The 115,872-nt window shown below is 39.4% G+C and overlaps 8 protein-coding genes and 1 long non-coding RNA gene across 14 annotated transcripts; 6 read left to right on the top strand and 3 right to left on the bottom strand.

Annotated features, from left to right (window-relative positions):
• Positions 1–12,665: 12,665 nt before the first annotated feature.
• LOC145225346 (uncharacterized) lies at positions 12,666–14,745 on the top strand. Its single transcript, XR_013859867.1, has 4 exons — positions 12,666–12,759; positions 12,835–12,901; positions 12,995–13,082; positions 13,225–14,745. It is a non-coding gene; the product is annotated as an uncharacterized LOC145225346 (long non-coding RNA).
• An 18,664-nt stretch (positions 14,746–33,409) lies between these two features.
• LOC145222823 (uncharacterized) lies at positions 33,410–51,359 on the bottom strand. Its single transcript, XM_080089037.1, has 6 exons — positions 51,049–51,359; positions 45,691–45,822; positions 40,333–40,544; positions 36,622–37,348; positions 35,028–36,370; positions 33,410–34,752 (listed from the first exon to the last, which is right to left on the bottom strand). The coding sequence occupies exons 1-6, from the start codon at positions 51,209–51,211 to the stop codon at positions 34,363–34,365; spliced, it is 2,967 nt and encodes a 988-aa protein (XP_079945163.1). The 5' UTR covers positions 51,212–51,359; the 3' UTR covers positions 33,410–34,362.
• A 2,980-nt stretch (positions 51,360–54,339) lies between these two features.
• Positions 54,340–55,049, top strand: LOC145224222 (swi5-dependent recombination DNA repair protein 1 homolog). The gene is made up of 2 exons (XM_080090668.1): positions 54,340–54,696; positions 54,757–55,049. The coding sequence occupies exons 1-2, from the start codon at positions 54,358–54,360 to the stop codon at positions 54,958–54,960; spliced, it is 543 nt and encodes a 180-aa protein (XP_079946794.1). The 5' UTR covers positions 54,340–54,357; the 3' UTR covers positions 54,961–55,049.
• A 58-nt stretch (positions 55,050–55,107) lies between these two features.
• LOC145224221 (stAR-related lipid transfer protein 7, mitochondrial-like) lies at positions 55,108–63,011 on the bottom strand. The gene is made up of 8 exons (XM_080090667.1): positions 62,496–63,011; positions 62,232–62,305; positions 62,015–62,113; positions 60,714–60,874; positions 60,441–60,485; positions 57,633–57,670; positions 57,388–57,572; positions 55,108–55,630 (listed from the first exon to the last, which is right to left on the bottom strand). The coding sequence occupies exons 1-8, from the start codon at positions 62,825–62,827 to the stop codon at positions 55,485–55,487; spliced, it is 1,080 nt and encodes a 359-aa protein (XP_079946793.1). The 5' UTR covers positions 62,828–63,011; the 3' UTR covers positions 55,108–55,484.
• Positions 57,896–60,535, top strand: LOC145224220 (uncharacterized). The gene is made up of 5 exons (XM_080090666.1): positions 57,896–59,726; positions 59,790–59,909; positions 59,983–60,060; positions 60,129–60,156; positions 60,238–60,535. The coding sequence occupies exons 1-5, from the start codon at positions 58,069–58,071 to the stop codon at positions 60,430–60,432; spliced, it is 2,079 nt and encodes a 692-aa protein (XP_079946792.1). The 5' UTR covers positions 57,896–58,068; the 3' UTR covers positions 60,433–60,535.
• An 851-nt stretch (positions 63,012–63,862) lies between the features above and the next one.
• LOC145223078 (alpha-1,6-mannosylglycoprotein 6-beta-N-acetylglucosaminyltransferase A-like) lies at positions 63,863–70,285 on the top strand. Its single transcript, XM_080089389.1, has 14 exons — positions 63,863–64,112; positions 64,424–64,503; positions 64,634–64,798; positions 65,111–65,269; positions 65,679–65,848; positions 66,007–66,120; positions 66,236–66,369; positions 66,779–66,897; positions 67,292–67,576; positions 67,839–67,896; positions 68,624–68,706; positions 69,154–69,279; positions 69,390–69,580; positions 69,740–70,285. Exons 1-14 carry the CDS (start codon positions 63,977–63,979, stop codon positions 69,867–69,869), a joined length of 1,950 nt encoding a protein of 649 aa, XP_079945515.1. The 5' UTR covers positions 63,863–63,976; the 3' UTR covers positions 69,870–70,285.
• A 1,273-nt stretch (positions 70,286–71,558) lies between these two features.
• LOC145223077 (alpha-1,6-mannosylglycoprotein 6-beta-N-acetylglucosaminyltransferase A-like) lies at positions 71,559–85,662 on the top strand. Of its 2 annotated transcripts, XM_080089387.1 has the most exons (17): positions 71,559–72,158; positions 72,460–72,570; positions 72,648–72,782; positions 73,078–73,154; positions 73,701–73,865; positions 74,256–74,414; positions 74,997–75,166; positions 75,257–75,391; positions 77,735–77,868; positions 77,941–78,062; positions 78,759–78,914; positions 79,323–79,454; positions 80,129–80,186; positions 82,742–82,824; positions 83,662–83,787; positions 84,004–84,194; positions 85,073–85,662. In XM_080089387.1, the coding sequence occupies exons 1-17, from the start codon at positions 72,026–72,028 to the stop codon at positions 85,200–85,202; spliced, it is 2,217 nt and encodes a 738-aa protein (XP_079945513.1). In that variant the 5' UTR covers positions 71,559–72,025; the 3' UTR covers positions 85,203–85,662. The 2 variants fall into 2 exon arrangements, with proteins under 2 accessions (XP_079945513.1, XP_079945514.1); XM_080089388.1 differs by lacking the exon at positions 72,460–72,570.
• A 1,275-nt stretch (positions 85,663–86,937) lies between these two features.
• LOC145224685 (calcium-regulated heat-stable protein 1-like) lies at positions 86,938–88,420 on the top strand. The gene has a single exon (XM_080091239.1). It carries the CDS (start codon positions 86,961–86,963, stop codon positions 87,480–87,482), a length of 522 nt encoding a protein of 173 aa, XP_079947365.1. The 5' UTR covers positions 86,938–86,960; the 3' UTR covers positions 87,483–88,420.
• A 352-nt stretch (positions 88,421–88,772) lies between these two features.
• LOC145224682 (plasma membrane calcium-transporting ATPase 2-like) lies at positions 88,773–115,570 on the bottom strand. Of its 5 annotated transcripts, XM_080091233.1 has the most exons (23): positions 115,297–115,570; positions 114,794–114,988; positions 114,262–114,528; positions 112,628–112,753; positions 112,360–112,470; positions 112,036–112,110; positions 111,236–111,454; positions 110,375–110,589; positions 109,168–109,255; positions 107,865–108,022; positions 106,940–107,074; positions 105,123–105,229; positions 103,411–103,645; positions 101,581–101,760; positions 100,700–100,894; positions 98,314–98,505; positions 96,486–96,699; positions 94,882–95,093; positions 94,304–94,456; positions 93,484–93,621; positions 91,663–91,731; positions 90,438–90,591; positions 89,836–90,003 (listed from the first exon to the last, which is right to left on the bottom strand). In XM_080091233.1, exons 1-23 carry the CDS (start codon positions 115,490–115,492, stop codon positions 89,990–89,992), a joined length of 3,648 nt encoding a protein of 1,215 aa, XP_079947359.1. In that variant the 5' UTR covers positions 115,493–115,570; the 3' UTR covers positions 89,836–89,989. The 5 variants fall into 5 exon arrangements, with proteins under 5 accessions (XP_079947358.1, XP_079947360.1, XP_079947361.1 ...); XM_080091232.1 differs by lacking the exon at positions 90,438–90,591 and having other exon boundaries at positions 88,773–90,003; XM_080091234.1 differs by lacking the exons at positions 90,438–90,591; positions 91,663–91,731 and having other exon boundaries at positions 88,773–90,003.
• Between the last annotated feature and the right edge of the window lie 302 nt (positions 115,571–115,872).

The following is a 115,872-nucleotide window of genomic DNA, read 5'->3' as shown; positions in this document are numbered from 1 at the left end:
TACTTTGTCAACGAAACGTCCTCGCACTTAGGACCTGGTGCCTGCTGCGGTAAAATGAAATGCGTATTCAAAGTAAGTCTCTCTTCAGCCTGTGTTTTTCAAATTCACTGTCGAGTTTCATCATTAAACCAATGCTGATGTAACTTAGTTCCATACATAAAGTAGCTTTTGATCAGAAAAGATCAGAAAACTTGGCGATGGGTGAATTTTCTAAACAGGGTTTTTTGCCCTACCGATTAAGGGGAGCTTGGAATATTTGAATCCAAGTTCTGCTATGGTTTATGTAACAAACTTCCCGATATTTTTGTCTACCTGATTTTTGTCTTTTTTGTCTACCCACACGAAGAACGGATGTCACTGATACACGGAAATTAATGCGATTCTACCTCCGTGCAAGAAAGGAGAAATGCGTTAGAGGGAAACTACAAGTTGGTCATATCTTTGATCTGATCGTACCAAAGACAAAAACAAACAGCCCCCCCCCCCCCCCCCCCCCCACACACACACACACCTTCTGGCTGTTACGTCTAAAACGAATCATATTTCCTTCAAGTATTGAATCATCTTTGGTGCTCAAGCTCAGTCTTATAACAACAAACAATTTGTTTTTATCTATTTAAAGTTGGCGACGACTCATATCGACATCCGGGGTTTCCCAACATGCTTTCCTATACATCATTTAAATTTGTCAACGAAGCTGAGCTAATGCTCGTAGAATGCAAATTGTTATTTTATATACCACTGTTTGCTAATTTTATGTGATACACATGCATAAAATGTGTTACTGGGCATATCATTTCCAAAGAAGCTATAGGTTCAACTTACAGCCAATTACATAATTTAGGACAGGTGTTACATACTACCCAGAGTCGCATTGAACAATGTGGCCAACTACGTCAAGAAACTGCAAAAATCTTAGCATAAAGGCATAACAAATCGCCCCTACTAAATAAAATCGTTTAGCTGAACCTTACACAATTTGTAATCAGCCTAAATCAATATTTTTAAGTAGCTACCGCTAAAAAAAGTTCATAGATTTTACTTCCTGCTGTCCACTGACTCGTGAATATCCAAACATCAAACACTCGTTTAATGTTTAATGAAGCCAACAAATTTACGACCTTGTTGACCAAGAGTCCATCTGCTCAAAAAAACATCTTTCTTGCCATTCTTAAATCATACCCTGAGTGCCTGATGAAGGATCACTACAACAAGCAGATGCTCGCTACGGTCTTGGTTGCACTTGAACATCTTTTCGTTGACTCTGTTGATACCTATAAGGCGCATCCTAATCTAGCAAGCGTGAGGAAAAACTAGGCCGAATTCGATGACTGAGTTTCTCACTGGGTTCGTGGGGTAAATTCTCCATCTGGTAGTGTTTTACCTGTTAACATAGCTAGTCCAGGTAGAAGCTGTGACAAAAGTCCAATGGACAACGACTCGTTCTGCGGACGAAGTAGGCGCTCTAGTTCTTCGACTAACAGTAGAACTAGAGTTAAGGTATCGACACAGATCGCGTCTTGAAATTCAGCAGACTGGGCAGAAGCAGGAGCTGGTCAGACAGCACAAAGAAAAAGAACGGCGATGCGCCGAGAACAAGATTCGTCGCACTAAAAAAAAACTGCGCCACAAGTACGATTAAGAAGAAAAAGTTTCAACAGGATTCACAAATATGTTACATCTTATTTGCCAGTAACTACTGATTTCTATTGCTACCGCTTTTCCCTTTACAATACATTGTGGTGACAGTCAACCAAGCCTATCACTCTTTACGGCTGATACCATTTCAAAAGCTACAACGCGATGTTTACGCGAAATCGCTCCCTTCAAAAAGTGTTAGGTCAGTGGTTCTTAACCTTTTTGGTGTGGTTTCCCACTAAAGTAAATCACCAAGTCCGAATTTCCCACTCTGTTATTTTATAATCATGTTTTGTGTCCAACAAAAAATGATTCTTTAATCAAAATAATTTTGTGAAGCGATTTGGTCGGCACCTTAAAGGTATACTGAAATCTTATTTAGTGATTTCGTGGGTAAGTAAAATTGTGTGGGATTTTGAAAAATCTCATGTGCTTGCAACAGTCATTTATCGCACCACAATCAACAGACCAAATGCATTTATTCGCAAACAATAACAAAGTCATTGATGCTTTTAGTAATGTCTGTGACGTAACAAACGATTTTTGGATTTTTATGCGCCTTGTAAAACTAGGTGAAGTTAATCTTACATGTTGTTGCGGAAAATATTGTATTAAATTAACTTTCAATGGTTGATTTCAACCCACGGGCCCGAGTTTGGTGACTTCTGACTCACATAATTTCCCTCTAAAAACATTAAATTTCCCACTAGTGGGAAATTTCCCACCGGTTAAGAACCACTGAACTAATCAGATTTACTTCCTTGGATATTCGAGTAAAACTTAAAACAATTTCCCACTTCCAGACCAGAAAGAATTTCCCACTGCATGGATATTCAGTAATTTCCCACTGGTGGGAAATTTCCCAGCGGTTAAGAACCAGTGGAGTACACATGGAACAACAAACCCAACTTCAAATTACCCACTTGAAATCCTCAAATTCCCCACTAGTGGGTAATTACCCACCGGTTAAGAACCACTGTGTTAGGTGCTGCTTGTGACTAAAAATACGCATTGGTCCTTTGCCGACAAATGTATCAGATAATCCACTCAAGTAAAAACGAAAAACAGAACACAACTTTTTTCCGCAACAACTGTATGCACAAAAACTCGCAAAATAAGCCAGTTGCAGAAATAAAGTTGTTTTTGTGCATGATGGTAAATTGAATACAGTAATCTTCTCTGCAAAGTAAAATGTTTACAACTCCACAGCAGCCAAAAATGTCATGTTAGACAAACACTGTCACAGTTGCAAACAGTGACTACATCGTTTTTACTTATTAATTTTAGACCAACCCAGAACAATTGAGAACGAATTATGCACCAAGACCCACGGCCCCAATGTCATATTTTATGTGAAACGCGCATATAGTCATATATGACCGTTACATATATGTAACAACAAAATCACTCCAAATGCGTGTCACTGTAACGCTATTTCTGAACAAGTATTTTAAAATTATGTATTGAAGAAACAACATCCTTCGCAATACTCTTTACCCACGTAGAAAGAATATCAGTCACCACGCATAATCCTGCTGTTCCACGTAAAGTAAACACTAGTGCTATTGAATAGCTATAAACAAGTAATGCAAACGTTGGAGCCTATACCGTTTCGTATTATTGCTCCTTACGTTTTTTCCTAATGCTTGTATTAAGGAACTTCATAATTACTGCTTTGTAGCCAGTTCGAAACAGGAACAGGCTGTTCGTATATATCTTATATATTCTACAGTTATAAAACGTCTAATACTTTTTGTGTATTTTTTCTATTTAAATAAGGTAAAAACTATTTAAACAACTTTCGCTAAGTAGAATATTTTTGCTGCTGTAAGTACAAATATTCTGAAAAGAAACTGCCACCCGTAACAACTCTAAGATATCGCTCATAAATGCATAAAGCAATCACCTGACAGGCGAATTGTAAACACGGTAGAAATGACGTCAGTGTAAAATAATGTTTTTCGTCTGAATTCTAATGCTCACCACTTCTCATAGCTGATTCTCATAGAGACCAGTGGTTGCTGCTTCTGTTTATATTGTCACATATATTTACATCCATTGTTTGTTTAGCAGCGCGCTTTTAGTGCTTGGTTTATGTTGGCGACAGCATATACTCTTTTAATGGATTAAATCCTTCAGAGACACTTTATCACCTTACTTAGAAATGACCCATGAAATATTAAGTGGGCCATGAAGGTTGAAAAGGTCAATATTTAACACAAAAACTAAAACAGTACATTCTCACATTACTACAAAACAACAAGAGAAAGGTGTAGACAATCTTTTACTGATTTCGTTACAAACGTTGTAGGCAGAATTCAAGAAAAATAATTTACTATAGTTAGGTAGTTTAGTATACCAACTTTGCCACCAAACAACGCCTAAACTGCCCAATATCTAGACTATCTGGACTATTAGTTTCCATCGCGTATGGACGTATGCCCACGACGGAATATTAAAAAGAAAGACCTCGGAGACTGTCACAAAAGTCTTTTTGGCATATTTTTAGGCAAAAAATCAGGAGATAAATTACTAAAGTAGCTACTCTTGCCTCATCAGGATTAGCAACAACAATACATTTCTGCAAAAATAACTTTGGTGTAAGGCCAGGTTTACGTTCAAAAAGCAACAAACAAAAAACGCTCTTCTTTTTATTTTTCTTAGCAGTCTGTTTCAAAGTTTGTAATCCTACCATATAAAGCTTTTTACTTTGTGAACGAATTGTCCTCGCATTTAAGCCATTGTTGCAAACTGCCTGCTGCGGTGACAGTGATGCACATTTATGAAGAGTCTCTCTTCAATCTGCGTTTTCCTTTTCCAAAAAGTTTAATAACATAATGCCAAACTAATGCTCATGTAACGTAGCTCAACATTGTCATACCCATACTTAAAGTCGCGTTTAATAACAGATTAGAAAACTTGTCGATGGGTGATTTTTTTGATCAGTGTTTTTTTCTTATATTGAGCTATCGATTAGGTTTGAGCTTGGAATTTTTTAATCCTGCTTTAGTTTATGTGACGAACCTTTTGATATTTTCGTCTACCTGTGAGTGTAAGTTGATACACTTCGTTTCTAACCCCATGAACCTTTAACCTTAGAGTACTGTTTCCCTTTACTCAAGCCCCGTATGTCACATTACACAAAACGGATGACATTGTTACACGAAAATCAATGCGTTTTACCTTCGTGCAAGATAGGAGCAGAGGAAAATAAGTTAGAGGTAAACTACATGGTGATTATAAGTTAAATCTAAACTTTTTTACGGCTTCCAAAGAGAAAAAGTAACAGATAAGTCCTTGAATCGTTTTTGTTAAATGTCTGTTGCTTTAAAATTATTCTCCACACTTGTTGTTTTAAAGTCAGTCTCAAAACGAATTATATTTCCTTAAAATACTGAATCATCTTTAGTGCTCAAACTCAACCTAAAACACCACACAATTTGATTATATATTTTTATAACGGCAACTAAACCAGTAATTTTTGTCTGTAGCGTAACCTAACTTAATTTTAACCCATCGGAGATGGCAACGTTTACAACGCCGCGTGTCAAATTACCTCTCACGAAATAAATTAATGATTCAACATTAATCACAAGAGAGGTAGTGTGTAACCCACTGGGCTGGGTTGCCAGTGGTTTCCCACGACTGCTTTACACCAATGCTGCTATTCGATGCATCCTTGTAATTGATGCAACAATTATGGTATGTATGTTATCATACACAATTACTTAAACGTTAAAAACTAAGCTTTGGTACAGGAGAACCCCTATGCACTCCATGGTACCCATGTGCCCCCTGTGACTGTTGTGGTGTCCCCTTCGGGCACCCCGGTTCAAGAACGCTAATTTCAACATCAATTCCGTAATTCCTGGCGATCAAGCTGTTACCCCTTTTCTGCTGCTCTCTTAAACGTTTCACTGCCACGATTTTTCGCCATTTCCAAGTAACAGTTTTAGTGCAAGGGGCGGGGGATACCCGAACATGATATAGTCTGGTAGCAGAAGTGAGTAGAGTTGAATCAAGCGCTCGCGTGGCTTCACAGTTGAGTAATACTTGAGTGACATTTCATCGTCGGTGTGCCGTATGTTGGCGGGTCCGTGTTTGATGTGCTTCGGTGCATCGATCAGCTTCAAAAAATACCTGTCATAAAGAGTAAATACGTGACATTTGCAAGCAGTAATGTATGTTGAATATATATTTTGAGACTTAAACAGTCAGTTGTAGTAAAAGTGTGACAGCACGGGAAATACTGTCTAATATCTTCGCTGCTATGGCAACTGAACCTTGTGTTGTTGATGCCAGTAAACTCAATTATGACATGCCAAAATCACTTTCACAATTCAGAAGCTGTACTAAGCTTGTCATACTTTGCCGACAACGTGGCTCGTATTTTATATCTGCAACAATTAGATAATTTATGATGTTACATATTGTCGAAAATGAAAGTTTAGGCATTAATTCCATGCAATCAAAAAGTTCGGTTTCGGCCGAATTTACAAAAAGTTCGGGCCGAAACCGAAACAAAGGAAAACAGCGTATTCGGCCGAAATGTTTCGGCCAACCGAAACTTCGGTGCATCACTATTGAGTACCCGTCGGTGGCTAACAATTAACAACAAATACCTGGCGTCCTCGCCTATGGTTTCTTGGTGTCCGATAAAGTCGTAATCAATAGCACAAGGCGTGCAAGGGTAGGTGAATCTCGTCCAATGCTCGTTGCCGGTTTGCAGAGATTCAGGGGCACCAAGAACCAGGTAGTTGATGAAATCACTAAATGTGGCTAATTTTCCGTCTGTGAGTCACAATAATCCTTTAGATGTCCCTGACTCAACGATTACTTTTCTGAAATGTGATTGTCAACGTACACATCGTTGCTTTATAAGTTGAAAACATAAAACGGAGTAAAATTTATATTTTCTAAAAATTGTATTTTTATTATATTTGCTTAGCTAGAGCTAGAGGAATGCTTTCCAAAGTGAGTTTGCATTTAAAATTATATTCACAACTTTTCACACAAGGAACGTCACTGTCTTAAGCTCACTGATAAGCAAAACTACACCAGCAGTCATCTACCATGCGGGTTGTATCAAAATGTGAACAGGACAGCCCAAGTCCATCCTGAGTTGCCAGCCAATGGTGGTAAGTAAAATAACATGTTTATTTAATGTAAATAGTAAATACCTACCTTTAACATGTCCGTATTTGAAACGGATATCTTTGGATCTGATGGGAAACTCGGGCTTTGGCCATTCCAACTTTTCCCGGTAAGCTGATATCATTCCTTCGAAAGGTTCACGAACTGTAATTGTCTGGATCCAATCGGGATTAAGAAGAAACTGTTCCTTTTCTTTTGCATGTATCGATGTTCGCTTATACTTTTGGACTTTAAACTGGAGAAAGACAAGACAAAAAGTGTTGAAGGAAATATAGTCAGATAACCAAACAATGATGCATCTAACAAAACTTTGAAATAAAAGAAACGTAAAATTAATAGCCAATACGCTCAACAAAACAAAAGCATCAAAATCAGCACGCCCAACAAAACAAAAGCAAATTTTCGCATTTGTACCATTTACAGAACAATTACACAGTATATCGCAGAAAATTCCTTGAATTGCTTTAATTAAAGACACATTTTTATACAGCCTACTGATGTTATGTTGTATTTCTACATTTTTTAATTCCATTTTTCCGGACTGATACTACGTCGATCGCGAGGGATTCAGAAAATAATTCAAAATACTTGTTTCGTAACACGTTTTTGAGGAATGTTGCTGTACATTAGTTGTTCTCGAATCGTGGTCCATGGACCACAGGTAGTCCATGATGACTTTTTGGGTGGTCCACATGACCACTATATTTAGTAATAAACAGAAGATGGATTGCATATTACATGATAAAGGAGGGTCAACATGTTAGTTGGTAATGATTTTATCTCTGTTTTAAACAGTATTCAGCCAGTCTTTAACCTATTGACCAAAACGTAAAATACATATATACCGAATCTTTTGCAGGTCTCTTGGATTAACGCCTTGCGGTCATCCTGTCGCTTTTTCATTCGTTTCATAAACATTTCTTCTTTGCTTTTTGTGGTTAGGTTGGTAAATGGTTGCGGCAAACGGGTTCCGTTGACTTGCGGTCGTAACTTCCTTACTGTGGGTTTGTCGGTCCAGAGAACTGTGGAATTAGCAGCTAACCAGCGAGCCGATAAAAATGCCAACAAAAGAGCAGCAACCAAAGCTGCTTGAAGCACTCTTGAACTTTGCATTATAGTATACCTAAAGCTGTAACAAAAAGGTCCAACTTATGACTCAACGTGGTCCAACTGCAGGCCCGCGGCCCAATTGTGGCCCGAGGCAAATTTAATTTACCCGCGAAAGTCCCAGTCCAACGTTTTAACGACAATGATAATTTTATACTGTGACGCAAACACTGTAAACTCTAACATTGTGATACATAACAAGGCATTGTTATGTGACATAAAGGGTTTCTGCATCAACAAACTAGTCGATTTTTGCGCCATAGCGTAGAAATCGAAGATTTTGAACGGTGGCTAGCCTATTACCATAGTTTAATTGCGTTATCTATGCTGCGACTTGTTGGTATACGAACTATAAAAGATATTGTTTGAAAAACCGTGTATGTTTGTGGCAGAAAACAGTTTTCGCTGCAAAAAAATACAACAGTAGCGCTATTAAAAAGCTTTATAAACGTAAATTTAACACTCCTATGAATGACACAAAAACGAAAAATCGAAACCAACGTGAAAACGATACTGGCCACAGCCAACACTTTCATGGATACAAAAGCTTCAAAAAAAGATAGCACCCCGCCTATAGATGTCGCCTAAATGTTGAAGTGGGGAATATTTAAATAAATACGTTTCTAAACTCACTATCCAAGCAATCTGTACCTCGTGAAAATGGGTGGAGCTAGCAACACCGGTAAAACTACAAACAGAAGAAGTAAGAACTCACAGACAGGCCTTCTAATTTCCAAAAGATTGCGCAAAGGAGCAAAGGTTTTTGCAATGGCAATAATTGCTCTGTGTTGCACTATGTTGTCATAATTCGAATTTGGTTTGGTCTAAATCAGTGGTTCCCAACCTTTTTGTAGTCACGGACCCCTTATATAAATTTTATGCGCCTGCGGACCCCCAACACAGTTTACCGGAAGTCTTTCTATGTGTTTTGTTTCTTGCATTATACGTTATTATACATTTTTAGGCAGCATTTTCACCAACCTTCACAGTCCTTAAATTTAGATGATGTTCCGTGCTGCAGAAGTCAACGCAACACAGAGATAATTTTTCTAGTCTATGCAAAACTTGAAACAAAGCACTATAAATTCCATTGTTTATATGTGTTGTGATGTCACAATGGAGATAACAATCACAAAAAAGTAATTTTTCCCATTGCAAAGGTTTGATACACAGTCTGCACTCATATACAGGATTGCAAAAACAGTTCGAAAACTTACAAATATTTGACTATTGGTTAATGGTACTAATGATGGTTGCCTCCACGGACCCCTTGGGGGTCCGCGAACCCCAGGTTGGGAACCACTGGTCTAAATGGTGCTTATCATAAATGCAATCACTTTTTTCAAAGTAGGCTACCAATAACCGCACTGCACAGTTTCAATCAGACAATTTAAAAAATTAAAACAACATTATGTTTATTTTTAACCAAAAATATTTGTGGAAATGTGATTTTCTGACCAAGAAATATCAACAAAAATTCTTATATTTCAACAAATAAAAAATCCAGTCGCCACATCACCAATTACCACGCTTGGGTAGATTGGTTATCGGCACAATCAATCAGCATTCTTTGTTTTTGGCGTGTCGAAGTCGTTCCAGTTAAAGTCATTTGACTCTTGTAACCGTTGGTGTGCAGAGGTAGATGGACAACTTGACAGCAAGGTAAATTGATGTTTGACGTTTTTCTTTTTACTTTGTATTATTGTATTATTGTATTACTAGATTTTGAATAAAGTACCAATGTGGTAAACTTCACTTTAACGTTAAGTTAAATTGGAATTTTAGTTCTCTAATCAAGATATTTATCCTGTACTTAAAGACAAAACATTATAAACATAACAAGCTATAGAATAGTGCTTTCTTCCAAATCAAATTAATTATCCAATTATAAACAAATGAGTATTATTACTTTGTACACGATTTAAATTGTGTAATTTCCTGTATAACGCTAATTTATAGGCCCTAAAACCTATAAAGCTATTTGCAAATATTAAGTAACGCAGCCAAGACAATGTTTTTAAGCAATAACAAACCAAAGTCTAAAACTTTGCAACTGTAATCAGCAACCTTAACTGAATGTGCCAGTTGCAACAAACCCTCTTAGGGCATTGTGACGTCACACACGCAGGCGTGTTTTCCAAATCAGGGCTGGTATTTGGAAATTGCCATGTGTGTGTGTTTTGAGACAATTGTCTTAGCTTTGTTCCTACCTTTGCTACAAAAGTTTGATTTGGATCTTTTTCCACAGATTCCCAAAATCAACCTAACATCATCCAAACCGCATCGAGCTATCTTCATCAGCGCTTCGGATCTTCAATATAATTTATCTTTGTATGTAAACATAGGAGTCTGTCGTGGGTTAACCGGGTTTGCAGAATTGTTAGGCCTAACTTAGGTTAACTGGCGCTAGGGTGAGTGACCTATTCTTTGTCCGCGAATGACCCGTTGAGGAAGTCCTCTGCGGTCAAAGAAAGGCCCAAGTTGGTAGGAGTGCTACTATTGTCAGCTAGTTGGCGCTAGGGCTAGAAACTAGAGTAGCACTCATTAACTAGGGTTAGGTTTAGCTAACATAGGTGGGGTACGTTTGGGATTCGCGCGCCACATAGGGCTTAGATTAGATCGAACTTTAGCTATAAGGTGTGGCGCGTTGCTAAATGGCTTTAGCTAAATTAAGGTGCGCATAGAAACACGGCCTGGGCATGGCCTCCGCCGCATTGCACCGGCCGCGGTGCAGGCAGGGCCAAGTTCGGACACCGTTATTCCCAATGATAGCTCAGGCCCGTGAGCCGGAGGGGACCGACTTTGCATATAGCCCGAAAAGCCCTGTGAACCACCCTGATAGGGCGCAAACTGTTGCTAAATTTTCCAGCCCTGAGGTTGCGTAAAACATATGGGTCCTTGCGGGGGGACTCTGAGGGCAAAGGACAATGACACGTCGTTGTTGAGTTATACGCCTTAAACGTTCCTTTTAAACAAACGGTTGCGCCTATGCTAACTGTAAAATTAGGGATTTGTGTTTTCGGGTTTTGACCAGCTTGTTTTATCCATTCTTGTACATCCTGCTCAAAGTTTTCTTGTCTAAGAGGCTGCGAATTGAATGCCAAACATGTGATGTAATTTCCCCTGGTTATTCGTCATATAATTATAATGATAAATTATAACTGTAATATTTCGCCGATTAGAAAGCCCCATTTTCCCATTTTGCTGGTCAAACCCTTTCTATTTTCTTAGTGGATTTAGGCTAACTTAATTACTATTAATTTCAATTCTGTATTCCTGCTTGACCCGACCATCTAGCCATAATGGGGCGCTTCTGGATGGTTGTAAAACACGACAGACTCACTTTCTACTTTACTAGGCTAATTTGCGGCGGTTGTATGGAGGGCAGTTAGTTGCAGGCAAGCTTGTGTGGTGTGTTTTTTCGTCGGGCGTGCAGGGACGATGGCGGTTCCAACGTTTTTTTCAGGAACTTTGCTCACAGCCGATTCATGCTGGAGATGAACGACTTTTGTTTTGATTGCAATTTAAAGCAAAAATTATAACTCTTTCTAACCAATTATCGAAATTGTAACAGATTTTTCTGTCGTTTTCCCTCTTTTATCAACAAAAACTGTGTGCGGAGTCAACTTTTTCTATCCTTTCATTTCTTTTTAAGTAGACCAGCTCTTGGGGGGGTGTTGTGCCTTTTACATCAGTCGACAGGTTCTTTGTGTGATGTTGTGTTTTGTTGCGTTTTGTGTCGCTTGCGTCGCTCGCTCTAACCGCGAACCGCCATCGTTAGTTATTATAATGCAAAAAGTTTAGTTGTGACAGATTGTAGGGTTTGCTGTTTTTGCTATCCAAGTCACCTAAATTTAAATTGTAAGTATGTTGTTGTTTGTCTTCGTTGTTGCTGCATGTAAAGTGAAACTTGTTTTTGTCTTTCAGGTTTGCATCAATATCGGAATTGGTTTAAAATGTTACAATAGGTTTTTGTCAAATTATACAAATGCAACGGATTATTTTTAAATAACCATGTAACGCACCATGGAGGTTTGCAAGGTATTGTAAATTTTGCATCAACTAACAGTGCAATCTTTTACAGGTTTAAACTTTTTACATTTGTTTTCCAGATTTGTTTTAATAGATTTCTTAACAATCTGTTTTGTTTTTTAGGTTTTAGGACTGTTTCAAAAGACTTCTTAACAACTTCTTTGGTTTTTCAGGTTTTAGGACTGCAACTTGTTTTGTTTTTAACACTTCGTTTTGTTTTTCAGGTTTTAGGACTCATTTTTAACAACTTTTTTTTAGGTTTTAGGGCTGTTGTAAAGAATTTCTAAACAACTTGTTTTGTTTTTCAGGTCTTGGGACTGTTTTAAAAGACTTCTTAACAACTTCTTTGGTTTTTCAGGTTTTAGGACTGTAACTTGTTTTGTTTTTAACACTTTGTTTTGTTTTACAGGTTTTAGGACTCATTTTTAACGACTTTTTTTTAGGTTTTAGGGCTGTTTCAAAGAATTTCTAAACAAGAATTTCTAACTTGTTTTGTTTTTCGGGTTTTAGGACTGTTTTAAAAGACTTCTTATAACAACTTGTTTTGTTTTTCAGGTTTTAGAACTCATTCTTAACAACTTGTTTTTTTAGGTTTAAGGGTTGTTTTAAAGAATTTCTAAACAAGAATTTCTAACTTGCTTTGTTTTTCGGGTTTTAGGACTGTTTTAACAGATTTCTTAACAACTGATTTTGTTTTTCGGGTTTTAGAACTGTTGATAATAATTTCATAACAACTTGTTTTGTTTTTCAGGTTTTAGGAGTGTTTTCTTTAAGTTGTAGCTGTACAGCTGTGGGTAATAGTTACAGCGTAATGATGTTGCTTTTCAGGTTACAAAACTTTTATTTTTGTGTTACAGATTTTGAAGATTTGACTTTAGAATATTAGGGTTTTTGTTTCCTCAGGTTTTATTGAGATTTTACTTCTTGCTGCTGCAAAAAAAAGTACAGAAAACAAACAAGACAACAAACGGTATGTCCCCTGTTTAACAGTCTCTATACCATTGCATGCAACCTGTAAATTTATGATCAATGCTTAACATTCGATGTTTAAATTTGTTTTCAGATGCAGGGACGAAATGACGCCACCCGTCGGCGCAGGTGCATCAACCCTCAACCGACAACGTCAATTTGCCAACCCTGATAATTATAAGGTAAGCCAAGTTAAGTAAAATCCACCCTTAATCGAAAACCCCAATTTTCAATATTCGCCTCATTTAAAATGAAAGGCCGTTTTTCAAATGCATGGTCTTATTTGTTAAATAATTTATTGTGACCATGTTTTCTATTTTCCAGACGCCATACACTTTTGTGATGTCGCAACACAAGGGACAGCGTTCAGTTTGCGAACTTCCTCCCGCATTTCTCCTGATGACGTCATTCGAACGCGTCAATACCAATTCGTCATCATCTTCATGGAATGTGCATCTCATACGTCACACGGGTGTCGCTATAACCTGTGACTTCATTTTACGACTTGAGTCGGTTGTGGGTCTGTTTTATCACATCTGCCTTCCATGACAAACCAACGTAACTATTTCTAAAGAAACAAATATCTACAACTGATGATTCTGACTATTTCACTGAGCAGCGCGCGTTATTCTGGTCTGTACATACGCAAACGTATGAATACCAACACTGCAGCATGTGTTGCCTTGCGCATTCGGACATTCCTTTATCTGTTGGAGGAACAGCGCGACGGGTGAACTATATCGCAATATTTTCATAATTTTATTTTGTGTGAAACAATTGATTACCATCGGATATGTGTTTTATCGCTGTCACTAACATATATGTTGTTTTATCTTTTTTTCCATCCAGCAAGGATCCAAATGTCCAATTTTATTGTAACAAGCTTCTAGTTTTATGCTTTAAAATGTTTCAACCAGTTTATGATGTTGTTTGGAAACAATTGCTGGTAAAAACTGTCATTATTTTCACAATCATATTCTTTCATACGCCAGCAGGGTTTTCGACATTACATTTTTTGTATATCCTAAGATTTTAAATGTCATGTTTGAGTTTGTAAATGTGAAGCTAATGTTTAAACTTTAAATATGATGTTGGTTATATAAGTACCTAAATTCTCTCTCAACTCTTTGCATGATTTTACCTTTCGAGCCTTACAGTGTTAATGGAATTTGAAACTTAAATCGTTAACTGATATTAACGATTGGTGCAACGTAAATGTAAAGCTAATTTTCCACCCGTTTTATAGCGACTACAGTTTTCAGTGTATGTCATATATCCGTTATGACGTGGTTATGTTGGGTCAACTTTCAATCTAGATCGTATAACAATTTTACAACCCCTATTGATACTTTTTTCGCTTCTCAACAGTAATGTAAAAGAATCACTAAAGTTTAGTGTACAATAATAATCGTGTGATGTTATCTCTGTGCTTATGTCTGCAGCAAAAAAACGGATTTTCTGTGGTTCATTTTTATTATCTGTTTCGGATGGTGTTTTTGTGCACCACGGTACTATGTATCAATGTGACGCCTTGACGATTAAGCTACCACAAACTAACTGAATAGAACACCTTGGAGGAGTCATTTATTATAGCGTTTTTTTCTTCTTCATGCACAACATCCACAGACTTGTTGTATAAGAATTAACATACAAGGTGTTGCAACGTTGTAGGCTTTAACTGAAGTGTTGTTTTAAGTTGCCATAAACGCCTTCCCCTCTCGGTTATTCCCTCTATTTTATTTTAACATTAAAATGTATTATATTTTTTACTGTGTGCAAATTCGCAGTGTGACGAACGCTGTCGGTTGTTGTGGAATAATGAATACATCGGTCAATCTGTTTCAATTTGTGATGCTGTGACAGACGAGCCGATGTTGGTTCCGCTTACTTACGACGATATGTAACAAACCGCGTGAAGATGAGTTCCAAAAAAAGAGTGAAAGAGTTGTTTCCGCGTTAATTTGGAAGTGGACGAGCATTTTTTCACGGGGTTCGAATCCAGGACGCTCCCGCGGACGAATCCCTATCAAAGTTTATTATGTCTGTATGAGGGTCAGGCGCCGGGCCATTCGGCCAAGTTCTTCCGCACAAGCATATATTTGAGAACCGTGGTTTCCAGATTGGGCAGCAGCGTCACCTTGCGGGTGTTATTTAATCACATACAGGGATGGTGCATGCTGTCTACTAACAATAACATCAAACCAGATGTTGATAAATAATGTTAGATATTAGTTTAATGCGAGTTTTTGGAAGAGACGCTGTTATTAATCACCCCACTGTTATAGTGAACGGTGCAGGAAAGAGGTTAAGAAACCGACATAAGGAATATTAGTTGCAGAGAACCCCAAAGTGAAACAAACATTTGACAACTTCGTAACAAAAGAACTCTTCCGGTAGGAAATATTTAGCTTAAAAATGGCATAAAAAAAATGAAAAACGCGGTTGTATCGTGACCACCAAATAGCAGTGTTGGTTAACGAGTCTTGTTATTTGAGTTCATATTCACTGGGTTAAGTCTCATTTTTCAGTCCCACAAATTCTTTAATTACTCACAGTCTTCAAAATATGGTATTTTAAAAACGATGATTGCCATTGAGGAATCTTTAACTCGGCAACAGATCAGGCCTGTCTAAATCAAACCTCGATAATCGCGTGATAATCTTTTGTGCAGAACTAAGCACATCACTCAAACGTTTGCATCCAAAAGAGAACAAACTATTCGCAATAATTAAAAACTAAACATATAGCACTTTGTACACATCAAATTCAATCAAACATGTTTTTAAAAACTTAGTGCGAAAAACAGTTGTAGAATGAGAAACAAAGAAATTTCTATGGGGTTTAAACATGCGTTCAAGTTATCCGCGGTTGTCTGTCTGTTAGTTAACGAACACAATCTACTCGAAATCTGACAACAACCAACTGAGGAAACAAAAGAGCGACTATATCTGGATTGATGTTTGGTCAACAACGAAGCATAGGGAAGGAAAAAGTGCAACGCTTCACCTCTGAAAGGAAACTGAATTATCTTCAAACTTACCAGTTGAGTATGAATTATACTTCTCTTTGTAATCTAAAAGATATACTAGCAAAAAATATAAAAAAGGTTTTCTTGTGTTTTAGATGAAAAAAAAAACGGTTTAATAACGATTATAGCCATAGGTTTTTTTTCAAAAATCGGGTCAAAATTTTGTCTCTCCGATTCCGGTTTAAACCGGTTTGGGGGTTCGGTAGGAGGCAGAAACCGGTCTAAACCAGTTTAAAACTGGAATATTCCGGCAGAAAGCCACCCAAACCGGATTTTCCCTGAATTTTTTGGCCCCGAAAACCGAGATAACGGAAAAGCTATATATATAGCCTTAGGGTTTTTTCAAAAATCGGGTGAAAATTTTGTCTCTCCGATTCCGGTTTAAACCGGTTTGGGGGTTCGGTAGGAGGCAGAAACCGGTCTAAACCAGTTTGAAACTGGAATATTCCGGCAAAAAGCCACCTAAAACCGGATTTTTCATGAATTTTTTGGCCCCGAAAACCGAGAAAACGGAAAGGCTATAGCCTCAGGTTTTTTTCAAAAATCGGGTCAAAATTTTGTCTCCCCGATTCCGGTTTAAACCGGTTTGGAGATTCGGTAGGTGGCAGAAACCGGTCTAAACCAGTTTGAAACTGGAATATTCCGGCAAAAAGCCACCCAAAACCGGAATTTTCTTGAATTTTTTAACTCCCGAAAACCGAAAAAACGGAAAGGCTATAAACTTAGGTTTTTTTCAAAAATCGGGTGAAAATTTTGTCTCTCCGATTCCGGTTCAAACCGGGTTGGAGGTTCGGTAGGAGGCAGAAACCGGTCTAAACCAGTTTGAAACTGGAATATTCCGGCAAAACGCCACCTAAAACCGGATTTTTCTTGAATTTTTTGGCCCCGAAAACCGAGAAAACGGAAAGGCCATAGCCTCAGGGTTTTTTCAAAAATCGGGTCAAAATTTTGTCTCCCCGATTCCGGTTTAAACCGGTTTGGAGATTCGGTAGGAGGCAGAAACCGGTCTAAACCAGTTTGAAACTGGAATATTCCGGCAAAAAGCCACCCAAAACCGGAATTTTCTTGAATTTTTTAACTCCCGAAAACCGAAAAAACGGAAAGGCTATAAACTTAGGTTTTTTTCAAAAATCGGGTGAAAATTTTGTCTCTCCGATTCCGGTTCAAACCGGGTTGGAGGTTCGGTAGGAGGCAGAAACCGGTCTAAACCAGTTTGAAACTGGAATATTCCGGCAAAACGCCACCTAAAACCGGATTTTTCTTGAATTTTTTGGCCCCGAAAACCGAAAAAACGGAAAGGCTTATAGCTTTAGGTTTTTTTTCAAAAATCGGGTGAAAATTTTGTCTCCCCGATTCCGGTTTAAACCGGTTATGAGATTCGGTAGGTGGCAGAAACCGGTCTAAACCAGTTTGAAACTGGAATATTCCGGCAAAAAGCCACCTAAAACCGGATTTTTCTTGAATTTTTTGGCCCCGAAAACCGAAAAAACGGAAAGGCTTATAGCTTTAGGTTTTTTTTCAAAAATCGGGTCAAAATTTTGTCTCTCCGATTCCGGTTTATACCGGTTTGGAGGTTCGGTATGAGGCAGAAACCGGTCTAAACCAGTTTAAAACTGGAATATTCCGGCAAAAAGCCACCTAAAACCGGATTTTTCTTGAATTTTTTGGCCCCGAAAACCGAGAAATCGGAAAAGCTATATATATAGCCTCAGGGTTTTTTCAAAAATCGGGTGAAAATTTTGTCTCTCCGATTCCGGTTTAAACCGGTTTGGAGGTTCGGTAGGAGGCAGAAACCGGTCTAAACCAGTTTAAAACTGGAATATTCCGGCAAAAAGCCACCTAAAACCGGATTTTTCTTGAATTTTTTGGCCCCGAAAACCGAGAAAACGGAAAAGCTATATATATAGCCTCAGGGTTTTTTCAAAAATCGGGTGAAAATTTTGTCTCTCCGATTCCGGTTTAAACCGGTTTGGAGGTTCGGTAGGAGGCAGAAACCGGTCTAAACCAGTTTGAAACTGGAATATTCCGGCAAAAAGCCACCTAAAACCGGATTTTTCTTGAATTTTTTGGCCGTGAAAACCGAAAAAACGGAAAGGCTTATAGCTTTAGGTTTTTTTTCAAAAATCGGGTCAAAATTTTGTCTCTCCGATTCCGGTTTAAACCGGTTTGGAGGTTCGGTATGAGGCAGAAACCGGTCTAAACCAGTTTGAAACTGGAATATTCCGGCAAAAAGCCACCTAAAACCGGATTTTTCTTGAATTTTTTGGCCCCGAAAACCGAGAAAACGGAAAAGCTATATATATAGCGTTAGGTTTTTTTCAAAAATCGGGTCAAAATTTTGTCTCCCCGATTCCGGTTTAAACCGGTTTGGAGATTCGGTAGGAGGCAGAAACCGGTCTAAACCAGTTTGAAACTGGAATATTCCGGCAAAAAGTCACCTTAAACCGGATTTTTCTTGAATTTTTTGGCCCCGAAAACCGAGATAACGGAAAATCGGGTCAAAATTTTGTCTCCCCGATTCCGGTTTAAACCGGTTTGGAGATTCGGTAGGTGGCAGAAACCGGTCTAAACCAGTTTCAAACTGGAATATTCCGGCAAAAAGCCACCTAAAACCGGATTTTTCTTGAATTTTTAAACCCCTGAAAACCGAAAAAACGGAAAAGCTATAGCCTTAGGGTTTTTTCAAAAATCGGGTGAAAATTTTGTCTCTCCGATTCCGGTTTAAACCGGTTTGGAGGTTCGGTAGGAGGCAGAAACCGGTCTAAACCAGTTTGAAACTGGAATATTCCGGCAAAAAGTCACCTTAAACCGGATTTATCTTGAATTTTTTGGCCCCGAAAACCGAGATAACGGAAAGGCTATAGCCTTAGGGTTTTTTCAAAAATCGGGTGAAAATTTTGTCTCTCCGATTCCGGTTTAAACCGGTTTGGAGGTTCGGTAGGAGGCAGAAACCGGTCTAAACCAGTTTGAAACTGGAATATTCCGGCAAAAAGCCACCTTAAACCGGATTTTTCTTGAATTTTTTAACCCCGAAAACCAAAAAAATCGGGTCAAAATTTTGTCTCTCCGATTCCGGTTTAAACCGGTTTGGAGGTTCGGTAGGAGGCAGAAACCGGTCTAAACCAGTTTGAAACTGGAATATTCCGGCAAAAAGCCACCTAAAACCGGATTTTTCTTGAATTTTTTGGCCCCGAAAACCGAGAAAACGGAAAAGCTATAGCCTTAGGGTTTTTTCAAAAATCGGGTCAAAATTTTGTCTCTCCGATTCCGGTTTAAACCGGTTTGGAGGTTCGGTAGGAGGCAGAAACCGGTCTAAACCAGTTTGAAACTGGAATATTCCGGCAAAAAGCCACCTAAAACCGGATTTTTCTTGAATTTTTTAACTCCCGAAAACCGAAAAAACGGAAAGGCTATAAACTTAGGGTTTTTTCAAAAATCGGGTCAAAATTTTGTCTCTCCGATTCCGGTTTAAACCGGTTTGGAGGTTCGGTAGGAGGGAGAAACCGGTCTAAACCAGTTTAAAACTGGAATATTCCGGCAGAAAGCCACCCAAACCGGATTTTTCTTGAATTTTTTGGCCCCGAAAACCGCGAAAACGGAAAAGGTATATATATAGAGTTAGGGTTTTTTCAAAAATCGGGTGAAAATTTTGTCTCCCCGATTCCGGTTTAAACCGGTTTGGAGATTCGGTAGGAGGCAGAAACCGGTCTAAACCAGTTTGAAACTGGAATATTCCGGCAAAAAGCCACCTAAAACCGGATTTTTCTTGAATTTTTTGGCCCCGAAAACCGAGAAAACGGAAAGGCTATAGCCTCAGGTTTTTTTCAAAAATCGGGTCAAAATTTTGTCTCCCCGATTCCGGTTTAAACCGGTTTGGAGATTCGGTAGGTGGCAGAAACCGGTCTAAACCAGTTTGAAACTGGAATATTCCGGCAAAAAGCCACCCAAAACCGGAATTTTCTTGAATTTTTTAACTCCCGAAAACCGAAAAAACGGAAAGGCTATAAACTTAGGTTTTTTTCAAAAATCGGGTCAAAATTTTGTCTCTCCGATTCCGGTTCAAACCGGGTTGGAGGTTCGGTAGGAGGCAGAAACCGGTCTAAACCAGTTTGAAACTGGAATATTCCGGCAAAAAGCCACCTTAAACCGGATTTTTCTTGAATTTTTTAACCCCGAAAACCAAAAAAATCGGGTGAAAATTTTGTCTCTCCGATTCCGGTTTAAACCGGTTTGGAGGTTCGGTAGGAGGCAGAAACCGGTCTAAACCAGTTTGAAACTGGAATATTCCGGCAAAAAGCCACCTAAAACCGGATTTTTCTTGAATTTTTTGGCCCCGAAAACCGAGAAAACGGAAAAGCTATAGCCTTAGGGTTTTTTCAAAAATCGGGTGAAAATTTTGTCTCTCCGATTCCGGTTTAAACCGGTTTGGTAGTTCGGTAGGAGGCAGAAACCGGTCTAAACCAGTTTGAAACTGGAATATTCCGGCAAAAAGCCACCTTAAACCGGATTTTTCTTGAATTTTTTAACTCCCGAAAACCGAAAAAACGGAAAGGCTATAAACTTAGGGTTTTTTCAAAAATCGGGTGAAAATTTTGTCTCTCCGATTCCGGTTTAAACCGGTTTGGAGGTTCGGTAGGAGGGAGAAACCGGTCTAAACCAGTTTAAAACTGGAATATTCCGGCAGAAAGCCACCCAAACCGGATTTTTCTTGAATTTTTTGGCCCCGAAAACCGAGAAAACGGAAAAGGTATATATATAGAGTTAGGGTTTTTTCAAAAATCGGGTGAAAATTTTGTCTCCCCGATTCCGGTTTAAACCGGTTTGGAGATTCGGTAGGAGGCAGAAACCGGTCTAAACCAGTTTGAAACTGGAATATTCCGGCAAAAAGCCACCTAAAACCGGATTTTTCATGAATTTTTTGGCCCCGAAAACCGAGAAAACGGAAAGGCTATAGCCTCAGGTTTTTTTCAAAAATCGGGTGAAAATTTTGTCTCCCCGATTCCGGTTTAAACCGGTTTGGAGATTCGGTAGGTGGCAGAAACCGGTCTAAACCAGTTTGAAACTGGAATATTCCGGCAAAAAGCCACCCAAAACCGGAATTTTCTTGAATTTTTTAACTCCCGAAAACCGAAAAAACGGAAAGGCTATAAACTTAGGTTTTTTTCAAAAATCGGGTGAAAATTTTGTCTCTCCGATTCCGGTTCAAACCGGGTTGGAGGTTCGGTAGGAGGCAGAAACCGGTCTAAACCAGTTTGAAACTGGAATATTCCGGCAAAACGCCACCTAAAACCGGATTTTTCTTGAATTTTTTGGCCCCGAAAACCGAGAAAACGGAAAGGCCATAGCCTCAGGGTTTTTTCAAAAATCGGGTCAAAATTTTGTCTCCCCGATTCCGGTTTAAACCGGTTTGGAGATTCGGTAGGAGGCAGAAACCGGTCTAAACCAGTTTGAAACTGGAATATTCCGGCAAAAAGCCACCTAAAACCGGATTTTTCTTGAATTTTTTGGCCCCGAAAACCGAAAAAACGGAAAGGCTTATAGCTTTAGGTTTTTTTTCAAAAATCGGGTGAAAATTTTGTCTCCCCGATTCCGGTTTAAACCGGTTATGAGATTCGGTAGGTGGCAGAAACCGGTCTAAACCAGTTTGAAACTGGAATATTCCGGCAAAAAGCCACCTAAAACCGGATTTTTCTTGAATTTTTTGGCCCCGAAAACCGAAAAAACGGAAAGGCTTATAGCTTTAGGTTTTTTTTCAAAAATCGGGTCAAAATTTTGTCTCTCCGATTCCGGTTTATACCGGTTTGGAGGTTCGGTATGAGGCAGAAACCGGTCTAAACCAGTTTAAAACTGGAATATTCCGGCAAAAAGCCACCTAAAACCGGATTTTTCTTGAATTTTTTGGCCCCGAAAACCGAGAAAACGGAAAAGCTATATATATAGCCTCAGGGTTTTTTCAAAAATCGGGTGAAAATTTTGTCTCTCCGATTCCGGTTTAAACCGGTTTGGAGGTTCGGTAGGAGGCAGAAACCGGTCTAAACCAGTTTAAAACTGGAATATTCCGGCAAAAAGCCACCTAAAACCGGATTTTTCTTGAATTTTTTGGCCCCGAAAACCGAGAAAACGGAAAAGCTATATATATAGCCTCAGGGTTTTTTCAAAAATCGGGTGAAAATTTTGTCTCTCCGATTCCGGTTTAAACCGGTTTGGAGGTTCGGTAGGAGGCAGAAACCGGTCTAAACCAGTTTGAAACTGGAATATTCCGGCAAAAAGCCACCTAAAACCGGATTTTTCTTGAATTTTTTGGCCCCGAAAACCGAAAAAACGGAAAGGCTTATAGCTTTAGGTTTTTTTTCAAAAATCGGGTCAAAATTTTGTCTCTCCGATTCCGGTTTAAACCGGTTTGGAGGTTCGGTATGAGGCAGAAACCGGTCTAAACCAGTTTGAAACTGGAATATTCCGGCAAAAAGCCACCTAAAACCGGATTTTTCTTGAATTTTTTGGCCCCGAAAACCGAGAAAACGGAAAAGCTATATATATAGCGTTAGGTTTTTTTCAAAAATCGGGTCAAAATTTTGTCTCCGCGATTCCGGTTTAAACCGGTTTGGAGATTCGGTAGGAGGCAGAAACCGGTCTAAACCAGTTTGAAACTGGAATATTCCGGCAAAAAGTCACCTTAAACCGGATTTTTCTTGAATTTTTTGGCCCCGAAAACCGAGATAACGGAAAATCGGGTCAAAATTTTGTCTCCCCGATTCCGGTTTAAACCGGTTTGGAGATTCGGTAGGTGGCAGAAACCGGTCTAAACCAGTTTCAAACTGGAATATTCCGGCAAAAAGCCACCTAAAACCGGATTTTTCTTGAATTTTTAAACCCCTGAAAACCGAAAAAACGGAAAAGCTATAGCCTTAGGGTTTTTTCAAAAATCGGGTGAAAATTTTGTCTCTCCGATTCCGGTTTAAACCGGTTTGGAGGTTCGGTAGGAGGCAGAAACCGGTCTAAACCAGTTTGAAACTGGAATATTCCGGCAAAAAGTCACCTTAAACCGGATTTATCTTGAATTTTTTGGCCCCGAAAACCGAGATAACGGAAAGGCTATAGCCTTAGGGTTTTTTCAAAAATCGGGTGAAAATTTTGTCTCTCCGATTCCGGTTTAAACCGGTTTGGAGGTTCGGTAGGAGGCAGAAACCGGTCTAAACCAGTTTGAAACTGGAATATTCCGGCAAAAAGCCACCTTAAACCGGATTTTTCTTGAATTTTTTAACCCCGAAAACCAAAAAAATCGGGTCAAAATTTTGTCTCTCCGATTCCGGTTTAAACCGGTTTGGAGGTTCGGTAGGAGGCAGAAACCGGTCTAAACCAGTTTGAAACTGGAATATTCCGGCAAAAAGCCACCTAAAACCGGATTTTTCTTGAATTTTTTGGCCCCGAAAACCGAGAAAACGGAAAAGCTATAGCCTTAGGGTTTTTTCAAAAATCGGGTCAAAATTTTGTCTCTCCGATTCCGGTTTAAACCGGTTTGGAGGTTCGGTAGGAGGCAGAAACCGGTCTAAACCAGTTTGAAACTGGAATATTCCGGCAAAAAGCCACCTAAAACCGGATTTTTCTTGAATTTTTTAACTCCCGAAAACCGAAAAAACGGAAAGGCTATAAACTTAGGGTTTTTTCAAAAATCGGGTCAAAATTTTGTCTCTCCGATTCCGGTTTAAACCGGTTTGGAGGTTCGGTAGGAGGGAGAAACCGGTCTAAACCAGTTTAAAACTGGAATATTCCGGCAGAAAGCCACCCAAACCGGATTTTTCTTGAATTTTTTGGCCCCGAAAACCGAGAAAACGGAAAAGGTATATATATAGAGTTAGGGTTTTTTCAAAAATCGGGTGAAAATTTTGTCTCCCCGATTCCGGTTTAAACCGGTTTGGAGATTCGGTAGGAGGCAGAAACCGGTCTAAACCAGTTTGAAACTGGAATATTCCGGCAAAAAGCCACCTAAAACCGGATTTTTCTTGAGTTTTTTGGCCCCGAAAACCGAGAAAACGGAAAGGCTATAGCCTCAGGTTTTTTTCAAAAATCGGGTCAAAATTTTGTCTCCCCGATTCCGGTTTAAACCGGTTTGGAGATTCGGTAGGTGGCAGAAACCGGTCTAAACCAGTTTGAAACTGGAATATTCCGGCAAAAAGCCACCCAAAACCGGAATTTTCTTGAATTTTTTAACTCCCGAAAACCGAAAAAACGGAAAGGCTATAAACTTAGGTTTTTTTCAAAAATCGGGTCAAAATTTTGTCTCTCCGATTCCGGTTCAAACCGGGTTGGAGGTTCGGTAGGAGGCAGAAACCGGTCTAAACCAGTTTGAAACTGGAATATTCCGGCAAAAAGCCACCTTAAACCGGATTTTTCTTGAATTTTTTAACCCCGAAAACCAAAAAAATCGGGTGAAAATTTTGTCTCTCCGATTCCGGTTTAAACCGGTTTGGAGGTTCGGTAGGAGGCAGAAACCGGTCTAAACCAGTTTGAAACTGGAATATTCCGGCAAAAAGCCACCTAAAACCGGATTTTTCTTGAATTTTTTGGCCCCGAAAACCGAGAAAACGGAAAAGCTATAGCCTTAGGGTTTTTTCAAAAATCGGGTGAAAATTTTGTCTCTCCGATTCCGGTTTAAACCGGTTTGGAGGTTCGGTAGGAGGCAGAAACCGGTCTAAACCAGTTTGAAACTGGAATATTCCGGCAAAAAGCCACCTTAAACCGGATTTTTCTTGAATTTTTTAACTCCCGAAAACCGAAAAAACGGAAAGGCTATAAACTTAGGTTTTTTTCAAAAATCGGGTGAAAATTTTGTCTCTCCGATTCCGGTTTAAACCGGTTTGGAGGTTCGGTAGGAGGCAGAAACCGGTCTAAACCAGTTTAAAACTGGAATATTCCGGCAGAAAGCCACCCAAACCGGATTTTTCTTGAATTTTTTGGCCCCGAAAACCGAGAAAACGGAAAAGGTATATATATAGAGTTAGGGTTTTTTCAAAAATCGGGTGAAAATTTTGTCTCCCCGATTCCGGTTTAAACCGGTTTGGAGATTCGGTAGGAGGCAGAAACCGGTCTAAACCAGTTTGAAACTGGAATATTCCGGCAAAAAGCCACCTAAAACCGGATTTTTCATGAATTTTTTGGCCCCGAAAACCGAGAAAACGGAAAGGCTATAGCCTCAGGTTTTTTTCAAAAATCGGGTGAAAATTTTGTCTCCCCGATTCCGGTTTAAACCGGTTTGGAGATTCGGTAGGTGGCAGAAACCGGTCTAAACCAGTTTGAAACTGGAATATTCCGGCAAAAAGCCACCCAAAACCGGAATTTTCTTGAATTTTTTAACTCCCGAAAACCGAAAAAACGGAAAGGCTATAAACTTAGGTTTTTTTCAAAAATCGGGTGAAAATTTTGTCTCTCCGATTCCGGTTCAAACCGGGTTGGAGGTTCGGTAGGAGGCAGAAACCGGTCTAAACCAGTTTGAAACTGGAATATTCCGGCAAAAAGCCACCTAAAACCGGATTTTTCTTGAATTTTTTGGCCCCGAAAACCGAGAAAACGGAAAGGCCATAGCCTCAGGGTTTTTTCAAAAATCGGGTCAAAATTTTGTCTCCCCGATTCCGGTTTAAACCGGTTTGGAGATTCGGTAGGAGGCAGAAACCGGTCTAAACCAGTTTGAAACTGGAATATTCCGGCAAAAAGCCACCTAAAACCGGATTTTTCTTGAATTTTTTGGCCCCGAAAACCGAAAAAACGGAAAGGCTTATAGCTTTAGGTTTTTTTTCAAAAATCGGGTGAAAATGTTGTCTCCCCGATTCCGGTTTAAACCGGTTATGAGATTCGGTAGGTGGCAGAAACCGGTCTAAACCAGTTTGAAACTGGAATATTCCGGCAAAAAGCCACCTAAAACCGGATTTTTCTTGAATTTTTTGGCCCCGAAAACCGAAAAAACGGAAAGGCTTATAGCTTTAGGTTTTTTTTCAAAAATCGGGTCAAAATTTTGTCTCTCCGATTCCGGTTTATACCGGTTTGGAGGTTCGGTATGAGGCAGAAACCGGTCTAAACCAGTTTGAAACTGGAATATTCCGGCAGAAAGCCACCCAAACCGGATTTTTCCTGAATTTTATGGCCCCGAAAACCGAGAAAACGGAAAAGCTATATATATAGCCATAGGTTTTTTTCAAAAATCGGGTCAAAATTTGGTCTCCCCGATTCCGGTTTAAACCGGTTTGGAGATTCGGTAGGAGGCAGAAACCGGTCTAAACCAGTTTGAAACTGGAATATTCCGGCAAAAAGCCACCTAAAACCGGATTTTTCTTGAATTTTTTAACCCCTGAAAACCGAAAAAACGGAAAGGCTATAGCCTTAGGGTTTTTTCAAAAATCGGGTGAAAATTTTGTCTCTCCGATTCCGGTTTAAACCGGTTTGGAGGTTCGGTAGGAGGCAGAAACCGGTCTAAACCAGTTTAAAACTGGAATATTCCGGCAAAAAGCCACCTAAAACCGGATTTTTCTTGAATTTTTTGGCCCCGAAAACCGAGAAAACGGAAAAGCTATATATATAGCCTCAGGGTTTTTTCAAAAATCGGGTCAAAATTTTGTCTCTCCGATTCCGGTTTAAACCGGTTTGGAGGTTCGGTAGGAGGCAGAAACCGGTCTAAACCAGTTTGAAACTGGAATATTCCGGCAAAAAGCCACCTAAAACCGGATTTTTCTTGAATTTTTTGGCCCCGAAAACCGAAAAAACGGAAAGGCTTATAGCTTTAGGTTTTTTTTCAAAAATCGGGTCAAAATTTTGTCTCTCCGATTCCGGTTTAAACCGGTTTGGAGGTTCGGTATGAGGCAGAAACCGGTCTAAACCAGTTTGAAACTGGAATATTCCGGCAAAAAGCCACCTAAAACCGGATTTTTCTTGAATTTTTTGGCCCCGAAAACCGAGAAAACGGAAAAGCTATATATATAGCGTTAGGTTTTTTTCAAAAATCGGGCCAAATTTTGTCTCCCCGATTCCGGTTTAAACCGGTTTGGAGATTCGGTAGGAGGCAGAAACCGGTCTAAACCAGTTTGAAACTGGAATATTCCGGCAAAAAGTCACCTTAAACCGGATTTTTCTTGAATTTTTTGGCCCCGAAAACCGAGATAACGGAAAGGCTATAGCCTTAGGGTTTTTTTCAAAAATCGGGTCAAAATTTTGTCTCCCCGATTCCGGTTTAAACCGGTTTGGAGATTCGGTAGGTGGCAGAAACCGGTCTAAACCAGTTTCAAACTGGAATATTCCGGCAGAAAGCCACCTAAAACCGGATTTTTCTTGAATTTTTAAACCCCTGAAAACCGAAAAAACGGAAAAGCTATAGCCTTAGGGTTTTTTCAAAAATCGGGTGAAAATTTTGTCTCTCCGATTCCGGTTTAAACCGGTTTGGAGGTTCGGTAGGAGGCAGAAACCGGTCTAAACCAGTTTGAAACTGGAATATTCCGGCAAAAAGCCACCTAAAACCGGATTTTTCTTGAATTTTTTGGCCCCGAAAACCGAGAAAACGGAAAAGCTATAGCCTTAGGGTTTTTTCAAAAATCGGGTGAAAATTTTGTCTCTCCGATTCCGGTTTAAACCGGTTTGGAGGTTCGGTAGGAGGCAGAAACCGGTCTAAACCAGTTTGAAACTGGAATATTCCGGCAAAAAGCCACCTTAAACCGGATTTTTCTTGAATTTTTTAACTCCCGAAAACCGAAAAAACGGAAAGGCTATAAACTTAGGGTTTTTTCAAAAATCGGGTGAAAATTTTGTCTCTCCGATTCCGGTTTAAACCGGTTTGGAGGTTCGGTAGGAGGGAGAAACCGGTCTAAACCAGTTTAAAACTGGAATATTCCGGCAGAAAGCCACCCAAACCGGATTTTTCTTGAATTTTTTGGCCCCGAAAACCGAGAAAACGGAAAAGGTATATATATAGAGTTAGGGTTTTTTCAAAAATCGGGTGAAAATTTTGTCTCCCCGATTCCGGTTTAAACCGGTTTGGAGATTCGGTAGGAGGCAGAAACCGGTCTAAACCAGTTTGAAACTGGAATATTCCGGCAAAAAGCCACCTAAAACCGGATTTTTCATGAATTTTTTGGCCCCGAAAACCGAGAAAACGGAAAGGCTATAGCCTCAGGTTTTTTTCAAAAATCGGGTCAAAATTTTGTCTCCCCGATTCCGGTTTAAACCGGTTTGGAGATTCGGTAGGTGGCAGAAACCGGTCTAAACCAGTTTGAAACTGGAATATTCCGGCAAAAAGCCACCCAAAACCGGAATTTTCTTGAATTTTTTAACTCCCGAAAACCGAAAAAACGGAAAGGCTATAAACTTAGGTTTTTTTCAAAAATCGGGTGAAAATTTTGTCTCTCCGATTCCGGTTCAAACCGGGTTGGAGGTTCGGTAGGAGGCAGAAACCGGTCTAAACCAGTTTGAAACTGGAATATTCCGGCAAAAAGCCACCTAAAACCGGATTTTTCTTGAATTTTTTGGCCCCGAAAACCGAGAAAACGGAAAGGCCATAGCCTCAGGGTTTTTTCAAAAATCGGGTCAAAATTTTGTCTCCCCGATTCCGGTTTAAACCGGTTTGGAGATTCGGTAGGAGGCAGAAACCGGTCTAAACCAGTTTGAAACTGGAATATTCCGGCAGAAAGCCACCTAAAACCGGATTTTTCTTGAATTTTTTGGCCCCGAAAACCGAAAAAACGGAAAGGCTTATAGCTTTAGGTTTTTTTTCAAAAATCGGGTGAAAATTTTGTCTCCCCGATTCCGGTTTAAACCGGTTATGAGATTCGGTAGGTGGCAGAAACCGGTCTAAACCAGTTTGAAACTGGAATATTCCGGCAAAAAGCCACCTAAAACCGGATTTTTCTTGAATTTTTTGGCCCCGAAAACCGAAAAAACGGAAAGGCTTATAGCTTTAGGTTTTTTTTCAAAAATCGGGTCAAAATTTTGTCTCTCCGATTCCGGTTTATACCGGTTTGGAGGTTCGGTATGAGGCAGAAACCGGTCTAAACCAGTTTGAAACTGGAATATTCCGGCAGAAAGCCACCCAAACCGGATTTTTCCTGAATTTTATGGCCCCGAAAACCGAGAAAACGGAAAAGCTATATATATAGCCTCAGGTTTTTTTCAAAAATCGGGTCAAAATTTTGTCTCTCCGATTCCGGTTTAAACCGGTTTGGAGGTTCGGTAGGAGGCAGAAACCGGTCTAAACCAGTTTGAAACTGGAATATTCCGGCAAAAAGCCACCTAAAACCGGATTTTTCTTGAATTTTTTAACCCCTGAAAACCGAAAAAACGGAAAGGCTTATAGCTTTAGGTTTTTTTTCAAAAATCGGGTCAAAATTTTGTCTCTCCGATTCCGGTTTAAACCGGTTTGGAGGTTCGGTATGAGGCAGAAACCGGTCTAAACCAGTTTGAAACTGGAATATTCCGGCAAAAAGCCACCTAAAACCGGATTTTTCTTGAATTTTTTGGCCCCGAAAACCGAGAAAACGGAAAAGCTATATATATAGCATTAGGTTTTTTTCAAAAATCGGGCCAAATTTTGTCTCCCCGATTCCGGTTTAAACCGGTTTGGAGATTCGGTAGGAGGCAGAAACCGGTCTAAACCAGTTTGAAACTGGAATATTCCGGCAAAAAGTCACCTTAAACCGGATTTTTCTTGAATTTTTTGGCCCCGAAAACCGAGATAACGGAAAGGCTATAGCCTTAGGGTTTTTTTCAAAAATCGGGTCAAAATTTTGTCTCCCCGATTCCGGTTTAAACCGGTTTGGAGATTCGGTAGGTGGCAGAAACCGGTCTAAACCAGTTTCAAACTGGAATATTCCGGCAGAAAGCCACCTAAAACCGGATTTTTCTTGAATTTTTAAACCCCTGAAAACCGAAAAAACGGAAAAGCTATAGCCTTAGGGTTTTTTCAAAAATCGGGTGAAAATTTTGTCTCTCCGATTCCGGTTTAAACCGGTTTGGAGGTTCGGTAGGAGGCAGAAACCGGTCTAAACCAGTTTGAAACTGGAATATTCCGGCAAAAAGCCACCTTAAACCGGATTTTTCTTGAATTTTTTAACCCCGAAAACCAAAAAAATCGGGTGAAAATTTTGTCTCTCCGATTCCGGTTTAAACCGGTTTGGAGGTTCGGTAGGAGGCAGAAACCGGTCTAAACCAGTTTGAAACTGGAATATTCCGGCAAAAAGTCACCTTAAACCGGATTTTTCTTGAATTTTTTGGCCCCGAAAACCGAGAAAACGGAAAGGCTATAGCCTTAGGGTTTTTTCAAAAATCGGGTGAAAATTTTGTCTCTCCGATTCCGGTTTAAACCGGTTTGGAGGTTCGGTAGGAGGCAGAAACCGGTCTAAACCAGTTTGAAACTGGAATATTCCGGCAAAAAGCCACCTTAAACCGGATTTTTCTTGAATTTTTTAACCCCGAAAACCAAAAAAATCGGGTGAAAATTTTGTCTCTCCGATTCCGGTTTAAACCGGTTTGGAGGTTCGGTAGGAGGCAGAAACCGGTCTAAACCAGTTTGAAACTGGAATATTCCGGCAAAAAGCCACCTAAAACCGGATTTTTCTTGAATTTTTTAACCCCTGAAAACCGAAAAAACGGAAAGGCTAAATCGGGTGAAAATTTTGTCTCCCCGATTCCGATTTAAACCGGTTTGGAGATTCGGTACATTAAATGCGGCACCTCGTGTTTTAGGCGCGGGCAGGTCTTCTTGGGTCTACGAAATTGGAAATTTCGTTTTTCTGATGAATAGTTTTTTACGTTTACGTTTAAAAATAAGGCATGCATATGAAACTTAAGCAATTAATGTAATTTTTTTAAATCAATGAAAGTAAGAGGATATACTGTACTTTTATTACCTTTTAGCAGAGTCGACAAAACAGGAGTGGTGCACCGGTGTGTGACTCCATTGCGTTGAAGCAATTAAAAACAAAATCAAAGTTTAAGCCTTATAGCATGTTTTTTAGGATACTAACATTTGTATGCAATGTTAAGTGGTAAACATGGCACACACCCCTTCAAATCTTGTTTATTTCTTAATTTCAACAGTAAGAAATGGAATTTTATAACACAAGCTGTGTTTTTAAAAAGTTAGCTTAATTTCTGAAAAATAAAACAAGTTTTTAAAAAACCTTCTTCATTTAAAATCAACCTGAATCCTGAAAAACACAAGTTGCTAAGAAATCTTCATTTCAAACAATCCTGAAACCTAAACAAACAAGTTTATTGACAAAAAAAATTCCTTTATTGAAAATAATCCTAGAACCTGAAAAATAAAACAAGTTGTAAATTATCCTGAAGAATTTTAAAGTGTGTTAAAAAATGCCTGAAAACCAAATAATAATATTTCAAAACCAATTTATGATGGAAATGATTTTTTTGCAAAATTTGAAACACTGAAAACCTAAAGAAAATCTTGAGTTGCATTGCATGATTTGACAAAAACCTAATGCAACATTTTACATCGAATTCCGGTATTGATTTAAAACAAAAACAAGCTGAAGGTACTTGAAACCTGCAATCTGTCACAACTAAACGTTTGCGTTTTAACGACGGCGATCGCGGTTGGAGCGAGCAAGGCAAAAAGCACAACATCACATAAGGACCTGCCAGGCTGATGTAAAAGGCACATAAAAGGCTTGTTGTCGAGTTGTTCACTTACTATCGCACACCAACGGTTCAACGAGTCAAATGACTTTGACAGAAAATACTTTGACACGCGAAAAACAAAGAATGCTGATTGATTGTGCCGATATGAAACGTACTCTAACTTGTTAATTGGTGATGTGGCGGCAGTAAAAAATTAAGGTATTGGGTTTTTATTAAATTGAAACATTGGCTCTTAAAAACAGAAATTCATTTGGAATGTCAGATTTGTTTGATTGCGTTTGCGGTAAAATAAAGTAAATTTAGCAAACTGCTTATGGGGCAAAAGTTTAATGATACTTAAACTTTATTTTTGCAAAGGGTTACTCTCATCTTATTCTGTAGAGTTGCTGGCAAAGTGCGTTTAAATCAAACTTAAAATTTCTTCGATTTTTAGAAAAACATCGATTTTTATTTTGCCAAGTGCAAGTCTTAACACCTACCTTATATCCAGGACAACGGACGAAATCATTAAAGTTTGTTTGGAAATGCTTTGCAATGGCAAGTTGTTTCGACACAAAAACGTGTAACATAGTTTACCACGAAAAGAAATCGGTGCCAAATGAAAGCAATTTGAAGTAAGCTTCAGCTTGATTATTTCACAAGAAACGGACACCTGATGCTGTCAACGGTAGTATGTGATTAAACAAACTAGGAAGGAACATGTTCTATAGAAATAGTTTTTTAGCCTTTTTCATACAGCGACCCATTTTAGCAACCAAATATAACTTACCACCCCCTTCAAAAATAAGTATTTTTCATAAAGTTTTAATCAAATAGTTGAACTGTTTTATTGCTTTTAGATGTTTTATAGTTTCGTTACTGCTGATAAACGTTTACTTTTTTGATTGCCGTTGCAACCTCCAGTAAAATAACAAACGGGAGTATCGACCCAAAGATTGAAAACCACTGCAATTTTTTTTAACAATCGGGTCAAAATGTTTTGCTTCCAATTCCAGTTTTAAACCGATTTTTGTCTTGCAAAATGGCGAACTGTTGCACTTATTTATTTTGAAGGTAAGAGCGCATACTGCTTCAACAACGTAGCCTATGTTTTAAAGCGTAACGTAGCCGAGTTGGTTTCTAAAAACCAAACGTACTTATCGAACGGTGTGTCGGTGAAGTATAATAGCACTTTTGGCGAATCTGTGTTTCAAACGATACGTCTGAACCATTGTATCTGCTACGTTTCTTGCATACGTGCTAGTCAGGCTGTGCCCGCTACCTTGCAGAAAGTAGTGTGAAAAATTATTTGTACTTACAAACTCCAAAACAAATAAAATCGTCTGTTTTTTTAATTTGTTTTAAGTAAAGTGTTTTATATAGAAGGGTTGAAATTGCACATTTGTGCCAACATTTTAATAAAAAAAGAGTGAGAATTGCAATTTTGTGGACAGCAAACCCTTTTCAAAATCAAGTTTGTGTTTAGTGAGTGATTACTTTTACTCGACATCCAGTCAAGGCCGGTAATCGGTAAACTGAAACCGGTAGGCTCCGATAAAAAGCAAACAAAACAAATTGACAACTACCCGTGCGGATGCATGAACATCCTACGGAAGTCTCGATCAACAGCAAACAACGTCGGTGATTTCATCGCTCTCCCTGCGGGCAATGTACCCCAGGTTTGCCGCGTGAGAGAGCAGAGCAAGCGCCTGCACTTTGCTCTGTGGAACCTGACATCCGTAGATCAATACACCCATAAGCACTTCCGCCTCATCGCTGATCTTTGATACAGGAAACAGCCTGCTCTGCCTATCCACTGCTCTCTGTAATACGATAGGACGTTGTGTTATGCTGCAAATGACACACAGGCAGTAGATTCGTTTCATCTCTTTGTTCACGCACCGCCGAAAAATAACTTACAGTCTGCACAGCGCGGGCGATACTAGCGACAGAATCGGCTTTGTCGCCGGGTAAACATGCAAGTATCACAGGGCAACAAGTGGAGCACATCAACGAAAAAGGTTTGAAAATGCGACATAAACAAACAGCGCCACCTAGAGGCGTGTAAAATGTGAACTTTTTATTCTTCTCGGCGTCAGTTCAATCTCGGGTCTTGCGCCGTGGACTTCCGAAGCTTAAGGGTTCGAACCCCGGCGGTCGACTTGCGAGCAAGGATACAAAGAGACAGCATTTGTGGTTTATACAAAAAAGAACGGACAAAAAATAAACACAGGTTTGTGGCACCGTAATTATAAGGTCTCAGTAAACTGGACAGTTCAAGGAGTGCGTACTAGAGTACTTGACAGTTCGACGGGTCTGGCGATTAAGTAAAAAATAAAACAGCACAAAAGAGCGACCAGTAAGGAGTTCATGCGATGAGCTCTGAGGATGTGTGAGATTGCGTGTACGTCTTGTACGTTTATTTACATTTTGGCATCGGATCCGATACGATCAGCTCAGTACTATCTCATGGCTTCGGACACTGCGCATCGCAATTCCGAGTTTCTTGGCAAATCAGCAGTTATAATAAAGTACGTGAAAACTGCAATAACTGGTGGGCGAATCGGGAGGCGTGTGACGAAGCAAACAAGAGCGAAAGAAGGTACCGCGGTGGTTGAAACAATATTCTCTTCGCAAACACAAAAAACAAAGCACTTAAAAACAACAATACCAAACAAACTCGCTTATCTTAAAGCGTATTGCAGCAGGGGTGGGCGTGGCATGGGCGTAGGCAAAATCAATAAGAGTCAATAAAACGAAAACGGGAAAACCCCTCTCGGCTTTCCTGGTGGTGAAGATTCTGGTGCAAAGACGACGTGACGTCATTATGACGTGGTGAGGGTGGCGAGGGAATTCGGCGAGAGCAACGTCAGAGGTGACGCAACGCCCGACATGTGTGACGTCAGTTGTGATGCGACACTGCTCACCTGGCTGACGGGAATGGGTTGGCCAAGAGCGGCGGCGATTGGACGCACGGGGACCCCAGCAAAGGTCATTTGACCGTTGACAACAGACGGGAATTGGAAGACAGTGCTAGAACGGCAAGAGATCGGAGAACTCCCAGTTTCGCTGCTGTCTTCGGATCTTCGATCGTTAGATTCTGTTTCCTCGGCCTTAGCGGCTTCTTTAGTGGCAATGAGCTGGTCTGGTCGCAGAACTGGCGCGTTGTGGGGCATCGGACTTAACGTACTCCAAAATGTTATGCTTGGAATAACCTGGAAAAAAAATAAAGTGATAAAACATTGATACCCTTGGAGTAGTATGTTAAAATTTTGTAAAACTTCCTATAGTCACTCTACAAACGGCAAATATATACGCTTGGATATAAAATGTAGTATTACCAAAGCAAAAAAGCCAAACAAGTAACTTTTGAACACTTTCGGTGAGACCTTCTCTCGCTCTTGGCGACAAATATGTTCAAATTTGAAAACGTAGTACTTCTTGTGTAAGCGAGCAACCGAGTTTACCAATAATTGTAACACTTTCTTACCATAGGAGATGGAGTCATGACCGCCGAACTGGGAAAGAATGATCCAGTGAGGTCTGATGGTGTCTTTCTGCTTACTGCGTCTGGAGTATTGATCGAGCGGCCATCGTGCGAGAAATAAGCTCCTCTGAGGCCGGGAAACTGCGCGAAAAGGGCCGAGGATATTCCTTCTTCATCCACATCTGTTCGGGTGGATTTACTCAGATCGATGGGACTCGGTTTTCGATCGAGGGATTTTTTTCCTGTGAGTCGGCGATGAGGAAGAGACGGTTTCGATCCTGGTTTCACTTCTTCCTCTTGTTGCTCCGGAGCTGGAATGAGTTCTGGAGATTTGCGTTTGGGTGAATGGCTGCTGGTGGAGGCATCCTCTTCTTCCGCTGCGTTAGGTCGCGCCGGGGAGCGAAGGATAGGAGTCATGCTTGTGTGCAATGGGGGAGATTCCCGAATCGGGGGGCTCGTGGTAATCCTAGGGGAGTCCGGGGGTGAATTGGAATTTTTCGGCGAGGTGCAAAGGTCAAGAGGGGCATCGCTTTGGATCGAAGCCTGACGAGTGGCTGAAGGTTCCTGTTTTACATTGTTTCCGTGTTGACGGCCGTTGAGCATAAACAAAAGCGCCGATTCCTCCTGGGTTTTCTCGGCAGTGCGGTCCGCAAATTCGCGTGACATGGGTTCACGAGCAGAGGGGGATTTCGCCAAAGGCAGACCTCCGAAGGGGAAACCTCCAGGACTGAAACTCTTGGATTCCTGTTTGGGTTTTTTCAGCTCAATATGGTGACTAGGTGAGGTGCTATCTCGGCCTGCGACTGGCGGTTCCTCGCGCCTTCGTACAGCGGGAATAGGCGACTCGCCACCTTCGTCGGGGTATTGCCTTTTGCTTGAAGAATACTGGTGTAACTGTGGCGAAGTTCGGGATCCGTTCACCATCATAGGAGTATGCGCTAAAAACGCCTCGGCCAGCTTCTTTTTATTCTGCTTGATAAGATCCTCGTGCGAAAGTTCTGCGACCGACTGGTGATGATTGTGCACTTCGTCGTGCTGATGAAACTGATAGCGCCTCATCTGCTGCTGCGGAGTATATCTGGAAGATGATCCTGAGTCCATTGGGGACCTTTTGGAAGATGAGGATGAGGAAGAAGGAGTACCGTGGTGGTAGGACATTTCTCGTTGCTGGTATTTATCACTGGAGTATGGCTGGGCGTGGTGCCTGGACCCGTGTTGGGGCTGCATGCTGTGTCGGTGGTTGTTGTTGCTGTTATTGCGGTCCATCGTCGCTGCTTTCTGGCTATGCTGAAACTTCCTTCCCGCCAGCTGCGAGCGGAACACGTCGCAATCCGAGTCGACGGGAACTGCGCAATAACAAAAACAAACTCGCGGGTTACACAACCGGCCCCACAGCTGTAGTTTCCGCTGCAAATTGCGCACATGCAAATTGAAGCATACGTTAAACGGAGCTATGCAAAGGCCAAACGAGCTATGCACATTAAACGTGTAAACAGCTCCAGGAAGTTTACTGTAACGCATGACTCTTATGTAATGCAGCAACATATTTTTAGTAGTTTATTATTATATTCGCACAATACCAATAAATGAAACCTACCTGGAGAATGGAAATTCTGGGGCAAAATGTCTTCAGCTTTTGAAGTCGAGGCGACAACGGCCGCCGCAGCAGCTTGGCGAAATCCTGCCCAAAAAGCAGCGGTGGCTGCCGCGGTTCGAGCTCGCTCTTCATCACTCATTCCTGCAGCACTCAAAGCGGCGGCTGCAGCAACGGCCGCTGCAGACTTTGCGTCAAGGGTCATGTTCGACCTATCGTCCAAACGCGAATGAAGAGCTGGTGATGAAAATACGCGTTTTTCATCGCTCGTGCCGCTACCGCCGTCCTGCAATCGCCAGCCGTCGCCAGAGCTTGAAGCGGTAGAGAAGTGGCCGTGGTAGTTTCGGGATTTGCCGCCGTTCAATGACCGCCGCTGGTCAGGAAGAACTTCGTGGTTGCTTTTACGCTGCTGCTGTTGCTGGTTCATCTGCCTTGAAAACTGCTCCAAGTCGTGAGCGGTTTCAGCCTGTTGCCGCTTGAGGTAGTAGTGGTAGTCTTCTTCGCTCACATCAGGACGACTCACGACCATTGATGGCGGTGAGTTGGACAGGGTTGGTGATGGAGGTTCTCCATCTTCTTCGTCTTCGCCCGGAATTCCCGTGTTTCCCTCGTTGTGCGAGAGTCGCTCCATTTTTACGCGGAACGGGATCTTTGTCTCGGTTTTGATGATTTCGGGAAAGGAGACAAATTTGTAGACGAACTTTTGCCCGTTCACCTTTTTGATAATGTTCTGAAAAAGAAAATGGCGCCGACAATAAATAAACAGCTTCAAGATTAATTGCACGTTTTTGAAGGAGGCTGCAGGAAGGAATTAACACATCCGTTTACATGGGCAAAAGTCATTTAGCACCGGGGCCAAATCGTTCACGATATACACCGTATTTGGGTTACGCCCTAACGCCCCTTACCAATACGAACGCCCTGTCCCTGATTGATTCGCTTGTACTAAGAAACAAGAATCAATCAGTAAACTTCCCGTGTAGGTACAAACTATGATGGCACCGATAAACACACCCATTCCCCAAGGTGCGCATTACACTGTGATGACTGTGTTCCCCCATTAGGTCGCAAAGCCCCGGTCAGTGTGGGTCAACAGGAAGCCGATGACCCACAGTTAGCAGCCGAACACCGAACTCATAAGACGGCTATTTTTCATTGAGCGTTTGGGAACATCGGCGTTTGTGCTTTGTTGCTATGTCGGCTGCGGAAATGCCTCGACATCTGTTCGTCTTGTTGAACACCTCAGGAACGACAAATAAGGGCAGAGACGGCGCAGGCGCTAAACCAGTCGCGGGAGATGGGTAAGCGCGGGCGCTTGCGTCATTATTTTCGTTTCCTGTCGAAGAGCGAGGCGCGATCCCTTGCGGTCGTCGCCCCCGCCAACCATTAACACGGTGTGCGAGCTAATAAGGCTGTTAGCCTGAGCGCCCGGGGAAAGGTGATATTTCTGCGTGACCGAGACTGGCGAGTGGAAGCTACTTGCTGCTGGACAAAGAGGAACAGCCGGGACTTGTGACGGGCAGACGAACCGCGATAAAGCAACGCGCCAGGGGCAGGAAACCGTAACAGCGCATACACACATATATTCCCGATTCAACCATTACGTCAGATGGGTGCTAGCTACTGGGGATTGAGCAAACCCGGAACCGCATCCGTGTTTGCTGCTCGAAGTTATAGCGCTTGCTTGCATGGTGCGCTTGATAGGGACTCGAGATGGATGCGTACGCTCTTGGATTTATATGGCCGCCGACATTAACATCGTGGCTAATTGCCGAATCACTGATGTCGTCATTATCAGCGCCAGCAGAAAGGCAGAGGCGCAATCGAAGGTCCGGAGCTCGCAAGGCCACTTACGGAATCGGTGTCAATCCAATTAGGCCTAAATTAATCGCGCCGCGCCAACACGATGCCTTTACGTCATACCGCCAAATAAAAGCGATGACTTGCGCCACGATGTATCCTCGCGTTATGGGGTTAGGCCGAATTAACCTACAACGAGTCAGGGCGGTGAGTGGTAAGATTTTCTGCCACACCGGAAGCAACGCCCGCGATCGGACAAATGTCACCTATGGGACTACACTACATCGCGGCTTAACTCGATCAACATTCGTGTTGACAAGTACGGCCGCCCATAGAATCAACACAGAGTTCTAGTGAATCTCTTGTTTGAATGGCAGAGTGGTTTCACAAGCTTCCGGCCGTATGCTTTACATGAGACGGTTGGTTACGCGGCTTTTCCGCTCAGTTCATATATAGACGACTTTTCTCGAACAAAATCTATTGACACCTGGGCCTTTCCGTTACGCGAGTGTGTGTGCCTACATCAGCACGTTATGCCGAATGCGGGTTTTTGTGTGTGCAAGATGCTTAAGCGTCTTGGCTCGGAATTTCCGGTGACGTAGTTTCCAGGTCAAATAGTGAATGAGTTGTTGCCGCGAAGGAATGCTCTAAAGCTTGACTTCTAAACTCGCACCATCAAGGCCTCGTTTATATTTTAAAGCGTACACATATCATCACGTTCGTAAACATCCCTGCGCCATGCTCTTTATTCCGGATATCGCATTTCAACAGTAGGTTATGCTTTGCAATCGGCCTTGTTGTTTACCTATACACGAATATGGATTCCCTAAGTGAAAGTCGTCCATTTTAAGTAGGGGCATTATTTATTGGAGCTGTCAAGTGTCAAGGTTTCAACGTCGGCGCAGCTGCAAGAAAGAATACGGGTTCGATGGGGTGACGTGATGGCCAAAAGCGACCACGAGAAACGGTGGCCGCTGGAAACAGACCAGCCCGACTCCAGTATAACCATAGAAATCCTCTACCACAGTGGTCGGCAACCATGGGGCCGCATAAAAACTTGCTCGAGGTTCACATTGAATCAAAGTTGCAATAACTATAATTAGCTTTCAGTGCCGAACATTTGTGGTTTTTATAGGCAGGTCCGTGATAAAAATTTCAGTTTTAACCGGTCCGCAGTACAAAAATGGCTGCCAGCCCCTGCTCTACCAAATGAAAGCGAACCCAAAGCCACATCAGAGTTTTTGTTCCGAATATATACTGTGTGACAAGTTATGGTCAGGATGGGACGTTTTTCGACGGCAGGCGGTTGGTTATCAGGAAAAAGGCGATGTGAGCGACTTGCGTTTAATTTAACCAGCGTAAACAGGCCACAAAAACCGCATCAGGCGTATAATATTACAGGAAGTAAAGGCAAGACACGTGACTGAGGCGGAAACAGTGCGGGGAGCATCCCCCCTTCCATTATAAGCTGCGCGTGCAATGCGTCGATTCCAGCACTTCCACCCTGAATGGAAACCGCTGTTGGATTTCGGCTACGTACGCATTGTGCCTCATCCTGATTGAGTTCCAGCTTTCCGGGGGGCTTAAACACGCGGTTTTAGAAAAAATGCCGCGCTTTTTAATTGTTAGAGCCGGTATATCAGAAGTCCTACGGTCCTATAGCGGGTAAAATTGTTTATAGCATTCCCACGTTTAACACCAGTCGCTCACGTTTTGGGTTATGGAGAAACAGCGCAACATGCGTTCATGGAATGCTCGGCCGTCGACGTAAACAATTGCTATCACGGGGATTTCTCTTGTCCGTTCTGTCTGCTGTCATTTAGCCACTGACTCACCGCGCCATTTTGCCGCAACGCATTCCAAAGGCGCATTCCCATCACATATTAAGAGCCACAAAAGTAAAAGTGTTCTCACCTTGTCGTAATAATAACGCAGTGCTCTGCTGAGCTTGTCGTAGTTCATATTGGTCTTGTTCTTTCGAAGGCCCCAGAGTCGTGCAACCTCCTCTGAGTTGTGTAGTTTAAATTCGCCATCAGTTGACGTCCAGCTAATCAAGTGACTGTTACTGCTTGGATCCATCAACAGCTCGAGAAGAAACTGCCAGAGCGTCACGTTCATGTCCAGCACTGTAAAGAGTAAATTTAAAATGGTAAACAGGAAGCTTGAAATATTTAAATGTAAAAAGCTATTGATTGTATGTTTACTCACTCCTATTGCGAAGCAGATTTTAAAACAAACCCTAAAACGTTTTATTTCCGTCCCAGGATTTGGCAAACTAAAGCATTTTATGGTTTTAACGTAAGTAGACGTTATGCAATAGGCCTGGTAATTGTTTGTGTGAAATTAAACACACTTTGTCTATTTAATTGTGAAATTAAACACACTTTGCCTATTTAATTCAAATGTGCTCATCACTACCAGACGGGGCATATTGCACCGCGGTATTGTATAAAAACTGTCGCGCGTTTAAACACTAGTTGCGGATTGGCAGCCACAACGCTATCAAGCTCATATAATGTCAAGCTGCTACAACGCACGATTCCTGGCGGGAATTCGACACCGGGAAGAGGTGTTGGGGAGTCGGGGAAGTGGCGGGCATGCCCGAAAGGGAATCGCGCTTGCAGCTCTGTTATGGCGCTACCGTTGCAGTCAGGCGATCCCGAGGCTTCTAGAACAGGCGGCTGAGTGATCCCAGCAAAGGCCCCGACAGACGGCATCCTGTTAAGCTGCCGCTGCTCACCATTCCAAATAGACTTCAACCATAAAGTATTATGAGGGTTGCAGCGCGGCGTGCTCGCCTAATTAATGGCGGTTTTCCTTCCGCCCACGCTGCCGCTTGCTCCACAGGACCTCAACCCGGAGTTTGTGACAATTGCAGGCGCTCGCGGGAGCGTAGTGTTTTTTCGCAGAAAGGGCGCGGAAATTTGCCAAGCCACTGTTCAGCTCCAAGCCGTCAAATCAAGGCAGGCCGCGTCGACTTTTCACAATCCGTCGACAGCCCCGGTACAATACACAGTACAGGCGAATGACGGGAAGCGCTACTGAAATGTTATCGCTGTTTAGCGCCAATCCGGATCGTCCGGGCTAACGCATTGTGCGGTTTGCGAAAATTCTATGCTAATGATGGTGATAATACATTTGTGTTTGATACATATCAGTTTGTAATTGTAAACGCTAATAACGCTTAATGCAAAACAAAGGCACTCTAATTCAGAAATGTTTCATATAAACCAAAAAAATACCTAACAAACAGTTTTGCATAATTTTTCTTTTTAGAAAATCTTCTAACAACCAAAAAGCTGTGATAAATAATAAAGTTCACCACCAAATTAGCGAATTTAGGTGAAAACGAAACGACGAAAAGGGGAAACACGCTAACATTGCGGTCGTAATTAAACTCCGATAAGACGTTTCAATACGCCAAGTGCTCCTCCTAAGCTTTAGAATACGGTTTAAGCGCAGCGGAAGCGTGCCTCACTAAAACCGAGGACATGGAAATTTGATTTTGCCCCTGGCGCTGAAGATTCCATTTACTTATTTAGGAATGAATAAGTCTCGCGTGCACGCAGGAGTGCCCGAAGCACTGGCGTGACGTAAAAAGGTAGGCGCTGCTGACGACACAACAAGTGCCACAAACAACTCGACCAATGAAAGCGCTATCAAGCAATATATATATATGCAAGCCGGCATATTGCAGCGGTCTAAGTCTAAAAATAGGTAGCACCAGAAGCTTTACCTCTGTGATGCTTGGTCGTCACCTGGTCATAGACAGGACCTTATTTAGGGGCTGTCTGTCAAGTCTTGTTGTGGCCACGTAGGTGAGAGGCCCCGTGTTATTAAGACCCAGGTAGGTGTTTGATTTGTTGGCGTTATTTAGGGCGCGATGACAGACGGAGAATTGTCGGAAGACGCCGTGCGTTTTGACACAGGGAGACGTAGATTCCCACAGTAATAGACACTGCCTGTTCCCTGGTACAGGATTGCGTGCAAAAGCTAACAGCGACTTCCGCTCGTCAGGCAGTAACGGGTTCTTGTCAGGTTAAGCGGGTTTGTGACCAACCAGAGGTGTCTCTGTATCATGTGATTAGTAAAAAATCGCGCCGCATCATTTACATGCAGGGATGCGCATCCGAAAATAGACATGCATTAAACCTTGCGTCGAAATCACTTGTCAAAGTCACACAATCGTTACTGACTTTTAAAGGTAAGTGACCTCCACGTTACCCTTGGGAAAATGGCAAGTGCTTACATCTCAATTCAAATCTGCTGCTCTTGCGAAGTTTTATCGTTCAGCAGTCGTTAGGTAGCACGCACAACTTCTCGACATCGCACGACAACCCCCGTTCCGGACACAAACCGTACCGCTCATACGACATAATTGTCGGCCGTTCAAACGTGCCCGGTTTTAATAGCCCGGCCCTTGATCTCCGACTGACCGGATGAAAACTACGACACGGAAGGCAGTAATCTTCATTAGTCGTGCGGCCTAATTGCGTAATAAAGGGGCAGCGATTGCGTGGAAACTAGGGGAGCGACATACACGATGGCGACAGTGCACATATAATCGCCGGACGCTTAAGACCAAAGGGGGCAACGGCGCATTTGTACGGAAACCGGGTAATGGCTTAACCAATGGAGACGAGGGTAAACATATCAGCCCGTTGACTTCAATCGACCCTTTTGAGGTAAACGTTTTCAGCGCTTATGAGTCACATTGGGACAAAGGCAAGCGAGCTTCATCGCCAGAATGCAGGCATCCCGGATTCGATCAACATCCTGACCCGGAAATTACGCCAAGGCACTCAAGGTGTACGAGAGATGAGTCACGGAAAGCCTCAAACACAAACACGACCTAGCGCACGCACTTGTTTAGCTTTAGAAAGTCAGGTGATATCGGGCGGAGTTCGGCCTCTAATCGACCGAAACCAAAAGCGGCTCGGGGCGGCGGAGACATAAACTTGATCCGCCTTTCGTTCGTCGCAGTGGCGCAATGTTGATTCTATGTCACAGGTTTTACGCGGTACTTTAAGGTATGCTCGCGTAAATAACCACAAGTGTAATGCCCTGTCTCGTTTGGCGGTAGGCCCGTGACAAAATCGACGCGGGGCGTATAACCTGAGTCCAACAGCACGGAAGAGCCAAAGAACCGCCAGGTATAAAGCGAAAAACAGAAGGCAAAGTGTCGGGACATTTTTACAGCACAATACACGTGTTGGTTTCCGGTGCACTTCGACCGCTAGAGATGTAACCTGAGCGATGGCGTGATTCTCCGTCGTGGCCTCGATAACCGGGGCTCCTCGTTTCAGTCTTTACGACACGGCTGGGCGACGCCAACCCTTCCGACCTAACCACCACCCTTTGAGCTTGTGCCGGTAATTAGACTCGGCCATATTACAGAGGCTGGCCAGTGCTGACGGTGGCCTAATTAGCACAAAGGGGCGGGCTAATACTCCACGCAGCCGACAATGTTCATGCCTATTACACCGAGCGACAACATTGTACTAAGCACCACAACCGCAAAACCGTGTACACGATGCCAACTTCATCCGGAAACCTTAAACCAGTTGGAAAATTCCCGATTCACAAAACTTTGCTCGTTGAAACAGACTGGCGGCAAATGCTGCTCCAATACAAAATTGATCTGTTCAAAGTGCGGTACATTGTTGCATCGAATACAAGTTGTACGGAAAAAACATGTAATGGTTTGCAAATAAGAGGGTCTTTTCGGTTCCAAATTACTATCTAATAAAACCTGACATTTTCTCGTTATTTTTCGACACATGTGACTTTCCAACGACTTTTACCCTAATAAAGGCGACCTGTATAGGACATCGAAACGTCGAAACAAAAATACAATTGCCAGAAGAGCTCTGTAAAAATATGATATTACGCCTGGCAGCAACAGCTTTTATATCGCTTTTCCTCAATGTTTTTTATACGTAAATATTTCCTCATAAAGCCAAAAAATATTCCCAAAACAAAACTTAAGTGTTAAGATCGGGCAAAAATCAAGTACTCCATCTTTTTTCAAACAGATAATTAAAATTACACAATGGTGGGCGGGAAGCCTGTTGCTTTGTGGATCAATTCGAGAATCCAGACGCCGGACGAAAATAAAACGACACCCGATACCGTCGTCGGGCGCAGCGAGGCAAGGGAGCGAAACAAAACGCTTATGGTCAAGTGTCGTCAAGTACATCCGGGAGCCGGAAATGGGGTGTTTTTGTTTGTTGCTTGTTTATGGCGCGTGTGAAGTTCGTTGGCATTCGTACGGAAACCGCTTTCGTCGTGGGTCCCTGCGCACCAAACCGCCTTTAAATTGTGCTTTCACGTGTGGTTTAATTGTGCTAATATCGTGCCTCTGCGGTCTCGGCTAAATTAGCACCTTTTAGGCATTGAATGCCGCGATATATTGTACACAGTAAAGGGTTCTTTTAAACGCCGCTAATCGCATACACACACGCTAAAGAGGATTTGCACGCATACAAGGGAACCTGGTGTGTTTTTTTGCGGTTTTGGCAAGCGTTAGCTCTTAGTGTGGGCTTGGCCCTTTATACACACATGGTCCTGCACATGCACAGCGACAACGGCATGCGTTTGCACTGAGCGCATGTGCAGAGGCAAGCGTAGTCCACGCAGTAAAGGACCTGTTTCCGGCTATTGTTAGAGGGCTGGAAATATGCAGAACGGTGGAACGCGCGGTCAGGCCTATCTACGCGTTATGCATGCAGGCAACCTCACACTTAAAATGACGATAACCAGTTGCAAAGGAAGTATCCCTAACATAACGCGGCTTTGCTAAACTCGAAAGTGCATTGCAGTGATGTTGCATATTTGATTGAGCGCGGGCACGCTGTTTGAGCCTTAATTCGTTTAACATCACTAAAACTGTGTTGGGAACATACAAAAATGGCGGCTAATCGATTGCAAGCCACAGCCGCATCAAACAGCATTACGCTGCAGCGAAAAGGGCAAGCAATCACCGGTAAAACATCTTGTTAAAATGACACCTTTGTTAGCTACACAAAAAGGGCCAGATGGAAGTTTTTCGGCAAAATTACCATAACAGACAAAGCATCAATACGCACGCACTAATCTAAACAGATGAGAAATAATCGATAATTGTATGCTGCCCGGTGACGTCAACAACTGTCCCCTGACGTCATAAGACATAAAGGTGTGAATGCGCTATGACATAGACACGATGGATGGGCATCCCTGTCGACGCCCCGTATTATAGTACGACCTTCGCCAATCCCTTTTGCTGCTTACCTCGTGGTAGATGTGCTCCGATTTGTTGTTGCATCGCATTCATGCAAAGTCGTTTGTCGGTTGTCGGACCGTGCAAGTCCATATCGTCCATGTTTACCATCGACGCTTGCAACTTGCCGCTTTCTGTGTTGTCTGCACATGCCAGAATCGAAAATCGAGATTTGCAACATCAGTTTTTGTAACAAAGAAGAATCGCATGAAAAACAAAAAGAACATGCGGTGAGATACACTGTTACCAAAAACTTTGGTTTTATAGCAAAACATATTAAGTAAGTTTAACAGCAATGGCCGAGGCAATTCTATTTGGTGGAAACAATACTAATGCGCACAAATTCATGTTATAGCGGTTGGAGTATGACGTACACTGTGCTGATACTCTATGTTTTGATAGCTGACTACGTAACCTCTCTCGACCCCTTGCGCTGGCCCTTTGGCGTCGTGACTGGCAAAACACGCGCGCCTTCTCTGATGAAACTCATCCAGGCTTAGTCACACACTTCTTGTAAAAACCACCTGTTCCTGACATTACTGTTCTGGCAAACCCAACTAAAAAACGGTAATCCTTTCGGAACATAATTTGCGTTTCAAAACATCCGACCTGATAGCAGCCCCCGACCGGCGGTTGGCTGTTCGCCCAGCTACTAACAACTGACATCGAGCTGTTATGGTCACGGGACGTAGGGCAACCATATTTCGGCGCGTACATCCTGCCTCGGCCACCCTTCCACCCAAGAGCAACGCCTTCTTCTAAAATTTAATTACACCTGCGTTTCCTGCTCGGTAAACCAGCGTACTGTCGTAGCCATGCTGAATCACAACACTATTACAAATATAGTGACTGCTCTATGCCCTACCGGTTCTGGAGTGAGGTTTCCCTTCTAAACCCGTGTCGTAGACGCGCGGGCCTAACGCGTGTGAGACGGAAATGGCTCGTTACGCCGATCAGGAAGTAGCTCCGAGTGGCGCGTCAAAGCCTAAACCGCGCAAGAGTATGTCGATAGCGCCTCATGCATTTTACACCGGTTGACTGTTCGCTTATTTCGCGTTGTGTTTTATTGCATTTTGGAGGGCACGACCAGTGATATATCGATTTCCATGTCGCGGGCATGTCACCAAGCGGTTACCACATCTTCCGTCTTGGCGTCTACTGGATGTTCAAGGATAACGTTGCATTTGTAATCGCTTTAGGGGCGATGACTCCAGGTTTACAAGCTGATTTAGTACATAAGGGCAAAGCAACAGTTTCATAAGGCCGCCAGCGGGGCACGGAAGCAGCTGCGAAACTGTGCATCATCAACTGCAAATAGCGCGTCCGCCCGTCGTTTGCCGCACACAACAAGAGCGCATGCAGCGCTCGGCAAGCACAGGGGTTGAAGCAGAGTAGTGCACAGCGACATCATGCGGTCAGATCGTTGGTGCGGAAACACGGCTGGCAAGGTTTTTGCCCGGGTGAAACAAAATGGGAGCGGTTTCCGTTTTGGATATGCCTCATTTTGCCAGACTCGATCCCGACAGAAGCGAATGGAACTACCCCTATTAAAGCGTACGGCAATCTTTGGGGCTAACACTTAGTCATTGTCAATAGCTTGGAAGACGGATAATGTACACGTGAGCAAATAAGCGATGAAATAGAGGCAGCACCCGAGGGGTTATATTTATATCCAATCGCTTCCGTGTGTTTATGACCGTAACTCGTTTACTGCAAAACAACTTGCAGTCTCCAAACCACTGACTAAGTTTTGTTTCAAGTCGTCTTGTCTGTTTTATTCAAGGATGCAACGCTTAGCAGAAACATAAAGCCATAAGTTAATACTGGGTCCATTAAAACAAACCTATAATAAACGCACCACTGATGTCTGTACGTCTGCCGTATTTTAACAACCCTGTGCTAACTTCGCCACAGGAAAGGTCAATTTCGGTACAAACCGCTAAGCAACAAAGACACGAACGGGTTATGGGCAAATGCTATATCTAGCGGTATGCTCATTGGTTTGGTGAACAAACGAAGGGAGGGGGGTTCGTACACAAAAAAGATCGATTCTTTTGTTCGGTCCTGTCTACCGCTTCCGTCGCCCGGCCCGAGTTCTATTGTGTTTCATGGCGGAAACGCGCGGTGCCACGATTAGTGTGTTTTCAGCTTCCCTTGTTACGCAAGGCCGATGGAGCAAACCGCGCAGGGAACGATATCACCGGAAAAGGGTCGTTTGAGTGGAAACCTTAAAACCGCTTGTTTGAAGTTAAAAAGATCGAAGCCTTCGACTGGCGGAATTTCCCCCGTTTCGTTTGCCTCCAGTGACTCACGGCGTACGGTAATTGTGACGTCATTAGCTTGATTTAGAAATACGCAGGTATAAGCGAGAGACTAGTTTGATCTGATTATGACAAATATTTGTTGCCCGTGCGCTGTATAGTTTCGTTTTGGTCGATTAATCACTTTTCCAGCTACCGTTAAACCTCAACCAAGTTATTCGGGACGAGCGCCTTAACTCCATTGTAAAAAACAAATTCTTTTTGCAGCAGCAATTTAACACTGGGTAAAAAAATGTCTGATAAATCCAATACCTAGTCCTTAAACCTGTAAGCTATGCTTTATTTATGTCGAAGGGCTTTTTACCGCCGTCGGCCAGTTTTTCCCCCAAAAGACAGTTCCTTAATTAAAAACCCGTGCTTAACCAACGTTCAAACAGGTAAAGTTTGACGATTCCTTTAACTTACAAAAGTGGAGTTTGAAAACGACCACGCCCAAACATAAACAACTTCGAAGTGGTCATAATTATGTTTACATCGCAATGGCTTGTCTCGAAACTGAACCCGTTACGGTGCTTACGTAACAGTCGATTACGTAAGGGAAAGCAGTTGCAAAGGCTCGCGTCAGCAATCGATCGCGCATTACACGGAAGTCGTAAGGAATCATTCACAGCAGATAAGCGTACATTAAAATTGCCGCCAGAAGCACGCGCCAAATCCGCAGAGGGCTGCGTCAAATTGTGAACTTTTGCTTCTTCACAACAGGAACCGCGGTCGAGTGGGGGTGAATTGATGGGACTAGCAAGCCACAACGCTCGGCTGAACTCCAGGAAAAGTCGTACTGTCGTTCAGCGGAAAGAAGTCATAACCAATGGATACCAGTAACAGCGCAGGCCGGATACTGCTGGTTCCTGGCGGCTGCCGTTTTTAGCGCTAGAGCGTGGGAACGCATCGGAACGACGGTGCCGGGCGCCCAATCCCGCAAGTCAGCGGAAATGTTTGTTGTGTTGCTTTATTGTAAAGCCTCGGTACCGCGCGTTGGTGGATCCGGAAGCCGCCCGACAGTAAACACATCTGCAGTAACGTTTTCATTTCCCGTCACAATGCGCTCTTACTTTCATGTTTAGCCGCCTGGAACAGTTTATTGCTTCTTTATACCATAACCATTATAAGAGGAGACGCAAAGCTATAAAAGGGTTATTATTTCAATTCTTGCGTTTGGATATAATGAAAACAGAAATTATGAAAACATGCATCCGTTTTGTAGAAAAGTTATGCTTCTGTTGCAACTTGCAATACATGTACATTTGATTGCATTTTTTTGCGTTATGTTTTGTTATGCATTGGTAGCTTCGTGACAAACACAACAAAGTCTGCTTTACTACATCATAAACATCCTATTACCTCACAAGTTTATGTCTTATATTTCCGGAACGGTGGACAGTTAAAAAACAACGACGAAACATAAGCTATAGGAACTTCAATTGGTCGTTTGTCCTCCGCAAGGGCAAAACAAAGCGGATAGTAATTTGGACAAAAAACACGGCAATTTACCGTCAATCAGCAACGATGTTTGCGCCCAAAGCGGTGAAAACACGTCTCAATTGTGTGCTATTGTCATTGGCATTGACCGTAATAGTTCAACCAAACTCTTCGGTCAGAGTAGTAATTACAGTTCTGATATACCATTGTGTATGTGGGACGCACAATTAACCGGACGCGCTGGAACAAGCTAGTACGCGATCAAGCGGGGTTGGGCCGGACCATTAAGCGATGCTAAAACGGCGCAATTTCCTTCCGCTTGTTTGCGATCTCCATCATTGCCGGCCCTTGCTTCCGAGCACCCTGACAAGTGCGCCAAGTTCCCACGGTCGGAATGAACCCACAAGGCGAATAACAACAACACGCTTTTGATACACAAAATTCTCGGACACTGAAGGTGGAAAGCTGCACGCACGAAACAGTGTGACGTAATACTCAAGAAATCGATTAACCACGCATAAAGGTAATTGTTGTCTTTATTCGCTGGTAATGACGTACAACGAGTCTGTCAATTTACTTTCGTGGTAAATTCGACCGTATACACCGTCTGACGTCCGCATCACATCACAAGTTGTATTTAACGCGATTGCGGTGCAGTTTGTATTCCGCAAAAGGTCGCGGTAAATTTAACACAAAAATATCTACATAGGCGCGATTCCTAAGCTCAGGACCAAATGTGAGCCGTGTGGACAACGTACGAATTGTATTACTTAAAACGGTGCACGATTGCTGCCTTGGCATTAACTGCTCGCGTCAGTTCACGCAAAAATGACGTGCAGCGTAGATCGATAACGCACATCGCATGACGCATACGACTTCATGGAGGCATTGTGATAAGCGAACCGCAAGCCTTAAAGCAATGCGCACAAGCGTCTGCGCATAACTGTGATATCGAACTCAAACACCTGACATCAACCAGAAGCGTTCCGGCGAAACGAAAACTTCGTCGCTCTTCGGGGCTAGCAGCAAACAAAAACAACTCGACGATTCGCTCTCGCTCTCAAATGACCGCCGCCAGAGCATCTGTCGCTCATCCGATTTAAAGAAACAAATGGGAGGGGTGATAGCGTCGACGTAAGTAGAGCGAGCTTGTCGCTATAAATCCGGAACTGGACTAGCGTAGGCGGAAGCAAATTACTGCCACGGCATATGTGATGCGAGAGGGTTGACGTAATAGTTCGATCACGCGTCTGGCCTATTCCCTCTCGGAAAGCGCATTACACCACCGTGAATAGTATTTGCATTGCGACGATGTTTGTCTCACGCCCCAAGGTGAACTGTTGACTGTGTCCTCGTTCTAAGTACTGTGGCTGTTCCGCCAATACCACTGTACTTTCGATTACATCGGTGAACTAATTTAAACCACAAAGCTCAAAAATGCAAATATATTGTCTCCACTCTCCACTGAGCTAATTATAACACCAGACGTGCGTAAGTCGTAATCCTATCGCCCTCTCCACGCCAGTTGACACACAGGTTTCCTAAACCACGCTGCCTTCACCAACTACCGTTACAGCTATAGCACACATCATAAGAAACCTACAGTCACCAGTCAAATTGGTATCATACCTTGACTGATATTAGAAGATGATTTATCGTCGGAGAATTTCCGTTGGCCAACAGAGCAAGATTCGGGGTATTCTGAACGTTCTAGTAAAGCTTTCTGTTCATCTCCGCCGCCGAGTTGATTTTCGTGATCATATTCAGCATTCCTGTATTTCAGAGTCATCATATCCGAAGCGGAAATGTAAGCAATTCCAGGAAAATCCAACCCTCGGTTAAAGCTCCACGCTAAGTACTCGCAGCAGTACAGAGGTTTATGACTAGATTTATAAATACAGTTTCCATGCACGTCTGTGAAAAGAGACAAGTATAACGTCGTAAACAACACGCATTCCCTCGTGCGCGTGATCAGCAGGAACAGCGGCCAAATACACCAACTGGCCGTCGATGTCTAATAACAGTAACACTGCCTAGTGTAGACGTGCCTTCCTAGTATATCCGGGACGAGACGAACTCAAAGCTTACCACATCCTGTACATAGTTCCTGCCTGTCTTTGTGTTTGTTAGTCGTTCCTGTCTGGCTACTGAACTTGATACGGCGACACGCAAGTCAGAACTTGAACCAAACTGCTACCGTCTTTATGGCGGACTGCCTGTCTTCGGTGCCGTAACTGGGCAACTCACTTTCGACTAGCAACTCGTACGCCTTACCAACTATTGGAGATGAAACAAACTCGCACGTCTGTGGCGATATTCCTTTTGCCGATCAACACGAAAGCCCTTCAAGCGAGCTCCGACCGTCGAAACAGCGGAAGTACACGCGGCGAAGCGCAAACAAATCAGCAGAGAACGCAACTGCGGACAAAGACCCGCGCGCCAGCGAGAAAGGCACCGGGAGGAAACTTTGTTTCTTTAAACGCCTTTTTCCTTTTCCGGCGGACGGCTTCTGTCGACAGCAGGGCATTCACGGATAGATATGCTGCTCGGCACTCGATGATTACAGCTGCTTTTCTTAGCAGTTGGAGCCCTGCTGATGATTTCATTTCCTTTTCGCTGGGGAGGACTTACTATTGTAGCTGCTGGTGATAATGGCCACGTCTCAATTAGAGGCCCTTTCCTTCTAGTGTGGATGGCCATGCGCGTCAAAACTAAGGACGAGGAACGCCAGCTGTCGTAAGCTGTTGTTGACACGATTACGAAAAATACCCAACTTTGTGTTTCCTGCCAACGCTTGTTCAAATATCACGTCAGTCATTTCTATGGGAAGTTCGGGGCGTTTAAGGGTCTTTTTTGTTGCAGTTACTTGACAACAATACAGAACAAATACAGCGCTTTTACCGCGAGGGTAATATAGTTCCGTTGTAAATTACTCTCAAAATGTTAAGAATTAAATTACGTAATATTACAGGAGTTTTACTTGCTGCGAATGTTGTTATAAAACGATAAAAAAAACATTATACCCAACCAAATTATTTCGCAAAACATTTTTTTCTTCTAAATATGTATTATTGTCTTTAAATAGATACTATTTATTTAATAGAAGGTAAACACATTTTAATCTCTTATTTTGAACGTAAAAATTATATCAAATACGATATTTTAATATTGGTACTTTATGACATTAGTGTCGCAAAATTTTTAAAATAAAAAACAAACTTGTAATTTTTCGCCTCTCAAAGCAATTGAGTGATAGTGACATCTTCACCTAATTTAGTTATTGTCTTTATTTCAAAGCGACACCATTCTATGAACTCCAATCTGTCGACAATTCATTTCGCTGAATAAAATCCTAGGGCAATGTTTCGCCTATTAAGGTTACCACAAAGCTTAACGACAGTCGTAATTGCAGGACGGAGATCTGACGCCTTGTAACCACGTGGCAAAAGAAATGCCGTACTTTGTTAAGTCTCGAAACATAAAACAAAACTTTTAAAACCTTGTACGTGGGAAACTTTCGACAACCGTCGTACTATACGTAAAAAAGTACAGTTAAGAAAAGTTGCAGTCTATATATTTTACTGGTAAAATGGCCAAAATAGAGAGAGTGGTGTAGCCGAACATAAAAGGTAAAATTGAAATGACCGACTTCGCTTTGTTGCTTTTGTGGGCCCCAGCGGATTTTTCTCTCTCAAGTTCCCGTGAAAGCGAGGCTGCAATAAAAAAAACATTTATCGCCTCACTTAAATGTCTTGCAGGAGTGTGGGAATTTTTATGTGACATTTCGAATTTGATTGAAAGTGACTGTAAGGGTAATTATTGTAAATTTGTAGCATGTTTTTTTTTTAAAAGAATTGACTGTTAAATAAAGCCTCCCATAAAGTTTTCTATTGCGTACACATGACCCCCAAAACGCCACACAAGAAACGGCTAATGAAAACGCGGGTAACAGTCAAAGAACAAATTTTCTGTAAACGAAAAACCAAACCATAAATATCACGAAGTCGCACGTAAACACACAACAAACCGCATTTAAATCGCCTCTAACCGACCGAACAAATCATACACGACAAGCAAAGAATCCTCATTTAGGTCAGGAAACAAAACTGCACAAACGAAGCTGCAGCCAAACTTAAAATCGGCAGATACAGTCAGTTTGGTAAAGAAACCACAACAATTTGTAAATAACTTGCAGTCACCTGACACAACAGTATTTATCTAAAATTCCATAGCTAAGCTCTTTTATATGTATTACACCTGTCACAACTGTCAGCAACAAACACTCAAGTACAACGGGCAAGGTAAATTGTAAACTAATTGCGAAAGTTTACGTCACCCAATTGAAAACAACTAGTCTTTTTGATTGTGACATAACAGGACAATTGTGACGTTTACCTTAACTTTCGCCAAAGCGAACGTAATTTCTACATTTTGCATAAAACTTGCGCAACAAAGAAGAATTATTTCTTGATTTACACAAGGCAAAATTCAGATCATTTTATGTAGAATTATTCTGATTGTTTTAAAGTAGACATATGGAACCAGCATTTGAGTTTGTGTGAAATACATACCGTACATTGACTTGTCGGTTAAATACGGTGCGCGTATGTGGTTTTGGTTTGGCGGGAACCAAATATTTGTAAATAACAAATGTTTGTGATGGAAAATAACCTAACGCAATGTAATTGTAATTTCTGTCTTTTTTGCTGCAAGTGCACTGTGTATACCTTCTGTCGGTCTGCCTATTGCAAGTAAACTGAACCGTTTCACAGACCAAAGTATAATTTTCATTTTATCACGATATAGATTATTAATGTACACTGTACAGCTAGGGTTTATTTTACTACTAGATGTATTCATGTATGTATCATGTGTGCACTTAGTTATGAATAAAATATTTGTTTTATTTCCAACAGTAACATTTATTGTAAATATGAAATGACAGATGATACTAGTGGTAATGTTTTAGGCGGTGATTTGAATGATGATGATGATGTGTCTCTGATGATCAGTGCTGTGGTTGCATGTGAAGAAAACCTTAAAGCGAAAGCTGAAAATGATGCAGTGACAAGCGAAGAAAAACAAACAAACAACCATCAAAATTCAGATGCCAAGGAAGCTGTTTCAAATAGGCAATGTAATCCTGTATCTAATTCCAAGCCAGATCTTCTAAATGAAAAAAGTCTGAATGATCAATATGATGCAATTGAACAGACTGTTAGGAAAAATACTGAAACCTTAAGGAAGCTTAAACTTGTGAAAAATCACAAAGAAAAGGTTGGTCTCTGTGCTAACCATGCTAATAAGAATATTTCTTTACTTATTTTGATTCTACAGAACAACATCAAATCCCTTGAACTGCTGATACAGAAATGGAGAAAAGCATCTCAAATTGCACTAATTGAGCTTCTTGAATATGCCCCTAAAGAACCTGAGACAACTTTGGGGCAGCTTATAACTTACCTTGGTATTGATCATGAAACTATAAAGTTTGACCAGCAAACACAAAGCTTTATGACGAAAAGCCAAGGTTCTTTATAGCATTATGCTGAGTAGTTTTAACAGTGTACATATTTTATTTATTTGATTATTCGTTGTTCCCTTTTTCCAGCAGTAAAACATATCTTTTACTTATGTCTCAAATGTAACATTAATTCTTCTGTTACCATTCAGTGACACATTAGTTACTACACAGTACAAAAGTAGTTTATTAAACAATCCAAACCACAGTAAACCATGAAACTTTCATTGGCACAGCTTTGATTCCAGAACAAAAGTGTCTTTGCTACAACATCATAGTTTCAATGCAACATCATAGTTTCAATGTGTAGTTGCACAATAAGACTACTAGAAGTGCTTTTTAACAAACCGAATGACAAAATGAGAAAGTTTACTTCTTAGTGTTGCGATGCGCCGTTTTTAATAGTCAATCACATGATTTTGGAGAATCATTTGTTGCTAGTACACTTGCATATCATAAAGGAACTTGCCACACACACAAATTGAAAAAAAGCAATAACACAAACACCACTTGTAATGGAAATTTTTCTAAATTGACTGAGATTTTATGAAACTGCTTCTACTTCTCTGGAACTGAATCCAGGAAAATCGCAAATTTCTGAAGACGTTGCTGAACAGGACGGACCCACAGCAGTTTGTTTGTGAATATTCAGTGCTGCTTTGTGTATGCTTTTGACATAATCAGGAAGACCTAAACAACACATAGAAGTTAGGTGAAAATTTGTATAGAGCAGTGGTACCAAACATTTTGTAACAACAGGCCCATTTCATGAATGAAACATGTCTGTAGGCCAGTGGTTCTTAACTTGTTACAGGCCATAGATCACTAGCCTTATTTGAAGAATGTTGTTGGCTATCTTATTAAGTAAGGATAAAGAGTACAAAAATTATTTAGTCATTAAACATATTTCTTCAAAACCGCACATTGAGACATAAAAATGACAGCTAACATTTAGAATGAAAATTGATATCCTTCAAACCTAATTTCCTGCAATTCCATGAATGTTTAAGTGCTTATCCAGTTTGTCACCAAACATAGTAATCCATCTAAAAAATCATTAACCACTGGAACCATTTCCCAAAGCTCAGGTTGGTAACCAATGTTTCAGAAGCATGCTAAGTGTCACTAAACCTAAAACCATGCGTTTGGAACTCGCGACTATAACACATTGTATGTATAATAAAATTTAAAAGTCAAAACATCCCTAAACAGTAAAGTTTCTTTAAAACAATCATGCCAGTTGAATACCACAACTGTGCTTGTCCTGTTTACACTGTGTAATAATTAAAACCAGTATACTTTTACATAAGAATACTAAAGTAAACCGGTTTATGAACCAAATACCTTTCCAGGTAGTGCAAAGCTGGCAATTTGGCCACATTTTTTGCCAGTTAGTGTGCCCCTAATTAACAAAGTAGGAAATAGGCCACGACGCCTATATGTGCAGGTACAAACGGATTTTGCGTTTTTTTTTTGCCATTAAGCGCATTGATGTAATGTTAATTTTTTCGGTTGATGTACTAAGTTTTGGTTTTGCCAAATCTGTTCAGCTGTATTCGCCGAATAATGTTTTCGATTCGATCGAAGAAAAGGCGTCTAGGACACAAAAAATAGTGTGTCTGCCTTTTAAATGTGAACTTTATTTGTATTTAAGACGCAAACCACGTCTTTTCCACCTAATGGTGCCACACCATAATTGAAACATGCGTTAATCAGTTTTTACAGAGCATTATCGTTATGTCCACTGCCGGCAAAAGGTGTGTTACAAATGCACGGCTTCAAATTATTGGGTTTATTCGGCAATAACTCGCTAGTTCTAGCGAAAGTTTCGTTTGGAACGCAGCAGGTGGATCTTTGCAAAGAAAGGCCAAGTAGAAAAAAAATACACACAGTCGTACATTCAGGGGATAAACATCCCACTTTCATGTAATTGTAATGTAGCAGCCAGGGCATTAAGGCCAAGAGTGATTTAAATTATTCTTAACTAGAGTTGATTCGTACTCCAGAGGTGTGCAACCTGCAGTCCCCGCAAACATTTTAAAAAGATGTGTGTTGCCCGCTAAACTATTCCAGTGTACTGCTAGCGACTGTACTTGTTAACTCAGTATATACGTGTTTGTTGCGCTGCAATAAATATAATAAAGGTGTGGACCGCGGTTTATTCATGGCCATTGGCCCAGAAGTGATAAGGGCTGTACACCCCCGTTCTGAAGAGAATACAACCCAATACTGTTTGTGCGACCTTCAAAGTACAACGCTGCTTCGTGACGTAACAGTACAAGTATATGACGTATTAACAGCACATTGTGTTGTGACGTTAAATGTGCCACCTCGCGTTTCGTTAACTCTAGGCGCCAGTGATGACTACACAATACCTGTCAACAGCAAATGAATAGAAACAACAGTCGCTGCGAACAAAAATAAATTTTAGGTGTTTATTTTCATACCAGCTGAAACTACCCATGCGGACAGAGACGAAGGGATTGAAGTCTGTGGGTCATCACAGTATGTCAGAAGGTAATCCAATCCCGGCTCATCCAAATGGGTGTGAGGCTTAATTACAATGTCGGAGACGTACAAAGGAACTCGCACATACTTTTTGTTCTGAGCACATTTCGGGTGATCGACTGACCTTTGGACAGAACAGAGTTTACTAGATTACATATTCCCTATGTTACAAGACTTAGCTTACCTGGACAAAAGTGCCAATACATTTGCCTCTTTGTAAATCTGTAGACATAAAAAGAGCATTTTTTTAGAGTTACACATACACACAATGTAGTACATTTATCAAGGAAATAGCAAACTATGTATTAACAGATATTTTGCCAATTCTAATTTACAGTCACATTTATTCACACAGTGTGGAAAAGCATAATTGACATATTTTGACCAAACTGCAGCTTGCAGAGAACAACATATTAGGAAAATATTTCATGCTAAATTTAGTTTCACACAAGGTAAAATACTATACAAAAGGGTATTATGATGTCACACAGTTACTGTCAAAAACAAAGGATTTTACATCATAATGGATAATTGGCCTATGATAAAAAATGTCTGTTTTCTAACTAATTAGCTGAAAGTGGGGTTTTATTTCAACCATGATGTAAAAAAAACTTACAAACATGGGAAAGCAAAAATCCAAACCAAGAAAGAAAAGGTCTGACAGTAAGAAAGGCCAAGAGCGATATTTCGTCAGTAACTTTCTAAGACAACCTGGCAAAACAAGATCTGGAATAAGGTATTCCAAAAAAAGGAGAGCTGAATCTTCATCTGAATCAATCTTTGGGTCTTTGATGAACTCTTCAGGATGTGAAAGGAAGCCAATGGGCCTAGAAACTTCCAAAGATCAGTGTAATTGCCAACAATGTAATGATAAACGCAAGAAAGAAGAAGCTAGGACTTGTACCAGCAAACATAGTGGCATGAGTATTCTTTTAAAAAGTGATACAGCATTGAATGCATCTACGCACCAACCGGCAAGCAAAACAAAAGATCCTGTCACCCACTTAGGGTCACAAGACCATGTAGAAAAAAACGACCACTGTAAGTGTATAGAGTGCAGAGCTGGAAATAATCTTAACATTACTGAAGTATTTAAATCAATGTTGCAACAAAGCATGCGCTCAATGGCCACGGATGATTACACAGAAAAAACTGATGCTGATGTCCTTGCTAAGTCATCCTTAAACATTTTAAAAAGAAAGAAATCAGCAGAAAAAACAAAGTGCGATTGTTCTGAATGCACTGGACCTACTACAAGTAGCAGCACAATATCTACAAAGCGACCAAAGAATAGCAAAGAAAAGATGGAAAATTTAAAGCCAGTGAAAAAGAAAGTGAAATTCAAAAGAAAGAAGCACCCACTAGAATCAAGCATACCTAAAGCAAAGAAAAGCAAAAAAATGGTTCAAGGTAAACCGAAGGCTAAGGCAAAATCTAAAAGAGGAAAACGAAATTCAAAGAAAAGCAAATCACTTCTACAGTTTGTGCTTAAAAAGAAACCAGCGACCAAAGACTTAACAGAATCTGCAATGGTTCCAATCGCATCATGTTCCTGTTGCAAGCGATTTCAAGAAATGATTCAATCATTCTACTACAACAAAAATGCCCATCGCAAGACAAAGTCACAGGAAAATATGCTTCGTCAATGGAAACCATGTGAGAACAGTGAATGTGGAGCAAAAATTCCAAAAGCAAGTACAGGATGGTTTCTTCACCCAAGTGCTGGAACAGCAAATAAAACTAATTCAAAACAAAAGAATACTTCAAAAACACCCATAAGTAAAAGCAAGTTTAAGGTGAAGAAAACACAAGGGCAGTCACAAAGAAAGCCTATTGCAACAAAAGCAAAAAAGCCACGGTTGAAAATTATTAAATTGAAAAGACGCAAATGTAAAGCTGGAGGTTCACGGCCACGAAAAGCAACAAAGTGGGTTCTGTTGACAGATAGGGTGATAGAAGCATTACGGAAAAAAGCAAAACAAGGTGAGAAGAAACTAGTAATCCAGGAACAAAACTGTGTGAAACCATGTACTGGAAACAAGAAACAAAATGTGACCCCAACTCCTAGTGCTGCTGGAAGAAAAACAAAAAAGGGAAAGTCTGTAAAATCGAAAAGCGACCAATCCACCAGCAACACAGATGAAGAGTTTCCTGAAATTGAAACAGGTTCAGGTGCACCAGTTCCAAGTGGTAGAATTCCAACATTCATCGCAATGGTAAAAACAGCTATCCGAGATTTAAGGCCCTTTAACATGACCAGCGAAATGGCTATTTCAAAGTATGTTGGGTTTTAAACATTGTTTTGGCACAAAGCTTTACTATCTGTTTTGTTTTTGTTCAGGTACATTGAGTTAAGATATAAGTTCAAAAATGACGAGCTTTTGGCCTACGTTCTGAAGTGGATGATTAAAATGCGGGTAGCCAAACTAAAAAATGGAAATTATTACTTTGCTGGAAAGAGGTATGTTTTTTCAAAGTTTAAGAACCACAAAGTCCAGACAACTCATTTTCTCATCATGTTTACATGTGTTAAGGCTGGTTGAAAAGAAAACAGTGGCAGTTCTAATGGTTGATAAAAGAAAACGAAAGTCCAAGCGGCGACGTAAACGAAGGTAGGGGGTTTAATTAAACTAAATTGAATTGAATAAGAAGACAAGTGTTAATAAGATACCAATTTCAGGAGCAAGGCTTACTCCAGACGTACAAAGGTATGGGACACAATTTTTTCTATTGAATAACTGTCTGTACTACACTATATATGGACCTAAAAATGCATGCCGTATATTCAGAAATATGGTAAACGTAGTCGAAAACGACGAAAGAAGAAAAGAGGAAAGAAAAAGCGCAAAAGAAAGAGCAAGAAACAGTGCCCAGACAAGTGTACCTGCGCACAAGAACTGAAAGCTAAGAAAAATCGAGTTAAACTACGCACCAAGTACATTAGAAAGAGAGGAAGGATTTACAAACAGGAGGAATATGTTTAGTATTTTACCTCTGATCTTCGGATGAATACATATTCTCTTGAATTTAATGGATACTGCAATAAAAAAAGTAACACAATATAGTGTGGTTATGCAAACATGCATGGCAGCAAAAAAAAATGTTTTCATTAATTATTTATGCTTTGTTCAAATTGCACAAAAGGTCACATAAACACTCTGTTTATGCCTTTAATTATTAACTTGCAACAACAAGTGTCCGAAAATACAAAACAAACATGGCTTCAAACTAGTGAAAAAAAATAGAATAAACTAGTGTTACTTACAGGAAAATATGAAATCCAGCGTAAAATTTGTTCCCCGGTTTCTTTGTTTTCATCAACTATACTGACATCAAGTGCCAGTTTGTCCCATTTCTGTCGATATTCAAGGTCACACTGTACGTCAAAAAACTGCCTTGCAGTAACATCATGAAATCGTCCAAACACTGTAATACATAAAGAACTTTATTAACTTCAGTTAAGATGAACATAAACTCATAACTGAGATCAGCCCTGAAGCGTCTATGCCAGCGGTTCTCAACCAGTGGGCCATGGAAGCATTTTCATTGGGCCACAGACCAATCAAAAAAATACTTTGATTTGTGTCAGTACACTCAATTTTACAAGAATAATGGTTTGGGGAGGAATTGAGAAGGAATGTGATTTTATTTGAATTAATCTATTTACGGTATAAAGTTACTTTGCGTTTCTGCAACACCTTATGTTTATGATGTAATAAACTACTTTGTGATTACAATAAAGCCAGATAGTAGCAGCATATCCATTGTCCAATTACTCTGGTCCTAACTAAAAGTGCTTGATTAAAAGAAGGGAAAGTGCTGTTTTATGATTTTTTTTTCTTTAAGTTATTTTAAACTTAACATCTGTTTAAAATATGATCTACATTTTTTTTTCTGAATCTATTTTATAGTTGTAATTTTCTTTCATATAAATTTACTGGGCCACAGAATTTTTGTTTGATGAAAATGGGCCATGAAAGAAAAAAGGTTGAGAACCACTGGTCTATGCAGACCAGCGACCACGGCATACGCCATACTGGATTATCCCGTCACCCAGCATTCACCACCATATTGCTAGAAAAATCTGGCCTACGCCTTGCTATATGGTGGTAAATGCTTGGTGACAGGCTGATTCGGCATGGCACCTTCAATGGGCCTTGCATTCTGTGATATATATATTAACTTCACATACAATTGAACAGCACAATTAATAGTCTGTAGGCTTTTTAAACTGGTGTATTAAACAAAACTCTTTAAAAGTTTGGACTGAAACTAAATTTACAGCCATAAGATCAAATTCACTCATGACACTCCAAAACAACAACCTAAAATACCAATAATTTGCAGATGTGGATTTTGATTTTTAGATACAGCAATCAGTTTGTTTGCAATGTTTTAAATTGGCAATAATTTAACACTTAAAAAGTTCACTTTTAAGTTTTCAAAACAACTTAGACTGAAACTAAAACAACGGCAAAAGAGCATATTCAGCTGAAATGTTCAGTCAAACAAAACCTTTGATGCAAGACTAGTTTTTAATCTATTTTCTTATTGTGGTTGTCTCACCTTTGTATTGCATGCAACCAGTGTTTTTGAATGGAAGTTTCCAGACCTTCAAGTTTGGTTCATTAACCACTGTTTCCCAATGTTCAGGAACATTATGTGCTGTACAGTAAAAATATTACAATTTGACAATGCATTTTCGGCAAGATTTTTTTTACCAAAGTGTTTAGAACAGTTTGTTGTATGAAACAAAACATAAAAACAGTAAAAAACAAAGCACCTGTCACAACTTCACTACTGACACTTGCATTTAACTGTTCTATTCCTTCCAGCATTTTGAGTTCATTAATGTGTCTGAAACAATATAATAACATTTTCTTGTTAATAGCAATATATATTTTTTGCAAATATATGCACATATTAAACCAATGCTTATTATTTTAGCTGAAATTAGACACACAACTGAGCAAAAGCTTAGACATACACTCAAATGTGCGAATTGCAACTACTTTTAAGGTTCAAGTTCCAAAAACAAATCACTTACTCCCAAATCTCTTCATCTTTAATTGAATTTTCCTGCCATGAAAACGAACACAGACCACCAGCTAAAATGTAAGTTGGTGGTCTGTAAGAAGTGAAGCGACGGAAAAGTAAAGCAAGAAGACGACTTTTTTCAAATCCACGATGAAACTTTTGGTAATGGCGAATAAGGTAACTCCAATAAAGTCTTTGAAAGTTGGCAAATGTGCCATTATTGAACATATAAGTTTGCCTAGTGATTTTCTGGTGTGCATTCTTCCACCGGTTGTTCCATTTTGACAGGACTTGGTGTGTTTTTACACGGCCCCAAGTTGTAACAAATTGTTTCCAAATCATAGCTGTTCGTATACACCAAATAATAACTCCATACACACGTTTCGGGTAAGTTTTTTAACGTTGTCAGAGTGGTTAACAGTGGTCACCAACTAACGTTATATCGACCTCCATTCAACTTCAGGCAAGTTGCAAACACATAAGCTTTTAATCTGCACTAAAAACAAGTAAGTGAGTTGTATTAAGGTGAAAAAAAAATGCAAATTAGTAGGGTGGTTTCGTCAAAAACAAATAAAACAAGTTTTCATGTTTAATTAAACGTTTTTTCTGTAAGCACAATTCGGTCTACAGTTTACATTTACGCTTTATTTGACTCTTAATTCACTGTCACAGTCTGTGAGTATTAGCTGTGCTGAACTTGTTACATAGCTACTAACGACTGTACGGCATCAATGGAATTCCAGTCACGCAAGTTTACTGTAGAGCGAAACAGCACCCATAAAGAAATAAACTTTGATTACAAAGTCGACGCCAGTGAAAACCTCAATGCGTGCAATTCACCGGTAACTACACACGTGCGCCGCGCAGTGACCACAAAAGTACTATTGATATCGTTGTACGCACCACTGATTTCACACCTCTGCGGCATTACCTAGTAAATTACACTTTTTTGGTTTTTATCACCAACATGTGCTGCAGAAATCGTTAATAAGGCCAATACAATAAATATTACAATTTCACAGACTGTCAGCAAAACTTGAAGTTCACACTACCGTAAAAAGTAACGTAACACAAGTAAAACGTACCTTTTTTTTGGCCGGTTTCTAAATTACATTTTACAACACAGTGCTTCAGATAAATAAACACAGATCTGCTTTTATACGTTTGTCCATTGTGACGTAATAGCACAAAAGGGTTGGCGCAAAAGCAGGACAGATTCAACAATTAAACAAGGCAAGATTACAGTAAATTTGATTTCTTCTATCAAATGGTCGATAAACGGAACGAAGTATTATACAACTTACGCTGTTCGATTTGTTTGACAAAATCGTTTGTTTACCTTACTGCCCCGGATTTGTCTCCAGTTCGCAAACATGTTACAGTTTTTTTGCAAAATTTTGCCTGGGGCAATTCTGTGTGTGAGCACGTTTGATAACAACAATCATTTCTACATGTAGTTTCTACCCAGTACCTAAATGGCTAATCTGTGTGATGGGTGGCAATAGAAAATTGCTTTGTTGGTCCATGCGATCATGGTGTTCTGTAAAATCATTGCTTCGTTTTGTGTCAGTTATTGTTTGTTGGCTTGTTCTAAAAAAGCTTCTGACAGTGCAAGTGACTAATCGAGGTATGTTTTTTTAACGTGTAGGATAGGTCCTAAAGATACTTCTTGCAAAGCAAGGTAGAAATTAAGTCGTATTAAAACTACAGGACGTATTTAACTTGACCAGACTGCAAAAGAATGTTTTCTAGATTGGGAACAATAATATAAAACACTTTGAAATCCACTGTGAACAGCCGCAATTTATATCAAATTACTGCAATTTTTACACAACTCTATAAGATATTTGTAGTTTTGCAACACACGAGTTTTTTACTTGAAAAAGCGAGCCTGGAGTAGGCCTATGTATTTCTATTTAGCAGCCTAATATGTTGCAGAAACCCGCGAAATTTCACCGCCTGAATGTCCACCTTTACCATACCTTGAGGGAAACAAAGATTGTGAGCTGAAAATGCAGGTAATTAAAATGTTAGTTATTTATCCAAAAAAGCGTTGTATGTTGTTTGTTGTCATATCATTTTGTCGTTCGGTCATCAGTTTTCTAGTTTTGTTGACAAAGAGTTAAACGTGTAATCTTTTTGTTGCAGTGGATGAGAAAAATGTGGAAATCCGATCAGTGCTACGCTGACTGGGAAGTGGATGGCAGCGAATGTTCATTTTACAAATACCTCAGCGAAGTCGAACAATGGTGCCCTCGCTTCAATGCTCAAAGCGCTGGATTGCAAATGAAAAGCACAATCAAAAATGAGTTTGTAAGCATATTGAACTGAGTTGAGTTTATTTCGTCCGGTGAATCGAATCGCCGGAAATAGCTGCGCAACGTTGAGAGTTTATTTTGGGCTAAATCTAAATGCAGTTGATATAAGAAATATTTGAAAAGCCTAAAAAACTATGAGATGAAATGGTAAGGTATAACGGCTTGAATATAGTGTACTTTCCGTTTTGTTTAACCGGCAAATATAACAATGAAGTCAAAAACACCCAGTAAGGGACGTCGAAACATTGAGTGTTTTGTTTATATTGGCCAGTTGAACAAAAAGGAAAGTATAACTTGTTGTGTGTAGGCAGAAGTTCGGGATGACTTGACGGATTTGTATAAGATGTTCGGCAATCAAATTCACTTTCAATGGATCAAACAGAGAGTCCAAAGAATGGAGGTGAACTGGATTGCAGCAGGACAAGCGTTCGCAGCAAAGTTCAAGACCAAGCGGAAAAAGAAAAAGGTAAATACTAACTGTGTGGCAAACAGTAGTCTAGTTGCTGTAAGAGTATATGGTTTGGAAAAGTGTAAGAATATTTCTTATCTATATGCATTTTTTGATCTTGTTTCTATTTCTACATTTGAACATTCAAATTAATGCGTTAGTAACCAAAAATAAAGTAAGTAAACGCGTTTAATGTCTTTTCCATGAAGTGTTTTAAAAATTACCGGGTATAATGATTACTAGTTTTATTAGTTCTATACGTATATACCACATTTTAACTTTCGAGTTAATTATTGCGTAAGTAGCCAAAGATAAAGTATAATGAATCGCGTTTAACCTCTTTTTCATGAAATTTTGCATCATATTATAGTTACGAAGAGGTCAAAAAGTGTTCCAAAATTTACCGGGCATAACGAATTCTGTTTAGGTGTTACTGCATATGGGACTTTTAGCGGACGAAAGTGGATGGAAACTTGGTAAAGGAGCATTTAAAGGTTCTCCACTCGGCGAACTTGTTCAATGGGCCGATGTCATGACATCATTGTTCGTCATGGGTCATGACATAGCCGTCAGTCTTTCGACAAGAGATTTAGGCAGGTAAAAATACAAATATTTTCTTGTTGCAATACTGTCACCTCTTTCTAATATTTACCAACGGCGCTTATGGTAACATAAAGTTATAAATCAGACATATTGTATTATTACATCAGGTTGTTATTTCTATGTCCTGTCGACTTTTATGTTTGCATTTATAGAATTTTCGGAAAAAACTGCCCGCCACGAGAAACTGTAGTGGACATAATCTACATTGATATACTTGGTATGCGAATGCTGAGGAATAACTTTAACAACAAGTTCCATTTGATTCAGTAAGTCTACAACAAATGCGTTTATGCGCCTTAGTCGCTAAGATGTATCTCTTGGAATTAAACACAATATTAGTCACTTGTGGTGCTGCAACTATTTATTTCGCATGTTTCTAAGGTGCAAGCTGAGACCCGTGGATAGTTTTGGCACCGAACCGGAGTTTAACAATCCGGCGTACGCGGCACGGAAGGGTTTAACAACTGAATGGGGAATGTGGAATTTATCACCGAAACAGTTCAACAACATGTTCCGTGAGTGTTTTGCCAAGTTAAAAACAATTTTGTACCGCAAATTCAATACATCCAAACCTTTTACTTTATAGTATACGGGTCAGTATTGTAGCGCCACTTCAATAATCGCCTTATTTGTTTAGTTAGTTACGCAACCTCCCAGTCAGAAATGGTTTTACGACCTTAATCTGGTGTGATCCGAAAGGTCTTTCACACATGCTGTACCAATAATTTATCCCCTATTTCCGCCCGAAAAGGTAACGCCGGGTCTCTATTTGATAATGTGTTATAATTAGGGATGTACCGATTATTTGGTTTGCGGAATAAGCCATTTTTATTAAGAGTATCTTTTAGAACACAAATTTAAAGCGTGAAACGTGTGCTTCTACAATAAGGTACCACACAATATTTTTCTAATGTTGACTTACAGCCCACACCCCGGACAATACATTTCTTGGTTTCGTCATTGAACAGCAAGTCGACACATTGGAACAAATGGACAAGGAAAATATTGCACTAGTGTACGGAAAGGATGAACACTATTTTGAGGTTGCCCGATTTTCTCACCTATAATGTAACGTTTATTCGATGTTTTATAAATTATATGTATTTGAGTCAAGCAAATCAGGCCATTGGGTGAATTTCCTGTCCCTTTTCTATTTAGAAAATATTTGCACTTACATTAAATTTTTTGTATGTACGGACCAGTGTAAACTGTAAAGCATGGTGAGGTGTTTATCATTCTCAATGATTTGCATCAAACTTGCTTTTGTTGTGACCAGGATCTTGTATTTAAACAATGTCGACATTTTATTCGTAAATCTACAATCTAAGTAGAAAATAAAAAGAAATTGCATGCATATGACATTGCCATGGCAATGGGACACGGGGTAATGTCCATCTGGTTACGCCACTGATACTATTAAATGTTTATTCCCACCAGGGCAAGTCCGAGTATCTGGGTGCTATTTACGATGCTGGATTGCAAATTCATGGCACAATCAGCGCCAGATCATCCAAACACGTGCCGAAGTATGTTGTCAACCACGGGGTGATTCCTGGAAACCAGCTTCAGGCTCTCTTGGGAAAAACTAAGGTGTTTGTGGGTCTGGGTGACCCGGGTGAAGGGCCAGCGGCGCTTGAAGCTATCGCCAACGGTGCCGTATTTCTAAATCCAAAGTTTGCTGACGGATCCCCACAAGCTATTGCGTTCAATGAAGGGTACAAGGCAAGTTGTTTTAAGACATTTTAGTTATGCTTTAGTATTATTTGTATCATAAGTTCTGATGTGTTTTTGACTAATCATGGTACGTCAGGCCTATTAAAGGCGTTATACCGAATTAGCCGGTCTCCCAAGCATTCCCATGTGGCAAAGTACAGGCGAGAAAAATCTAGCCTGCGGTGGGATTCGAACCCACGACAGGGCTGATCCCGGTATAAATATATGCATCTTAGTGTTTTTGTGTATTCTTCATAAATATTAATCTTAGGGCAAACCAACAAGACGCCGCCCTCACTCGCAACATCCTTATGCAGAGGTTTTTATAGGTAAGTCAAATAATATTAACATGCTTTAGTCTTAACATGCTTATGATTTTTGAAACAGAGGCATATTTGTCGAGAATCGGACTACAATTTCCAAGGCTGTAAAATTTAATTATGTCTGATAAAACATAAAGAAGCGCACAGATACTTCAGTAACTGATGTATTTAAGCTGTTCCTGTAGTTTCTTCTCGTTGCATTACACACTTGCAGAAAACACTTTGCGACAATTGTTCTTATGGATCCAACCATAGGGCTGGTTTTGGGCTTGGGGTTTCTTAAAAAAAACGGTCTTGATTCGGGCCTGACTTTACACTCTGTGTCAGTATTCTTTGAATAAATTTAACTAGCTAAGTAGCCAGTTGTTGGACTTAGCCTAATGTCAGATAGCCCTAAAACGCCTTGTTCAAGACCAATCGTCCATTATTGTATATTGTGTTTATTGTCTTAGTCTTTCCTGAGGCTTCAACTCAATGCACAGCAGGCATGTGAATCAAACTTTCGGGCCTAAACGGGCTTCTTAAAAACAATATAGATTTTGGTCAGGTTCGGACTCGGGCTCCAATTTCAGGCCAGTTTTTAACTCTGGACCCAACGGTCATAGGAACCTTGCTTTTACATACAAAAAAGCTTATGGAGCTCATAGCTGTCTGGCCTTGATTTTCGATTTAACTTTTGGGTTCGAATAAAATCCTTTACATTGTTTTTACACTTCGACTTTCTTCGTTTTAGGTTCACCTCACGTTCGAATGGTTGATATGAGTGACGTCGAATCAGTGAAGCGCATCGTAACTGACATTATCCAGTCACCTGATGTAAGTACAATATTGCAACATGAATGCATATTAGGATGGCAGCAAAATTTTGCTTTTGCTAAGTTATAGCTTGTAGCGTTTTGGCTGTTCCTCTTAGTACAGTGCTAAATGTAGAAGAATACACCACATTTTGATTATTGTCTGCTGTATCATAGATTCTTAATTTACTAACAAAAATTTACTAATTTTTTCCTACTGAAATAAAATACATAGAGCTGTATATGCAATAACTAAGAAGCATTCTAAACCACAAACGTCATATGAGACCGGTAACAGATGAAGCATATGTAGCAAAAGCGTATTGATCAAAGCAATATCGCCAGTACATAAATTACATTTAAATATAAATTGAGTTGTACACCTTTGCGTGGAGTTTGTTTTTACCGCCATACGTCGCTGTACAACCGAAAGTCGCGTATTCCTGAATCAGAGGTTTTGTTTGATCAGGTCGGCCCGTATTTGCCACACGAGTTTACGTGGCTCGGAATGATCGAACGACTCGCCCACCAAGTGGAGATGCAAGATTTCTGCCGCAAGAAGAATGAAGTTTGGCCACCACTGTCTGCTATGCAGGTATTTTAAAAACCAGCTGTCAAGGCGAAAGTTAATTTGTAAACGCAAAATGACAGTTTTTCTACCAATTTTATACGTAAAGGTTATTTTATCGTTTTTTTTGTGGTCAGGTGATCGTAAGCAGCCAATCAGAGACGTGTGTTGATTCATGTCAGTCACGAGGTCTTGTCTGTGAGCCCGCCTACTTTTCCGAAATTAACAGCAAAGCAACATTCCGAAAATTGTCCATCAATTGCAATCAGTTTCTGATTCCTGAAACAAATGATGAGGACAGCGCCTATCCCGCGTATAGGGACAATTTGTAAGATGTTGTTTTTTAATTTTGTATGCGTATATAATCCAATCCAATAAAAATCTATGATCGCTTGTAAGATGTTCGCCGGAGGGCGCCAAAGATCAGACTGCCAAAATTGCTATTGCAAAAACCAACCGTAATATCAGCAAAAATGTATCTTTGCAGATGTTATTTGCAGAGCAACAATCAAATATTCAGCTGCGCTGGTCGTCAAACGAACGCTCGTCGTCTCTGCCCTTGTCGAGATTATTTGAAGGGACAAGTTGCACTGTGTAAAGACTGTCTGTTACCTTAACCTCTGGTATATTTCTATGGCGCCTTCTCCAAAATCAGGCTGGGTTGGTGTTTCACTATAGGTTCGATTATTCTATCAGAAAGGGGTTTTCTGTGATTCTGTGCTAGTGCTAGCAATATTGTTCAGCCCTAGATATTGCACGAGTGTTGTGTTATTCTGTCTGCTAATGTGCGACTGTTTTACATTTTATTCGATAAGACTGCTCTATTTCCATGTGCATGCTAAATCTATCCACACAAAGGCAATTTTGTTTACATGACCCACTTCAAATACATATAAGCTTAAATTTGTCTGTTGGTATATGTTTATGCGAAGATATGATGCTTCGATACGGTGTATTGAATTACATTAATTATGATCTAATAATGTTTTATTATCGTTTGCTCGTTGAGAACAGAGATCTAGTCTTCCAACAATTTCTGATTCTTCAATTGTTTGTGTATATGTTCCAGGCCCCACGAGAGAGAGAGAGAGAGAGAGGTGCAGCCAGTGCGCCGTACCAGGGCAGGGCCTATAAGGTTCTAAGGCACCCATGAATACCAACACTAAAATGGGCAATTATTATTTTTTACTGTTTCTATGAAGCTGAAAAGTGTTGGTGTAATTGTCAAGCAGAGCATTTTGGTTATCTCTTTGATACAAATGAAAACCAATCTTATAATTGCCAATCTGTCTATTGTTTAAATATAGGACCATGAAATGTCTTACATATACACATGTTTTTTCTATTCAGGTATGTTCTAGTGATGTACCGAATCGGCGAAATTTCGATTCGGCCGAAACCGAATATTCGGTGGTTTTGCCGAATAAATTCGGCCGAATCAACCGAATCATTTATGACGTCACGCCAAGTCGTACGGTACGCGTTTGACATGAAAACATAAGTTTATCTACCAGGCAATTAGTGCAGAATGGTTGTGAATATTCGGTACATCTCTAGTATTTTCTATTCAGGTAACTTATGTGTGAAACACTAATAAAGTGTGTACAAGATTAATCACCCATCAATGAGGTTACTAGGCCTGCCTCACCTGAGCAGGAAAAATTCCTGGTCGTCCTATTACCCTACATATCGCAAAACCTATCACCAGTGCATTTAATTTTACAACGTTTCGGCGGTTTCTATTGTCATCGTCAGGTAAAATGTAAATGTTTTCGTTTGCTTTTACTTTTGCCTTCCTTCTGTGGCTTTTATTTTACATTTTACCTGATGATGACGATAGTAAAACTGTTACAACGTTGCAATGTCTTGCAGTCAGATATTGGCTTGTATTTTCGAGCTTGAGAATATTTAGAACCGCGAATTGTGTAGGCCAACCCCAATAAAAAAAATGTGCGCGAACAGTTGCCTCGTTTAATAGTTGAAAATAAAATACAAGACTACTACTTTTCAAAGGAGACTCATTTACCATTTAATTTTTTGCTTATAGTCTACAAACGCACAACCTGTTATTACATAAAATTGTAGAAATACTTTAAGCTCCTCGCCAGGGTTTCCTGTGGGTCTGCCGACCGCATTTTGAATCCTCGATGAATGGTGTTGGTAGTTTTTTGAAGAGGCAAAAACTCGCATATACTTATTTTAAAGACCGCTTTTGGTAGAGTGGTACCCTTAAATGAGAATGCGTTTGGTTGAAAGAATATGGCATGCCTTTCTGTGTATAATTCTGTTCAACTTTTTTTTCAATTAGAATGAACTGTTTTATATTTTTGTTAATTAATTTCTACGTTGATAACAAAAGCAGTGAGTGCAGTTGTAGCCTAATAACGTGTCTAAAATCGTGCGAAAAAAACACTGATCTCTATATGTTTATAGAGATCGGTGGAAAAAAACTCGTGTTGAATGAAGGGTACGTTGCAATAACGGGAAACCCCCCAAAGGTTGCAGACAGTGTTGATGTTTATTCGGAGTCTCTGTTTTATTCAATGGAAACCTTAGCTCAGTACGCGTGCGTGCCGAGAGTAGTTGAACTCTACAAGTGTAAAGAGAAGATTACCTGTCTGTTCTTAAACATGTTAGGTTTCGGAAGAAGTTTCGTAAAAATGTAATGTATTCCCGTTGTGTTAACAATAAAAACTATTTGTGTGAAGAACTAACTTAGAGCAACTATTGAAGATGCAAACCAAAATTTAAATGTTTAATTGTTAGCTAAAAAATGCTGACAATGAGGCCTTGTGGTCGAAGTGTCCACATATTTCCCGCAAAGGTTTTGTTTTGTCTGTTTGCTGTTTTATTTTCTGTATCAGTTGTAGTTTTGTTGTTTGATGCATCACCATTAAAGAACCCAAGTAAGTAATATAATATACTTTTCGAAAATTTAACTTAGAAACTGTAATGCCATCATTGATACACCTGGACTTGCAATGGTAAAATAATGTTTAAACCTGCCAGAGAGCTTGTGTAAACACCGTTTATCCCTGATATTTTAACAACAAATAACATAATAATAATAGCTATTGTTAAAACATCTGTAATAAAAGTATTTGCTATTGTTTTCATTCAAGTCGCCTTATTTCTTATTTTTAAAGTTGATTTTTAGAACTTATGTACGTCATTGGCATGCCTAAATGTTGTTGTTTTTTGGTGCAGCTTTTGAAATTGAAAATGATCTCAGGATACAACTTGAAAACAGTCGAAATTTTCAACAAAAAATTAACTTGGCAAATCTAACAACGAGTTCAATAAAATATTCACACAATGGTAAACACCTATTATGAGAAATGGTAAACATATATATATATACGTAATGTCTCGCTAACACTTGCATTCCAACACAGGTATGATCAACAGTTATGTGGAGTCTGTAAACGACATCAACAATCGCATAAAAATCCTTGAAGAGAAAATATTAAATCTTGAAGTAAAATCAGGTTTAATGCAAGATAGGAAAATGGTTCCCAACCAACTAATGGGTAGGTCAAAGTTTTGTTTGCGACTCTAACAAACATTTTCTGTGCTTTCATGATCATTTATTTGTGGCTTAATTATGTATTTTTTTAGATGATTTAACAAGTAATTTCCATAGTCATGTTATATTATTTTTTGCATTACTTTTTTATTATATTTGTAGTTTTAAAATTATTTGGTTTGAACATAACACAGATGTTAAATTTTGTGCAAATTTACCTCATTAAAATTCTAACTACTGCAAAATCAAACAATTTGTGGCTGTCTGTAAGATAAAAAATTTTGTTTTTTCATTATCAGAAATTCAACAAAACCCTTCAGTGGAATGTCCCTTTCCAAAATTTGATGGTTATGTGTATTGTGAAGTAAAGTTAAAGGTAAATACACATGATCCTCAAACATATTATGTTGTCTTCAAATAAAACCAATTTCTGTTTCCAGTATTAAGTTACATTACATATAGCATTAAACTGTTTTGATAAAACAAACAATGCATTGATAACAATCAATATATTTTTCATCTACTGTAAAGCAATTATTTAAACCTTTTAAAACTATTATATGAGCATTTGTGTTACACAGGATATAATTGCTCACATCAATTTTCTTGATTCATTAATACCATGACTGTACATTACCAAATGAGTAATCAATTTAAAACAGTCAATGCTTTTGAATATTTTTTGTGTGGTCAGGCATTTAAGTCAGAATGCATGCACCTCTTTTATTCAGAGGCTGGTCATTCTGCTAAATTTCATTTTCATATTTTTCTAATATTTGCCAAACGTGTGTTGTATCCTCTATTAGTGCTACTGTGCTCAAAATTTTGCTCATTTTGCAATCCCTATCCCATACCAGATGGAATTCAGTCCAAAAAGATTGTGGCAAAGCAAATACTTACCACCTGTTGTGTAAATTTTCAGTGGATGAGAGAAATGTGGAAGTCAGACAAGTGTTATGAAGACTGGGGAGTAGATGGAAGTGAATGTTCCATCTACAAATTTCTCAGTGAGGTGGAGCAATGGTGTCCACCCATAAATTTGGAACATCAAACCAATGTTGTTTATCCTGATACGCCATTTGAACTAGTAAGTTGAAAATGTACATAACTCCTGTGTATATTAAAGTCTTGACAAACATGCCTTTAGGGTATTCCAAATTGGACAAAAAAATGTAAAGCATTTTTATTATATTATGTGTTCTGTGCCTGCGAGGTAGTGATATTAGCGCTTCGTACTTTTGTCTTCTGACACGAAACTTGTAGCATAATGATAGTTAATGCAGTAAATATAACGTATTTACTCCATGTGACCCGCCCACGATTGTAAACCGCATTTTGTGGTATACTTGTTTAATTTGTATTTTCTTTTAATTGCTGCATATAATCAAGAAGCATGGGTGTAGAAATATGTTTTGATATCACCTCTTTAATAGACCTGGATCCAATAATGGTCAATTATAAAACGTTTATTTTTTAGGCTGTAGTAAAAGATAACCTCACGGGCTTGTACGAAATCTTGGGCGACAATTTTCGCTACAAATGGATGAAAATGAGAATACAACGCATGGAAAAGCAATGGTTAGAGGCAGGACAAATTTTCGCTTCCAAATACAAGACAAAGTGGAGGAAAAAAAAGGTATGACTAATTCGGACTCAGTTTTTGGTCCAAACAAGTCTGAATTAACCGAGGTTTACCGTGCATTGTTATTGATGAATGCAAACCTCAGCGACACGAAAGTTTGACTTTACAACTAAAAATAATTTAATTCTTTTAACTTCCGCATTAACGTGCAAAACACATCCTAAATATCGAGTTGCATAGGGTTAGCGTCACAAACAAGACTAAAACAGCAAGATTGAGTGCATTGTTCGACAAATCTTGTGTATTCGATTTAAATTTACGCGTAAACAGTCGCACTACGTTCAATAGAATAGTAGAAGCACTTTACCAGCGAGAAACCTGATAACAATCGCAATATCTCCAAAACTAAAACAGATATTGAAATTTGGCAACAATATTCTATGCTTTTTTCAAGTTTTTAGCTCACAAACATTGAAAAAATGTTTTTCAAATTTTTAATACGCGTATTTCAAAAATTAATAGTACTCTTTTGTCAGTTTCGATTAAACCGCTTCACGTGTGACAGTTTTTGAAGAAATGCTGGAGATTTTTAGAAACTCACTACCTGCTTATAGTTAAGCAAAACTTGTTTCTAAGATATTGCTGCACATGGGCTTACTATCCGACGAAAGCGGTTGGAAAATTGGCGAAAATGCGTTTAAAGGTGGCCCACTTGGAGAATTGGTGCAATGGGCTGACCTGATGACGTCACTCTACGTCATTGGTCATGACATCACGATTACAGTATCGACTGCTGACTTACGAAGGTAAAACATATTCAGCTGAATTTTGCAAAAAAAAGTTATGATATTTTGTTTCAGGATTTCTAACGTTTTAATGTGATTTTTTGTCTGCAGTACGTTTGATGAATATATAATCGATGCAAGTGTGAATTGCCCGCTGAAAGCAACCCCGTTTGATGTGGTGTACATCGACATACGCGGAATGCAAATGCTAAGGAAAGTTGCCAGTAAAAAGTTCCACCTACTTCAGTAAGTATGAAGCCTCGCTTACTGTGATGCAAATTGCAATTGAAGTTTAGTTGCAAAACTTTTATGAAAAGTACCATTTTTTAAATCTGTATCTTAAAAAAACAGAAAAAAATTAGGTACGGAAAATTAGTTTAAAACGTCTTTGACATTGTCCAAGGTTACTGCTTTTCAAATTTTTCAACCAAAACTTAGTTTGAAAGAATTGTTACCAAATCTGTTAGTTTTCAGATTAAATATCTCTTGTGTAACTTCACTAAACCAGGGGTGGCAAACTGCGGCTCCTGAGCCCCATGCGGCTCTTTGAGCCTTTGATTACGGCTCTTTAATGTTGCACAGGCATGTCCCCACCTTGCCGAGTTATTTAGCCTGATTATAAAACAATGCATTCTATCACGTATTAACAATAGATTGACTGTTTGTAATTAATAACCAATCTACATTCCGAAAATCGGAAATAACATTATTGTACAGAAGCGTGCTATAGCTTGTCCATTGTAGTCAAATATATTGTCAGATTGACGCAGTAAGTCAGGGCTGACTTTAAAAGCATTTTGCATTTGTATTGTGCCTTATACTAGCAATAACTGCAAAGTTTAGCCTAAAAAATGTCGTTGAGAAATAATTGCAAAAAAAACATAAACAGGAAAATATAACTTTTAAAACAGAATGGGAGGAGGAGTTTGCATTCATTGATAATGGAGGTAAACCTGTGTGTCTTATCTGTCAAGCTTCGCTCAATCATTACAAAATTAATAACTTAAAATGACATTATACGAATCTAAACACAAAAACGTTCCTATCGTATCAGCCTAAATTCAAACATCTTGCAGACCAGATGGAGACTCACAGTATTACCACACAACAATAATCATTATTTGATAGCGTTCACTTCATATTGAGTGAATCAATTCGTTTTTGATTTTGTGTGTTGCGGCTCTTTTAAAACTAAGTTTTGTTTTATGCGGCTCGAGCATGAAGCAGGTCTGGCCACCCCTGGCCTAAACGATGCAAACCGTAACATAAAGTGTTGTATTAATCAAACTGCTATGTGTCTTAACACAACTCGTGTTCCATACGTACCGGAACACTACGTGTATCTGTACCATGTGTGGGCGTACTAACTACAAAACGAACAAATAGCTTGCCTGGGATATTTCCTGCTTGAAAAGGCTCTATACCAGTATTGGTTTTCAAACGACTCGCCCTTAAAAGTAGCCAGTTTAGACCCAAGATAACGGGAAAAGTTAAATTTGATTATATCAGTGGTTCTCAAAGTATGGGTCGCGACCCAAACATGGGTCGCACAGGGTAAAAAAAATGGGTCGCGCACACAATAGCCTTCCCACTATACTGTTTCGCACAAGGCGATTGTAACGTCATAGCACGGGAAATAATAGGATAAGTTAATCTTGCGTTAACTGAACTTGGCCATGTGACAGTTAGCGTTAGAGTATGAGTAGGTATTCGTACAAGGAAATAAAATACATTTTTTGTTGTTTGCGACTTGGGTCGTGAGGTGTTTATAAAACTCAGATTTGGGTCGCGCTCAAAAAAGTTTGAGAACCACTGGATTATATGATCCATGAATTTCATGACTATTTTTTGTTGGTAGTCCGTCCCGAAATTTATGCGATTCAGGTCCCTAATTGGTTATAAAAGTTTTGGAAGCACCTCTATATCTATAGCAAACGGTACGGTTGTTTTGAATTTGATAAATCGATGTATTAACAATAAACATGTTGTGGCAAGGTTGGTTATACGTCTTGCAGCCTTTTCAAGCCACACTTCTCATGCACAATGTCATTCATTCACACTTTCGGAAGTGATCAAAACGTTATAACTGAAATTCATGGTAATGCATGTAACGTTCAAGGTGGACCTCCTTTAGCATGGTGTAAAGTTCGGTGGCGCTGACAAACAGTGGCCGTAGTGAAACTTTGACATTATGTGCAAACTGACCAGCAGTCATATCTTTTGGATCACTCTCTTATTATTCCGACCGCTTTTTCAAACATCTTTAGTGGAAGCGATTTCAACACTTTTTTTAATATTTAACAAAACTTTTTTCAATATTCAACAAAACAATAGTGGAATTGACAAGGTGGAAAGAGTAAAACCACTTAGGGTAGTACGTTCACAGCTGCGCATCCACCAAAAACGTAGCGTTTTTCGTGTTTTTGATCTAAAATGGCTTGGCATGAGACGAATTCCATCAAAAAATGTTTAAACCAACCATCCGCATTTCGTGGATAAGCCAAAAAAATTAATTGACGGTTCCTCTGTAACAAAAACGCATAACACTTACTTATTCAAATATAAACCTATGTTTTTACATTTGTTTAGATGCAGACTTCGCTCTGTAGACAGCTTTGGCACCGAGCCTGAATTTAATAATCCACATTATGCAGCTCGAAAGCAACTGACTTCACAATGGGGCAAATGGAACTTGGAGCCCAAACAGTTCAATACCATGTTCCGTGAGTTTTTCGACTTATTTGAAGTATAACTTTTTATTTGCTTTTGAAACCGCTTTGCATTTCAACGTACAGCGCACACACCTGACAACACGTTTTTGGGCTTTGTCATCGAGCAACACGGTAATATGACCGCGGAAAACCTGCAGAAACAAAACATTGCACTGGTGTATGGAAAAGTGGATAAGTTTTGGAAGGTAAGTTATTTGACATAGGTTTTTGAAATTTTCTACTTTCGATTAACCCTTGGCATATGCTAGGATAAAATTTAAGACTAGGTTACTTTAACATATTAAAGATGAAGATTTACTAAAAGTGTCTTTAGCGCCCCGATTTTCCACACCTTACACGGTTCTGCTTCTTTTTTACTTTCAAAGCATGTCAAAATCACCACCGGTTTGGAACCTCTGACATAACAAAACAGCTTTTGGGGTAAATTATATGCGAGAGCATCTTTAGAGCTATTGGGATATGCCCCGAACCGTTCATTCTGGCTTATAGTATAAATTGTTCGATATATATGTAGCTTGATCTCTAACCATAACATCAAGCCAACGTAGCTCATTCGGTGATGCACTGGGCCCGGTTAAACTGCTATCGTGGGCTTGGAAACCTTTACACAGTTTGTTTTTCCAACCCACGCCTTTAGCTAGTGCTTAGTAGTTCTATTTTGCTTCCTTATGCAGCCTACTGCAGGTCTATGCCACAATGTGATCTTTTTCCTGCATGCTATTAAAAGACCTAAAGAAGATTAATTAGTTTTTGGAGCATCGACTTTAGTTCCTCAAAACGCCTTATGCCGACCATAGCATAATATATTTCTGCCTTTTAAACAGACTTGTACATATCGATAAGAATTTGAGTTTCTTGACAATTGTAAATCTTGTTTGCAGGATAAATTTACCTACATTGAGGCATTACACAGTTCGTCACTTGAAATACACGGAACTGTTGACGCTTCCAACCCGCCTGTTCAAATTCCAAGTTTCGTTATAAACCATGGTGTCTTGCCAGGCGATGAGCTGCAAGCTTTACTGCGAAAAACTAAAGTAAGACAACTGGTTTCGTTGTAAAAAGCTAGTTTTCACTTAATAATGTGCAACACTCGAACAAATTAACATGACAACACTTTGGTTATTATTTTGTCATTTTTGTGTGCGCTCTTCAGACCAAATTGACGAAAATGTTGGTTAACTGCAGTACTTGTATACTAAACTGTATATTATGAAGCCAAAATTTGTTTTTTGAAGTGTGTATAATGTGGATATAGGGCAGCACTTCAGCTTAAGCAGTTAAACCTGTAAGAATGTAACCAACGCAGCGACTTATAATCTATTGTTGCGTTTATGTGTGCCACATCATAATTGCCCTTTTATGAACTCACAATGATCGGTGCTGGACCGAACATCAAACTACGGTTTCTACCAATTCGCAAATATAAAGGGTTTCTTTTGAAGGTTTTCGTTGGTATGGGATTTCCCTATGAGGGCCCGGCGCCTCTGGAAGCTATAGCCAACGGAGCCGTGTTTCTTAATCCAACATTTTCCCCTGCAACTAAACAGTCCGAGGCAGCTGCAAAATTCTATAAGGTAAGAAGCCTGCTTTTGCATTACGTTTTTTTTTTTTTTTCGGTTCGTCGCCCTGAATTACAGACATTCGTTTATTAAATTTTGCTAAAAAACGCAGAACGGGCGAATTCAAACAATAGTCGTAAGCCGGGTATTGGCCCAAGTGTACATAAAACGGGCTTGATTCGGACCTAACTACAGACTCGGACACATTTTGTTGTAAATTCACGTTGGTAAAGTGAACTTACCGGCTGGTTTAAACTCGTGTATTTTAAATCGAGTTCGGACATGATTTTCGGCTTGTACTTTTATGACCCGGCTCGCTTGCAACTTTGGTTCAAAATGAGATGTTTTGGTAGAATGTACAAAGTTATAGAAAAAATATCTGAGTTTTGCAAAAGTTGTGACTACTAAGATTGTGAAAATGGTAACAAGGGGCTTTAAATTTGCCAAGCTTGTCACAGTACGCCAGGCTCATTGAAGGCCGTGATCGCTGGTCTGCATATACGCTTCAGGGCTGATCCTAGTTATGAATTTACGTTCATCTTAACTTTGCCAAGTATAATAAGCAACAGTTTTGTGATGATGGATAGATTTTGCGCTTAAACCAAACAAGCTGCAAAATATATGCAGTGCACACAGATTAAAACAAAGTCTTCAAGTTTAACATCATTTGTACCGTTTTTGACCAACAGGGTAAACCTACTTTTCGTCGCCCGAATTCACAACACCCCTATGCTGAAATCTTCATCGGTAAGTGTAGAATTTTGTATCATAGGTCCGAGTTAAAAACTGTCCTATAAGGGCAACATACAAAATATACGGTAAAAATGACGATTGTCAAAAATATTTCTTGATCAGCTACAAATCTGCGTGCTTTAGTTTGGAGTTAGCAAAGCTTGGAGAGTCGGCAGCCGTCTCACGACAAATAAAACATTAAGTTTATGCGTTCAACATACAGTTTAAAGACCATGCCAGTGCCCACTAGTCTATGATATTAACTGGCAGAACATATCATAAATTGTTGTGGGGATTAAGGCTTAACTAAAATTGGCGTTAAATCGTTTTGATTGTCAGGCGGCCAGATGTCCTGTAAACTAGTGTACAACTGGTAAATCTTTTTAAGCTTGCGACACATCGGAATTTTTTATTTGCGGTACATTGTGCAGGTTAAAAACACAACAATCGTTTCAATCTAAAAGATAATATGAAACTAAGACTGTTTTTGGTAACAAGTAAGATCAAACCCGAAAGTCGATAAGTTTCACACACATACACGACCTCATTTAACTTCAAGCCCCACACATTAAGTGGATTGGAATAGAACTCAACCAAAACGAACATTTCCCGGTTCCCCACTTGTGCTGTAGAATATACATGAAAAGGTTAACGCCCGTGTGGTGTATATTGGTAACGGGAGGTTAAAAATCCAGCATAGGGATTCTCCTAAGGTTTATTTTCCGTTCATTTACTATTATAATGCAAATGATAACTGTTTGGCCGAAAAAAGGTATATATATATTCTTTACATAACACAAGTCATATCCTGGAAAGGGTTTGCACATGGCTAGAAATTTAGATAATTTGGTCCATAACCTTAGTTGCATTGACACGCTAAATGGTTGAAGGATTTATTTACCCACCTCTATGAAATCATGCTATTGTTAATCGCGGAAGGACAAGGGCTGATTAATTCCTCTATTTTCCTATTTAAAAATACAGGATGTTTTCTTAATCGATTAATTATCAGTTGGTTTCAGTTTCGTGTTATTAAAACTGTGACTTCGGCTTGTTGAAACCGTAATTATAGTGATGCATAATTAACTAACTTTTAAATTATTCATTACATTGCCAGTTTACATGACCCATTCCGTGTTCCGAAAGATGTTCATACCCATGTCTTGTTTTGAAATATTGGACTTTTTTTATTTTTTTAGTTTAGCAAATTTGGAGAAAACCGCGTGTTGATAAGTTTATACGCGTTTATTTTTTCGGTGGGGACCTCATTGAAATGTTTATTATGTTTCACTAAAAGAGTACAGGTTTAAACTTAATTTGTTCCGTTTTTTTCGAATTTGAAAACCTAAACACTAAATAAAAGTTATTGAAAAAAAAGTCAATAAGTGCAGCAATAAGAAACAGCTTTTTTGTCTGTTTTTTTGCGATAAACGCTGATTTGTTCTAGCTGTAGTTTTTGTATTTTTCCGACAACTTGTTTGTTTTTTATTTAAGATTTCAAATCAGTGATTTTCAAGCAAAACAGCTATATAAACAGGGTTCCCATCAACATGCACTCCAAAATAAGGACAACAGAAAAAGTTAATTTTTATACGAACGAAACAAACGTTTTACTAAACTGCTCTTTGTATTTGTACGAGCCATTACATATCACATCGTCACATTTTTTGCTAAAAACAATCTTTTCCAGCAACTCCTTGTTTGTAGAAAATACTTTGGGCATCTCACGACAGCTCAGGTCTAGCTTTATATTTACTTGTAGCAGGGATTTGGTGTCTTTTTATTAGGTTTGTTCCTTGTAATTGTTAAAAATAAGACAAACTAAGGACTCGAAGTGTCCAAAACAAAGACATTTCTTATCAACAAGGAAAAAAAATTTTCAAAGACATTGCCCTTGAATATTAGAACAAATCTTAGAATTTAGAACCGGACATTTTTGGTCTGTGTTAGCAGTGATATGTGTAAATAAATTGTGCAACTGTCAAACATAGGAGCCGGCGAATGAGTGTCAAGTATAGAATTACAGTGTTTTTAATATGGTGCTAATACGCCACACTACCAAACTGATGCGACATTTAATCCCTTCTGATGTACAATTCGCGTACCAAATATGATACCGTTAAACATTGCATAAGACTAACGATTCATGTCGCATATACATGAATAATAGATGAGGGCTTTACAAAGCAGGTCGACCAGAAAAAATTGTGTCCTTCGTAAAAGGTGGAAAAACGTTTTGATAATGCTGAAATCGCATAAACCTTTAGAACCCACCAATCATCAAAGTATAAACTTATAGGCGCCAGTATGTAAAGTCTACCTTGACTAATACATTTGTAGTTAGTTGTACGTCACTGTATCCGCGTACTTGTTTTGTGTGGTGACGTCATTTTCCCTCTGTGTTCACTTGTTAATTGCTTGTTATTATTATGTTAGACCTACAACTTAGCTTGATATCGCCTTATGCACCAACATGTGTAGTGTTACAAAGATCCCCATTCTGAATTATCTACTGTTCAATTTTGTCATTTTGACGATTTAAATGTTAAACATTTTTTGTTCCTTTTTAGGACCTCCTCACGTCAGAATGGTAGACATTGATGACTTAGAAGGGGTTAAGAGTGTCGTTGAAGATATCCTTAATTCACCAGATGTAAGTACGACTTGATTATAAACTTGTGAAGCCTATTCCTAAAACTATCAAAGGCGTATTTAGAATTTTGTATGTATGCGTCTTATCAGTTCCTCTGCCAAAGCACCACATAAAAATTCACCTTGAATGGGATTTGAACCCACGGCTTGTGTACATGACACCGTTCTAATTGGAATAGCAACCCATTAAAGCAAAACTGTAGGTTATATTCAATATTCTTTTTAAGCAGTGCAAATGCGCACAGCTTTCACATTTTTAGCGTAAAAGGAAATATATACTGCGCAATAACTGGTATGGAGGGGCAAAGTCCACATTGCTTACTGTTAGGTCTACCATACGTCCTCTTTTTGGAGGACAAGTCCTCCGTTTTAACAAAAACCAAGTTGTCCTCCTAGGGCAAGAAAAGGTGCCCAAATGTCCTCCTTTAAAAAAAAATCTGATTTACCAAATACATGTGTGACAATTATGCCTTTGAACACAGCTAAATATGCAACTTCAGCTTATTTTTTAAAGAACACAGGTGGATTTTTTACATTTTTTGAAAATACAAGCTTATTTTGTTGTTGTGATAAACGTTAAACTTTATCCAAACTATTCTATTCCGTCTAATTTTTTAGGCTTTTATTTTTTTTATTTTGGGGGGGTCCTTGAAGTATTTTTTTCATGTTCTTTTTAACAATGTGTCCTCCTTTTTGGGGATGGAAATATGGTAGCCCTACTTACTGTGGACCTAAAAAATATAGTCAATATTGGTTACATTGCCTGCAAAAATTATCGGCCTGTATAAGGAGCAGTAAGATAAATGGCGTAACTCATTCGCTTGTTTTTAATGCATAGGTCGGCCCTTACATGCCGCACGAGTTTACGTGGCTCGGAATGATCGAACGACTCGCCCACCAAGTGGAGATGCAAGATTTCTGCCGCAAGAAAAAGGAAGTTTGGCCACCACTGTCTGCTATGCAGGTAACTTTTTATTTCAGATCCAATCAAAGCCTTTTTCTCAAACTAACATATACATAGGCGTTATCAAAAGACAAATATAGTTTAATCGTGAAAATAGATTTAAAAATTGTTCAAACCACCTAAAAAACTTCTTACCTAAAAAATTGATTTAAAAAACCTCAATCTTAAGATATGCACAACCTATGGGTATCAAACGTATAAACCGTTGTCATGCAGGTGATCGAAAGTGACCAATCAGAGACGTGCAGGGATTCTTGCCAGTCACGAGGTCTTGTCTGCGAGCCCACCTACTTTCACAAACTTAATGCTGAAGAAGCATTCAAACAGCTGTCAATAAAATGCGACATATTCCTGACTCCACATCAGGCAGACGAAGACAGCGCTTATCCAGCACATAGAGATGGAATGTAAGTTCAAGTCTTAGCTTTGGTTTTGGGGTTTAAGTGAAACCTAAGGTTTTGAACCATCGGTTGCCTCGGAACAAAGGCCCATCGACGGTGCACGTTGATGAATTAGACCAGTGGTTTTTAACTTTTTTTCGACAAATTCCTGCCTTATTAATTTAAAACATTTTCATTCCTCCCTAGTATAGTAGATGCTGAACCATACAAAGATCGTTTAAAATTAGGTATTTTATCAACTTTTTTCTCCCCCTAAGTTTTAAAAATCCCTTCCGGCTGGGAACCACTGAGTTAGACGATGGCTCAGAACCCGAGTAGTGCATAAAACCCGAGGGTCGTGGCACCAGCCTTAGCAGGGTAACATCATTGCCTTTGTATTGTTATTTATTTTATGACAGGCACCAGCTTTAGCAGGGTAACATCATTGCCTTTGTATTGTTATTTATTTTATGACATAATTACAGAGTAAAAAAAAGAAAACGAAAGAAAATACGCGGTGTATGCTAAAAGCAGAAGTGAGGGTACTTTTCTGGCGATTAGGGTTCATTGTAACAGATTCACACGCAATTACTAAAAACTATTTTAGGACAGTGGTTCCTAACCGGGGGAACAATTCCAAAACTTCAGGGAGAGGTTTGTATGTGGTTTAACAATAGACACTTCAGCTTTGGGGACATAACCTTAACCTATGATACTGATAAAAAACAAAACAATTTTAAATGTTTTTTGTCTGGTTTAGCATCTGCTATGTGGTCTATTGGGGGATTGAAAATGTTTTTTCAAAACACTTTTTTTCGATGATTGATTTTTTGCGTACATGTTGGGTTGTTAGACAATTATCATGAGTTTCGAGTCCAAACTATCTTACAGTTTGTTTTTTGCAGGTGTTATTTGCAGAGCAACTCTAAGTTATTCAGCTGCGCTGGTCGTCAAACGAACGCTCGTCGTCTCTGCCCTTGTCGAGATTATTTGAAGGGACAAGTTGCACTGTGCAATGAGTGTCTGTTACCGTGAACCCCGAAAAACACTGTTTTACATTACTGTGCAATTTTAAATTTTATTAATACGGTCACGGCATGAGAAAACTATGTTTTTATTTTTGAGATTTTTTAACATCATTTTACTTCCTACTTGGACTACTGGCACAGCTGTACTTTTTTGTTCTTTTCGCACAAAGGTTAGGCCTACTTATTGCGTCTGAAAACTTTTAGAATTGTCATGAAAACATTTTATGGTCTTAAACTTGGTACGCGATACCAGTGTCAATGACTCAATTTTAGCGACCGATGTTTTTTGGAAAAGGGTTTATTTTACTTATAAAACCGCCATGTTTAGGCTATTTGAGTGTATTGAATTGAAGCATGTATTTCTAACGCTTTTTTAATAAAAAAATATGCAGTAAATCTTGTTTATAGTGCTTGTTTGCGATATGATTGAGCTCCGGTAAAGCAATAAACACTTAAAAATGGCAAGACAGTAAAAGTCATTGTTTTTGAGGGCATAGAGACAGGTTAGAGTTAGACCATGAATACTGTTTGGTTTTATTGTTGTGCGGACCAACTGTTATAGACTAGGTGCCCCAAAATCAGGACTTGTCTTTTGTCGTGTTTTGGTACGTCTGGAGTTTTGTTTTGAAAGTGTTGTGGCAAAAACACATCTTGATACCTGGTAAAGGCTGATAAATACAGGTTTGCAAGGTCGAAAATTTACTGTTTTTCAATTTCCATTTTTTATGAGTTGTATTGCAAAACAATGGCACTAAAATCGACAAAGGCATAAAAATAAGAGATGTACCGAATATTCGGTTTGCCGAATTTATTCGGCCGAATCGATCATTTTTGCAAAGATTCGGCTTTGCAAAAATGATCGATTCGGCCGAATAAATTTCGAATCGTTTACGAACACAAATTTAAAGCGTTAAACGTGTCTTTTCTGCTTATTAAGGTCCACGCAATCTTTCAAAAGCCCAAACATAACGAAAATTGCGTCAATGTTTATCTTTTTCAACACATTATCGTTTTTCCCACGGTAGTCAAAAAAATTAGTAATTCATTGGCAGGTTGCCAATCATGCTTAAGGCAATTTTAAACCCCACAGAACTGAAATAAGGACGAAACACAACTATTTTGCACTGGCTGCCTGGTTGATAAACATTTTTGTTACGTCAAACGCGTAGCGTACGACTTCGCGTGACGTCATAAATGATTCGGTTGATTCGGCCGAATTTATTCGGCAAAACCGCCGAATATTCGGTTTCGGCCGAATCGAAATTTAGCCGATTCGGTACATCACTAATAAAAATTAGATTTTTTTCGCAAAAATGGCCCTTGTTGCTGTCACGTGGGTACTGTGTATGGTTGGTTAAAGTACGAAGTTGTTTCGCAATGTTGGTTTAGTGGCGGTAGGTTGTTGTTTGTGAAAATTTGGTGTTAAAATCGTTTGCTGTTGTGTTTTGCAACAAATTTATACTCCATACGAGATAAAAATGTAAATTAATTCTTTGAAACAAACCATATTGCAAAAGTACGCGCAAGGTTTGAGAATTAACAGAGTTTTAGAGATAGACAGAAATTGGAAAAACAAATTACAAATACATGATTTGTTGAACTTTCATCGTTTATGGAAAAGATTGCTGGTGAAATGCTGAAATCCAAAATAATAACTAAATAAATTGTTTGAAACTGTTTTGTGTACATTTAATAATTCTAAAATCGTATTTTAAACTTCAAATGTGTGTGTGAAAATAATTCATTTGTATGTTTAATATGTCATATGTATTTCAGAAAACTGGTAAACAAAATGTCTGAGCAAGAATCGAAAAAGTCTAGTTCCGAATCACCAGACAAAACTAATCCTATAATGATAGGAAGGCCCCGACTATCAGCGGGTGATAATGATGCTATAGGATATGTCACTCCAACAGTTTCTCCATCATCAGAACATAAGTTTCTTATTCCAAGTCCGATGGTGACTCGCAGGACCAGGACCTTTTCAGCAAGCCGAAGAGCAAATGAAGGACCAGTGTACCATGGTGTTTGCGAGCTGTTTTCTCGCTCAAAGGGCCATGGTTTCATCAGGCCCAAGGGGCAAAACAGTGGTGAAAGAATATTTATGCATGTATCGGACATTGATTGTGACTACGTTCCACTACCAGGTGATGAGGTCAGCTACAAGCTAACCCCACTCCCAATGAAAAATGATCAATTTCAGGCTGTGGAGGTCCGCATTACAGGCATGACTGTTGAAGAAGGAAAACAACATGTTAGATGGGATGGTGCCCCGGCTCCTATGTGAGAAAACCTCTTGGACAAAGACAACATATTTTGGTTGCAGTGCAGCTTACTAATAATGCTGCTTAATCAATTGAACACTGCATACAAAAAAAAGGACTAGCATTAAAATCATTTCAAGACGACGTAAAATTATAATGTGCTGCCTTGTTTTATGCACCTGAATCTTTTTTAAAACAGATGAAAAAAAAACATGTGGCGAAAGTACATGACACTTTTTGTTAAAACGATTATAATAGTTTGTTTTTTATTCAGTTATTTTACTTTGTATCATAAAGACTGGACCTAACTGTATGGCAATTTTTGGTGGATATGTGCAACATGTACTGTAGGGATCACATAAATTTATGTGCTAAGTAATATGTTGAGGTCAAACAATTCAGCCTTAACTACATGTGGTATATTGTTATGAGTTTCTTGTATAGTGTGAATGTACTGTTTAATTGTTATGTACTTTGTAATTAAAATTTAAGTAGACGGTTCATGGAAAAATGTGCTACAGTGCTTTTTTTAAACTTGGAAATTATTGCAATTGAGTAAATGTTTTTGGTACAAAATATTTGGTTATCAGCTGAAAAATTTAAATCAGAATCATCTTAACTGTTTTGAGCCTTGATTGACAAAACATTGAAGACCTGGCTTTCATTTTTTCTGAAGGATTTGTGTTACGAAACATGACCATGTTGGATGAAAAAATGTTGGCATACCTCAAACAACGTGGCAACATAAAGCCATCTAATTGAATTTGTTCTGTCTCTAATTATGCTACTCCTATTCAAGACATGTTTGTCAACTTTTGCAAATGTGCTGTGTCCGTTTATGTGCAGGCAGGCCAAATATGTGGTGTCTTATATGATTTTCATTTGTCAAGCACTACTCAATTGCATTACTATTCGACACAACAGTATACACTTGTTTTCAAACAACATGTAATTACCACTATTAGCTGTGTGGATAAAACCAGAGTAATTTTCTGCAGATCAATGCAAGTCCACAGGGGAATTTGCTTTCCCAAGGGTAAAGCAACAGTTCGATAGCCCTATGCAGTGCCCAAGACATCCATCACCCAGCTCATAATTTATTAATTCACTCTTTAACGCACATCCCAGCAGCAAAAATTGAACCAAGCCTTTATAATAAGCATTATTTGCCACTAACACAATGCTAATGTACATCCTGCTGTATAATAAGCCTTGTCCAGCTAAAAGCATTTTGGACTGCTTTTGCAATGTGTAGTGCGAAAGAAATTATTTGTAGCTGCTATGTTCTGAGGTTTTGAATTGTGACACACATATCAACAAGGTTATGTTATATTTTGGTAAAAGTGTACAAGATGCAACGAATCAAATGAATTGTTAGCGTGAAACTAAAAAAAGAACGAAACAGCGCTAACGACATCGTACACAAAACAACAACGACCTGTAGATGGCTACTGTACAATATAAGGGGGTACCCGTTAAGATTCGTCGGCCATTAGTTCAGACGAAGCTTCACGGGCCCCATCGGTGGGGCATTGTGGTCTGCAGTGAATCTAGGGGTTGCTTGGTGAAAATAACTTGGTGAGGGGGTGAATTGGGTCCGAAAAGACCCGGCAACTACAAAATCTTGACTGCATTGGGCGTGGTATGTGCGCATACAGCATGACACAATTGTTTCAACAAATCACGACATAACGCTGGAGACAAGATGAATTAAGTTAAAACCGGCGGCGACTGGTGCGTTTCATCCTAGGGAGGATTGCTAGCCCGATTGCGGCAAACGCACGTGAAGAAAAGACGCGACAGACTATATGAGGAATTAATCAGTTATAACAACGCGACCGTACGGTCTCAGCGGCGTAATCCCATTAGGATGACGACAAAATCACAAGAACCGGGATTCAGCAACGAAAAAATCAAACACACCTGCGACAAATAAACTCGTTTTCTGACAATTGACGCTCTGTTACTAGACAACGGCATTCGATGATGACATATAGGTCGTACCGTGACTGATTTCAAAGAAAGCTTGGTATTTAGCGGGTCATCATTTAAGCGCATTGAGCTTAACGGCCAGCGACTGGGATGATGTCACATGGCAAAGGAGCTGTTTTAGACTTCCACAATGAGGCTAGGGTGACAATTTGCTAGTGGCCCGAATTCCATACAAGCTTCAATAATCAAAAACACGTACACACAAATACACATCATCAACGGTTGAATTATTCACCAACGGTCGCCCCATAGAGGGATGTTGTTCTTCGGGAGGTAGCGGCAGCGTCTCCGATTCTTGTGCGTCGAAAAGAGGTTGTCGACGGCATTTGCACCTCAAGCGACCGATGGTGATTGAGCAACAGCGGCATCCTGTTCCTGCTCGGGCACATTGGCCAGCGGTTGGCGCTCGGGAGTAGAATCCTGGTCGTCATCATCATCATCGTGTTGTTGCTGTTGCGGTAGGAAGTCGTGAATGGAAGCAATGGAATTCATACTGCGTTTGTAGTGCCGGGTCTCGTACAGTGAACTGCGGAAGGCGTTAACCACACGAATCTGTATCAACAAAAAAGTGAATAGTGTTAAACACGCGAAGGGGCTTAAGTGGGAAACGCGCACCGTACAGCATGCAAATACGGACAGCTAACGTGCATTGAATTGTCAACGGATAGTTCGATCCGAATTGCGGTCCATATTTGCGTGTTTACCACCAGGTAGCGCGTGTTGCAACTGCCGCCTGGGGAACTTTCCATGCAATCTGGTGCGCGATATTGGTCTTTTCCGCTTTTTAGGGGCGCTTGTCGTTCGATCAACGCGTACAAGCGAATTGAACACAAATTCTCACCAAAACACGACACACCGGAATCAGATGGAAAACGTCACAACACCCCATGAACGTTGTATGCGAGAGAAAAAAGAAAAAGGGAAAATGAATGAGAGAATTCATGATAACTATCTTCTGTAGCAAATTCGTGATTCGTTTCCATTACCTATGAATGGAATATCGTCTTCTTCAAGTTGGCCATCTCGGCCAAGACTTTTAGTTTGTCTGTTTATTGGCCGATGTGTTGGACTTGGGCTTGAAGTCGAACAACTGGCAGATCGTCGGCTCGCCCGCGTGGACCGACGCGAGAAGCCGGTCGCCTGGTGGCAAAGAAGAGAAAAAAGAAAAAGGCATGTCGAGAGAAAAAGAAAAAAAGACTAATAGGTTTTTCATTAGCTGCGAATCTAGTGTTAGTTTAAGCCACTTGTGTCAAAAATAACTCTATTGTCATGAAATCAAATGTTTTTCATCAATATTAGGTTAGTTTGTTATAAAAAACACTCTCAAACTCATAACCCGATTTTGAAGTTGATCCGTTGACGATTTTAAGTTGTGTGGGGATTTGAAATCGGTACAAAGATTGTTGATTGGAGTGAAAGGGTGAAAATCATGCGCTACTACAATCAAATTGTCATTCTGTATGGTGGGTGAATTTCAATTCGTCTACGGATACGAGGTGGAGTGATTCAGGCAAAGAAGATGCAGGACAACTGGATGGGTAGAAGCAAAGTCTATATAAGACACAAGTTGTCAAACCCATTGTTACGCAAAGACGATTGACAATTTGATTGTAAAAGACGACGGGCGACATTTTGAGCCCAAAATAACAACGGGAATAGGACAAAATACATAAATTGTGTAAATTTTGCGAACTTGAGAGCTTAATGCGAATTTGGTTGGCCAAATTAAATAGAACTTCTGAGTTTTAACAATTTAGCCAATGAAATTCGCGTTAAAGCTCTCTAGTTCGTTAAAATCAGACACTTTATGCTTCTTTCCATTAACGCGCTGTGTTATTTTGGACACAAAAGTGCGGCTATGAGGCCAAACTCTGTCGTAACAACAGGTTGGACAACTTGAGTTCTATGCAGACTTTGGGTATAGGAAGATGAAACAGGGTAATATCTATAAGTGTGGTGTGTGGTATCAAGCATCAATGTTAAGAACAGGTAATGGTCTGTAGAAGAAATGGTAACGTGAAGATAGGGATGCAGCGTAAGATGAAGAAAAAAAGCACGTCCCCGTTTTTTTCACACTTTACTCTGCAAGCACCAACTCTAGTTGCAAGCCACAAAGTTGGGGACGGAGCACACCACGGGAGAAGGAGAGTTGGTGAGGGTGGGGTGGAAGGACAAAAAACGCAACAGGAAAAGACGGGTCTACTTAATTACATCGTCAAACGCAGACGTAGAAGACTGACGACGCTTGGTGGATTCCTGAAAGGCTTCGACCACGCTTATCTGTTGGCACCAAGCAAGACTAGGTTATAGAAGTGGGCCAGGTTATACAGTCAGGCCCCACCTTAGGGCTATACACATACACAACACTTTTGATAAACATGTCATATGGGTCAACGCATTCGCTTTAGAGCAGTGGTTCTCAACCTTGTACTGGTAGCGTACCACCAAAACCCTGTTTTAATGGGTAGGCCAAGATATAGACATGTTCTTCTTGACTACGACAGTATATTTTCAAAAAAACTAACAAGGTTAGCAATTCCAAAATAATGTCAAAGACATGAGTTTTCCCCCAACCCACGACCCAGGGCTGATCAGTTGGGTCAGTTAAGTCGTATTTCACGTACCACCTCAAAAGCCCCCTTAAGACGTATCACTAGTGCTGGTACAGGTTGAGAACCACTGCTTTAGAGACTTAACAAGGCTTGCTAATGTTAACTCTACATATAACGGATGGAAGTGCTCATATGTACAGCTTGTTAAACAAGTATTTGTGCAGTACACAGACGTAGACAGCAAATAAATGGATTCGACATTTAACAACTTCTAGTACTTGTATTACCGTGAGTTAAAATGAACAACAAATAAAGTGGGACATGTACTTAATATTTACACTTAATAAAAGTAGTCCAATATAATCTGATAACATAACACCGGTATGATAATGTTACGCAAAAAATGATCAACAACTTTTAAAAGTGTATCGTAAAATAGTATTATTTTTGTGTTTAATCTGTGGGAAAACATTATAAAGTCTAGAAACTAAAAACTATTTTTAGAAACTATAAACTATTTTGTTGTAAAAGTGTAAACCCCACTTACTGCCCAAACTACACTTTTCTGTGGCTTTTTGTAAAACTTTAAATGTAATACACTTCTGTATATCAAGGTAAAACAAACTTAGACTCAAGGTACGTTAGCTTTATAAAAGAACAAATCTGACTTCCTACCTTAACTGCGTTACAAATATACACTGCAGACCACGCCCTTGACACACCCCCTACTTCCACGCGACTGCAGCCGAGCGCTTGTTGCTCGTTGCAGCAGAGGGGCCGGGCTGAAGGTGCGCGTGTTGGTGTGAGGAGTGACGTGCCAATAGAGCAGGAGCCATCGACTTGCGTTTCTCGCTTAGATCCATTAGGGAACGATAATGCACACTCTGATCTTGCTTGTTGCGAATCTGAAGTAACAATCTCGAGTTTTCTACACTGTCTGACCTTAAGGACTTCACTGTCTGATCTCTACATAATCTAACACCTTAAAAGCTATTTAAGTCTGATCATCTTGTGATTGTCGCTAAGGTCAGTTTAATTCATGTCTGTTTAGGCACTGAGACTTTTCTCTTACTTGTGACTAATTACTATTGATTTTTTGATACATGTCTACTGGTTTTCAGACTAACTTAAACTACACTTGGCAATGCCTAAAACCTCTAAAGTTAAAGGCGTTTATAAAAGTATCGAGTTAATACATGTCTTGTTACCAGCTGCACTAATGAGATCTTATAGGTATGCACTGATTGCAGCAAAAACGTTTAGGTTTCTTTTCCGAAAGGCGGGACGATAGAACTTTTCTACGTTTTTTTTTAAGTTTCCAGCAAGCCATATGCTTATATCAGAGATTAAATCGTCTGTTTGCACAGATTTATGTGTATCTAAGGGACTGCAACGGGAAGTATATATAGTATTGGGTCTTTGATATACGGTATGATAAGGTAACTACAAGCAGACGACATGTTGAAGCTGTAGGGCACACCTGTTGTTGAATCCTGTTAAGACCGCGGAACCATAAGATCTGTCCGCGTCTCAAACTCTGGTCAGAAAGATCTGGAACCTCGTCATTCTCATCTTCGCCAGAGCCGTCAGTTTCTTCCACTGCCTTTGATTTGCCGAACTGGAAAAAATACATGAACACGTGTAAGAGCGAGCGCACAGAACACCAGTTCTCCAATTTTTGCATAACGTTACCACAAATGACTTTTAATTCAGTTCAATTCTACTTTTATCAATTTCTTTTCCTGTTTTTTATTTGCCGAACTGCAAAAAGTACACGAACATGTGATAGAGCGACAACACAGTACAACAGTTTCCCAATTTTTTAAAAAACTTTGTCACAAAATGCATTTTTTCGTTGACTCTTAAATCAGTTGATTTCTACTTTTATCAGTTTCTTTCACTAATTCCGATTTGCCGGACTGAAGAATAACTGAACAATTGTTAAAACAAAAGGTAAAGAGACCCAGGTGGAACTTTTGCATAACTTTATAAAACTATACGAAAACAGTGAAACTATACTTTTAGGCTTTTTAATGCAAATTAGAATAGGTTGGACTAAGGTACTTTAATGTAGTCTGTCAAAAACTACAAAACTGGACCAGTCGGTCCACAAAACGTCAGGAAAAATATCCTAAACGCAAATCGCATTAATATTATCTAAATCAAATTTTAATGTATTAAAATTGACTGCCTTACTTAACAAGGTTAACAAAGTAAGATTTTGCATCCATTAAATCATTTCTTGAAGAGACATTATTTTAAACAGCCCGCAAAAAATTCATAAAAAAAACAGAACTTACGGCCAAGAATTTAGGCAGTACTTTATTTGGAATAGAGGAGACAACTTGACCCCAGACAAGTTCAAACATTCCCAGGAAGATGCACCAGAGCCATTGTGATAAAGTGAGTGATGTAGTGGTGAAGGCTTGACCCCCCAACTCCACGATAAGAATCTTAAAGACAAAAACAAAATGTATGTAAAAACCAAAACTAAACAGAACTACAATGTCAACGTATACAGCTGCTCATATGTATGTGTTTGTTAAATGCGGGACATTAGAACTGCCTTGAAGTACTCAAGTTATCAACCGCTATTCATAAACATACAAAAATAGAGCATTCTCGGTTTTTATCTTAAATTACTGATTTTAAAGATTAATACAGTATTTAAACTGCAAATAGGTTAACCAAAACACAAGTTCAAACCCGAAAAAAGTTTATCTGTTGGTTTGTAAAACAAATTAAACTGTAAGGTAATACAAAAACCTTATGCTATATCTGTTAAGTTAAACGAAACATGCATGTACGAAAGCCGTTTGGTTGCTTGACAAAAAAATGTAGCAAGTAAGAACTACAGTCAGTGTTATAAACGACATACCTGGAGAACTAAGGTTCCGATCAAAATACTGCAGAAGATTGGGTTCGTAAAGATCCCGCTAAATACGTCCCGTTCCCCGTGAATCTTGCGGGCGTTAATCTCGTTGAAGATTTGCATAAGCACGAAGGTGTTGAAAATAATAGTAAAATGTTGAGTGGGAGCGGAGTGTAAACCCTGGACACGGCCGCTGTCGATGTCGAACAACACGTCGCCTGTGACAAAAAATACGAGCGTTAAGCCTAAAAAATTGATTGCAGCATTAGTGTCGTAATCTATAGTAAGGAAAATTTATGTGCGATTTCAGGATAAAGTTGTTAGTATACCAGTATACGTTATCAGCCTTGAACTTTTTAAAGTGCTAAATTAAAAAAGTTGGGCCAAAACCGAGCATTGGCGAAAAGGCCATGAATCTTTTTAGAAGGTATTTTTTACGTCGCCTGTGACAAAACATATAAGTTTTTAATGTTTCATTACTGCCTTAATCTGTATTAGTGCAAATTTGTGCAGTTTTTTTCTAGAAACGAAAGATGTTGGTATTAATAGCATCCGTAATTTTGTGGCACCATTGAACCGTTCGTGTACCTATTTAAAAAACGTTTGGCCCAAACCAAATAAGCGGCAAAATGCTAGGAATATACAGATCTTTAGAATCGTTTTGGTTTGTTATTGATGCAAGTATAACCGTGTTTGTGATAGACCGAAACAACTTTAATATTAGGCTAAACGGAAAACATATACTTTGCACACAGCGTTGATTGTGTTTAGTACATAAAGTGGTTATAGTCACATTATCACGTTATAATTGGTCAGTTGATTTGACGCACTTAACTAGCCAAAACACGTCCGAAAAAGCATAATCGGTCGATTTTCAACCAAAATAGTGGTAAGACTCAACTTAAATGCAACATGGAGGTACCCTACATAAGGCCAAACTCTAGATTGTAAATGTTCGATATATGCAAACGCAAGTCGCAGCAGATGATAATAGTCCGACAGACGGGTTAGGTTATAATGCTCATCCTTTGTCAGCTTAACTATAACCTTTCTGTATTTCCTGGCAGATATCAGCAGCAGAGCGACATTTCGAAAAGGAAGTCGATCTATTAATAGCGGTACAAAGTGCAAAAAGAAATATGCTGCAATGCACCCTGAGTGAATTATATACTCATTGCGTTGGCATTTGCTATTTACGATGACAGATTTTGTGCCACATTGATGGGAAATTTGTAAAGTTTATTGAGAAATTAGTTTATGACCTTTTTACCCTCGACCAGAAAGTCAAAAAATGTTTGGACTATTTCACTTTCTTTTAAATTGTTTTGCAATTTCACTTCTTTTAAATTGTGTAAATGGAAAAAACAAATACCCAAAATTAGGCTAAGCAAAACATTTTACTGTTTACAGATACTTTTCAAGTCACACGTACATTTTTGTAGTTGTAGGGTAAAATCAAAAACTATATCAAAATCTAACACGCCACCTAGTTCAAGAAAATTCAGTGTAAAAACCACTAAATCTGTCGCTGTGTTTTTTATTTTAATGACCGCAGTTGTTTTACTTGAAAGGAGATTTCATTAAACAGATAATTTTTAAATCAAACTCACCTGCGAAGAGAAGAACAAAAATAACGATAAGTTGGTATACGGCATGTCCGAGAATATTCTTAGTCATTGTGCGTGAAATAAGGGCCTTGTTACGTCCGTACGGTTTCCTTAGCAGCAAGGCGTCGGTGGGCTGTTCGGTAGAGAGCGCTAGAGAGGCGAGCGTGTCCATAATCAGGTTGACCCAGAGCATTTGTACCGCCTTCAGGGGGCTGTCCTGTGGGGACGAAAAAATCGATATTGATTTACTGCGCTGGAGTTACTGCTCGTGACGTAAAATGTCCGACGGGCGCTGTTTTATTGCTTCATTAAAGATTGAAGACTCAAACCGCCGACATCCATCAACTGGGAGCAGTACTGCCGTGGGTCTATTTTTGCGCTACATGCGCAATTCTTAAGCCTGTTGTAATGTGTTGGGTGCACCTAAAGTGGTGTAAGTATGGCTGCGTATCGACAGATGACAATATAAATCCTTTTTTTGTCCTCCCGCTTAAAAACCGCCTAGAACACTTGTTTTATGTTTCTGAACTTGAATTTTTGATGACCTTCAGAGTATTGGATAAAAAACTTCCCCGTCTGCATTACATATGTCTGATAGGTTTTATGTAGTTAAACATGGCATAATTGCCCGTCGCAATAAAATAATTTCGGCCGTTTCTATCCACTACAATTAACGTAAATATTAATGGAAATATTTAACAAGTAAGAAACGTGTCCCAGAACCATGTGTTGTTCGTAGTTTGGAAATCATCTAGAAGTCGTAATACAAGGACAACTGGAAAAGGGTATTCGACGATAAAGCAAACGCGTTTTTTCGTTTATATGTGTCAGCAATTGTCAACTCACCAGACGTATTCACAACACCACAAACTATAAAAAAGACACCAAGCTTAAATTGACCTCTATTCTACCCACAACCAGCTGTAATGTTATGTAATAAGGGCAGCTTGTTACGTATAAAAAAAATTACAACCCGAGTGTTACGTTACCAGAAAAGAGTGTCTTATAAAACGCAATTTTAGTATGATGTTGCAAGCGCCTCCGCAAAAAATTTAGCTACCAATGGAAAATTTAAAAACGTTATTTTCTTCTCTTAATCAATAAACCAATCAAGGTCGAAAAGGTTCATTAAAGCTTTTTAGAAACCGCTCTACAACAAACAGAGTTGAATAATTCTTATTCACTCGGGATAAAAAATCACGGCTTTTCGTTCAGTAATAAATTTATGTCAGTTATGTATAGACTGGCCCAGTTGGAAAAGATCCATTATCGTCAAAGCAGCGCATTATTAAATGTCTGTATGCACGGTTTTACACGGAAATATACTTCCAGTCGCCTAAAACCTATGGACAAATATTTTTAACAAAGTTTTAGTGAACTAAGCACAATTTTGCACATAGCTCTTGCCGAAAAAGAAGTAGTTTACCGTGCCATGCTATCAAGATAATATATGAAAAGTATAATTGACGTTAATACGTAAAAGTATAGTAGTTTATGAGAATATATTTGTCCGTACAAATAATATCATGAAAAAAGTTCAACATACTTTGTTAAGTAATTGTCAAAAGTGACATATCATGAAAGCTAAAATTTTCGCTAAAACAACTAAATAATAACACACGTATTTATTTTTATAACCATAAACCCTAGAATGTTTACCAGAACAAAAACAAACGAAGGCCTGATCAGAATATAATGACTTAATTCAGGTATCATTCGTGCTGCAATTTCCCAAAATTTCGAATTTGGGTTCGGGCCAAATTTTATGCTCATAACTTTATACAAGAGCTGGCATACAACTCTATGGTAGCTTGAAATTGTATAAACTTGCCTTGATGATGCAGGCACCGAAGAATGCGACCACCACTGCAGTGACATTGACCGTGAGTTGAAACTGGAGGAATTTGGCGATGCTGTCATACACGTTACGTCCCCATTTGACCGCCTTTACTATCGATGTGAAATTGTCGTCGGTCAAGATGATGTCGGAAGCCTCCTTGGCTACATCAGTACCGGCGATGCCCTGTGAGAGTAATTGTAAAGTTGTGGCGTATCCAAACATGTTAATGTGGATAAATAAATGATTACTGCCATGCATACTGTATCAACGATTACTGCTCTTCCAGTACATTAATATGGAGTCAGGAATAGGGACTATTTTATGAACTTAAGTACATGCTTAAAAAGTAACTTGAATGACCGCCTTTTTCAACCTTTTCGAACGTCGATAACCAGTTGGTTTCATTTTCATTTCAAGGTTTTAAGGACGATGGTTTTATGCAAAATCCTTGCTGCAGAATGTAGGTCAAACCATTACTGAAAGCATAGCACATCGAAAAAAAACTGGTAAAATTGACAAAACGTCGGAAATCTAACGTATTTACTATATCTCTGTCCCGTTTGTGCACGACCAATCGATTTCGTCGCGGAAAAATAAATACGGCTTCACATAGAACACCACAATGCTAAAACTCAATGCATGGGGAAAATGAATTTCAAAAATGGCGTTAGAACATACAAAAATATGGCCGTTAACAACTTAAATAGGATTGGCATTTTCCATGTTATACTTAATGTTTGAATAGTTTTCAGGATAAATTAAGTTTATTTATATGCGTAAGGCTACAAATCAACGCTGATTAAATGAACGAAAAAAACAAAACAAAGGAATAATGGTTGTGTTTTTATGTCAATGTCCATTATATTTCGGGTCATATCAATACAAAAACAATTTTCCTTTCGGTTACGATAGATAAAATTCAAAAATTACATTTACTCATGTCATAGTAATGACATATATCTCTTGTTATGTAGACATGCTTTATCTTTCTTGCAGGTCATGTTCTTGTCTTCTTATAGAATTACATCAAATATTTATACGTTTTTCCCCAAGACAAGTGGATACAATTTGTCCCTTTGTTTTGCTCAGTCATCGCAACGTTGCTGAATTCTATTTGTAACTTGTCACACGAATAAAGGTGAAATTATCGCGCGGGGTTTTTGCTGCGTTGTGACATGCTTGCGTTTAATTCTTTTTTTCCCTTTATGTATCGTGCACTGATGTACTACGCGCGTTCAGTGTTATTTACCCTGATGAAGGCGACCTGTATAGGACGTCGAGACGTTAGAATAAAAATACATTTGCCAGAAGAGCTCTATTAACCTAATCAGACCTTTTCTGTCGTAACCTAATCAGACCTTTTCTGTCGTAATTGAAAAGTTATAAATAAATCGAGCACAACCCAAATCACGTGTTCCTGATTTCCAAATATGTTGTTTAGTGGCGCCTGGCGTTAGTCAAGCGTAACGACCGCGTGTTTTAATCTTTTCGTTCGTCGATAGCAAGGGATTAAGATTTTTATTTTCGTAGGGCGATGATTTCATACAAAATTCCGCGGTATATTGGTTAAAAGGATCAAATTTATTTTCTACAACATACAGAGTTTTAGCGCAACACTGGCTTTCGCAAAAAAATAATTGTTTAAGACAAATGGAATTGTTACGTCACATTCGGTGAAGAAGGTTACTTGCTGTAACTTCTGTATGATCCACCGGTTTGAAAACGCTGATTTAGCTTATATTTGTTACGTATAGTATACCAACTTAGGAGATTTACCAAAAACTAGTGGAAAATTGGGTGTGTTGATGGGGGCCACACTAAATAGCTTGGCGGGCCGGACTGTGGCCCGCGGGCCGTATGTTGCACGCCCCTGGTGTACGTCATTTTATTCATTCAGGGCCGAGCTTTTCAGGTAGCGTATATGCTCGAGTTTGGGCTCGGGCTTTTTTTTTGACAAACGGGTTTGATTCAGGCCTGACTTCACATATGGGTCCGCATTTTTTTAAAACCTAAATTACCTAGCTAAGTAGCTAGTTGCTGGACATAATCTAAAATCAAACAGCCCTAAAACCGTGGTGTTTAGGTCATTGTCTATTACTGTACATTGTGTATGTCTTCTTTATCATAGGCCTTCAAATCAAACGGGCCTAAACAGGCTTCCCAAAAACAGTTCGGATTCGGGTTCGAACCGGGTTTCGGCCTTATACTTTCGGGTTCATGCTCGAATTTCGGGTCCGCTTACAACTCTGTTTAGATTCTTTACATACATTTATGGACTACAGTGTCTACAACAGTCGTAAAACTGCACCGCGCCAAGCCGCGGAATATACACAACTCATGGGCACGCCTAACTCGCCAGATAAAACTTGACACTAACCATGGCAAAGCCGACATCGGCCTTCTTCAGAGCAGGTCCGTCATTGGTTCCATCACCAGTCACAGCCACGACTTCACGATTAGCGCTCACTTTGCTGTCGATAATTCCCTTTACCAGTGTGTGTTTATCCGTAGGCGAAGATCGGGCCAGCACCCGTAAACGAGGCCAAATTGCATCGATTTTCTGCTGTTTGATCTGCAATAGATGAAGGCCTGATGAAAGAATGGATGAAAAGCCCCTAAGCTTAAATTCTAATCAGTCGACGGTGTGGATATATTAACACACAGATCAGTCAAATGGGTTGAACGCTTTGGCGGGTTAAGAATTAAAATCAATGTGAATTGACACATTAACGAATGGCTAAGCAATAAACACAGCGTTATGTGTGGGAATTTACGTTTTGCATGCTTTCTAGATTAGGAAGGTTAACACAGCAAAAAATGTCATGAAAAAATGACACTATAAACACATCAAAGGTGCAAACGATTTATGATAGGTATATATGAGATAAACAAATTCATACTGGGATCAGCCCTGAAGCGTCGATTCGGTACACGCCTTTAATAGGCCTGGCGTACTATGAGGTATATATGACCACATTTATTACTGGGATAGGATATAAAGCGTTAATGCTACGCACAGATAACACCACCCACTCATGTAAAAATCATACAATAGGTCAGGTCTACAAAGTTCGCGGTACTAATTGGCCAATCAGTAGAGCATTTTTGCGCAGCAAGGCGTAGGCACAAGTGTCTCACTGACATACTATGACAATTATAACCGGTTTCCAAAAATTTAAACAATGAAACCACCAAGAGACGTCGTTTTACTATTGCAACAGTCAAGGTCAAGGCTAAAGGTTGAAAAGAGACGCTTACCACTCCCGCGGAATCCCGAATCCTTCTGTTAAACTCTTTGCCGTCAATTACAAGGATGTCCTCGGTCGGGTTGATGATGCCACACTTGGTCGCGATAGAGCGCGCCGTGTTCACGTTGTCACCGGTAACCATGCGAACTGTGATTCCTGCACGCTGGCATTTTCGAATTGCATCCGGCACCTAAGACGAAATAGAGTTTAAAATCGCAAAATAATCGAACTACGGACATTTCCATATTAATTTATTTGTTGACTAATTTTCATTTTTTTAGAAGGTTTAGACAAAAAAACTTTTTTTCGAATATATACAGTTAATATACATACAGTTAACGACCTGTATAGGACGTCGGAACGTCGGAATAAAAATACATTTGAAAGAAGAGCCCAATAAACTCAATACTATGCCTGGCAGCAAAAGTTTATACATACAGTTAAATTTACAACATTTTAAACTAAAAAATGTAGATTTTTGGCTTTTGACTCCATATAATCAAGTGAAAAATTCGAAATTGATTACAAAGCCCAGTTTACTTAGTTGATTACGCACTTTATTACCGACTATTGCATAACTAGTTAGCAAGTATATTAGAATAGTGGATCTTATGCTGTCACGTGAGAACGTATTACGTCAGGTGACAAAGCAGAAAGCGGATATGTGTAAGAAAGAGTGTCTCACGTCACATGTGGGTCGTGCGTCACACCTGTCACGTGAAACAATGCACGACATGACAACAATAAGAGTCGCTCATGATAACAATAGATCAGCTCCAAAAGCAATGGACAATGATTTTTTAGTAGTAGGCACGAAAATCGATGTTATGATGAATAGAAGATTGGCATTTTGTGTCTGTGGTTTTCATTGGAATTTGGACGTGTTTTTCACGCATATTCGTTACATAAAAACTAAAATATACAAACGTAAACATTTTTATTAGAATTTCGCTTAAAACTTCTTTGAAACATACTAACAACAACACGTTTGTCAAATGGTAGTTTAACCGAGGAGTGATTTTGCTTTTCTACTATTGAAAGTAGCCATTATGAAACTGCAACACCTTGACCATACCCAATGTACACAAATTTTTTGCCTGATTTTTTAACCTAGATTAAAACACAAATGTCATATATCTCAAATGGACGTTTTCGTGTCTCGTTTTGTAACTGCAAGCGTGACTATATATTAAATTCACCTTAACTACATAAAAAAAGGGCTTAAACAACTGAATTCTATCTACGTATAAATTAGTCTGTAACAGCTTAAAAGCGCAGTGATGTGATGATGATTTTTGATTTGATCAAAAATGTTCCATGAAAGAGTTTTCCTAATTTCTTCCATCATTTAGTGCAGGAATGGGGAAGTTTTTCGTTTATGAAGGCCACCTCACTATTTACCGTGCCTTACGGGGGTCGCATTGACTACGTTTCATGTCCTGCTTTTTCATAAACTAGTTGTGTTAAAACAATGTTCGCATATATCTGTATAAAATGCCACAGAGAAGACCGCAATAATTGACATAAAATGCCCTATGCTGCAGTTTTCCTATTTCTGGGTTTGGTTTATCGATGTTTTCACGAGTCAAGCATCTAATCTAATCAAAAGAACGCCACTACCTATATAAACCAGTGGTTCCTAACCTGAGGGGAGAAATTTACTTTTAATTCTGGTTCAGTAATGGACACTTATGCACTGGAAATATGACTTGTGAAGTTGAAAAGCCCCATTTTTTAATGATCTTTGTATGGTTTAGCATCTACCATGTAGTACATTAGGGAAAAATAAAAATATTTTGAGAACAACAGTTAATGTTCAACAAAAAAACAGTCAACTTACTTCGGGTCTAACGGGGTCTTCGATTCCAGCAATACCAATACATGTTAAGTTGGACACGACAGTGCCCTCTTGTTCCCAGTCGGGTGGGCTGTCGGCGGGAAAGTCCCTGTATGCGAGACCGATCGTACGCAGTCCGTTGCTGGCCATCTTTTCAATCACATTGCGAATCATGTCGTTCTTGTCGGCGGTCGAAAATCGAATCGCTTCGCCTTGCTCGTTCAGGATATTGTTGCATCTAAGGAGAGGAATACAGTATGTTTGGGATTCGAATTTTGAGGGGCTTTGGAAGGAAGAGCGTTTTGAAAACTGCAATTTTAAGTTGGGTGATGGCAATCAAAAAAGCATTTTTTTATTACTTTTCTTAACTAAGTAAAACAAGTCTTAACCAAGCAAAACACCTATCTCGTTCATTTCTTTCATAAAATCATCCAATATAAGCGAGTCTAATAACTTGTTTGAAGGATGGTGGCAATCAAAAAATGTTTTTGCTTTGTTCTTTTTATATGCCAAAAAAACACACACATCTATTTTGTATCCCTTTTTAAAAACACTAAGTAATGCGAATCTACTGAGTCGTTTTAACGGTTTAAATCCCGAATTGTGATGCACAACGTGTTTGTACAATTCATTTAGTTTAAGTTCGAAAAAAGGATACAATTGGATTTTAAACTTCAGCAAAACATGTTCATCATACTGTTTGTAGCCAAGTTGCATTATAACTAGAAAGGTGGCTTTGCACATTTAGCCATTGCACATACACTATAACCTATTTTAAAAAGTTAATATATTCCCACACTTATTTCATACTGGGTCCCGTAATAATCACTGTTTTCAGACTCGCATGGGTTTCCACACATGTAAAGTTGTTTAAAGAGGATTAAGTTTGCTGTTGTTCGGTCAAACACAGTGATATAATAGTTTTATGTTTTGGGTTAGTTCAACTTCGCTAAAGGTAGGTTTCGATTTGTACGATCGGTATATTGACAGTGCAACTAAATTTGTAAAGCCAGGATCGACAACGGTCCATGAATATTGATTAAACCGATTCAAAAACGATTTTTCTGTCGTCTGCTGTTACCAAGTTGGGTAACAATACGAAGCTGTACTCGTGCTTTGGTGACAAACGGTGGAATTCGTTGACTGGCAACACTTGGCTGTTTAAACCCTGTTAGAGGTCAATCAAGTTGGGCATGACACTGTAGAATGTCTTTTCAATTGTTGTACTGTTACATGGCATGCCATTGTTTTGTTTTTATATGTCTACGTTCGACCTACACGAAAGATATTTTCCCGGTCCAAACCAGAATAGCATATGTCCATTATAGTAACCACTACTGTTATGTGGTTATGTCTATCGTCAAAACCGAAAACAGGGTTTTCAAGCCCTGTAAACACACATAAAACGAAACTTGTGTGCACGTGAACTAAAACACAAAATTGCATTTCAGTGTTAAACCTAAACATTTGATCACATACTGAATCCCGAAACCTGCAAATATAAATATTTTTACCAGTAAAAGCACATACTTGATTTAAGTATTTAAACCGTGCTGGCGACCTTGGTGAAATTTAATCATCATAAAGGGCCACTATAAGAAATGCTTTACATCTGTCGGTGGCAATCCCAAAGGGACATATTGATCCTTGCCTTGCCTTAGTCGAGGCGCAAAGGGTAAAGGGCAATGGATGTGGCGGTAATAGAAGAGACTTACTTCTTCAAGACGATTTCAGAAGCGCCCTTAGTGTAGAGTCTGTAGCTGCCATCCTCGTTCTGAACGACCGTGCTCATTGACTTGCGAACTGAATTGAATGTGTAGACCTGCGATATAAAGATGGTAAAAACACATCAAAGTTGATTACCGCTATTGTTGAATGCAGTGACGCAACCAATCGACATCAAAAATAGCCGAATATTTGGCCAAAAATATTTTTAAGCCGAATATTTGGCCAAAAATGTTTCGCCTTACTAAATATTAAAGAATAACGCAAGTTGCTTATGCAGTAAGTCTGCAACTCTTAAACATAAAACATACAGGCCACGAAATATAAAATATATATTTCAGACAACATAAGTTAGTTGGAAATACATGCGTTTAAATTAGTCGGTTTGCTCAATGTGCAAAATTGCGTTCTTTTTTAGGTTTTGCGGTGGCGTTTCTTGTCAAGAGAAACGCAATAGTCGATACTGCTCAAGTTAACACCGCAAAACCGATAAAAAGGTTCTTGTTTCAGAAGCCTTATACAGGTGACGCCCACTTATGGTGAAATCTGACTTGCCTCCGATATAACGGAGTGATTTCTTAATAGCATTGATTCTCAAACTGTGTGCCCCAGTGCAATTGTAAAGAGCGAAAGGTTTCAGAGTGTCATGTGAAATTTTCGTTTTCCATTGCACATAGCTTAAATTCTTATTTCATGTTTTGATGCCTAAATGCGCGTGTGAATGGCAGTGTTAAATCTTAATTTTAAGATTATTTTTTACCACAAGCAGCCTCACACATCGCCCTTGAGTATTTTAACGTTTTTGTCTGCAACATTTGAGCAAGCCCACAAAATCACTGCAGTAAGCCTCGGTTATTCCGGATCTTCGCCTAATTCTGTCGAAACTTGAGGTGCAAATGATTTTAATGTGGCAAGGCTTGCACTATAATCGACATCGGTTGATCCGGATCTTTGCCTAATCCGGTCCACTTTTTTGGTCCAAACGGGTCTGAATTAACCGAAGTTACTGCACTTCACACGCATATCCGAACCCCCTACATAGTTTGACACACAAAAACGCCACCTGTGTTTAACGGCTGTTTATTCCTCAGGGAGACGCAACAGGCGCAGTTCAGACGGGGCCGCGACGGTTACGTAAAACAGCAGTCAAGGGTCGGGACCTTGGCTTACCACAAATAGAGTTAGTCGCTGCTGGCAACATTAAGGGTAACCCGTTTTTGGGGCCCAAGCGAAACGACCAAGCATGGAAATCGATTTTAGCATGCTCTGGTCGTTAAGATTCGCTGCCAAGAGGCTTTAGTTTTTTTATCTCCTTTGAAGCAACTGGTGCTTCAGAGTATATTTGGAAATTGGCAATTAAAAACGTACAAGGGTATGCATGAGATATAAACCTATGAGATCAAGTGGAAATTTCATGTAAAAAACGGCTATTGTTAAAGACCATATGTGGTGAGCATGCGTTTTGTTTAACCTGTCTAACGTTGCAAAGTACTAGGAAAATTTGAACAAAAATAGACACATCATAAAAAATGATAAAAACTGAACATAAACAGTTAATATATTCCAATAATATATATTTTCAAGTTTTAGTAATTCTGAAAGCGTTAGCAATCCTACGGTTAAAAAAATGTTAATCCTTCGTTTAAAAAAGCATAAAAAATGCTCCATAAGACATGATCCATCAAGCGAAAAATAGCTTGCGCAAGTATTGTAACCTTTAACAAGACACCTCAACAAAAAAGGGATCATAGAATGCAAGTCATCCAAAACACAACGCGCGTAGGTGCCGGTTAAGCGAGCAAATTACCTTGAAGAGTTTCTCCTCAGTAATCTCCTTCCTGACACTTTCGTATTCCCGCCCAATATCCCGAACCATACCAAGCAAGGCACATTCCGTCTTGTTTCCAACTTGCATCGGCTGACCGCCCTCCTGTTCGGGAGGCTGCGCAAAATTACAAGGCCAGTTAGGTATCGGCCGGTTACCATGCAATTTTGGGAGAACTGTTAGCGGTTTTACCGTTCACTTAAAACTGAATGTCGTTATACACCATTGAAAGCTTAAATATACCGAAAAATTCGTCCGCCCTAACTTAAATATAAGTTTGAAGGCTAGTTTACCAAAAAAAAAACTTTAGCTCAGTGGTTCCGAACCGGGGAGGAATTCCTTTCAAGTAAGGAATTTTTAAAAACTTTAAAAGTTTAAGTGGAGGAATTTACTTTAATTTTTGTACATGTGGTTTGTAAATAGACACTTATGCTATGGAAATATTAACTGTGACATTCATAAAGACCTAATTTTAAATGATCTTTGTATGGTTTAGAATCTACTATGTAGTCTATTGGAGTGGAATGAAAGTGTTTTGAATTGTTAAAGGAGGCATTCGTCCACAAAGTTTAGGAACCACGGCACTAGCTGTTAAAGCTATCGAGAACATGTTTTTTTAGAAATATACAAATGAGCCATCACTCTTATTAACGGTAAAACAGTTGGAAGAATCGCAAAAAAATATAACACATGAATTGGGGTTTAAAAACAAACCAAACAGTTAAAGAAATATATAGTGATTGTTGACGTGCAAATACTGTTCCTGCAAAACGCAACTGTCAGTTGCCTAAAAACCCTTAAGTTACCGCGAACTATGCAGGAAGGATTCGTAGCACAAAACAAATCGCTTTTCGCCACTCTCTGGGCTTTTCAAATTCAGTCACCTCAAAATAACCATAGCACTTACTAGAATTTTCGACGTGTATGCACAGTTGACAGATATTCCAGTGACTAGAACGTTGGTTGTGGAAGTGGGCAGATCATCAGCTTTCGGTAATCCCTTTTCGTGGTGCTGTCCGGCTAAATAACACTCCACGGCCGTCATACGGTTCGTTGTCAATGTGCCTACATAAAATAACAACATGAAAACGATTCGGGTTTGTACAAGATTTTGAACACCTTTACCATGTGTGATAAAACTGATACATTCTGTGCCCATATACTTTTTCAGGTTCAATCCCTTAACACATTTTGCCGATGTAGCCCAGGGACTTTCAGGTTGGGTGCACATAATGCAACTAGCAAAGCTAATTTGTTTCACGTGCTGTGCATACGCAAACAACACAACCCCCTAACAGCAGTTGACGGTTTGTCAGTTATTAGCCAAACTTGAAAATGCAAACATATTTGCTTTTTTACGGCAAGGCATTAAACTTGATTATCGATTGCAACACGAGCTGGTGCTTCGATTTAAAATCCGATTAAGTGTTCATGCGGATGGAAGCACAAGATATTAGCTATTCATGTGTGTTTGGGTGGGATGTGAAAAAAACGGAATGAAATTACAGACTACGACCCGGTAACGATTTCACGGAAAAGTGCACCTGACTTGTGTTTAAGCAGTTTAGTATTGTAAAAATGGAACAGCTTAAATTATATTAATATGACACGAATATCAAGAAATGGTGCTTTTTTGCATTGAAAACGTACAAAGGTTTAGATTGTTAGTTAAATGAACTAAGGTCACATGTTTGTACTAAGCAAGCAAGCTTTTTTGAAAAAATAAAACACCACTCCATGCAAATCTTTAGTAAAAGGACGAAAGATGTGGTCACGTTCATTAGAAATAAGCAATATTTCTTTGTTTTTACATTTTTTTTTATTGTTGGAGACTTAAATTTACAAGTACGTTTTTGTCATAAATTTTTTGTCATGTCAACCTTTTTACGTGCTGTGTAACCTGTGTACATTTTCAAACCGTTAAAATATTATTTATAATGCCGGTTTGGTTCATAAATCTTGCCAAATTTCAATGTCGACCCCCGGTGACCTGGTTGCATAACCTCTATGCCAGATGGGGACATTTATCGATTTTACAATCTACAGCCGCCAGCCGGTTGCGAAAGAAAACCAATTCTTCATTTGTTTAACCAATTCTGTTAATTTAAACCCCGGTATTGCTGTATGTAATACATGATAACAAAGGTTCAAAAATACATAGAGATTTGTAGCTTAAAGTAGCCCATTAATAGAAAGCGATTTGATCTTACCGGTTTTGTCGGAACAGATGGCGGTGGCATTACCCATCGTTTCGCAGGCGTCCAGATGCCGTACCAGGTTGTTGTCTTTCATCATTTTCTGCACACAAAAAAGGGAAAAAATCAAGCTCGGTGCCGCTGTAGTGCTTGTATTGCTAACGACAACGCTAGCAGGTGAACGACATGAATAATTGTAGATGGGAATTAATAAATCATAAACAGATCGCAGCAACGACCGTGGAACATGGCCCACAGACTGGTGGTTGAATAAAAGTGCATCAATAATGCACAACTACCACGTCGGCCTTGCTCTGTGACTATTGCCGGGATTGAGCAAGTTATTAACGAGAGCTTTCGTCGCGTCCGTGGAAATTGGGCGTTATTGCACCGGCGTTATTACTGCGATATATAATGCCAAGGTTACATGCGCATGTACCTTGTAAAGGTCGTTCTGTCAAAGCCTGTAGTCTGAGACAAACAATTTTCTGGTATATGCACCAGTAAATATACGCACGAACGTTAGGCTTCAATTAGAGAGTGTGTTTACTTGATGCTACGTTAATTTGTTAAGGTCAAAACATTGCAATATTTTCTAACGCGAGTGTGCCGAATGCACTGGGTTTACAGCGTCTAGAACAGGGGTCGGCAACCTCAAACCTTTTAGGCGACGCGTGCCAATTTACTTGTTATTTTCATGATATAATGACCACGTGTGCCAACGTTTTTCCAAAAAATACTGGTTCGTGCCAACAAATATTAATAATAAAGAGAAAGCAGAGTATTTTGTGCATCTAAGGCTGAATTTTAAGACAATGTTATGATAAAAACTATAAACAAGCAGTGTAACAGGTTAAATTTTTACTTTAATATAACACGCAAACCGGTTGGCGTGCCATGGAATACCACCTCGCGTGTCAACCTCGGCACGCGTGCCTGGTCTAGAAGGTATACGAACTTCGCTTATACTTACGATAAGCATTGTTCGCAAAATATACTGCCACTGCACATTTATGCCTTGTTTGCTACTACTAAATTGTGCCATATCCAATGATCTAAATACAATTGGTTGCCACTATCTAACTGCGAAACCGCTGTTTCCTCTGCATAAGGAAGTTTCAATTGCTTCTAAATTCTACCCTATACATCCAAATCGATCTGTGTTTTTTATATGTGGCAGTGTATGATGTTAAAGTTAGAAAAGTCATAAAAATAGTCCCACCTTGACTGAAAAAGCCAGTGAGATGGTTACGGCGAGCGGAAGACCTTCCGGTACAGCCACCACAAGCACGGTGACTCCGATGATAAAGAACTTGACAAAATACTGAATGTAGACTGAGGTGCACTCGGAACGCCAGGTAAAACTGTTATATCCAAAAAGTTCGACACAGAAAAGTACAATGAGAAGAATGACGGTGGAAATAGACACGGCGAAACCTAAGAAGAAAATAAAATATTGTATGTGTACGTTCAGGTCATTTTTGAGGTTTTACGGTTTCTGAATTATACGAAAATTGGTAGTTTGGTCGTTTGTTATCATAAACGGTAAAAGTTTTAATAAATCCTTTTTTGACGTTTTTACACAAAAAACATACATTCCGTATTGGGTAGGTTGTTATATCAAACGGAGTAAAGTAGAATAAATGCTAACTAACTCGTTTTTGCACAGTCGTAGTTAGACGTGCAACAATTTCACCATATGGACAGCTGGAATATTTTCAGAACCGGATGTGTATATAAGCTTAAACGGCAACCGAAAACCATGGCACGCGCAATTCACAGTTGAAGAAAGCCAATGAACATGAGGACTCTATCCACAACGCAATAACGCTATTAACATGTCTGTGACATATGATTACTGAGCACAGTCCTAACCCAGCTTAACAATACAAACTAATTATAAGACTACGTGTATCAACCAAAATTTTGATGTTTAAAACCAACAGATTGAGGCAGATTGTCAAAAGATCAGCTACATTTAATGCATGCTAAGCAACCAGACTTGAACCTAATTGCTTCTATTTACTGGCTAAAAACATAAACTCGCGAAATCTTCTTATTTTGAAAGACAACAAAACCTCACCAACATATCCAATTTGAACTGCGAGTTTCGTGAGTTTGGTTTGAAGGACGGATTGTTCCTTTCGCCTTGATTTCTTCTTCTTTGGTTGATCACCCTCTTCACCTTGCTCTTCTCCTGGCTCCTCACCATCCTTGAACTCAGTGAGAGGGATGTTTTCAGGTGAGGCATTGTGGTCATGGTTTACATTGACGTCAGCTCGACTATCATGGTTTCCAGCTTCTGCAAACGGCAAAATAGATGGCTAAAAAAACTGAAAACATTGCTGTTTGAAAACTATGCAAAGGCTGTTATAATTGCTAAGTGAAAGCACAAGAAGAGAAAAACATACATTTTTTAACAAAAAATAGTTAAAACAAAGGTATATTTTTTTGAAAAGTTCTCAGCAAATCAGGAAAATCTTTATCTGGCACCCCTAAGGTGACATTACAACATAAAAAGGAACACCTGCACATACAACACTACATGCAACATATACAATACCAAAACAAAATCTCCATAATCATAAATTTGATAGTGCAGTTTAACATAAAACCACATTTCTGTCAAAAAACATAGAACAAGAGCCTGGATATATAACAAGGAATAAAAGGCCTTGTCTTCATTTTAAAGAAAGCTGTAAACACTGAAACATAACCCAAAATCAATGAAAACCCACATTCACAGAGGTCTGTCAGTCAAACAACATGAAGAAAATCAATAAGCTGGTCTTACAAAATATGTTCAAAAATGCATCACTGTCTGAAAACAGATGATTTTGCGGCATGCATGAACTGACACTTGACACCTGACGATGCTTTTACCTGCTTGAACAATATTATGTGAAGATCCCTGCCCATTGCTGTTGCTTGGTTTCGAAGCTGGTTTTGAAGGTTTAGCTATACGGGTTGGTCAGAGAGTTTGGATTAGGTAGCAAGCACAAACAAAGAATCACACACAATACCTATTAAGCCTAAAATATTATAAGTCCACATGCTTTGTTAACAAGAGGTGAACAGCAATTTCTATCAAACTGTATTGTATTCCTATTTATGAAAATATGATAGCAGAACACAAGCAAGCGAAATGATTTTTTGAAGAAAACTAATACTGCTTTTTAATGCCAAAACATGTTAGGAAGTCCTTACCATCATCATGGCCTTCTGAGGCACCAAGTAGGGAGAATATAATACCAGTTTGTGAGTTGACTCCTACAGCTGTAATCACCATTTTTCCACTGCCTTCCATCACATGAGTCCCTGCATACAGACAGGAAAAAATAATCTTTTGTACAATCTTTCGTTAATACAGCGACTGTGCTTTTAATTCAAAATTTTAGTATTTTCAATAACAATGAATTCATATACAAGTTCCACAAAAAATGTCACACGATGTTCTAATCTTAGGGCTGTGTACCTGCAAGCATAATAGGATCAGTCTCAGCTCCTTTTTTCACATGATCTGATTCACCAGTCAGTGAACTTTCATCTATTTTTAGATCGTTGCTTTGTATAATCACTCCATCAGCCGGTAGTAGGTCACCTACATAAATTTCATAGCATTTTTATTTGCAATATATAAATGTTGTTGAACATCCTAACAATGTAAAAAATGGGAATAGTAATTTTATTGTACATTGTATGACAAATACTGAATATCCTAACAAATTCCACTAAATCAACTGCTTTTTTGATGTCATACAACATGCACATATGTGATTCGTTAAAAATACAAATGTAACGAATAACTAGAAAAGTGGCCTTCTGATATACTTCCATTTTATATATTCTATACGATATTCACCAATTTACTATACTATACACACTTTTATCTACACATATGATTGTTTTTGCAAGCAAAAACGAATGGGTCCCCACACGCGTGTTTATGCGGATTTACGGTAAACCTATGTTGCGGTTATTTTTAGATTCTTAAGGACAAATTTTTCACAAAGCATCAACTAAAAGTTTTTGTCCGTATTTTTTTTGCATCATTATTGTCATACAATTACAAAAAATCAGTAAAAAAAGAACGGGAAAAATACTTTCAATTTAATCTCTTGCTTTGACCTTGATAATGTGGTTCAAGTTCAGTCTTTAAACACAAATTTTTCTAGAAAGCCTTAACTGTTATATTGGACACTATATATAAAAATGTCGTTTGCTACAAAGGTATACATAACAACCTGTTTTTAACTTAACTTTGTTTCGCAAAAACGACCATTTAATGACCTTTTGACACTGTTTTTAACAGCATGTAGTCCTGATAGCATACACATATTATGGGTTGTAAAGGTAACTGGCAAAATTTTAAATACTAAACGAATACCCTGCTTAAACAATTGTCAATTTTTTTAAATATTTCTGCACCATAGGGCTTGTATTTTTGGCCTAAAACTAAAACCGATTATTTCGGGGTTTAAAGGGTGAAAAATGGGTGAATCCGAAAAAAAGATACAAAATTCTTTAAAAAATCTTACATTGCACCAACCAACAAAGCATGAAACACCAAGATGCTGTACTTTAGTCAGTACAGCCATTTTAAAAATTTTACAGTTTGGGGGACTGTGGATGAACCGCTGGGTCAATCGGGGTCAAACTTCAGGAGGATCAAATTTGGGAAGGGGATTCAGGGAAGGGGACCCATAACTAACATGACCAACAATGTAGAAACAATGTCATCTACTAAAATATAAAAATACTGACATAGGAAATGTAAAACGATTCAATTGGTTTGTGTACTGCCAGCATTAAATGACTGTCACAGAATTTGATATATATATATACAATGTACAACCATTTGACCTACATGGGCTTTTCCATGTGACTTTTAATGCAAAGCTGCTATGTCAAGATCTTAGCATCAAAGTTAGTTGCTGATTTGGACGAGCAAAATTGGCAGACTACACCGTTAGTGCATCACTAAATATTTCATGCAGTATTTGTTGATACAGTATAACAACCACTAAGTGTCTACAATAAACATAAATTCAAAACACTAGCTGTTACAGAACTAGAGCTGGGCATAAACATTAAATGACAAATCCTCACCGTATTTCACTTGAGTGACGTCACCAACCACAATATCAGCAACAGGGATTTCCAGAACCTGTCCGTCCCTAATTGTGGCAAACTTTTGTTCCTGTTCGATTTTGTTTTGGAGTCCACGAAACTGTTTCTCCTTGGTGTAATCGTTGCCCGCTGTGACAAGCACAACCACAATCACAGATATAAGGATGGCTGCCCCTTCAATCCATCCAGCAGCTCCCTCACCGGCCTCCCCTCCTGTGCCTTGGAAGTTGGCTGGCAGACAGACAGCTAAAAAAACATGTGATGAATAAAAAAATTACAGAAATATGTGCTTGAGGAAATGCAAAATATATTGGCAAACAAGGTAATTCAAAGTTTCAAAAAAGTTTAAAAAAGATTCAATGTATACCACATCTTGCTAACACATTTTATTTTTTCAAATAAAGTAAGGCTTTATAAAACAACTCAATAAAAGAAATACAGTTGACATCTGTTTAGAGTCAAAAAGTACAAGTTAACACTATTTTTGTCTAATATCACTCCCTCTGTGTACCTGTGTCTCCATCTGGAGCTTGGTAAAATGAAAGTCCGAGTGAAATAATGGCTGCAACTTCAAGAATAATCAATGTGACATCTTGTAATGCTTCCCACACAAGTTCAAGAAATGTTTTTGGCTTTTTGGGTGGAATTAAATTTGATCCAAACACTTTTCTCCTGTGTTCTAGGTCCGCAGGGTTGGTTGTTAAGCCTGCACATAGGACAAACATGTTATTTAGGCCCTAATCTATTATTTATGCTGGTACAGAGTGAGCTATAATTATTCAAACCAGATGTAATTAGGATCATAAGCTGGTAGTATATCAATTCCCATTGATATTACCACAAGCCAGTCACTAAAAGGTTACAAATATGACAAAGCATTTTAAGTACAATTGTGAATAGCAGCTATGGTAAATGTCGCACTTGGGCATAATATATATATATATGTATATATAGCTGCTTAATGACATTCAACAAACCAAGTGTTTAAGACCAGTATGTTAAGTTGACACTTACCATCAGTTGGTGAGGTCTTCAGTTGCTTGCAAAGACCATGGACATTACTGAAGTTTCGAGTAATCCGTTCTATGCCCTCAGAGCCCCTGCATTCCATGAGGGTCCGCAAATCATTCAGGGAGCAGCCAAACCCAGTGTCCTCATCCTGGTTTACCAGCTGGGCATGGTTTTGGCTTGCTCCAGCGTTGGGCGCCATTTTCACCTTAGTCCGCGTCAACCAACTACCTACAGATGTCAACCTACGAAAGCGCTAACTGCAAAAAAACATGGAAAGTTTATAAACAATACCACAAATGACCCAAGTTGGTAAATGGTGTAAGCCAAATTAATCTTTGAATTTGCATATTACTATTAGCTTAATACTCCTCGCAAGGCCAATAGTATTGCCGCCACAAGACTGATTGGGCAATACTGCACAGTGTACACTACCTCTACATTGAGAACCCTATTTGTCAATTTACATCACCTAATAGCTATCACTTTAAACCGACAATATGACCTATCACTGGCATTTAAATTGCATGCTTCACATAAACTTTGAAAATTAAAGGCTGTCAGTTATATATCTAATACCCC

Source organism: Phallusia mammillata, chromosome 4 (genome assembly GCF_965637545.1).
Source record: "Phallusia mammillata chromosome 4, kaPhaMamm4.hap1.1, whole genome shotgun sequence".
In the NCBI taxonomy this organism is placed as follows: Eukaryota; Metazoa; Chordata; class Ascidiacea; order Phlebobranchia; family Ascidiidae; genus Phallusia; species Phallusia mammillata.
Note: the sequence above shows the minus strand (reverse complement) of the source record. Positions and strands in the feature narration are given on the sequence as shown.

Coding starts and splice junctions, on each gene's coding strand:
- LOC145224685 (XM_080091239.1), top strand. CDS start 86,961: ATGTATTTCAGAAAACTGGTAAACAAAATGTCTGAGCAAGAATCGAAA.
- LOC145224221 (XM_080090667.1), bottom strand. CDS start 62,827: ATGATTTGGAAACAATTTGTTACAACTTGGGGCCGTGTAAAAACACAC. Junction 62,306..62,495: donor AAAGATGAAGAGATTTGGGA/GTAAGTGATTTG, acceptor ATATTGTTTCAG/ACACATTAATGAACTCAAAA. Junction 57,573..57,632: donor GTATTGGCACTTTTGTCCAG/GTAAGCTAAGTC, acceptor TTCTGTCCAAAG/GTCAGTCGATCACCCGAAAT.
- LOC145223077 (XM_080089387.1), top strand. CDS start 72,026: ATGCTGACAATGAGGCCTTGTGGTCGAAGTGTCCACATATTTCCCGCA. Junction 72,159..72,459: donor ATCACCATTAAAGAACCCAA/GTAAGTAATATA, acceptor TTTTTGGTGCAG/CTTTTGAAATTGAAAATGAT. Junction 84,195..85,072: donor CCAGCACATAGAGATGGAAT/GTAAGTTCAAGT, acceptor TGTTTTTTGCAG/GTGTTATTTGCAGAGCAACT.
- LOC145224222 (XM_080090668.1), top strand. CDS start 54,358: ATGACAGATGATACTAGTGGTAATGTTTTAGGCGGTGATTTGAATGAT. Junction 54,697..54,756: donor TGAAAAATCACAAAGAAAAG/GTTGGTCTCTGT, acceptor TTGATTCTACAG/AACAACATCAAATCCCTTGA.
- LOC145222823 (XM_080089037.1), bottom strand. CDS start 51,211: ATGATGACTCTGAAATACAGGAATGCTGAATATGATCACGAAAATCAA. Junction 45,823..51,048: donor ATCTTCTAATATCAGTCAAG/GTATGATACCAA, acceptor TGGCATGTGCAG/ACAACACAGAAAGCGGCAAG. Junction 36,371..36,621: donor CCAGAATTTCCATTCTCCAG/GTAGGTTTCATT, acceptor GTTATTGCGCAG/TTCCCGTCGACTCGGATTGC.
- LOC145224682 (XM_080091232.1), bottom strand. CDS start 115,492: ATGGCGCCCAACGCTGGAGCAAGCCAAAACCATGCCCAGCTGGTAAAC. Junction 114,989..115,296: donor GAAGACCTCACCAACTGATG/GTAAGTGTCAAC, acceptor TCCTATGTGCAG/GCTTAACAACCAACCCTGCG. Junction 112,754..114,261: donor CGTCACTCAAGTGAAATACG/GTGAGGATTTGT, acceptor AAATTTATGTAG/GTGACCTACTACCGGCTGAT.
- LOC145224220 (XM_080090666.1), top strand. CDS start 58,069: ATGGGAAAGCAAAAATCCAAACCAAGAAAGAAAAGGTCTGACAGTAAG. Junction 59,910..59,982: donor TATTACTTTGCTGGAAAGAG/GTATGTTTTTTC, acceptor ACATGTGTTAAG/GCTGGTTGAAAAGAAAACAG. Junction 60,157..60,237: donor CTTACTCCAGACGTACAAAG/GTATGGGACACA, acceptor CCGTATATTCAG/AAATATGGTAAACGTAGTCG.
- LOC145223078 (XM_080089389.1), top strand. CDS start 63,977: ATGGGTGGCAATAGAAAATTGCTTTGTTGGTCCATGCGATCATGGTGT. Junction 66,370..66,778: donor ACAGTTCAACAACATGTTCC/GTGAGTGTTTTG, acceptor GTTGACTTACAG/CCCACACCCCGGACAATACA. Junction 66,898..67,291: donor AGGATGAACACTATTTTGAG/GTTGCCCGATTT, acceptor TATTCCCACCAG/GGCAAGTCCGAGTATCTGGG.